The sequence below is a fragment of the Mixophyes fleayi genome, chromosome 7 (genome assembly GCF_038048845.1).
Source record: "Mixophyes fleayi isolate aMixFle1 chromosome 7, aMixFle1.hap1, whole genome shotgun sequence".
Taxonomy (NCBI): Eukaryota; Metazoa; Chordata; class Amphibia; order Anura; family Limnodynastidae; genus Mixophyes; species Mixophyes fleayi.
This window is the reverse complement of record NC_134408.1, coordinates 111,479,678-111,596,414: the sequence shown is the minus strand read 5'-3', so window position 1 is coordinate 111,596,414 and position 116,737 is coordinate 111,479,678. Positions and strand designations below refer to the sequence as shown.

General features: G+C 41.1%; 2 protein-coding genes across 4 annotated transcripts; one reads left to right on the top strand and one right to left on the bottom strand.

Moving 5' to 3' along the window:
- The first annotated feature begins 42,790 nt into the window (after nt 1-42,790).
- Nucleotides 42,791-115,514, top strand: MREG (melanoregulin). Of its 3 annotated transcripts, XM_075180340.1 has the most exons (7): nt 42,791-42,955; nt 46,644-46,718; nt 82,385-82,475; nt 98,360-98,513; nt 109,358-109,448; nt 113,792-113,955; nt 114,043-115,514. In XM_075180340.1, the coding sequence occupies exons 1-7, from the start codon at nt 42,889-42,891 to the stop codon at nt 114,142-114,144; spliced, it is 744 nt and encodes a 247-aa protein (XP_075036441.1). In that variant the 5' UTR covers nt 42,791-42,888; the 3' UTR covers nt 114,145-115,514. The 3 variants fall into 3 exon arrangements, with proteins under 3 accessions (XP_075036441.1, XP_075036443.1, XP_075036442.1); XM_075180342.1 differs by lacking the exons at nt 42,791-42,955; nt 46,644-46,718 and adding an exon at nt 70,214-70,289; XM_075180341.1 differs by lacking the exons at nt 42,791-42,955; nt 46,644-46,718 and adding an exon at nt 81,769-81,956.
- On the bottom strand, nt 53,632-66,987 carry LOC142098075 (uncharacterized). Its single transcript, XM_075180544.1, has 5 exons — nt 66,982-66,987; nt 65,210-65,845; nt 58,419-58,479; nt 56,212-56,256; nt 53,632-55,060 (listed from the first exon to the last, which is right to left on the bottom strand). The coding sequence occupies exons 1-5, from the start codon at nt 66,985-66,987 to the stop codon at nt 55,044-55,046; spliced, it is 765 nt and encodes a 254-aa protein (XP_075036645.1). The 3' UTR covers nt 53,632-55,043.
- Nucleotides 115,515-116,737: the final 1,223 nt, after the last annotated feature.

Below are 116,737 nucleotides of genomic sequence, written 5' to 3'. Positions count from 1 at the left end.
CGTTAGCGCGTATGGAATTCGGTATATCTGATCCTAATATACCTATATAACTTGCGATGGACTCGTGAGAATAATAGAGAAGTGCAAAATGAACCCTTTGTGACACATATTCTGTATCTCCCATGTGTGTCTTCCTGGAATACATGAAAACAACATTAGAAGCAGAGTATATACGAGGTATGTCTATTAAATAACGAGACTGTGATTTAGAGATGGTCACTGACCCCCGTGTTTTGGTTTTGGATTCAGTTTTGGATCTGGATTACCGTCGTGTTTTGGTTTTGGTTTTGGTTTTGCAAAACCGCCATTGCTTGTTTTGGTTGTGGTTTCGGTTTTGTTTGGTTTTCTTTTGCTATTTTGTTGGAAAATCAATGTTTTTGGGCCTAAAATAACTCAATTTAGTGCTCCAACTGTTTTAGAGATAAGTAATCTAATTGTTGAGGTAATAAATCATCCAAAAAAACATTTTAATTCTTCGTTGGTAGGCCTTCATTTATTCTACACACAAAACAGATTGTCTTCCTCTCCATCTATGCATATTGGCAATGCAGCCATCGTCTTTGGATGTATATTACACCCTACACTTATAGTTAAATATGTAAAGAAATGGAAAAAGGCAGTTTGCTTTCTGTCTCTATAGGCCACCCTCCACTTGTTTAAAAAACAAAAAATTCAGCCGTTATAGACTGTACAATATTAATTGAAATGGAGAAAGCCAGTTTGGTTTCTGTCTCTATAGGCCCCCCTCCACTTGTCGAAAATACAAAAAAATTCAGCCGTTATAGACTGTACAATATTAATTTAAATGGAGAAAGCCAGTTTGGTTTCTGTCTCTCTAGGCCCCCCTCCACTTGTATAAAATACCCAAAAATTCAGCCGTTATAGACTGTACAATATTAATTGACATGGAGAAAGCCAGTTTGGTTTCTGTCTCTATAGGCCCCCCTCCACTTGTATAAAATACAAAAAAATTCAGCCGTTATAGACTGTACAATATTAATTGACATGGAGAAAGCCAGTTTGGTTTCTGTCTCTCTAGGCCCCCCTCCACTTGTATAAAATACAAAAAAATTCAGCCGTTATAGACTGTACAAAATTATGAGAAATGGACAAAGCCAGTTAGGGGTCACTCTGTCTATGACACCCTACCCTTAAGGATAAATTGCCCTAACAGCAGCCTTTCAAGATGGTACATGATATGGAAATGCCACAAGTCCCTTTCCTCTTTGGGTGTAGATTGCACCCTACACTTACATAGAAAGTTTTAAAAAGATGTTATCGTCATCATCTTCAGCTTCATCCTCACCCTCATCAGTGTGTACGTCATCATCACAGACTATCAATTCATCGCCGCTTGAATCCGCCATTAGAGAACAGTCAGTGCTTGGATGTCTTGGATGGTGAAGGCCTTCCTCGTGGAAGATGTAGTTCATTTTTATAAACATCATTTTCTCCACATTTTTGGGAAGGAACCTTCTACGGCGATCACTGACTAAGTTCCCTGCTGTGCTGAACACTCGTTCAGAGTATACACTGGAGGGTGGGCAGCTTAGGTATTGCAAAGCAAGTTTGTACATGGGTTTCCAAATGGCCTGCTTTTCTTCCCAGTAAGGAAAGGGACTGTCTGACATTTCCATATCAACTACCTCTTGAAAGTAATCCTCCACCATCCTTTGCATGTTTATACTCATATTGGATGGAGTTATGGGCAAAGTGACAAATTTTTTTAAAAAATCCTTCAAACCAGCCCAGATGTTAAATTGTTCTGGTCTGCCCCCTGCGTCTTCCCTGCTTCTTTTTGGGAAATGTAATTTTTTACGAGCAGCAGCAGCTTGAGAAAGTGAAGGAGGACACGTCGTCAAGCCGAGGCCCAGTTCAGCGGCCAACTTGCTGAGCAATAGCTCCTTGCAAAAGTTCACATCTCGCTCATTTACAAGTAAAGACTCAATGTAGGTTTTAAACCTTGGATCAAGCACAGTGGCCAAAACGTACTGATCCGAGTTCAAGATCTTAATAACTCGAGGATCATTGTGAAGCGAATTAAGTACTTGATCGACAAGGCCAACATACCTTGCTGAATTGCTTGCTTTCAGCTCCTCCTTCATTTTCTTGAGCTGCTTTTCCAATAGTCTAAATAAAGGAATGACTTGGCTCAAACTAGCAGAGTCTGCACTCACCTCACACGTCACAACTTCAAATGGTTTCAGCACCTTGCACAGCACTGAAAGGATTCCCCACTGTGCAAGAGTGAAATACATCCCCCCTCCTTTCATGGCTTGTGCAATATGCTTGGATGGCTTTGCGCTGTTCCTCCATCCTCTGAAGCATGTACAGGGTGGAATTCCACCTAGTTACCACCTCTTGCTTAAGTTGGTGGCAGGGAAAGTTAAACTGCTGTTGGAGCTGCTGTAATCTCCTACATGCTGTGGCTGAATGCCTGAAATGGCCTGAAATTTTACGGCCCACCGAAAGCATCTCCTGCACCTCACGGTTATTTCGTAGGAAGCTCTGCACCACCAAGTTGATGGTGTGAGCAAAACAGGGAATGTGTTGGAAATCACCCAGCTGTAATGCTCGCACTATATTGTTGGCGTTATCAGAAATGACATACCCTGGGGAGAGTCCGAGTGGTATAAGCCATGCATCAATCACATCTCTCAGTTTGCGTAACAAATTGTCAGCCGTATGCCTGTTAGTGAAGCCGGTGATACAAAGAGTGGCCTGCCTGTGACAAATGTTACGTAGTGGTGTACATGCTGCTGCTGTTCCTGCTGGTGAAGGTGAATGACCAACCCAGTGGGCTGTCACAGTCATATAGTGTTTGGTTTGGCCACTTCCACTTGTCCACATATCTGTGGTTAAGTGAACAGTGGGCAGAATGGCATTTTCAGCGCAATCTCTACATTTTTACACACTTTTTGGTATAGTTGGGGAATTGCTTTACGGGAGAAATGGTGTCGCGATGGAATTCTGTAACGCGGACACAAAATCTCAATTAACTGTGAAAAACCAGCTGCGTTTATTGTGGAGATTGGACGCAGGTCTAACACTGACATTTCAGCCATGGCATCTGTGATTCGCTTGGCGACTGGGTGACTGCTGTCATATTTGCTTCCCCTCGCAAATGATTGTTTCACAGTTAATTGCTGAAATGTAGGACTGCTCATTTTCTTGACCTGCCTCTGGGATAACGATTCACTCCCAGCAGCAGCAACAGCAGCAGCAGTGGGACTAACGCTTTCTTCAGAGGAATCAATAATAGTGCAGGAGTCATCCAGCCTTAAGTGGGATGCCGGGCTAACTCCGAGCGCTACTGAGGATATTGATGAGGATGGTGTGGTGGGTGTATTTTGTAGCCGTCGGGATGTCGGTGAGCGGAGGGTCTTAGCTGATGATGGAGTGCTTGTATTTTTTTGGGAAGAACTTTCAGCTCTCCACAGGGATTGTTGTCATTTGTGAATCAGAGCAAACATTCTCCTCTAATGCCTTACTGTTATCTTGCAGCTCGGCTTTGACGCGTAACAGTAGTTGTGCACCAATTGTAGGCTGGGTAACTTTTTGGGATCTGCCACTAATAGCCAAAGGTGAAGGCCTCATTCTCTCTTTGCCACTGCGTGTGTAGAATGGTATGCTTGCAATTTTTTTTTTATTGGCACTTAACTTTTGCTCAGTTACACTTCTTTTTTGCTTCAATACAGCAAATTTTTTTGGGGGTTTTGTTTTTTGCACTAATTTGGAAACACTCTGTTGTTTGACATCGCCTTGGCCAGATGACGTACTGGGAACACTAACATCAGGACTGGTGACAGAACCTGGTTGCTCATTCTGATCATATATGGACTGCTTTGAATCCATTCTGAGCGCAAAGCACTGGGGAGTACTAAAAATTAGTTGGTAGATACTGCTGACAGATATGACTTTTGACAGCCAGAAATATTTATGCGCAATTAGGGAGGACACCCCAAAAGCACTGGGGAGTGCTAAAAATTAATTGGTAGATACTGCTGACAGATATGACTTTTGACAGCCAGAAATATTTATGCGCAATTAGGGAGGACACCCCAAAAGCACTGGGGAGTGCTAAAAATTAGTTGGTAGATACTGCTGACAGATATGACTTTTGACAGCCAGAAATATTTATGCACAATTATGGGGGACACCCCAAAAGCACTGAGGAGTACTAAAAATTAGTTGGCAGATACTGCTGACAGATATGACTTTTGACAGCCAGAAATATTTATGCACAATAAGGGAGGACACCCCAAAAGCACTGGGGAGTGCTAAAAATTAATTGGTAGATACTGCTGACAGATATGACTTTTGACAGCCAGAAATATTTATGCGCAATTAGGGAGGACACCCCAAAAGCACTGGGGAGTGCTAAAAATTAGTTGGTAGATACTGCTGACAGATATGACTTTTGACAGCCAGAAATATTTATGCACAATTATGGGGGACACCCCAAAAGCACTGGGGAGTGCCAAATATTAACAAAAAAATAATAAACCTCTATCCTCCTCTCTTCTCTAGCGATTTTTGTTAGAGCAATTGCAAGAAGAATATTGGATTCTCTGTCCCTGCTCTAATCAGCCTGTGACTACACCCTGCTCTCTCCCTCTGTCAAATGGCGATGGATTGCTGTGGTGGCGTGTATTTATAATGTTGAAGTATCGCGAGAACCGAGCCCCGAGATCCGACGACGTCACGATGACGTTCGGCCTCGATTTGGATTCGGAACAGGCGGGAGAGTACCGAGCTGCTCAGCTCGGTACTCGGATAACCAAAGTTCGGGTGGGTTCGGTTCTCGGGGAACCGGACCCGCCCATCTCTACTGTGATTCCACCTAGTAAACAAAGCAGTCAGAACTGGTTATAACTGCATACGTAGTAACTTTGAACCTGTCTGAATCTGCATGACAAGCTGCAACACTCTATGACGTTCAGTTGATTGTGAGTCGCCTATTTAGTTTGGTTGTGTTTTCTGTAGAGTGCCGGAAAAATGCTAAGTTTAAAAGTTGAACAACGTGTCAATTCGAAATTTTTAGCAAAATTGCACAAAACACCAACAGAATGTTTTCAAATGCTTACTACAGCCTATGGGAATGACTGCCTGTCTCGTGTCCATGTGTTTGAGTGGCACAAAAGATTTCCTGGCTTCACTTTAGTAATTGTCCACATAAGGTGAGAGGTGCCACTTTACATACTGACAATGAATGGAATAGAAACAAAGGTTTCTATAGACTGCTTGAAAAACTGGGCTCACAAGCTGACTTTTTTCTAGATTCAATCACACACCATACACAAACACAAAAGAAAATATACATTTAAGTTACTCATCTTTAAACCTGAATAGTTACACTTAATACAGATTATCAGTTACATTTGCTATTTTTATAAGTTTTTATTCGGTTTATACTTTCCTGCTTTATTTCGCTTTGCTACTTTTGCATGCTATTCTGCTACATGCCCCCTTACAGTTGCCACAGTTTTAAACAGTCAGCTTAATTCTTTCACAAACATATTTATTTCTAACTTTTACTCAGTACCTCTTGATAAATATTACCAACCATGGAAAAGGGTTTCACACATTCATTGGTCATCTTGACCCACTGATCACAGTATACCATTGTATACTTACCTTTACTGTATGCCACTTATCCCAGTACGCAGTCTCGTACGCACCATATTTCACACACATAATGTTACTTTCCAAACCTATTGGCTCTTCCTTAACCAGTACCTCATCAACCATCTCTAGCGTTTGTCTAGCACCCATGTGGAAATGGAATTTTCCAATGTTTCACAGCACAACACTCCCGCTAAAGATTTTTATTGGCCGTGGACGAATTCAACAAGCTGCGTCCACTCACTTCTTCTCCACTGTATACCACTAAACAATACACGCGATTGTCAGAGTACCCATCGAGGTCCCTAACACTGGCCCTTTCTACTGAACTAATGGAAATATTAACACTTTACAGCACAAAACAATATCCCGCCTTTTCAGAGAGGTTCCTGCTGAGTACTAAACCATTGGTAGCACTAAATATTTACTAATACCAGCCTTCCCAGCGTATTTCCTCCAACATCTCCCAAGTCACAATCACAGATGCGTGTGCAACCATGCGATTCGATATAACCGCTTAGAGATACTAGCTATCAATAAACTTCAAAATTATTATTGGGATTGCCACGAAAAACCCAAAAACCCTTGTTTTCATCAAACTGTATACCACGTATACTTTCCTCGGTTGTCTTTATATCCTGTTTCATCAAACAGCAACCGGCATTCCCTCAGGTTATCTTTATATCCTGTCTATTTCAATAGTAACCTAGGGCCTCAACTTTACAATCACACAATTCATAGAGATATACACCTTTGTTTTCTGCGCAGAAAAATACTTTCCCAAATGGTTTGTAATAACTTCTCAGAGGTTTTAACAATTGATTTCACTATAAAATACACAGGGCTATCCATCAATACAACTGTTTAAACATGCAGCAATACAAGGAAACATATGCGCACAGTGTCGGACTGGGGCATGAAGGGCCCACCGGGGGACTGCAACGCTAGGGGCCCACCAGAGGGGGTGTGGCCAGCCATCAAAGAGGCAGGAGCAGACACTAGAGGGGGAGTGGTCAGCTTACAAAGGACAGCTAGCACCTTAGTGTAGTACATAAAGAATTCAGTGTGTATATAAAGAGTGGATGGGGTAGTTTCTAGTTAGAATCGGAGATTGGGGATGTTTCGTGGATGGTATATTGACACGGGGTGGTGCATAAAGTGTGCGTTAGTAACTGTATTAGGAACTAGTGGTTGATGGTAAATGGTGTAATGTTACACAGTCGGCTGATATTGAGAAACAGAGGGTAGTGGTGTGAGAGACCGTGCCTGTGGGTAGGGGGCAAATGAGTGATTGTGCAGAAATATGTAGAAATTTGCAGAAATAAGCAGAAATGAGCAGATATAAGCAGAAATAATGTCTCTGAAGTCTTCAACTCCTCTTCTTTGAGAGCTTTAATTGTGCAGGCAAGACAGTCTTCAGAGTAGTGTTGTGTAGAGAAATCATACAGATGTGACAATCGTATGGATCTGGTAATGTTATGAGGGTAACAATCATATGCTATTACCTTCAAGCGGTAGTGAGTGCGCTCCAAACTACCGTTATGGTTGGTGCTCCGGATCTTGTGCGTGGTCTTGTTGTGGTAAGTGGTCAGCGGACGTGATGTTGATTTGTCTGGCAAATTAAATGTAATGAGACTGGCACTGAAGACTCCCTTTTTTCAACGGCGGTGCACCGCCAGCCTCAGTTTGTAAAACTTCTCGGATACTTCCTCCCCCTTGGAACGCAAGCCTGCGTGTCAAAAGCCGAACTTCCGGTTTTTGCTAAGAGGCACAGCCGCGTACTCGTGCTGTTGTGTAAAAGATAAAAAATATAACGCTGTCGCGTTTGGGCTCTCTGCAGCTGGCTATAGGTGGGGGTGTGGCTTACCAGCGTCGGGGCCTACCGGTGGATAGGTGGCTTCCCGGCAGGCCAGTCCGACGCTGTATGCGCACACTAAGGAAACAAACCACGTTTTAATCGCAAAATGACATGAAAATGAAACAGGTTTTTTTTCTTTTTTGGCCCTTAGGTTCTAATCAGCGCTCCTTGGATTACACAAAGCAGATATTCGGTTTGGCAACACTGGATGATATAAAGGCATATAACTATTTGCGTTCCTACCCGTATCCCGTCTCCACCCTTTGTTGGTAAACCGAAATCCATAGGTTTTGTGAATCTTCCGGTAGCGTGATCTCCTGCTCAGAGCCCCCAAATTATTAAAGTCATTTTATCGCTTACCAAATAAACATTGTCCAATGTGATTATTGTGGTTCCAAAGCACAAAGTTATTTAATTGCATAATATAGCAGGATTTACAATAAGCCATTTTTATACATAAAAGATATTACACTAAAGCAGGAAAGTATAAGAACACTGAATACATTACATCTCCTCTAATGCTTCATCCGGGCGCAGGATAAGGCAATCATGTCTACTGTGTAGTCAGGCAAAGAGAGAGCTAGCTGGGGGAAGCAGCTTGATTATATCCAGTTTCAGTATAGAAAAAACTACTGATGATGTCACTATGTACACAAGCATCAAGTCTAGGGTCTTCATTGGCTTAGGGTTTAATGATGTTCTAGTTGTCTGCTGGTCATAGGTTAATTCAAATAATTTCTCTGATAAGGTGTGACAAGCTGAGCACATGTTGTGCCTAAGGGAAAACTAACCTAAACCAGATTCTACCAATCTATTAGTTTTCCAAACACAATGTAATTTTGATCATTAATCTTTTAACTTTTATAACTATTGATAGCAGGAAGCGATTGCAAAGCCGAAAGTAGCGGATTTGAGATGGTAATGTGCAGATCAAAATCACACTAAACATGATACATTTCCTATATCCTGAGCCTCAGATACTTTTAATGTATTATCATTTATGTATAAACAATCTCTAATACATTTTACTAATAAATAAATGTGTATTGAAACTAGAGATGGTCACTGACCCCCGTGTTTTGGTTTTGGATTCGGTTTTGGATCTGGATTACCGTCGTGTTTTGGTTTTGGTTTTGGTTTTGCAAAACCGCCATTGCGTGTTTTGGTTTTGGTTTTGGTTTTGTTTGGTTTTGTTTTGCAATTTGTTATAAAAATTACATTTATTGGTGCTAAAATAACATAATTTAGGTATTATTTTGTAGCTACATTATTATTAACCTCAGTAACACTAATTTCCAGTCATTTTTTATTCAATTTTGAACACCTCCTATGTCACAATATGATTTTCATACACTTGAAAAGAAAAATTGCTGCAGTTCTTGCCAGTGATAACAAAAAGGCCATTGTCATGCCTGGGCATAAGACCAAAAATCCACCTCTTAAGTGTGGAATTATTTTTACACGAATCCTGGCAAGAGTTGTCTATCCATTTGTAACATTTTGAAAGCCACACTCAGTAGAGGTAGGGACCTTAACCATCTGGGATCCTCATCCATGTTTCGTCATTTTTCAGCGAGTTATTGGCAAACTGTTGGGAAAATCAGAAACTTTGGTTAAAAAAAAATTAACAACAAGCATTCCAGCATAATCTACCTCCCTTCTCTCATCTACATCCCAGCACCTGCAATCTTCCCCCCCAACAATTGGCAAGTAAACAATCCTCTGCAAGAGGAAGCAAGAATGAAACCTGTCACCCAGTCGCAAAGCGGATCACAGACGCCCTGGGTACTATGCTAGCGTTAGATCTGTGTCCAATGTCCACTATTAATACAGTTGGTTTAAGACATTTAATTGAGGTGTTATGTCCCTGTTAGCAAATGTCATCACTATACCATTTTACTAGAAAAGCTTATTCTCTCCTGTACCGGAAAGTTCCTAAAAATGTCATTATTGGGTGACAAAATGGTATTCTACCCACTGTACACTTAACCACAGATATGTGTACAAGCGGAACTGGGCAAACAAAAGATTATATGACTGTGAAAGCCCACTGGGTTGGTCTTTCGCCTTCCCCAGCATGGACAGCAGCAGCATGTACCCAGGTGCATCACATTTTTGAGAAGTAGGCTACTCTGTGTATCAGCAGCTTCACTAAGAGGCATACAGCTGACAAACTGTTCCAAAAACTAAGGGATGTCATTGAAAGATGGCTAATCCTGCTTGGAGTCTCCTGAGGATATGTCATTTCTGATTACGACCCCAATATTGGTCCAGCATTACAGCGGGGCTGAATTCCATCACATTTCCTGTTTTGCACACACTATCAACTTGGTGTTACAGAACTTTTGAAAAATGACATGCAGGAGATGCTGTTTGTGTCCATAAACATTTAGGGTCAATTTGTGGTTTCTGCAACAGCATGTAGGAGAATACAGCAGCTGCAAGAAGACTAGCATTTGAGGGGAATATACTTTAGTCCAGCGAAGTAGTTACCTGTGAAGAAAGTGCAGACACAGTTAGCTTGAGTCAAGTGATTGCCTTAATAATAGATTTTGAAAAGGTGCTACATAAAATTATAGTGTGCAATAAAACAAAGTAAATGTGCTAACTATATTTTAATTGTAGATGAAATACTTAATTTTCTTTGCAAGGATCCCAGACTTATCAACATCTTGTTGGGACGTCTTCTCCTTCAGTTTCTCTGGCAACTGCTTGTAATAAAAGAAATTGCTTTCCCAAGACACCCAGTGGTGATGCAGATGAGTCCGCTAAACATTTTGATATTTGCTGTGCTGTAAAAGAATTGCCCAAAAACCGTGACAGCTCTGCCCTAAAATCAACTAGTCATTCCCTTTGGAAGGCCATTATCAGCAATTACATCATACTACACAGACTTCTATGATATTGGGATATTGGGATGAATTAGTATTGTTGGAGGAAGATTATCACTAAACCCTGCCACCTCTCCAGTTTCGCAATGAGCTATGGTACAATAAAATGTAACTGCAGATTTAGACCAAGACTGTCAGCCCTATTATTTCTATTTCAGCAATTACAATTAGCAATGGAGCAATGGAGCTCTTCTCTTTGGGTGTTACCTATATAACGCAGCACAATTTGCCTGCAAATTCTACAGACAAGCCTGCTTGTCTTCCTCTCCATCAATGACTCTTAGCAATTGAGCACTCGTCTTTGGGTGTATATTACACCCAAACATTATTAGTGAAAATTATGAAAAATACAGTTTAATCCCTGATAGGCCCTCCACCATCCTTTGCATGTTAATAGTAGGATTGGTTGGAATTATGGTCAAGGTCACACATTTTTTTGACAAATCCTTCAAACCAGCCCAGATGTCAAACTGTTGTGGTCTGCCCCCTGCGTCATCCCTGCTTGTGTTTGGAAAGTGCATATTGGTGCCAGAACCTCACATGCCAGAACTGCTCCCACTGGTGCCACACTGCTGCAGGACTTACACAATCAACCGCATCCTCATCGTCGGATACCCAAATCTCCCCCACATCCTCTTCTAAAAACAAAGTGTCATCCTCACTTGGTGTATCACCGGCTACACTCGGGCTGTTCAGGCACACATCAGCAGAACTGCTGAAAGGGCCCTTCTTTATGGGTAGACTAACAGAATGGTCACGATTAGACATCCCACTGTTGGATGGACTCTCCACAGGGATTGTTGTCATTTGTGAATCAGAGCAAATATTCTCCTGTAATGCCTCACTGTTATCTTGCAGCTCGGCTTTGACGCGTAACAGTAGTTGTGCACCAATTGTAGGCTGGGTAACTTTTTGGGATCTGCCACTAATAGCCAAAGGTGAAGGCCTCATTCTCTCTTTGCCACTGCGTGTGTAGAATGGCATGCTTGCAATTTTTTTTTTATCGTCACTTAACTTTTGCTCAGTTACACTTCTTTTTCGCTTCAATACAGTAAAATTTTTTTGGGTTTTTGTTTTTTGCACTAATTTGAAAACACTCTGTTGTTTGACATCGCCTTGGCCAGATGACGTACTGGGAACACTAACATCAGGACTGGTGACAGAACCTGGTTGCTCATTTAGATCATATGTGGACTGCTTTGAATCCATTCTGAGCGCAAACCACTGGGGAGTGCTAAAAATTATTTAGTAGATTCTGCTGACAGTTATGACTTTTGACAGCCAGAAATATTAATGCACAATTAGGGAGGACACCCCAAAAACACTGAGGAGTGCTAAAAATTATTGAGTAGATACTGCTGACAGATATGACTTTTGACAGCCAGAAATATTAATGCACAATTAGGGAGGACACCCCAAAAACACTGAGGAGTGCTAAAAATTATTGAGTAGATACTGCTGACAGATATGACTTTTGACAGCCAGAAATATTAATGCACAATTAGGGAGGACACCCCAAAAACACTGAGGAGTGCTAAAAATTATTGAGTAGATACTGCTGACAGATATGACTTTTGACAGCCAGAAATATTAATGCACAATTAGGGAGGACACCCCAAAAACACTGAGGTGTGCTACAAATTATTTAGTAGATACTGCTGACAGATATGACTTTTGACAGCCAGAAATATTAATGCACAATTAGGGAGGACACCCCAAAAACACTGAGGAGTGCTAAAAATTATTGAGTAGATACTGCTGACAGATATGACTTTTGACAGCCAGAAATATTAATGCACAATTAGGGAGGACACCCCAAAAACACTGAGGTGTGCTACAAATTATTTAGTAGATACTGCTGACAGATATGACTTTTGACAGCCAGAAATATTAATGCACAATTAGGGAGGACACCCCAAAAACACTGAGGAGTGCTAAAAATTATTGAGTAGATACTGCTGACAGATATGACTTTTGACAGCCAGAAATATTAATGCACAATTAGGGAGGACACCCCAAAAACACTGAGGTGTGCTACAAATTATTTAGTAGATACTGCTGACAGATATGACTTTTGACAGCCAGAAATATTAATGCACAATTAGGGAGGACACCCCAAAAACACTGAGGAGTGCTAAAAATTATTGAGTAGATACTGCTGACAGATATGACTTTTGACAGCCAGAAATATTAATGCACAATTAGGGAGGACACCCCAAAAACACTGAGGTGTGCTACAAATTATTTAGTAGATACTGCTGACAGATATGACTTTTGACAGCCAGAAATATTAATGCACAATTATGGGGGACACCCCAAAAACACTGAGGAGTGCTAAAAATTATTGAGTAGATACTGCTGACAGATATGACTTTTGACAGCTAGAAATATTAATGCACAATTATGGGGGACACCCCAAAAGCGCTGGGGAGTGCCAAATATGAAGAAAAAATAATAAACCTCTATCCTCCTCTCTGCACTAGCGATTTTGGTTAGAGCAATTGCAAGAACAATATGGTATTCTCTGTCCCTGCTCTAATTAGCCTATGACTACACCCTGCTCTCTCCCTCTGTCAAATGGCGATGGATTGCTGTGGAGGCGTGTATTTATAAAGTTGAAGTATCGCGAGAACCGAGTCCCGAGATCCGACGACGTCACAATGACGTTCGGCCTCGATTTGGATTCGGAATGGGCGGGAGAGTACCGAGCTGCTCAGCTCGGTACTCGGATACCCAAAGTTCGGGTGGGTTCGGTTCTCGGAGAACCGGACCCGCCCATCTCTAATTGAAACCTAAATAAATGTGTGTTATTTACGAGTGTAAGTGCGGATGTAAATGTGAATGTTATTAATTTGTGAGATTGTGTCATAACACATGGCGTACTAATCGCAATTGCACAGTAAAACAATATTAATTAATTTGGTTTACTTCATCCAATTATTTGACCTTCACGGCTCACACCTCAAAATTCCACTAGTTTGGTACAGCAGCACATACATTACAAGGTATCACTCCTTGAGATTGCATATACGTAAAGATAAAAAGAAACTATGCTTATACCAAACATTCTAGTTGGTAAATGTCCTAGTTGGTATCAGAAAAGTTAATCAATGTTAGAGGTTATAAGGATAGAAAACAAATTGTATGAAGCAATAATTGTAATGTTGATATGACAGTAACCAAGAAAGGTGGTACAATTGTGCACAGTAATCCCAAGTAGTGGTCAACGGAGTAAATGCAACGTCTAGAAATACGATTAACCAATAGACATTTGGTGAATGTTCAAGATAAAAAAATTACAGAAATGAAACTAATAAATGTCCAACTTAATTGATTGTTTCCTTCAAAGCGATGTCCCTCTGGACATGGTAACCATAGGGGATCTCAGGGTTGTCCGAATTCTCCCAAGTGAGTGCTTAAAATATGTCAGTAAGTTCAAATGTTTGTACTTGCTGACTTCAATTGGTAAAAAAATGGATGTTCTATATCGCAATATCGTTATTCTTCTGGCCTATATATTGTTTATCAAACATTGTGGGAATCTAGATCAAGTATGCCTTAAAAGAAAAAAAATAGTCGGTTAAGGAGAATAATATGTAATAGTAAAGTGATACACTCAAAAGGGTCTACTAGCTGTGTGGTCCCTGTTGACCTTGAAAAACCAACCAATAAATAATCTAAAAGGTAAAATTTATTGTAATAAAAATTAAAACAATTGGAACAATTAAAAGTATATAAATATAAATATAAAACACTCAAATATACATAAAACCACAATTCAAATCAGTAAGAAAAAGGAGAGGAGAATCAGAATACCAATATTCAAATTATGAATAATGACAGGAATATGTCACAACATAGATAAATTCTTATTTGGAAAACCTATGTGCAATCCAAAGTCAAACCATATTTCTTTGCTAAGATCTCAGATCTTAAACTTAGTATCACAACAAAAGAAATCTATATATCACCTTTGCACCATCGTTAATGGTTATACACCTAAAAACGGCTTAACAAGCCAGTCAATAGATGTCACTGTTAGCAGGGACGGGGCTAGTGTTGAAGGAATAGCTCACCGTACCCCGTGGAATTAAGGGCTGGAATCATGAAGAGGACTTCCTTTATTATTTCCAATTTCAATTGCTCTTTATCTGTGAAAACATCAGAAGACATATAATTAGGCCATAATTATGACTGTTTCATGTGAGATGTTTAAAAACTTTGGCACCTCTGGAAATTTTTAAGTGGTATACAAGCATTTTACACCTCTCCTACAGCTAGAATATTAATTAACGGTTCTCCCTCAAACTTAGTGAACATTGTTAATGCTACTTTACAAGGTTGCCCATTATGTCCCCTAATTTTTACCTTGGTGATAGCACCCCTGGCGGCCATGATTAGAGCATCACAAAATATAAGAGGGGTGAAGATGTCTTAGACTATTTATAAAATCTCACTATTTGCCAATGACATTCTCCTAACCCTCAGACAACCAAGAACAACCCTCACCAATCTCTATAAACTTATTGAGAACTATAGTCACAGGATATAAAATCAATTTCACAAAGTCAGAATCTCTAATGCTTCAAATCCCAGGGCAAGACAAATGATACTTGACCTTGTCATTTCATCTGAAATGACAATCTAGAAAAATAAAATAATTGGCTATTTCTATCACCTCATCATGTGATACCCTATATCAAGACAATTCCCATCCTCTTTTAAAATGATTGCAAAATATATCTTATATTGGGAACCTTTGATTATTTTGTGGTTGGGCAGTATCATAGCTCTTAAAATGAATATATTCCCAAAATTATTATAGCAATTTGTTTACTGTTTTTAATAGTTTACACAAAAAAAAAATCAAAAATTTGCGTGATAAAGAAAACCTGAGAATAAATCAAATAATTCTCAAAAAAATAGGTTTGTACTTATTCTACAATGAGGGCTTTCCTGTGCGGCAACGTCCAAGTCAGGTTCAGGCGTATGCACAAGCAAGCGGAGTTCCAGGTCGTAAAGTCTGCACCTCCTACGGGTCTAGTTTGTCAATCGTAAAACACACACAGATGAACACAGCGCCTCATCAAATGGAATTGTGAACTTTACTCCCTACACCTGCATACACTCCTCTCATTAAACACAACTATATTGAGACCCATTGGAGTGTGTTCATTATGGGGCCATTTCGTCAAAATGGATTTTTCTGAGATTAAGGAAGCTGCATTTCCTTTTTTTGGGTTAAGTGTCTGTTTAATAGTAATTCAAGTTTCTTTCTTTTTTTCGCTTTGTTGTTCAGTCCTTACAGTTCCTCAAAGTGTTCCCAATTTTTTTTTAAATTTGTTTTTATTTCTTTGTTGTTCACTTTAGTCCTTACAGTTACTTCAAGTGTTCCCATTTTATTTCTTTGTTGTTGATTTTGCTCCTTACAGTTCCCCCAAGTGTTCCCAATGCATTTATATTTTCATGTTCCTTTTTTTTTTTTTTACAAAAAAGTAAATAAATTAGTTTTGATTTTGTTTTATAGTTACATAATGAGTAATTTTTGAACCCCTTCATCCTTATATCTCACATATAGCATTTCTTTGAAATGACAGCGGCCCAGGGGGCAAAGCAGAAGGGCAACAGCCGTTAATGCCTCCAAAACCAGCAACTGGTCCATCGTCGCCGGCCCAGGGATCATGTCCTCCGGGCATGCGGCAGCCCTTTTTAGGATGTCTGATTTTGAGGTGGTCTGTCGCTATTGACTCCCGAATCATGTCATCATGGACACCCTGCGGATTGTTCACAGTGACCTAGAGCTATATCACTGACAGCAATATCACCATTGACCAATTAGTTGGCGGTATTACATTTTTGCACCACTGGCTCATTCCAGACAACAGTGGGGGAAGTGGCAGAAATGTCCCAGAAGTCCTTCAGTCGTGTTCTGAAGGTTTTTCTGTGGGTGCTCTTGTAGCAGCTCAAGCAGTTCATCCAACTACCATTCGATGATGTGCCAATAAAGCGTCAGTTTGCCATCCTAGCCGGCTTTCCACACATCATAGGGCAGCAGACAGAACAGATGTAGCCCTGGTCCCGTTGGGTGGGAGTGCTGCAATTAATTTATATCAGATGCATTTCCACTTGATAAATGTCCCTCTCTCCTCTTTTGAGACCTGGTAGCTGTGTGGCCAGGGAGTATACATGACTCCTTTGCCTTCCGGCAATAAGGGATGTGGCAAAGATTGCAACAGAGGCAATGGGGTGCAAGGACACATGGTGACACGTGGCTATTAGGTACTATTTCCATTTTTTAACTTATTTATAATACTGCTGTTTTGCTAAAAAAAAATCTTGCTATATGCTGTACTTCGAACTGGGAGCCAGACCATAACTCCTTAATTGTCATCATTGGCAATGTATTGCATGTAATAAAGGCAATTTTTAAGGACTTAGTTTTTTTTCTTAAGGATACTGACAGCTTAACATGGAGCAGTCAAATATGTGTCCCCTTTGTTTTTAATTTTGATACTTAACTAGATATACCACTTGGCCAGCTTACCCAAAAATTTTGTCACAACATTTAAAACGAACCTCCCTTCTTTGTTTTCTTTAATTTGGTCGTCTTCGCTTCTCTGAATGAGTCAGGCCGCTATATTGACATTAAACAACCAAGGTATGCGGTGGTATGTCCGAGTCTGCCACAAAAACACTCATGCACAAAGTATATATTTATAAAATGTTTATTCTAACATATAAAAAACCATAATAGGTACAACCAATGAGGACTATAATCTGTGCCAAAACAATTGGTTGCGAGGTAGGTGCACCTACACGTTTAACCAGATATTATATGTACCAGTCCAGCACTGTATAAAAACCGTTCCACTCTAATATTATAGAGATTGCGATATATTTTTCACGGAATTTCCAAACCCTGTCAGGGAATTTAAATGGAGAATAAAGTGATGTATTTGGGAGGTCCAACTCCGGAATAACTGATGAAATCCAATACGAAATGTCAAAAGGTAACAAAGGTCTCTTACCAATTCTGGCGATGTATTATAGGACCAGTACCTTATTCTGTACTATGTACTGTGTAACCGACATGGATCCTCCTCCTCTAGATGCAGAAAATATACGGAGCTCTATGGATAGCTCTTGTTCTCACCACATGAACTCCAAACACTAGCGCGTGGTCTCGCTAGTGACCGACGTCATAGAAGTGCGTCCCCGTCTCCTCCGGGACTCCTCGGGACTCTTCAAAAGTATAAAGTTGAACGGTGATAGAAAGATGCACTGGTATAGGCACTAGACTGTAGTCCACAAGAATGGTTAAAATAATTGCTGTTCATCTGACGCGTTTCATCCCCATATAGGCGATTTCCTCAGAGATAGTTTCCACACTGACTTCAGTCGTCTTTTAAGACCACAGCAAATTACAAACAATTAACACCTGGTAAAAAATTAACCCTTTGTGAATCATGCATGAGTGTTTCGTCCCTATACTTGTAGAGGGTATTATATCCATTAGAAAAAGCATATATATATATATATAAAAAAGCAAACCAAACAAAATTCTACACATATTTCCAAGTGGACATTTTTCATATGTAGTGATGTTCTCTTGTTGTTTTAACATTTCTTCTTAAAAACATACAAGTATCCATGTGCTTAGTTGTTCCTACACATATATACATGCATATAATTATACATATATATACATAGTATTTATCAAGTTACACACACAACCATTTTTGAAAATATATATATATACATGTATTTTATTCTATTTAGCTAACATTCTAACGTGAGAATAGATTGACATTAGCAAAATTGCTATTTACTAGATCCATATTTTAATAAACATTTGACTATAATGAGAAAGGTATAGAATTTTTAAAAAAATATATATTATAGAAACCAGAATCTACCATTACTATCAGGCAGACATAGAGCATAAAAAATATATAAATAAAATAATAAAAAGGAAAAAGGGAGATCACTACATAGGCAGACATCTAGTTATCTGGTAGAACTCGTTCATATAATATCATTAAGTTCAAGAGACTCATTTAGACCTACAGGGTACAATGTGTCTAAGAGATAAATCCAGTATACCTCCTGTTTGCATAATTTTTTATATCTATCTCCTCCCCTTGCTGTAGGTTTAACACACTCCAAACCAGTAATAGAGAGACCTTCTGGATTACTATCATGCTTATCACAAAAATGTCTCGACACACTGTGAGATCTCAAACCCTTTAGAATATTTCTTCTATGCTCATTGAAACGCAGTTTAAGTTTTCTTGTCGTACGACCTACATAGTATAGGTTACAACTGCACCTCAGTAAGTAAATTACATAAGAAGAATTACAGTTGATAAAACCCCGTATATTATACATTTTCTTTGACTCTATGTTTTCCACTGAAATTTCCTTATTCCTAATATATTTACAGGTTATACAGCGGGCTCCACCACATCTATAAGAACCATCTGGAACTGAGGCGAACCATTTTAGTTGTGTTTCCATCATAGGACTACCGCTACTTCCAGAATTGTCACATGACTTTTTTATTTTTATTTGTGAATGTCTTTTCAAAAAACTTGGTGCCAATAAATTTTTTAAATTATTTGCTTTCTTAAAAACCACTATTGATTTTTCTGGTAAAATAGATTTCAAAACCGGATCTTGTTTTAGTATTGAATAATTAGAGCATAAGATCTTTCTTATTGCTGTAGAAGATTCATTATATTTAGAAATAAAAGCCCATTCTGTATTTTCGTTATTTTTGTTGACTCTACTATGATCCCTTTTCTCATCACTTTTAGCCCCTGCAGTCTTTTTTAATTCAGGATCAAGAGTCCCATCATTAGTATTCAACAGGGTTCCTCTATTCATTAGTTCTACTTCTTCAAATGCTTGTTTAACCAGTAGGGGAGGGTACCCTCTATCAAGGAAATTTTTGGATAATATCTTGGCCTGATCTAAGTAGGTATCTTTATCCGAACAGTTGCGACGTATACGCATGAACTGTCCTTTTGGTATATTCTTTTTCCATTTGTGATAGTGGGCACTTTTGAAATGGAGATAATTATTACAATCTACCTTTTTAAAGAAAGTGGAGGTGGAAATATTACCATCTTTAACCACTAGGGACAGATCAAGAAACTCCATGTTTGTTTCGTGGTATTTGTGAGTAAATTTAAGATGATATTCATTCTGATTCATGTAATCAACAAAAGCTTGTGCTCGTGCTTCTCCCCCTTTCCAAATAAAAAACAAATCATCTATATAGCGGCCATAGAGGACGAGGTCCGCCCCGAACTCACCCACCCACACGTGGGAATCTTCAAAGGCTCCCACGTACAGGTTGGCATAGCTCGGGGCGAAGCGCGTCCCCATGGCCGTCCCTTTAATCTGCAAATAATAATTACCATCGAATAAAAAATAATTGTGCGTTAAAATAAAAAATATTGAATCTACCAGAAATTTCTGTAGTTCAACTGGCAATTCGTCATTTAGTTTAAGTGCTTCTTCTATCACCTCTATCCCTTTCGTGTGTGGAATATTTGTATAAAGCGATTCAGCGTCCATAGTTAAGAACGCAAATTTATCTTCCCACCTAATATCTTGTAGTAGACCTAACAAATGTGATGAATCCCGTATATGTGATCTTAGTTTTGTCACTAATGGTTGTAAATAGAAGTCTACATAACTCGACAGATTCGCTGTCAACGATCCGAGACTTGAAATAATGGGACGCCCAGGAGGTGACTGTAGTTGTTTATGAATCTTAGGTAAGTGGTAGTATATCGGTGTAATTGGATGAGATACATATAAAAATCCCATTTCACTTTTTGGAATTATACCATCTTCTACACTTAGATCCAAAAAATCCTTCAATAATACTTTATATAATTCTCCAGGGTTCTTAGATAACTTCTTATAAAACACCTCATTACCCAATTGTCTATGTGCTTCTGTTTTGTAATCTATCAGATCCTGTATAACCACCCCCCCACCTTTATCGGCATTCTTAATGATGATAGATGAATCCTGTTGCAACAATTTTAAAGCCTCCTGTTCCTGAAATGATAGATTAGCAAGTCTCTTTCTTTTATTGGTTTTTGTATTACCTCCCTTATTCCTAACTGTACCATTAGCTTGAGAACATAACTCCTTAAATTGTTCCATAGTTACTTTATAAAAACAGTCCATTTGAGGACTTTTCATAAAAAATGGAAAAAATTCTGATTTTGATTTAAATTTAGATCTATCATGTGTATTATGTTGATTGATATCAAAAATGGTAATGGGAGAGTCTCCTACGCAGTTATTCTGAGCCCATAATTCTTCTAAAGTATCCAATGCCTGGACTTCTTGATCAGTATCCACAACAATGGGTTGGCAAGTAGTCTCTAATCCTTTAGTTTTCAGATTTTTATTTATAAAAAAATTTTTCCGGCAGAGTAATCTCATGTACCTGTTTAGTTCCGTGAATAATTCAAAAAGGTTGGGACCTGTTGAAGGGGCAAAGTTCAGTCCTTTGCTGAGGAGTTCAATCTCAGCTTCAGTTAACACTTTTTTTGATAGATTAAAGACTCCTCTCTTATCGAGGGGTCTGGAATCTCCACTTCTCTTGTGATTCTTCACTCTTTTTTTACTTTTATTATTATCTTTATTTTTATTTTTAGTTTTAATTTTGTTGTTATCATTATTTCCACTTTCTTTGTTAATTGGATCTTTCCTTTCTTTGTTAATCTTATTAGTCTTTAATATTTTCTTTCTATCTCTCCCCACCCTCTTTGTATTGTTGGCTTCACTAGAGATTATAATATCTTTCATCTGATTAATATCTGCATCTCCCTTGAACTGAACAATAGAATCTTCTATGTATTCGTCCATATTGTCTTGTTTTAATTCCAGTTCCTGGTGTCTAGATCTGATGTATCCTCCCTGTCTTCTGATAGATGCCTTGATCTCTTTTTGGTTGTACCTGTTGAAAGTAATTGGTACCGATTTGGATGTAATATCTCTTTTCCTTTTTCTTTTTGTAACTGCTGTATCCCTAAAAAAGACACTGCTTCTGTATTTTTGTTATTTTTAGTTTTGTTTTTATTTCTATTTGAGGATACTGCCCAACTTGAGTCATCATCCTCTGACACTCTTGAGTCATTATTGTAAGATTCTTTGGGGACTTTTGGTCTAACTACTCTTTGATCTTGTAGATGTGTTTTATCAAAGTGGTTTCTCCCTCTCTCAGTAGATCTACTTCTATGTGGTGAATTTCTATATTTTCCAAAAGGAGAGGGGACATAATTTCTTTTTGAAGATCTAAATTGAGATCGCATCTCCCCATATCTCCGCCCACTGAAACTTCTCTCCGATTTGCCTTCCCTCCTAAATTTATTGTAGGTCCTCACCTTATCTTGTTGATAGTCCTGTACATCCCTATCATATTTGGACTCTTTGGTTTGTATTAATTGACGTTCATATTCTACTACTCTCTCGTTAGTCTTTTTATCCCTTTGAATAAGGGTTTCAATCTCCTCATACGTCTCTAGTTTGTTTTTGATAACTTCAATCTCCTTAGATAGGTTTTTAGCTTTCTCTTCCCTATATTTAATCAATACTTTCATTAATGAAATAGAACATTCATCTAAAATCAGATTCCATTGAGACAGCATATCAACATCATCCTGGAATGGGAAAGTTTTAAACAGTCTTAAACCCCTTGGAACCATTTTCTTATCTACATATCTTTGTAGACTAATACCATCCCACCAGTGTCTCATCTCAGCTTTCAATAGATTTTCCAATTTGTTAAAATCTCTATTCAGGCTATGTTCTCTGAGTGGGACACTGGTGCGACCAGACTCACAATTCAAATAGGATTGTCTCCTCCTACTTCTATCCTCAAAACTGGATAGGGAAGTCATATTCTATGCCGGATATGCAGAAAAAAGTATCAACAAAATATAACTTAGTCCGGCACTGAAATGACTGCTCAGACTCGGTACCAGCGCTGGGGATCTGCACCCCAAAGGTAGATAATTAAACAACCAAGGTATGCGGTGGTATGTCCGAGTCTGCCACAAAAACACTCATGCACAAAGTATATATTTATAAAATGTTTATTCTAACATATAAAAAACCATAATAGGTACAACCAATGAGGACTATAATCTGTGCCAAAACAATTGGTTGCGAGGTAGGTGCACCTACACGTTTAACCAGATATTATATGTACCAGTCCAGCACTGTATAAAAACCGTTCCACTCTAATATTATAGAGATTGCGATATATTTTTCACGGAATTTCCAAACCCTGTCAGGGAATTTAAATGGAGAATAAAGTGATGTATTTGGGAGGTCCAACTCCGGAATAACTGATGAAATCCAATACGAAATGTCAAAAGGTAACAAAGGTCTCTTACCAATTCTGGCGATGTATTATAGGACCAGTACCTTATTCTGTACTATGTACTGTGTAACCGACATGGATCCTCCTCCTCTAGATGCAGAAAATATACGGAGCTCTATGGATAGCTCTTGTTCTCACCACATGAACTCCAAACACTAGCGCGTGGTCTCGCTAGTGACCGACGTCATAGAAGTGCGTCCCCGTCTCCTCCGGGACTCCTCGGGACTCTTCAAAAGTATAAAGTTGAACGGTGATAGAAAGATGCACTGGTATAGGCACTAGACTGTAGTCCACAAGAATGGTTAAAATAATTGCTGTTCATCTGACGCGTTTCATCCCCATATAGGCGATTTCCTCAGAGATAGTTTCCACACTGACTTCAGTCGTCTTTTAAGACCACAGCAAATTACAAACAATTAACACCTGGTAAAAAATTAACCCTTTGTGAATCATGCATGAGTGTTTCGTCCCTATACTTGTAGAGGGTATTATATCCATTAGAAAAAGCATATATATATATATATATAAAAAAGCAAACCAAACAAAATTCTACACATATTTCCAAGTGGACATTTTTCATATGTAGTGATGTTCTCTTGTTGTTTTAACATTTCTTCTTAAAAACATACAAGTATCCATGTGCTTAGTTGTTCCTCCACATATATACATGCATATAATTATACATATATATACATAGTATTTATCAAGTTACACACACAACCATTTTTGAAAATATATATATATACATGTATTTTATTCTATTTAGCTAACATTCTAACGTGAGAATAGATTGACATTAGCAAAATTGCTATTTACTAGATCCATATTTTAATAAACATTTGACTATAATGAGAAAGGTATAGAATTTTTTAAAAAATATATATTATAGAAACCAGAATCTACCATTACTATCAGGCAGACATAGAGCATAAAAAATATATAAATAAAATAATAAAAAGGAAAAAGGGAGATCACTACATAGGCAGACATCTAGTTATCTGGTAGAACTCGTTCATATAATATCATTAAGTTCAAGAGACTCATTTAGACCTACAGGGTACAATGTGTCTAAGAGATAAATCCAGTATACCTCCTGTTTGCATAATTTTTTATATCTATCTCCTCCCCTTGCTGTAGGTTTAACACACTCCAAACCAGTAATAGAGAGACCTTCTGGATTACTATCATGCTTATCACAAAAATGTCTCGACACACTGTGAGATCTCAAACCCTTTAGAATATTTCTTCTATGCTCATTGAAACGCAGTTTAAGTTTTCTTGTCGTACGACCTACATAGTATAGGTTACAACTGCACCTCAGTAAGTAAATTACATAAGAAGAATTACAGTTGATAAAACCCCATATATTATACATTTTCTTTGACTCTATGTTTTCCACTGAAATTTCCTTATTCCTAATATATTTACAGGTTATACAGCGGGCTCCACCACATCTATAAGAACCATCTGGAACTGAGGCGAACCATTTTAGTTGTGTTTCCATCATAGGACTACCGCTACTTCCAGAATTGTCACATGACTTTTTTATTTTTATTTGTGAATGTCTTTTCAAAAAACTTGGTGCCAATAAATTTTTTAAATTATTTGCTTTCTTAAAAACCACTATTGATTTTTCTGGTAAAATAGATTTCAAAACCGGATCTTGTTTTAGTATTGAATAATTAGAGCATAAGATCTTTCTTATTGCTGTAGAAGATTCATTATATTTAGAAATAAAAGCCCATTCTGTATTTTCGTTATTTTTGTTGACTCTACTATGATCCCTTTTCTCATCACTTTTAGCCCCTGCAGTCTTTTTTAATTCAGGATCAAGAGTCCCATCATTAGTATTCAACAGGGTTCCTCTATTCATTAGTTCTACTTCTTCAAATGCTTGTTTAACCAGTAGGGGAGGGTACCCTCTATCAAGGAAATTTTTGGATAATATCTTGGCCTGATCTAAGTAGGTATCTTTATCCGAACAGTTGCGACGTATACGCATGAACTGTCCTTTTGGTATATTCTTTTTCCATTTGTGATAGTGGGCACTTTTGAAATGGAGATAATTATTACAATCTACCTTTTTAAAGAAAGTGGAGGTGGAAATATTACCATCTTTAACCACTAGGGACAGATCAAGAAACTCCATGTTTGTTTCGTGGTATTTGTGAGTAAATTTAAGATGATATTCATTCTGATTCATGTAATCAACAAAAGCTTGTGCTCGTGCTTCTCCCCCTTTCCAAATAAAAAACAAATCATCTATATAGCGGCCATAGAGGACGAGGTCCGCCCCGAACTCACCCACCCACACGTGGGAATCTTCAAAGGCTCCCACGTACAGGTTGGCATAGCTCGGGGCGAAGCGCGTCCCCATGGCCGTCCCTTTAATCTGCAAATAATAATTACCATCGAATAAAAAATAATTGTGCGTTAAAATAAAAAATATTGAATCTACCAGAAATTTCTGTAGTTCAACTGGCAATTCGTCATTTAGTTTAAGTGCTTCTTCTATCACCTCTATCCCTTTCGTGTGTGGAATATTTGTATAAAGCGATTCAGCGTCCATAGTTAAGAACGCAAATTTATCTTCCCACCTAATATCTTGTAGTAGACCTAACAAATGTGATGAATCCCGTATATGTGATCTTAGTTTTGTCACTAATGGTTGTAAATAGAAGTCTACATAACTCGACAGATTCGCTGTCAACGATCCGAGACTTGAAATAATGGGACGCCCAGGAGGTGACTGTAGTTGTTTATGAATCTTAGGTAAGTGGTAGTATATCGGTGTAATTGGATGAGATACATATAAAAATCCCATTTCACTTTTTGGAATTATACCATCTTCTACACTTAGATCCAAAAAATCCTTCAATAATACTTTATATAATTCTCCAGGGTTCTTAGATAACTTCTTATAAAACACCTCATTACCCAATTGTCTATGTGCTTCTGTTTTGTAATCTATCAGATCCTGTATAACCACCCCCCCACCTTTATCGGCATTCTTAATGATGATAGATGAATCCTGTTGCAACAATTTTAAAGCCTCCTGTTCCTGAAATGATAGATTAGCAAGTCTCTTTCTTTTATTGGTTTTTGTATTACCTCCCTTATTCCTAACTGTACCATTAGCTTGAGAACATAACTCCTTAAATTGTTCCATAGTTACTTTATAAAAACAGTCCATTTGAGGACTTTTCATAAAAAATGGAAAAAATTCTGATTTTGATTTAAATTTAGATCTATCATGTGTATTATGTTGATTGATATCAAAAATGGTAATGGGAGAGTCTCCTACGCAGTTATTCTGAGCCCATAATTCTTCTAAAGTATCCAATGCCTGGACTTCTTGATCAGTATCCACAACAATGGGTTGGCAAGTAGTCTCTAATCCTTTAGTTTTCAGATTTTTATTTATAAAAACTTTTTTCCGGCAGAGTAATCTCATGTACCTGTTTAGTTCCGTGAATAATTCAAAAAGGTTGGGACCTGTTGAAGGGGCAAAGTTCAGTCCTTTGCTGAGGAGTTCAATCTCAGCTTCAGTTAACACTTTTTTTGATAGATTAAAGACTCCTCTCTTATCGAGGGGTCTGGAATCTCCACTTCTCTTGTGATTCTTCACTCTTTTTTTACTTTTATTATTATCTTTATTTTTATTTTTAGTTTTAATTTTGTTGTTATCATTATTTCCACTTTCTTTGTTAATTGGATCTTTCCTTTCTTTGTTAATCTTATTAGTCTTTAATATTTTCTTTCTATCTCTCCCCACCCTCTTTGTATTGTTGGCTTCACTAGAGATTATAATATCTTTCATCTGATTAATATCTGCATCTCCCTTGAACTGAACAATAGAATCTTCTATGTATTCGTCCATATTGTCTTGTTTTAATTCCAGTTCCTGGTGTCTAGATCTGATGTATCCTCCCTGTCTTCTGATAGATGCCTTGATCTCTTTTTGGTTGTACCTGTTGAAAGTAATTGGTACCGATTTGGATGTAATATCTCTTTTCCTTTTTCTTTTTGTAACTGCTGTATCCCTAAAAAAGACACTGCTTCTGTATTTTTGTTATTTTTAGTTTTGTTTTTATTTCTATTTGAGGATACTGCCCAACTTGAGTCATCATCCTCTGACACTCTTGAGTCATTATTGTAAGATTCTTTGGGGACTTTTGGTCTAACTACTCTTTGATCTTGTAGATGTGTTTTATCAAAGTGGTTTCTCCCTCTCTCAGTAGATCTACTTCTATGTGGTGAATTTCTATATTTTCCAAAAGGAGAGGGGACATAATTTCTTTTTGAAGATCTAAATTGAGATCGCATCTCCCCATATCTCCGCCCACTGAAACTTCTCTCCGATTTGCCTTCCCTCCTAAATTTATTGTAGGTCCTCACCTTATCTTGTTGATAGTCCTGTACATCCCTATCATATTTGGACTCTTTGGTTTGTATTAATTGACGTTCATATTCTACTACTCTCTCGTTAGTCTTTTTATCCCTTTGAATAAGGGTTTCAATCTCCTCATACGTCTCTAGTTTGTTTTTGATAACTTCAATCTCCTTAGATAGGTTTTTAGCTTTCTCTTCCCTATATTTAATCAATACTTTCATTAATGAAATAGAACATTCATCTAAAATCAGATTCCATTGAGACAGCATATCAACATCATCCTGGAATGGGAAAGTTTTAAACAGTCTTAAACCCCTTGGAACCATTTTCTTATCTACATATCTTTGTAGACTAATACCATCCCACCAGTGTCTCATCTCAGCTTTCAATAGATTTTCCAATTTGTTAAAATCTCTATTCAGGCTATGTTCTCTGAGTGGGACACTGGTGCGACCAGACTCACAATTCAAATAGGATTGTCTCCTCCTACTTCTATCCTCAAAACTGGATAGGGAAGTCATATTCTATGCCGGATATGCAGAAAAAAGTATCAACAAAATATAACTTAGTCCGGCACTGAAATGACTGCTCAGACTCGGTACCAGCGCTGGGGATCTGCACCCCAAAGGTAGATAATTAAACAACCAAGGTATGCGGTGGTATGTCCGAGTCTGCCACAAAAACACTCATGCACAAAGTATATATTTATAAAATGTTTATTCTAACATATAAAAAACCATAATAGGTACAACCAATGAGGACTATAATCTGTGCCAAAACAATTGGTTGCGAGGTAGGTGCACCTACACGTTTAACCAGATATTATATGTACCAGTCCAGCACTGTATAAAAACCGTTCCACTCTAATATTATAGAGATTGCGATATATTTTTCACGGAATTTCCAAACCCTGTCAGGGAATTTAAATGGAGAATAAAGTGATGTATTTGGGAGGTCCAACTCCGGAATAACTGATGAAATCCAATACGAAATGTCAAAAGGTAACAAAGGTCTCTTACCAATTCTGGCGATGTATTATAGGACCAGTACCTTATTCTGTACTATGTACTGTGTAACCGACATGGATCCTCCTCCTCTAGATGCAGAAAATATACGGAGCTCTATGGATAGCTCTTGTTCTCACCACATGAACTCCAAACACTAGCGCGTGGTCTCGCTAGTGACCGACGTCATAGAAGTGCGTCCCCGTCTCCTCCGGGACTCCTCGGGACTCTTCAAAAGTATAAAGTTGAACGGTGATAGAAAGATGCACTGGTATAGGCACTAGACTGTAGTCCACAAGAATGGTTAAAATAATTGCTGTTCATCTGACGCGTTTCATCCCCATATAGGCGATTTCCTCAGAGATAGTTTCCACACTGACTTCAGTCGTCTTTTAAGACCACAGCAAATTACAAACAATTAACACCTGGTAAAAAATTAACCCTTTGTGAATCATGCATGAGTGTTTCGTCCCTATACTTGTAGAGGGTATTATATCCATTAGAAAAAGCATATATATATATATATAAAAAAGCAAACCAAACAAAATTCTACATATATTTCCAAGTGGACATTTTTCATATGTAGTGATGTTCTCTTGTTGTTTTAACATTTCTTCTTAAAAACATACAAGTATCCATGTGCTTAGTTGTTCCTCCACATATATACATGCATATAATTATACATATATATACATAGTATTTATCAAGTTACACACACAACCATTTTTGAAAATATATATATATACATGTATTTTATTCTATTTAGCTAACATTCTAACGTGAGAATAGATTGACATTAGCAAAATTGCTATTTACTAGATCCATATTTTAATAAACATTTGACTATAATGAGAAAGGTATAGAATTTTTAAAAAAATATATATTATAGAAACCAGAATCTACCATTACTATCAGGCAGACATAGAGCATAAAAAATATATAAATAAAATAATAAAAAGGAAAAAGGGAGATCACTACATAGGCAGACATCTAGTTATCTGGTAGAACTCGTTCATATAATATCATTAAGTTCAAGAGACTCATTTAGACCTACAGGGTACAATGTGTCTAAGAGATAAATCCAGTATACCTCCTGTTTGCATAATTTTTTATATCTATCTCCTCCCCTTGCTGTAGGTTTAACACACTCCAAACCAGTAATAGAGAGACCTTCTGGATTACTATCATGCTTATCACAAAAATGTCTCGACACACTGTGAGATCTCAAACCCTTTAGAATATTTCTTCTATGCTCATTGAAACGCAGTTTAAGTTTTCTTGTCGTACGACCTACATAGTATAGGTTACAACTGCACCTCAGTAAGTAAATTACATAAGAAGAATTACAGTTGATAAAACCCCGTATATTATACATTTTCTTTGACTCTATGTTTTCCACTGAAATTTCCTTATTCCTAATATATTTACAGGTTATACAGCGGGCTCCACCACATCTATAAGAACCATCTGGAACTGAGGCGAACCATTTTAGTTGTGTTTCCATCATAGGACTACCGCTACTTCCAGAATTGTCACATGACTTTTTTATTTTTATTTGTGAATGTCTTTTCAAAAAACTTGGTGCCAATAAATTTTTTAAATTATTTGCTTTCTTAAAAACCACTATTGATTTTTCTGGTAAAATAGATTTCAAAACCGGATCTTGTTTTAGTATTGAATAATTAGAGCATAAGATCTTTCTTATTGCTGTAGAAGATTCATTATATTTAGAAATAAAAGCCCATTCTGTATTTTCGTTATTTTTGTTGACTCTACTATGATCCCTTTTCTCATCACTTTTAGCCCCTGCAGTCTTTTTTAATTCAGGATCAAGAGTCCCATCATTAGTATTCAACAGGGTTCCTCTATTCATTAGTTCTACTTCTTCAAATGCTTGTTTAACCAGTAGGGGAGGGTACCCTCTATCAAGGAAATTTTTGGATAATATCTTGGCCTGATCTAAGTAGGTATCTTTATCCGAACAGTTGCGACGTATACGCATGAACTGTCCTTTTGGTATATTCTTTTTCCATTTGTGATAGTGGGCACTTTTGAAATGGAGATAATTATTACAATCTACCTTTTTAAAGAAAGTGGAGGTGGAAATATTACCATCTTTAACCACTAGGGACAGATCAAGAAACTCCATGTTTGTTTCGTGGTATTTGTGAGTAAATTTAAGATGATATTCATTCTGATTCATGTAATCAACAAAAGCTTGTGCTCGTGCTTCTCCCCCTTTCCAAATAAAAAACAAATCATCTATATAGCGGCCATAGAGGACGAGGTCCGCCCCGAACTCACCCACCCACACGTGGGAATCTTCAAAGGCTCCCACGTACAGGTTGGCATAGCTCGGGGCGAAGCGCGTCCCCATGGCCGTCCCTTTAATCTGCAAATAATAATTACCATCGAATAAAAAATAATTGTGCGTTAAAATAAAAAATATTGAATCTACCAGAAATTTCTGTAGTTCAACTGGCAATTCGTCATTTAGTTTAAGTGCTTCTTCTATCACCTCTATCCCTTTCGTGTGTGGAATATTTGTATAAAGCGATTCAGCGTCCATAGTTAAGAACGCAAATTTATCTTCCCACCTAATATCTTGTAGTAGACCTAACAAATGTGATGAATCCCGTATATGTGATCTTAGTTTTGTCACTAATGGTTGTAAATAGAAGTCTACATAACTCGACAGATTCGCTGTCAACGATCCGAGACTTGAAATAATGGGACGCCCAGGAGGTGACTGTAGTTGTTTATGAATCTTAGGTAAGTGGTAGTATATCGGTGTAATTGGATGAGATACATATAAAAATCCCATTTCACTTTTTGGAATTATACCATCTTCTACACTTAGATCCAAAAAATCCTTCAATAATACTTTATATAATTCTCCAGGGTTCTTAGATAACTTCTTATAAAACACCTCATTACCCAATTGTCTATGTGCTTCTGTTTTGTAATCTATCAGATCCTGTATAACCACCCCCCCACCTTTATCGGCATTCTTAATGATGATAGATGAATCCTGTTGCAACAATTTTAAAGCCTCCTGTTCCTGAAATGATAGATTAGCAAGTCTCTTTCTTTTATTGGTTTTTGTATTACCTCCCTTATTCCTAACTGTACCATTAGCTTGAGAACATAACTCCTTAAATTGTTCCATAGTTACTTTATAAAAACAGTCCATTTGAGGACTTTTCATAAAAAATGGAAAAAATTCTGATTTTGATTTAAATTTAGATCTATCATGTGTATTATGTTGATTGATATCAAAAATGGTAATGGGAGAGTCTCCTACGCAGTTATTCTGAGCCCATAATTCTTCTAAAGTATCCAATGCCTGGACTTCTTGATCAGTATCCACAACAATGGGTTGGCAAGTAGTCTCTAATCCTTTAGTTTTCAGATTTTTATTTATAAAAATTTTTTTCCGGCAGAGTAATCTCATGTACCTGTTTAGTTCCGTGAATAATTCAAAAAGGTTGGGACCTGTTGAAGGGGCAAAGTTCAGTCCTTTGCTGAGGAGTTCAATCTCAGCTTCAGTTAACACTTTTTTTGATAGATTAAAGACTCCTCTCTTATCGAGGGGTCTGGAATCTCCACTTCTCTTGTGATTCTTCACTCTTTTTTTACTTTTATTATTATCTTTATTTTTATTTTTAGTTTTAATTTTGTTGTTATCATTATTTCCACTTTCTTTGTTAATTGGATCTTTCCTTTCTTTGTTAATCTTATTAGTCTTTAATATTTTCTTTCTATCTCTCCCCACCCTCTTTGTATTGTTGGCTTCACTAGAGATTATAATATCTTTCATCTGATTAATATCTGCATCTCCCTTGAACTGAACAATAGAATCTTCTATGTATTCGTCCATATTGTCTTGTTTTAATTCCAGTTCCTGGTGTCTAGATCTGATGTATCCTCCCTGTCTTCTGATAGATGCCTTGATCTCTTTTTGGTTGTACCTGTTGAAAGTAATTGGTACCGATTTGGATGTAATATCTCTTTTCCTTTTTCTTTTTGTAACTGCTGTATCCCTAAAAAAGACACTGCTTCTGTATTTTTGTTATTTTTAGTTTTGTTTTTATTTCTATTTGAGGATACTGCCCAACTTGAGTCATCATCCTCTGACACTCTTGAGTCATTATTGTAAGATTCTTTGGGGACTTTTGGTCTAACTACTCTTTGATCTTGTAGATGTGTTTTATCAAAGTGGTTTCTCCCTCTCTCAGTAGATCTACTTCTATGTGGTGAATTTCTATATTTTCCAAAAGGAGAGGGGACATAATTTCTTTTTGAAGATCTAAATTGAGATCGCATCTCCCCATATCTCCGCCCACTGAAACTTCTCTCCGATTTGCCTTCCCTCCTAAATTTATTGTAGGTCCTCACCTTATCTTGTTGATAGTCCTGTACATCCCTATCATATTTGGACTCTTTGGTTTGTATTAATTGACGTTCATATTCTACTACTCTCTCGTTAGTCTTTTTATCCCTTTGAATAAGGGTTTCAATCTCCTCATACGTCTCTAGTTTGTTTTTGATAACTTCAATCTCCTTAGATAGGTTTTTAGCTTTCTCTTCCCTATATTTAATCAATACTTTCATTAATGAAATAGAACATTCATCTAAAATCAGATTCCATTGAGACAGCATATCAACATCATCCTGGAATGGGAAAGTTTTAAACAGTCTTAAACCCCTTGGAACCATTTTCTTATCTACATATCTTTGTAGACTAATACCATCCCACCAGTGTCTCATCTCAGCTTTCAATAGATTTTCCAATTTGTTAAAATCTCTATTCAGGCTATGTTCTCTGAGTGGGACACTGGTGCGACCAGACTCACAATTCAAATAGGATTGTCTCCTCCTACTTCTATCCTCAAAACTGGATAGGGAAGTCATATTCTATGCCGGATATGCAGAAAAAAGTATCAACAAAATATAACTTAGTCCGGCACTGAAATGACTGCTCAGACTCGGTACCAGCGCTGGGGATCTGCACCCCAAAGGTAGATAATTAAACAACCAAGGTATGCGGTGGTATGTCCGAGTCTGCCACAAAAACACTCATGCACAAAGTATATATTTATAAAATGTTTATTCTAACATATAAAAAACCATAATAGGTACAACCAATGAGGACTATAATCTGTGCCAAAACAATTGGTTGCGAGGTAGGTGCACCTACACGTTTAACCAGATATTATATGTACCAGTCCAGCACTGTATAAAAACCGTTCCACTCTAATATTATAGAGATTGCGATATATTTTTCACGGAATTTCCAAACCCTGTCAGGGAATTTAAATGGAGAATAAAGTGATGTATTTGGGAGGTCCAACTCCGGAATAACTGATGAAATCCAATACGAAATGTCAAAAGGTAACAAAGGTCTCTTACCAATTCTGGCGATGTATTATAGGACCAGTACCTTATTCTGTACTATGTACTGTGTAACCGACATGGATCCTCCTCCTCTAGATGCAGAAAATATACGGAGCTCTATGGATAGCTCTTGTTCTCACCACATGAACTCCAAACACTAGCGCGTGGTCTCGCTAGTGACCGACGTCATAGAAGTGCGTCCCCGTCTCCTCCGGGACTCCTCGGGACTCTTCAAAAGTATAAAGTTGAACGGTGATAGAAAGATGCACTGGTATAGGCACTAGACTGTAGTCCACAAGAATGGTTAAAATAATTGCTGTTCATCTGACGCGTTTCATCCCCATATAGGCGATTTCCTCAGAGATAGTTTCCACACTGACTTCAGTCGTCTTTTAAGACCACAGCAAATTACAAACAATTAACACCTGGTAAAAAATTAACCCTTTGTGAATCATGCATGAGTGTTTCGTCCCTATACTTGTAGAGGGTATTATATCCATTAGAAAAAGCATATATATATATATAAAAAAGCAAACCAAACAAAATTCTACACATATTTCCAAGTGGACATTTTTCATATGTAGTGATGTTCTCTTGTTGTTTTAACATTTCTTCTTAAAAACATACAAGTATCCATGTGCTTAGTTGTTCCTCCACATATATACATGCATATAATTATACATATATATACATAGTATTTATCAAGTTACACACACAACCATTTTTGAAAATATATATATATACATGTATTTTATTCTATTTAGCTAACATTCTAACGTGAGAATAGATTGACATTAGCAAAATTGCTATTTACTAGATCCATATTTTAATAAACATTTGACTATAATGAGAAAGGTATAGAATTTTTAAAAAAATATATATTATAGAAACCAGAATCTACCATTACTATCAGGCAGACATAGAGCATAAAAAATATATAAATAAAATAATAAAAAGGAAAAAGGGAGATCACTACATAGGCAGACATCTAGTTATCTGGTAGAACTCGTTCATATAATATCATTAAGTTCAAGAGACTCATTTAGACCTACAGGGTACAATGTGTCTAAGAGATAAATCCAGTATACCTCCTGTTTGCATAATTTTTTATATCTATCTCCTCCCCTTGCTGTAGGTTTAACACACTCCAAACCAGTAATAGAGAGACCTTCTGGATTACTATCATGCTTATCACAAAAATGTCTCGACACACTGTGAGATCTCAAACCCTTTAGAATATTTCTTCTATGCTCATTGAAACGCAGTTTAAGTTTTCTTGTCGTACGACCTACATAATATAGGTTACAACTGCACCTCAGTAAGTAAATTACATAAGAAGAATTACAGTTGATAAAACCCCGTATATTATACATTTTCTTTGACTCTATGTTTTCCACTGAAATTTCCTTATTCCTAATATATTTACAGGTTATACAGCGGGCTCCACCACATCTATAAGAACCATCTGGAACTGAGGCGAACCATTTTAGTTGTGTTTCCATCATAGGACTACCGCTACTTCCAGAATTGTCACATGACTTTTTTATTTTTATTTGTGAATGTCTTTTCAAAAAACTTGGTGCCAATAAATTTTTTTGACATAGCAAATATGGCACCTTTTATAATCCAACATGTTATGTTCGCATCTTTTCTTTTTGGGGTTAGTAGTTTGCCATTAATATTTTGTCCTTTGTCTTTCTTGTCACCCCTTATAGGAGACAATGCATATTCTTTTCGCCCTTGGCTCTCACTTCTATTTTGAACCCACACATGGAACAGGAAGTCTCCTACACCTCAGCCTGGTGGTGTTCTTATGTATGCCCCAAGGACTGTATGTGATATCATTGCTCTGTGTGTGTGGGGTTCCATAACATTGCTGTTAGGAGTAGGGTTCCTTGGGTGGAAAAGGCCGAGGTTGTTTGCTGTGACGAAATGAGTGTGATAACCCTGTGAGTATTCAGTTTCTCATTTCTCACATAATGTGGATTATTGCATGTACTTTTTATAGCCCATGTGTTTGTTCCCCAGCTCACCAGACTATAACTGCATTGTCCAATTACATGTGGCTAAGGGGACATTGTAGTTCAGTGTACATATGTATATTGTGTATTGTATATTGATGACTTGCAGTAAGGTTGCTATTCATTGTCTTTAAAGTGAAGCCAGGGGAATTATGGGTAGGGATCAGGTTGCCATGTGCTGGAGTAGGAAAACTAATTAGTGTCCATTGTTCACACCAGGCTAGTACAGACAGGCCTTCTACCAGGGGAGGTTCTCTAAAAGGACAGCTCATCTTCACTGCCCTCTCCAACCCCCCCTAGTCCAGCACCGACCAATGGTTTAGAAGAATAGACCCAGGGGGTTGCATAGGGAGGAGAAAGACTGTGGAAATTAGACCTGAGATATAAGGAGCGACTCCAGGGGGGAAGGGTGTTCATGCTGGGATTTCATTCATGAAGGTGCATCTAGTTTTGAATTGTCGTTTTCTAACTAGCGTCTATATATGCAGCTGAGAGGGATCCAGGGGTCGTGAAGTCTGGACAGCAGGTGACTATATCTCATTAAGTTATTGGGGTAAGGGACAGATAATGTGGTAAATCTGCCTGGCATTTATTTACTGTATGTACATAATATTCTAGTGTTGTTTGTATGACAATAAATATACTGTTGTATTTTTATAGCTGCATTTTGCCTGAGTGACCATACGAATCCTAGAAGGTACTGGGTAGACTTCCCTGGCATAGCCAGCGTGAAGTGGGTAGCAGTGGGCCAGATACACCCAGTATCTTCACACTTGCCAGGAGGTGAAAGATGTGGTCCCAAGATCTCCTGATTCTGAACAGGGGTCAGACTGAGCGCCCCGGGGGACCGATGCCCCCCTGCCACCCGGCCCAGCCCGCCCCTGGTGCTCCATACAGATGAGGGTAGTATTGACTGTGGTCAGGTTACTCTGTAAATTGTGCTCCATGCGGGTGAGAGTATTGCTTATTTCATTAAGATTTTGAGGCTAGTGGGGTCCAACAAGGGAATTACCCCTCGCAAAATCCTGCGTCTAAGTCCCGGGATTTTAGACCCGGGATTTTGTGGTTGGACTATTCATACTGCACCAAGACCCGGGTTTTTCAGCGTGCCTCTGCAAAAACCCGGGTTTTTGGTGCAGTATGAATGGGGTATGAGTTTCTGTGCTTATTGTTTTTGTACTGTGCTGTCTCACCTTGTATTGTAATTTTGTTTGTCCCTGTACAGCGCTACGGACACCTAGTGGTGCCCTATAAATAAAAATTAATAATAATAATAATAATAATAAGGCTAAATGGGCAGGTAGTAGAGTAGAAGGTGAAAAAGAGGGTAGAAACTGGGTGCTCACACTTGGGTGTATGCCTCATTTGTTTAGCATACAACAATTTTTTTTAATAGAGCGCATGCACACAGAACTTGTATGCTTAAGTAAATTTGTTGATTTGTTCATATCTGATACTTGCGCCTTTTTAAGACTTGAGCAGTGGAACAGGGAGGGTACAGTCTAGCGCAGGCATATTGCATAATTGCAAGTAAGATAGACCTTCAAGGAAACATAGGTACATATGTCTGTAGCTGTATCCCTTGCCCGTGCCGGAGGGCTGGTGCAAATACACGTTGATCATGATGATAGTTGGCCGCTTCTGATTGCCTGATTGTCGAATGATCTCTACTTTTGGGATCGGATATCTTCTCCATCAGCTTTCACCTGGAAGGTTGAATCCACAGATGAGAATGAGATTTGCTGTTCATAGAGTAATGAGAGACATTGACTGCAAAACTTTGTGTGCTTATTATTATGAAATAACAGAGGGCCTTAAATTTAGTTCCATATAAAGTTTTCCACCATCTTCACTATGTTATATTTGTTGGTTTCAATACGTGTGGATACTAAACACTTGTATTGAAATAACTAATTTTATATCCCAGCCGACTAGACTTTTCATGCATGCATTTTGGGATTGTATGGCCCGTTATTTTTTATCCCTAATCCACTCATATTGCTGATTTTAGATTGAGATGCTGAACTTCCTTAGTGGGTTTATTTCTGTTCCTGTTATTTTTTTTTTATACTTTTCAAGTGTTGCTTATTGAGTTCACCTGTGCAGCACTGCCATTTTCATTTCTTCTATAAGGAAGACAATAGCTGCTGTATTATAGAGGTTTTATTTTTAATGAAACATAATTGTGAATGTAGTTTTAGCTATCAATAAAAATGTTAAGAGATGAGATGTCTCCGACTCAGCATAAGGGCATAAATGTTATTTTTACATGCGTTTGTTATTAGTGTTTTTTGTAACCCATATAATACAGCCTCAAGCCTTTTGCAGCACACAGAAAAGATTGCAATTGAACTCATACAAAAGACTGTACAGTTAAACGAACTAAGCAAGCTCTGAGTACTTTTGGGGGTATATTCACTAAACTGTGGGTTTGAAAAAGTGGAGATGTTGCCTATAGCAACCAATCAGATTCTAGCTGTCATTTTGCAGAAAGTACAAAATAAATAACTAGAATATGATTGGCTGCTATAGGCAACATCTCCACTTTTTCAAACCTGCAGTTTAATAAATGTACCCCATATGTCATGTGTAGTTTTATTTCTCCTATAAACCTACAAATTCCTGAGTTGATGTCAACTCGCAGTGAACTGATTAGGGTTCTTGCCTCTACTCACAGACATTGCTGACATTTTCAGATTAGCCTGAGTAATCAGCTGAGAGCAAAATGCTGCATATGCAGCAGAAATGCCTTGAAATTGATACAATAGACATATTTCTACCATCAGTGACATTATACATGTGTAGCAGAAATGCTGTAAATATTTAGAAAATTATTATGGTACAAGTGGATGACAGAACATGCTGGAGGAGGTGGAACTAGAAACATACCTATTAGTGAGAAAAACACACAATGAATTTTTTAAATATTTTATTTGAAATAAATACTCACCAAATACCTTCTTTTCCACTTTATTGTTCACCTAACTACATAAGGAATCAGGTAGGTAAAACCTAGAGCAAACAATGAGTTCTTGCTACTAGCGAGTAAACGAAAAGGGGCCTTTATGAGAATAGTCAATCAGTGGGGCTTGTTTCTAATTGGCTGGAAAATGGTAAAGCCACACTGTTCATTCATTGACCAAGTAAGGTCAATATGCAAACAGCCAATCAGATTGGCTTTCCTATGCTCATTCTGGTTTTTATATTTTTTTTGTTTCTGATTACTTTAATTATTTTAGTTGTGTGTTTGTGGAAGGGTAACACATGTTTTTATTTATTTATATATAGTAGATCTACATGCTGATAATCTCCAACAGCAGCTTGCATTTTTACAACAGCCATTTGGACCTCACAACATAAAAGGGTACAGAGTGGTATGAGGGTACAAAGTGATAAGAGGACACAGAGTAGTAAGAGGGTACAGAGTGATAAGGGGGCACAGAGTGATAAGGGGGCACAGAGTGATGGAGGGGGCACAGAGTGATAAGGGGGCACAGAGTGATAAGGGGGCACAGAGTGATGAAGGCGAACAGTGTGATGAAGGGGGCACAGTGTGATTATGGGGCAGACATATCTGTTATTTCTTGCTTCTATTGTTGTGAACAAAGCTGAGAGACTTGCATCATAATATACATTAATTTCTGTGACACATAGGGGGAATTTTTGTATCAATTTTTGGAACCGTTACTACAGTAATAGTGCGCATTATTTACGTTAGTACGATAATTTCAATGCTGATTTTTGCTCGTAGCTCTGAGAGCCGCGAGCAGGAATCCATGTTAAAATGACCGCACTAATGGTAATAGTGCGCAGGTCACATTACTCTCACGATTAACATTATCAGCTGAAATCCCCCCAATAGTGTTGTAGGGCACAAGGCCTGCAGGAGTCAGGACTGACCGCTATTGAAGATAAAAGCGTTCAACCATAGCTGCATCAACTGCTTGCCCACAACAAATATATATATTGACTGGAGGCTTTTACAACTTATATTGTAATAGGAGACCTGTCCCTGACACAGTTAACACAATATAAGTGGTCTGCCAATAAAATATACATTTATGATCTGCATAAGCCTACTAGTATATTAACAAGTGTATACCTGTTTGCTGACTGACATTATAACTGTGAGTACCTGCATATATCATCTGCTGCAGTTCTGTAATAAAACCAATATCCTGATTAAGTTTAAACATGCTTTGAAATACAACTGAGTACAAGCAATTCTGCTTGAGCAAAACTCATACAGTATTTTCTCCAGCTGTGGAAACCACAAATTAAGCCTGCGCTGAATCCTATAAGGAGGCAATTACTTACTTTGGAACTATGCAACAAATGTACAATATCTTCAGTTCCTCTCCACAAAGGTGGGAAATTCTGAAAGAGCATCTCCCTGCTTCACTTCATAATATATCCACAACTTGATGATCTGCACATATTGATTCTGTTAAACCATAATTTCCATTCTTTGGGAACGTCTTTATCAAATATAGAAATTCTTAATCTCACTGCAAAACTCGATCAGAAATTCAGTCCAGTAAGAAGTACTTGTCACAAGCTCAGATTCAGGTGGAACCTCGAGGTTGGACACTACCCACGAAGAGGCGCAGAGTCTAACAGAGAGGGAGGTTTTCATCAGGTATTCCTGGAAGGGAATATGGACTTTGCAGCTCCCAAACCGCAGGTCGCGGCCCTCTAGTGGGTGTCAAGGGAGACCGGGTGGAGAGCCCAGAAGCTAAGGTCAGATGACAGGAAGCCGACTGCAGCAGGTGTATACAGCAGTCGAGAGGAGCGAGAACAACTAGGTAAGTAGAACAGGCAAATATAGGTGCACAGTGGTGCAACAATCTGCAGAAAAACACTGCGGTCCTGAAGAGCTAGATAGCCCAGGGGCAGGATTTGTGAGAAGTGCGATGGTCTGCAAGAGTTTACTGGGATCCAGGTAGTGGCAGGCAACCAGGATTGCGAGGAGCTGCAGAGGGGGTGTAGCCAGGGCCGGATTAACCCGAGGTCTAACTGGGCTATAGCCCAGGGGCCTCGGGCATCCAGGGGGCCCTTCAAACTCCTCAGCAGCATTATTGATCGGTCGGGGGTGGGGGCGCCCCCGGCCCGATCGATGCTGCTGAGTACTGTCAGTGCAGTCCTCCGTCCCGGCGCGCTGTAGTCTGCTTACTGAGGATATCTCGCGAGAGTTCATGAACTCTCGCGAGATCTCCTCAGTAAGGAGCTTACAGCGCGCCGGGACGGAGGACTGCACTGACAGGTAAGTGCTTGGGGGGGGGTCCTCGCGGGGGGTGGGGGGTGGCGGACGGCTCACATTGGGGGCCTCGCGGGGAATGGAGGGCCCCTTAGCCCAGGGGCCTCCATTACCTTAATCCGGCCCTGGGTGTAGCACTGAGGTCCTGAAGAGCTGGAAAGCCCTGGTGCAGGATCTGTAGGAGGTGCAATGGTCTACAGAGGAATGCAGCAACAAACAATGAGAAACCAAACAGGAGCCAGAGATAGGAGCGCCCTAACAGATAGGGGGACCAGAAGATCTGGCAGATAATGAAAGTAGGAGGTGCTTTTTATAGAGGAAGCTAGCCAGCAATCAACCAATGGTTTAAATGAAGGAAAGTTATAAAAGCTGGGTCCGCGCATGCGCAGAACTGCCAGCAAGATAGCGCCTGCCAGTGGGAAGCAAAGCACTGTTTATGGAGAGGAGGGTGGCTGCAGGAGGGGACAGGTAGAAGTACCGGACCCCAACTGTAGGGAAAATGGGTCCGGTGCATGACAGTACTTGACGAAATTTGAATTCGTTGCCTTTGTGGAAAAAGCTACTTACAATGATCGACCAAACTACCCTCCTTATTGAAGCATGCAATGCTACATTGGACGTTCAGCTGGACAACATCAAATGTCTTATCAAAAACGTTGAACAGATGTGTAATAAATAGGATGAGATCATCATAGAGTGCAAAATTGTAGAAAAAACGTTGAGATTGCAACCGAGTTCTCCACCAGGCGCCACTTACCTACTCAATTCGATGCTGAAAACCACTATACGGTCAACGTTTTCTATATAATTGTTATAGATCATAGATCATAGTCATAGATCCATCGTCAATTTACTTAATTGTAAGTAATTTGTAACTTGTTTAAGTTTCTTTGGGAGTTCAACAAAGCTGTAGTGCTCCACAGTTGAAAACTTTCAGCAACAATACAAGAAAGATATTTCCCAAGGTTTGAGTGACAAACTAATTTTCCTGAAGCAAATTTTAAGAAAACAAGTCAAAGTAACTCCTTACATAAATCCTAGAACAAGGACTTTCCGGGGTGTTTCCCACCATGACAATTGCTTTGCGCATTTTCAGAGTACCAGTATCTATTGCTTCTGGGGAACGATCGTTCAAGTGTACTGAAAAATTTAAAAAACTATCATCACTTAAATATGGGGCAATTGAATGGGCTGGCCATTCTCAATATAAACTGTGAAAGTTGGACTTTTTCAAATTGATGTATTTGCAGGAAAAAATTTAAAAAGCACCTTTAAATCTCCAATAATGCAGTACATCAGTATATGTACACAGTATTTTATTTGTAAATGTTAATAAAGTTAAGCATTAAAATCAATTTAATATACATTTTAATTGCATTTTTAATGGGTTTTTTTGTTTTCTTTTAAAGAAAGACAGGGTGGGTGGGGGGGGGCCTCTTAATTTGGGATTCCCTGGGCCTCAATGAACCTCTGAAAGGGCCTGGCTAGGAGTGATCCCTTCCCCCTTCTGAATCCTCCACTGAATCTACCTAGAGCTAAAGAGAATGATTGTCCCAGAGCACAGTAAAATGGAGGTAGGAAAGATGGAGATTGCTCATTGAGGCCCGCTAAGTGCCCACGATAATCTTTGAATGGCTTTGTGTCATATTTGACCAAGTGGACTAATGAAATCCTATAATTCTCTCATTTATATTATACCACTAAAAACTAAGTATAAGACAATTATGCAAGCATACACTGCAGAGCTGCATTAAATCCAATACATAGCTGTACTAATATAAACTTAATTATCTCATTAAAATCCATTTCAACAATGTCAAGCACAAAGGATTATAATTAAGGAGTCATATTGTCTCATATGCACAATATTTTCTATGTGGAGGCACAAGCTGCATTATACTCAAGAGGACTCGCTCTCCCTCCTGCTCTCTCCCTCTCCCCACTTGTGTTGGTTCAGTTGCTGTCTGTGCAGTTTTGCAGGCAATCATTGAGCATCAAGTGATTTCAGCACAATCTTCAGTTGGAAAAAAATGAAGGATCCGGAAACTGCAAAAAATTCTGCTCTGCAAAGGGAGGGATCTGATCCCAAAACAAAAGGTATGGACATGACATTGTGGAAGGACATGTATGTATGTCTATTTATATATGTCCATTCTGTTTTTATAACCATACAGCAATACATCACTTCCTATGCTTCTCTGCATACAGTATTCTGTGCTGTCTTATTGTGTCTGTACATAATGCCAGGCATGCATGAAAATGAATCAGACACATTTTATTTGCTAGTCCTGGTATTTAAATAAAATGAACAGAAAACAATACAATGCAGGATTGTAACTGTAACACACTCAAGGTATAATAGCAGACCATTATAAATGAATGGCATTATATTCATATAGCAGTGCAATTTATGTGTATAGGTGTCATGATATAATATATTATGTTAAGCATTGTATATAAATAATGCATATATTGTATTATTAATAAAAATGCCTGATATTTCTCTAGAGTTATAGATTCCATAGCCTCCTATCCACAAATTGCCAAGTGGCTCAAATGAATCCGTCTGTGCAAGAAGCTATCACCAGTTGCTGATGTTCAGTACAACACTAGTTAAACCATAGTAATACTGTATCCTACCTGAGATCACATTAAATTCTACACATATTATTATGTACCCAAATTGTATCCAATTACTGAACAGAATTCTGCTGAATTGGATTCTTGTCTTGTACTGATTTCATATATGTGCAAGGTGAAACTAGTGCTCAATGTTTACAACGTATCTAATACAGTTTTTTTAAAAGTAACATTTACAGATACTGTAAATTACAGAGACAGTTTCCCGTGGTCATTTTAGCAAGATAAGAAATCGTTGCTGCTGTGCAGAGAATGTGCTTGCAGCTATGGTGATTGTAGAACCTTTGTTTTCTAACCTGTCTGTCATAATGTGCTCTGAGTCAGTACGTGGGTTACTAGGAATATGCAATTAACGTAATACTTCTATGAGTGGACCTGTCTTACGGAATGCATGTGGGAGGGTAGGTGGTTAGACAGATTTATTTACAGCATAATGCCACAGGGTTGTGATAGTTCAATGCATACTGAAGTGACAGGTGATGGTATAGAAATGTCAATATGGGATGAACAATCTCTCCCTCTCTAAAGGGTGGGAGGGATGTATGCGTTTGAGATGACGCGTGAGGTAAAAATAGACATGGTATGATTGTATACAGTGGTGGTAGTGGCAAAGATTGAGCAAAGCGCACAAATACATAATCACGATGGGTCTGATTCATTAGGGATCTTAAATGAAGAGGATTCTTATTTCACTCTCCTGGACAAAACCATGTTACATTGCAAGAGGTGTAAATTTCAGTGTACAAATAAGCTATCAAGTATTTGTGTGCTACATGAAAAAACAGGCAGTATTTAACTTATGTGCAAAACAGAACACTCATTTGCACCCCTTTCAATGTAACATGGTTTTGTCCAGGAGACTGAAATAAGAATCCTCTTCATTTAAGATCCTTAATGAATCAGGCCCGATGTGCGGATAGCATGTAATTCGTAGAAGTGTGAAGAGGACATTACCTTTTGAACAAGTGATGGATGTGATGGGTAGCAATGAATTACTGTGTATGACGTAGGAAGGTGTGGATGGGTCATAGCTGAAAACGTTGGACACAGCTATTTATGCAGGGTGATGTGTGATAAATGGTGCGAGTATAGTCAGTGTGAGGAATGTGTGTGAAATTGTAGGGAAGGGGGGTTGTATGTTTTATAGAGATATGATCAGGAATGACACTTAAAGATATGAGTTGGATGGACTGAAATAAGGAACTGGGAGAGAGAAATATTTGTTCACTTATGTGAGACTGAACGTTATTAGATCATTTATCATATAATTGGCTATTAGTAGAGGTTTTTACAATATTTAATAATAATGACAACCAGGTGTCACATATTATAGTTTGCACTAATTTACGCCTATGGAAGCCAGAAGCAGTGGAAGCTGTGATTAGCAAATTACTCTCAATGCGCCTCTGTCTACAGAACAGAGCAAACAAAACGAATGCTCTAGATGCATCTAACGAGCATCCAGCTGATTCTGCAGACTAGCATGCCTATCATCTTGCTCTCTGATTAGACTGAAAAGAGCTGATATCCCATGGTGCCGCAATGCTGGATCACCCAGTATGTGACAGGCTGAGACTCTGTTGTCCCCATGGTAACAGTCTTGGTCCTATGTATTGTAATTAACACCGGCCAGTTCATTAGTGCGATTGTTAGCTTATACCAAGGCTGGCACCAGCTATTATTGCATAATGTAATCTATATCTGAGAACGCTCTTCTAGAAAGTAGCTGGCACACACTAATGGTTATATACAAATCACTGAATATGTGGGCCTGCAGAGCATTAATTTACTAATGTGCCTAAATGTTCACATTGCACAAAACAAAAAGCAAATCCTCATACCATTTTGGGAACTTTCCATGGGAAAATACTCTCTACTACATTTTTTGAGTTTGCAAGTCTGGTTGACAACCTGCATGATGCAAAGAGTAAACAACATGCCACTAAAGTCCTGCATTTTACCACTTTATGACCAACCCTATAATTATATTCAATGTGTCTGCTCTCTCAAATCATACTGACCTGTTTAGCCTCATTTTTATCTTAAATTATTTGAGTGAGAGGACATCAGGACTGACCTTATTACATATTTTTATTACATTGCTATGAATGTGCCTAGAAACACACTTTCCCATATAAAGTTAATCTGGAAGGTGCAAATGACACCTAAATGAAACTATAGTGGGAAACAAAGCCTTGTGGGTGCCTGCAGTCCAGAGATGGCCGTCAAAAATGCACCTTCTCCATACCTTGAATCTCACTTTTGTATTTGGACACAAAATAAGGCAAACAAGTGCATCTCACATTTTGGGGGGGAATTCAATTGACCGCAGAGTTGTTTTTCAGTCACATACAGTACATTTTTTTTATATTGTTTTATTTTATTTTTTTTACTATACAATCATCTATACCGCGACAAAACACATTAGTACATACATATTAGTACATATAACATACATAAATATATTAATTAGTGAGTTTATTATTTTTCTGAAATTTTTTCTTTTACATCCTGTTTGTAAAATAAAATCACCTTTTTCATGTTATGCATTACTGCTAAACATAATTTATCTTTTTTTTTTTACATTATTACATGATTTCAAATAGTTTTCTTATGTTTTAAATTTTTTGCACAGCCATGAGAGGTGCGAGATAAAACTGGAGATTTGACAGTTTACCGCGCCGCGTTAAAAAACAATTGAATAGCTTTTAACGCTTCTCCCTCCCTCTCTATAATTTTAATGGATCTTCTACTTGTCCGCGATAGGACCGTTTCTGCAAAAAACGCTGCATTAAAAATTTTATTGAATATCGGGTAAAGTTAACCTGCTCTAAAATGACTTAACATGGTGTAAAAAAAAACTTTTGGTCATTTGAATTCCCCCCTTTTGTTATCTGCTTTATACATTGTCTGTAGTTGTAGGCACCACATGCCTGTTTCTATCTTTAGGTACCACACTTATAAGACATAATATTTAATAAAGATTTTGTTTTTACCTGAAACATACTATTTGGCTTCCATTTAAAGCTTACTAATTTCAAAAGTGAAAACATCTTCCTTTATTTTAGCTATATTAGATAGATTTATTGTCACCTTTTTATATTGGGGTTTGTTCATACAACAGAATTTTTCCATTTTTTCCTAGGCTTCCATCTTCATGAAGCACTTCTGTTTCCGAAGCAAATTTTGAGCAAAACTCTGTGTATCAATGTCCCTGGTGGTGAGTCTATGTGGGTACATGCAAAATGATTTTGTGCTACAATGTCTGGAAAGGAACAATGCAATGCAGGCAATGGCATTGATGTGATGGATCACCACATTTATATTCAGACTTTGAAACCATAATTACAGGGACTGTTACAGAGCTGGATTAACATGTCATGATGCCCTTGGCAAGATACTTGTCCCCTCCTCCGATCCACTCTAGATAAGCTGGGGCTGAAGGCAAAGCTTAAAAAGCACCACCCTAAGTATACATGAAAATGGATATAAATAACTATTTGGCGCCTGTATAATTAACTTTAGTGAGCGTGTATATATACCTATTCCCTGTGTCCCTCCACATCTCCACATTGTCTCATGTCTTCTTTGTGTACCTAAATTTTCTGCTCATATCTCTTGTGTCCCTTCAACTTTTCATAATGTCTCCCTTGTGTTTCTCTCCCCATGTACCCTGTTGTCATTTCATGTAACCCCCCCTCTCCCTCCTCACCTGCTTCCCTTGTGAGTAAGGGGTGGCTGAATTTTAAGAAATGCTGAAACCCATTTTGAAGTAAATTTCTATTTTGAAATATTTATAAAGAAATAATCAGACATTCATTTGAAACAAACCTGTAGTGAAAAGGGAGGAATTACAGTTCTAATGATTCATCCACAACATAACTGTGGGGAATAAAGCATAATCATAAGGGGTTGCATTATAATACTGTATACCAAATAAATCTGTGTTTCTCTGTAAGCCAGGGTGTAATGCAAATGAGTTCAAAGCAAATCCCTGCACTCAGAGTGTTAATGACCTAACTCAATGTGTAAAATGTGAGGCCAGAAAAACTGGCAAGTGTTTATTCTGTGGTCCTGCAGACCCAAGAACTATAAAATAACTGTCACGGTCTCAATAGATTCCGGGTCTTTACGATGCGAATCCTTGCATCTGCACAGTTAGCGTTTACACTAACAGGGTGCGGAGTCTAACGAGCAGATGGTGTTCACCAGGAACTGCCGCAAAGCAGTATGGTCTTAGCTGCGTCTGCTCGCAGGTCGCGGCCCCTGCTTGAGTACTGAACGAGACCCTCTTAGAGAGGCAGGAGAGTAGAAGGAACTGGATAGGAATGTCAGCCTTGTAGACAATAAAGTAGCAGGTACTTGAATGGAGTGTCAGCTTTGCAGACTAGTAGAATAGAATAGTTGGTACCTGAGTAGAGTGTCCGCTTTGCAGACGAGTAGAGTAGCAGGTACTTGATGGAATGTCAGCTTTGCAGACAAGTAGAATAGAATAGTTGGTACCTGAGTAGAGTGTCAGCTTTGCAGACGAGTAGAGTAGCAGGTACTTGAATGGAGTGTCAGCTTTGCAGACCAGTAGAATAGAATAGTTGGTACCTGAGTAGAGTGTCAGCTTTGCAGACGAGTAGAGTAGCAGGTACTTGATGGAGTGTCAGCTTTGCAGACAAGTAGAGTAGCAGGTACTTGATGGAGTGTCAGCTTTGCAGACAAGTAGAGTAGAATAGTTGGTACCTGAGTAGAGTGTCAGCTTTGCAGGCAAGTAGAATAGAATAGTAGCCACTTCTTAGGTACCCAAAGGCAACTGAGGAACAGGCACTGAAGGTTTGCAGGAAGTGCCTTTCTGTATTAGGCGCTAGGATTGCCTGGCCAATAGGAGAGCAGCCATAGTTTTTATAAGCTGCGGGTTTGCGCATGCGCAGACCCGAATCCAAGATGGCGGCGCCTAGGACGGAGCGGACCGCCGGAGGCAGGTAAGTTTGCCGGGGGTCGGGTGAGCTGCCCGATACCTTGGCGGATGACAATAACATTGTCATCTTTAGGGGGAACTCAACAGCTTCAAAGGTTTAATGGGGTGAGCTATGTCCTGGTAGTGGAGTGGTTTTTGGCACCTAAAGAGAAATCAAGGCATCGTCTCAACAAGGGGCCTTACACAAAGAGACATGGGCTCTATGACCACATGATAGCTTGCAATATTTTATATAGGCAAATATAATTCCATTTCCAAAATACCCATTACAATCAATATAATTAGAGATCAACCACATATTCATAAATAGGATGATGAAGGGCACCCCATACATCGAATAAAGCTTTCTATCACACAGGGATTGAGAGGAATTGAGTATCAGTTCAACTAATCCACTTGACCTATCCCTGTTTGGTACCTGTAGTTTGGTAAATTTGTATTGTATTTGTTAATGATGAACTTGGGTCTGTGTGACAATCCCCAGAAAAGATATGTTACATTTTAACATTGGGTATTACACATGAAAAAGTCTCCACTTACAGTAAATTTCCTAGTCACAAGTGTGATTTTTGACCGGTAAAGGTAACCAGGAGCGGTTTCCTGACAAAATAGAGGTGATCTATTGTTTGGCTGTTTGATTATTTGTTAAGTTATCAGATCAGTAGAGACTGGTGTCCTTGACAAATTTTTGGCAGCTTATGAGACTTTTCTATTTTTTAGTGCATAAATTGCTGGGTTTAAGTTATTATTCCCTGCACTTAAAGACTGGTAGTTTCCTTGAGAGGAATACAGCCGTGTTCATAAGGACAAAACTCAATGCTTTTTTTTATTTAAGACATACGTGCAAAACAGTTTCTATACTTCCCACTTTTTTTTTTTATTTTGCAACATTACTGAGGAGATGTTTGCTGCATATAAATGCATGGCAAATGGTGCACTGATTGCACAATGTGAGGAAAAAGGAATTCCCAACAGTGGCAAAAGCAAGAAGCAATTAATTGAAGCTCTTTTTCAGAGTTTTCAGAGCAAACATGGAGATTTATCCCATGAACAGATCAGCCAGGATTCAGAAAATGGTTTTGAATATTGCACTAAATACTGGACAGTTGCTTTCGGATGACTAATAGTTCAATTGTGGATACTGCTATGGCCGTTTATTTACAAAGTGCCCATAAATATTTGGGGCCAGCGGACATTGCAACCAAAATGCAGCTTATAAAAGCAGTGGCAGGAGAAATGATCTGCACAACGCCAGGCAGCCATGCTGGCAACAGAGAGATAAACTGCCATGAAAGCTGCAGAATGCCAAGCAGAGAGTCAAGCAGAAAGAGAAGCTGCAGAATGAGGGACAGAAAGGAGATACCAGCGGGAGCTTGCCAAATTCCAATGCCAGCCAAAAGGCAGAGAGGCTGGTATCCGAAGACCCTGTCCAGAGCATGTCCATATTCTGGATAAAGATGGGGATTTGGACACTTTTCTGAAAGGATTTGAAAACACCTGCAGCAGTATGGACTGCCCAAAGATCAGTGGACAGAGTGCCTAACCCTTGGTCTGAAAGTTAAAGCTTTGGAGGCCTTTGCAGACCTTCTCCCTAAAATGGACGGAGATTATGAGGCTATCAAAATTGCCCTGCTGCAACGTGATAGCATCACACATTAGGCTCACATGGATATATACCTTTTCAGGACTTGTGGCCCAACTGTCTGCTTCTTTCCAACAGTGGATAGGTGGATGGGGGGGGGTGTTAAAGTTTACCATATTTGATGCTCTGAAAGAATTAATGATCCAGGAGCAGTTTCTCACTTTGTGCCTAGCTGATGCGAAAGAATGGATAGTGGACCATGACCCTGCATTGTCTGCAAAAGCAGCTGGACTGGCTGACAAGTAAACTGTCAATCGGGCACCTGCAGCTAAAAGAGGAACTTTTGTGTCAGGGAGTCTGCCTCGAAAGGAAGGTGGCCAGGAGGAGTAACACAGCCCCCCTCAGTACCTTTACCTGCTGTTTCTTGTTCATCTTTTGGGAGGGTTGGGGAAAAGCCTGTTCTGGGAAACACCAGCGTTTTGTGTGCAAACAGGTGGGGCACATCAGTACCACTTGGCCAGAAAAAAAGAACACTACAACCTCCTCTGGGGGGATATCTTTCCCAACCATCCTGTGTGTTCCTGGACCCCAAGGGAGCTGGAAGGATAACTTGCAACCAGTCACTGTTGGTGACAAGGTATCTGTGGGGTTAAGAGACACTGGGACTGATGTGACACTGGTGTGTTCAGAGCTGGTGGGGTGTTTTCTGGGAAAATGTATTTCTGTGCAAGGGGTGGGTGCAATTCAGATTGCCGTGCCTATGGCAAAAGTTTATCTGGATTGGGGTGCTGGAAGAGAACTAAGAGAAGTAGGGGTATTGGAAAATATTCCTGCAAATGTGTTACTTGGGACTGATTTAGGTAGGCTGCTATCTCAGTATGTCTCCACTGAGTATGTTTTTGACTCTGCTGAGAGTACCAGTGTTTTTACCCAGGTACCAGGTTGTGAGAGGGAAAAGGTTTGTTCAGTTGTATCTGAAATGTGTAAACTAGGATGTGACAGGGAAAATATAGGTTCAATTGTACCTGAAATGTGTAAATTGTCTGTATCTGAGGAATTGGGGACAAGTGACAAAGTTTCTGCAAATGTTACTATTGATACTGGTGTAGATAAGATGCATACTAAAAATGGGGTAGATGATACTGTAGTTAATTCTGTTGTGTTAGATAATAGCAATTTTTTTTTATCCAAGTATTGTGTTCAGAAGTGAGGGTACATTGTAAATGGGAGGAAGGGCAGGATGAAATTGTGTGTTCATCTGTGCCTGAACCAGCAGTACCCAGGGCTGTAGAATATATGGGAGAGGCACATAGACATGGGCAATGGGAAGTAGCAGATGGGAGTAGTCCTTACATTGCTACTGTGACCTGTAGTCAGAATGTTCCCCATCCAGATCTCAATCTGAGTTCTGAACATTCACCTGAATTGTGTGTAGGGACAGGGAGGTCATTTGCTAACCCACACTCTCATCAGCCATCTTAGAGGAGGTATCTGAGGGGCCCAAAAACCCTGTTACTCTACATCCCCACTTTTTCCAAGGGGAAGTGGAGTGTTCTGTCCGGCAGCATCCCACCAAGATGAAACTTACATAGTGTTAACAGTAACAGATCCCATCTCACCCCTATATAGATCACAGGAAATTTGGAGGTGGTAGTGAGTTCCAATAACAAGGGATTTTTGAACTAGGTGGTAGGGCAGTTTGAAAATATGTATTCTGTTGAGCCAGAATAGTTCTTCCAAGAAGCCCCATAAGGAGACCTAGTTAGGCCGTGAAACAGAAAGTAATGCCAAGGAACCAAGCAACTCTGCTACTTTGCATCGCAACATAAAAACACAAGAGATGCTAGGAAACAATTACAGGTAATAGTTGTACCCCACTGCAACCCCTTCAACTTATAGTGCAAGGGGTGGGTAATGTTCCTTTGTCCTTAGGAACTGTAAAGATAAGACACTATGGTATAGAGGTTAGGTACCTGTTTGTGTGGATCAGGGGCACTTTCCCACGGAACACCTTAGATCCAAGTTTGGACACACAACACCCCTGACGAGAAATAGAACAGGCTGCAGTCCCCTTTCTGGTTCTGTCCCAAGCTGCTGAATTAGAGGTGAAAAACTCTGCAGTGCAGCATGCACAGGATTCCATCTCAGTATTCTTGAATAGTGTGACGGAAGCACTGGAGAAGTAGTAAATGTCCCAGGCTGTCATGTGTGCTTTAAAACCCAAGGAAGATTGTTTGTGTTTGGGAATTTCCCAAAGATTATGTTCAGCTGTAGGAAAAGCCGGGATAAGGGTCCCTGGGGATATGAATGGAGAGAGAAGGATGGGCTCCATTCATCAGGACCATTCCAGGGCTTCCATTATACCAGACACTACTGGTAATCAGGATTTTCACCTGATGAGGTGCTGTTTAAAGACTGCTCATTCACACTCACTACCTGTGGAAGAGGTCAGTTGACTGCTCATTCACTCTCACTACCTGGGGAGGTCAGTTGGCTTCTGAGAGATAACTGAAATTTATGACCAGTAATTTCTGTTATTTTGCATGTGTGTGGGACACTAGGTCCTTCACTTGGGAGAGGTTCCTATGTATTAATTAGCAGCCAGAAAGGCTGATTTGTTTATGTTTTATTTATTTTGATGCTGGTGAATAAAACTAGCTGAGGCTATTTGATCCAAGACTCTGGACTGGTGTAATATATTTGGGCTGATGCATGCGAAGTGCAGCCATCTAACCCCAGGAGACAGTACCCCTAAGCTGTTCTTGCAACAATAATAAGCCTATACATTCCAATAGATGTTAACTATAGGAGCAAATCGAGGTGAAGAGTGTTACATGGATTATACCTGCTACATGATTTCATTATTTCTCAACCTCCACTTATATGCAAGGCCAGTAGAATCTCTCTATGGCTAGTTCCCAAGTACCTTCAGAATGAGCTTGTGATGCTTGGAGGGTAAGACCAACTGTCTGTGGGCCTCACCATTATTCCTTGTGGTTTCTCGACAAAGCAACCCTTTTTGGACCTCCAAGGAATTATGTTGGCAAGCCAGCAGCTTTGCATCTTCTATCTTCAATGCACACCCACTGGCATCCAAACCTCTCTACAAAATCTATCTCAACACCTAACTTGATGGTGCTGGACCTCCTGCTGGTCTTTCACTAACAGCTTGTGAATTAGCAGCTGCAGGTACTCCATACTCCATATACAAGTGGGTCATCCTGCAATATCTCAATGACAGAGCCGTACCCATGTGGGTCATCCTGCAATAGCTCAATGACAGAGCCGTACCCATGTGGGTCATCCTGCAATAGCTCAATGACAGAGCCGTACCCATGTGGGTTATCCTGCAAATAGCTCAATGGCAGAGCCACCCCCTTAAGAGGTGCATATCAGGGTGGGTAACTGCATCAACCTTGGCTGTGTGATTCCTTTCCGGCTAACAATGTGTCATCAATATTTTACTGAAAGCTGACACTTTTCTAATAACTGCTCTACTTGTCAGTCTAATTTAACAAAGCTTGAATGTCTCAAAGTAGATTGCAAATTACATGGTGATTAAAATGTGATACACACAACAATAAACTAGATTGTTGAGTCCTTATTGCTGGAGAGGCAAATACAGGTACAGCTAGCACACCGGTAATTAAAAAGGTAAGAGTAATAGATTTTGATAGTGTCGTTCCAAAGCACAAGAGGTTTATTTTACAAATAAAAATAAAGTATAAAAGTACTGCCACTATAGTGCACAAATGCAGCTAATACAAGCATTAAACTTCTATCTAGAATGCTCTGTCACCAACAGCACTGTCTGATAATTTATACAGGAATACAATAAGGGGTGCAACTCACAATTGTGACATCATTGATTGATACTGTACATGCAGAAGTGGCAGTTTACTATTATAAAATCATACATAAATACTGTACAGATGATTCATTGGTTATAAGATATAACAGAGCAAGAATTGAAAGCTTTCCTGCTGGGACAATTGCAGCTTTGGATTAATGGCGGTAATAGGATGGGCTTCTACTCTTGTCTGGTAAACCTCAGTATTTGAGTCACGCGGTTGTGTGTTAATGCCCCTCAAACTAGTTGTGTCATCCAGTGTTGGTACTACTTCCTAACTGCTATATTGCCCTTGGCCACTATATGGTACTGCAGCTTATCAAGTCAAAATATATACTCAGACGTTTCACCAGATTCCTGAAATGTAGCCCTTTATAGGGCAAATACACTGCATCTCGTAGTAACCCATAAACATCTTCTAAAGCCTCCATGTGGACAGTAGTGTGTTTGTTGCTCCAAAGGGCTCATAGCACAATCACCATCTCTGGGCAGCCTCCACACACTGCCATTATTCTAGATACTGCATGGCATTGTCCCTTCATGACTCATATCCAGCTCTCCTGAAGGAGTGGACTTTAACCCCGTGATGGTACACAGTTGTTTGTGAGCTTCCTTACTCAGTCTTGCCTAGTTGGTCCATGAACTTATTCATGGCAATCAAAAACAAGGCACTCTGGCTGGGACTGTGCCCCTTGACAGACCTGATAGATGCAGCACCCCCACTAAGGTTAGAGAGCACCACCCTATTGGTACATTTAGTTGGAGTGTTCAGTACTTGGAGGGTTGAAGTTTCCACTTATGAGATCCCTGACCATGTCATGTTCCACTGATGTCCACACTCCCTTCTACTTGTCATGACAAGGAAAAAAATTTCTTCTGCACACCACTCTCCATCTCCAGCAGGAGTGCTTAGGTGTCTCCTTTCCACGCTTGTCTCTAAACAATAACCTTCTTGACTCTATTATTATCATACGTCTTCTAAAGAACTTGGACTATATTGTCAATTGGCATGTCGTCCAGCCCTCCCTGCATCACACAATACTTAACTTAACAGTGATAGGTCTGTTTTCACATGAGTACAGGGCCTTCTCAGCTATCAGCTATGGTGCTGTGCATTCACCTGAATCTACTCTTGGTCCTTGTGGTCTTAGTTCTTCATGATACCTACAAGATAAAACAAACTTTACAAGATGTGATTCTGTTTGTCTCAGAAGCTCAGAATCACATATTTATTAAAGAGAGCACTGTATAGAAGTATGGTAAAGTTATCAATCAAAATATCTGGTAGTTTGACAGCTGAAATGGGGTAAAAGAAACATATGTGAAGTTTAATGTTATTAGACTTTTTTGATGAGCAGTAACATCATGCAGGTTCTAGGGCGTATACCTGTGGCTATTAGATACAGTCAGTGTAAACCCACCTTGACTGATTATTGAGTCTATCTGAATAGTATCCAGCATACTTGTCCCTGTTCCTTTGTGCATTTGACCTGGCCTCCATTGGACTAATGTTTGATCCCTGCCCGCCATACTGCTCAGGCTATTCATTTTGACCATTGCTTGTTACAGTGAGCACTGCTTCAGCTTTCAATGAGGTCTATTACCATCAGTGCATTGTTGGTGCTAGCTTGCTTTTTGCTCTGGAACCCATAGCTGACTGACTCTACTGCTGAAGCAACTGTATTAATGACCTCATTGTTGCTAAAGAAAAATGGTTTGTTCCTGGCACTGGCGATTAATCATCTGTACCGTGGTATTGCCACTGGGGTGTTCTTACGATAACTGCAATTTAAAGTAAATCCATAAATGTGTATGCATGAAGATATGTGTAAAGCACATCAAGATACACTTTAAGCATAGGAATATTGGAGGAGACACCAGTGATCATTATCAACTTGATGATGAATGTTTTAGTTGTATAAAATAAATTTAAAAAAATAAAATAAATGACGTCCTCCTCCTAAAAAATGTTCCCGCGCACCAGTGCTCATAGCCTAGTCTGGTAGCAGCAATTGTGCGGGAGGGGGACTGCAAACATCACGGGGTCCCCTGCAAAAGCCGTTACTACCACTGGGCTACGGCTGATGACACTATAGTATGGGAAACCCACAGCAGGCCACGTCCCCTAAAAAAAACAGCCTCGTGCAGAAAGCACTAGGGCTCCACCCAACTCCCCTGCTGGTGGGATAATAAATAGTTTAAAAATAGATTTAAGCATTTTTTTCCCTGGTGCACTACTGTTCCTAGCAAGCCCTGACAGTGTTAAACTAAGTTAGCGCTTGTAAAACTACACCCGCTTTTACCCATTTATGTACCACCTAAATCCAGGGGGATCCTCTTCTTTCTTCCAGCTTGTAATCCTATGGGAAAAAAATTAAAAGCCTTATAAAATGAACATTTGCTCCTTGAAGAGCTGCGATGTGAATGACATGTTGGGCAGCCTGTTGGCTACTAATCAGAACATGACAAAGCCACCTCTGTATTGGCTATTAGTGGTTACACCACACGTGGGGCATAACCTCCCTGCATTGAAAACATAAGACTGGTGTCCATTTCTGAGCATTGCATGCAATCAAAATTGCATGCTAAAATTCCTTGTTTAGGTCTGCTATTTATTAGCCAATTATTAAATCTTGTAGTACATAAATCACTATTAATAGCAGTCATCTGTTGTACTTGACTTTATAAAAAATGTGGAAGTCTTCTGTCTCTAGTAAGCAAGGTTTCCTTATATTTAGTCCTTTATATAAAGGTTTTCTTATGCTTATATTAGTTTTTGCTGCCCTAGAGATGTAGAATTGCTTTTTTTCATAGTTAGAACATTTTCTCAACATCTTCCCTTACAACCTAGCTCAAGACCACTTCATGTATGTGAGCAGTTCTATTTTTTTCACAGTATCCTGCTTAGGCATGTTAAATGGCTGTTTTGATTTTCTCAAATGACAATTTGCACGGTATCAATCAACATGTAGAACAGAGTTATTTTCTACGAATAGAAACAGGCTTTTTCCATTCTAGGAATCATTAAAAGAAGCCAATTTTAGAATTTTTAAATGGGAGTAAACATCATATCTACACGATAGCATTCTGATAGACTAGTTCATACATTTTCCTCAATGTGATACCATACATCGTTTTGTGAACCTTACAGAATTGGGTCTTGTCCTTCCTTTTACATTCTACATTTATTTTGCAGGAATTTCCAGGCAAAACTGAGATTTATGTTCAATAATGATCCATGCAAAAGCTTATGTATTTTGTAAATAGAGTCAAATGATAAAAACAATTCCCAAGAAGATCCAACTGCACTGGGTAAAACATCTAAAATCAGTAATTACTCTACCCCAGTTCTCCATCTAAAGGAGCATGCTGGGTGGTGCTCCTGTGAAACCCATCAGTCTCATTCATAGTTGATGAGGTTGAAAAAAAAATAAAAATAAATAAAAGATACCAGTCCATCAAGTTCAACCAATTTAGGATCTCCTGCGATCCCTCGCTTATATTTGAAATTGATACAGATGAAGCAACCGCCAATCTGTTTCAATCGAGTAAAATCCCCCCAGACCCAATATTGCAGTCCTATTTCTCCCTGATTCCACTACTATCCTTCATTTTAATAAACGGTCGTATCCCTGGATACACTTTTCCGCTAAAAATGTGTCTAACCCTTTCTTAAACATATCTATTGAACCTGCCATCACAACCTTCCCTGGCAATGAATTCCATATCTTGACTGCCCTTACTGTAAAGAACCCCTTTGACCCTTAATGTATTTGTACATAGTAATCATATCCCTTCTTAGACGCCTCTTTTCTAAAGTAAACATGCCTAAACTTCTCTCATAACTTAATGACTCCATATCATTCATCAATTTTGTTGCCCTTCTCTAAACCCTTTCTAGTTCCAAAATTTATTTTTTATAGAGTGGTACCCAGAACTGTACTCCATATTCAAGATGATTTATATAGTGACAAAATTACACTGTCTTCCCTTGCATCTATGTTCCTTTTATGCATGCCAATACTTTATTGGGCCTTGCAGCTGCTGCTTGACATTGAGCATTATTGCTAAGTCTATGTCTATGAGCACTCCCAAAACCTTTTCCATTATAAATTCCCTTAAATGTATCCCATTTAATTTATAGATTTCATGCTTGTTTTTGATCCCTAAGTGCATAACCTTACATTTATCTATGTTAAAAATCAACTGCCATTTGGCCGTGTATATATATATATATATATATATATATATATATATATATATTTATTTATTATCGTCGTTCATTGATAAAGGTGTCAGAAAGAGCAGTGGCACCGTACAATAGGGAAGTAGAGCATATGACAAGATGTAGAAAGTAGCAGGCAAGTCAGTGGACTTTTTACAAGCTTATAAATCATACTGTGCATAACAAGTGTAAAAACAAGTGTCATAATACAAGCAGGAACAGGTGGAACAGCAGGAAGCAAAGTGTTTGAGAGTAATTAAGAATTTCATAGAAGGAAAGTAAAATTTTGTTTGTTACCTGGAAATAATTGTGCAGAATGTGTAACCACTTTTAAACAGCCAGCAAGTAATCTTCCCTCCTAAAACGAAAGTAGCAACACATTTAATCTAAAATACACCCATAAAGTCATATAATGTAGGCACAAGCAATGAGGAGTGCGTATTCGCCTCTGAAGCAGCGAGCTGGCGACAGTCATGATCATCAGTGCATGTAATTGCACCAGCACCGATATGTAATACAGGTCCTGACAGTCGGATCTGTGACTTTGTGCGGGTCTGCCTCATTTGCAATTCCAGAAACACTTCCTTACTGTACTCAGACTGCTCCTTTCCTTCCGTGTTCCAACTCTCCAAGAGTAAGAAGGAACAAGTGTCAGATGCAACCAAATCTGCATACGCAGTGCAAATTTGCGTATTTTACTCAAAAAGAAAAGGGCATACGGCCAACTGAGCATGAGCGTCGATGTGTTGATTATCTAAGATGTTGTACAGCACTGGGTAGCATACCTCCCAATTTGCAAGTCTCTGACAGCGGGACAGGGGGCATGATCACGTCATGATGGGGGCGTGACCACACCCCTAGAGGACTGCCTAGTGCTGTAAAACAATAGCTAATAAGCAGCCTATCTCCTTTCCCCCAACATTCCTCCCCGCAGGACAAACAGGGACAGGACAGCAGGACAGAGCCCTAAATTCGGGACTGTCCCGTTGAAATCGGGAGAGTTGGGAGGTATGGAGTAGTAATTATGCATGTTGTGATTCCATGGTAGGACGTCTGTAGAGACAGGGTGATTATAAGGGCTGCTTTGATCCAAAACCGGTTTCTGTCGTCGTGTTTAAATTAAAAAAAAAAAATAGAATTGGTTAATGATAAATGACAATGAAACATGTAATGAAATGTAGGAGAAAGATTATTGAAAGTTGTAAGGATGAGGTAGCAAAATAAAAAAAGCGAAAAAAAAAGCAGTAGACAGTAGAGAGTGTATAGTAAGCATATGGTTCATATATAATTGAGAGAGGGGTGGATGGTCGATTAGTGAAACAGGGGTATGCGACTGTTGAGTGAATAAATAAGGTGAGAGTAATGCAAGAGTAAGGATATTAGAATATTTCAGGGAATAGAGTTAATAGGAGTAACAAAAAAATTGTATACTAAGACAGTTTTAATAAGCAATAACTAATCAAAATAAAAATACAGGTACAAGTACAAAATGAAAGATAAATAATAACATAGTAACAAACTAGTGTGGTAGTGCTAATTATACTCAAATGCATTTCGACAACACATGACATTTTGCTGTCATTTATTATTTTATTCTAACTTTTTATTCAACCACCACAATCAGAAACCAGGAACCAGTTCCCATCACTTTACCCCAGGTGAGATCCAGAACAGAGGATCAGAGCAAATTACAGCCCACTGCAGACATCTGATCACAACATGCACAAATCAAATCGAGCACGGTAACAATAAATCTGAATACTGCATACTTGCTCCCAATGTTCTATGAAATAATTGTCTAAACTAAATCACTGGCGCACTGCACAGGGTTAATTATTAGAATAGCTTACTTAAAAAGATACCCAATGGCAATAACAATATGAACAAATGTGTAAATGCACTTATCAAATTCTGGCTACTGATGCTGCTGTCAAGGCTGTGTAGCCTTAAATAGTGAACAAAAATAAATAGCAATAGACTGCACAGAGACTAGGCAGATCAACACGATGCTAAAAAGTAAACATGTTATTAATAATTAGCAATGTGACTTTGATATCACATCAATATTTATCAAAAAATTACATCCATATAATAATACAATAAAAATGTTTTCTTTCTAAATCCAATGCCTGTAATAACATATGATAATAGATATCTATATAGTCAATAAATATAGCCCAAATGTTTAATATCCCATTAGGGTTTTGTTGCATATAGTCCAGATGACAGTCTTGTACTAACTCCAATATAATAGGTTACTCACAATTAAAACATGGGCTGTTAATCTGTGACTATTTCCAACACTCAGAAAAGATCACTTGAGTTCTACAATGTGTCCACAAGAGGGAGCTTCAAGAAAATTGTATAAAATGCATAGCAGGGAAGTTTTCCCAAAAAACACACCTGGGATAAACCTTTATTCCAGACCAAATAAAGACACGGACACAAAATTAAAGTTGGAATGAATGACGGTATTTATTTATTTTTAAACTAATAGGACTGTAAGGCGGACGAGAGCAGGGCAGTCAGGAACGCAAAACCAATACGGTGGAAAGGTCAGACCATAATACCACCAACCCAGGATCATACCTTATCTATTGGCCGGTGCTAAGGTCAAGTCCAACGGCAAGACTACACCCCCTATGAACTCCGCCAGTATAAACCATACAAAACTGGCCCAAAGGTCCTACTAACAAAACGGACCAACCATGGTATGACACCATAACCGCAGGGGGGTAGTGACCTATGACAAGATCACCCAAGCACCATATGCACAGTTACAGACTGCACTGTTCTCCTACCACGCCGCATGAAATTATACATGCGGCCCACCAACTTCAGCCCTAACTACTCCCCTTAAACGCCAAAAAAGCTGGTCAATAAACAAACGAACACCATCATCAGACAAATGAACACCGTCAAATCTATATAAAAAGGGGGACTCTACTTTCAACAAAGGATGCTTTATAACCGAACCACCCACAGAACGAAAAATTTTACTGACCACCTGATTTATTTTCCGTACCGCCGCCCCAATGTTAATGGCGGGCATATCAGATCTCCAATGCCTACGAGGAACAATATAAGACCAGCATAATTTAATATTAGGCCATCTGTTTGAAATAGCATACGTGTCCTCCCGAATTCTAAAGATTAACTCCAGGGTCTTAATTTGCCCCACATCGTTGCCACCAGCGTGGACCACTAAAACGTCCGGCACACCAAATAATAAAATTTCCTCTGACAGGAGAGGGAGAAAATTGTCCCATTTTAAACCACGTTTACTTATCTATCTAATGTAAACATTATCCGCTAACCAATGACAATTACGAGATAACGGATGTCTGCTAGCCCAGAAAATGTAGGAGTGACCCAACACCCAAACGGAAATCATAGAGGAATTGGATCCTAAAACGAGATAATAAAAGGAGGAGGATAAGCAATAAAGCACGAGCAACTAACTAAGCAGAGAAGAAACACCATTAACATATTTGCATAAACTAAAGAACCATGAACTGAAGTTAAATTCCACAACTATAAAAAACACCTATTTATAACTAGGAGGTAGGGAGTGAGGTGAATGCTGGGACAAAACATTAATTCCAACCTTAAACCTAAAAGAACGAAAGGAAAAGCAGCAACCCAGGTGAAGGTGAAAACCTATGAGGAAAAAGCCCCTCAACGCCCCCGCAAATAGCGGCGAGCAGCCTAGCGCCCTGGGTTCATTAGCTTAGAGGAGAAAAGAGGTAGAGAAGAGCTGCTTAGAGGGAAAAAACACATGTTATACATCAGGACGAATATACGATTTATAACAGTCAGACTTCCATCTTCCTAGCCTTTGTATGAAAGTTACTGAAGCCCCACTCGCTGCGGCCGCTGTGGCCGCCCCTACCCGAAATGAATGCGTCCCGAATTCTGATGAATTTAAACCAAGAGCATTTAAAGTGTTGCACATAACTGCATGAAATTGAAATTTGGTGAGGGGGGAGAGATCTTCATGCACTAGCCAAACCTCTGATCCATGTGGCCTAATGCTGGAGAAATATTTACAAATTTTAACAGGACATATACTTTGATCCTGTATTTTACTAAGCGTGAACCAATGGCCAATCCCTGCCTGATCTGTTTTTGATCGCCTAATTTTCACTTGAATGCTGTCGTCCGACAACACCACATGTTTACCTAATAATGTAGCATCTGTCCTGCTTTTGGATTGTGCAACTAACTCACTAACTCGCATGGCGCCATGAAAAGCTAAGGAGAATGCAGCCGCATTCAGGGAAGCTTCGAAATGGTCCGATGTAATATCCGGAAAAGTAAAAATCATACGGGACAATAAAATGGGATCTATGGGCTTTCTCCTATCCTTGGGGGTGGGGTGGAGCCTAGACCAGCCTTTTAACGCTTTACTTATTAGAAATGATTTAGTGGGATCAGGTACACTTTGTAACTTGCCCATGAACGATATACCTGCCAGCATAGCTGTCATAGATGTTCTACTAAGGCCCTCCTGGTAACACCCCCACATGAAGTCTATCATACCGTTAGAATCCCCCGAGGAACGATCGGGACCGGATAACAGAAAAACCTCCCATCGTTTCCAGGCTGCCCGATAAGCCTTCCACGTACTTGGTGCTAGAGAGGCCTCTGCTAAGAATCTTAAACCGGACCGACCATCTGATAAACATAAAATGGACAAGATGTACCCACGGGGTCAGCACTGGGAGCGAACGATCTAAAGCACTCCCACTCAAAACGGGACAGAGAATCAGCAATACAGTTGTCTATACCAGGTACATGTTTGGCGCGAAAAGCACGAAGCACCAGAATGCGTAGCAAATTTATTGCCGGCTTAGAGGAAGCGCTCTGACGGTTAATCGCCTGCACCACGCCCAAATTGTCACACCAAAAGGAAACATTACGCCCTGACAGCTGAGAGGCCCACAATTCCAGCGCTACAATTATGGGAAAGAGCTCCAATACCAATAAATTCTTTGTAAGCCCCCCGTCTATCCTCGATTGTGGCCATGAAGCAGCGCACCACCGACCTTGGAAGAAAGCACCAAAGCCTTTAGCGCCTGAGGCATCTGTGAATAGGTCTAACTCTAATGTGGAAATGGGAGGTGAAGGCCAAATCCTGGAACCGTTGAACTTCTGAAGGAATGTCACCCATATTGATAAATCTTCCCTTATCTCGTCACTCAGAGCTATTAAAGCATGGGGTCTGGTTCTGCCTGCTGTGGCCAACTGCAGTTTCCTGCAGAAGATTCTACCCATGGGTATAACTCTACATGCAAAATTGAAGGATCCTAGTAACGCTTGAACTTGTTTAAGAGTACGACAAGGAGAGGCCAGAGTACCGGATATCAAACTCTCCATTTTAGCTATTTTGTCAGCTGGCAAGCGACAGCAGCCCGCCTCAGAGTCTATTTCTATCCCTAGGAACCACAAGCAAGATGATGGGCCTTCTGTCTTATCCCTGGCTACTGGTACCCCCATTACCAAGAAAAGAGCCTGAGCCGCATATAGCATATCAGAGCACACTGAAGAGCCAGCCGGGCCTACGAATAGAAAATCATCCAGGTAATGAGCGATGCCCTCGTGCCTTGTGCCCGCCTGGATCGCCCAGTGAAGAAAGGAACTAAATGCTTCAAAGTATGCACATGACAAGGAGCACCCCATGGGAAGGCATCTGTCAATAAAATATTTATCTTTAATTTTAAACCCCATGTACCGGAACGATTCCGGGTGTAGGGGAAGTAGTCTGAAAGCCGACTCGATATCTAATTTGGCCATAAGAGCCCCTGTTCCAAACCTTCGAATAAGCATTAAAGCCTCTTCGAATGACCGGTAAACCACTGAACTTATGTCCTGATCTATGGCATCGTTAACGGACTTGCCTGCAGGACATGTGACATGTGCTGAATAAGCCTAAATTTACCCAGTACTTTTTTTAGGGACTATACCTACTGGGGATATGACTAAATCTGCCAGGGGGGGGGGGGGGGGGGGGAATCAAATGGGCCAATCATGCGGCCTAGGCTTATCTCACCACAAATTTTTTCGTCTAGGATATCGGGGAATAAGTATGCTGATTTTAAGTTCCTAGAGGCCCTAGCACTAACTGATGTGTTGATAGGGAGCCTAAATCCGTGGCGAAAGCCTTCGCTTAAGAAGGAAGGCTGCTCCGTATTTGGGTACAGTCTAAGCCATCTTTCCAGTGCGTCATTACATATGGGGGATGGGGCTTTACTGAGCGTTGTTATCATTGCCACGGTTTCTGGAGAGGCCGGGGGCACTCCTTGGACACTCTCTGGCTGCGTGGCTACCGCGGCAGTAGGAGCAGATATGCTTGTATCTGCAAGATTCACCCCTGCCGCATGCTCCATTGTTGAAGGCGAAGCATCTGTTTTTTGCAAACTGGGGAGCTCGACGTCTTCCCCCTTGCGGAAACCGATTCCACTGTGCCCCTGAACTGAAGGCTAAACTAGCCCGGTTTAGTTGCATCCAGATCTCGACATCCTTAACGCCCAAGTGCATGTCTACCCGACCTTCTACTCTCTCTCTAAACAATTCGTTGTATTTGCGCCACGTCCCTGGGCAGTCATTAATAAACATCTCGTTTATCATATGCAAATACTTCCAGACCTCCTCAGTGGCTTGAGGTCTCGTGTCAATATAGCACGCCGCGAAGGAGCAATAACCTGACAGCCAGTTAGAGAAGGTTTTGTATGCGTCCTCACCTATCCCCCCTTTCCCTCGGGCCGATTCTAGCTCTTTCTTGCTAGCCTTAGTGATCTCGAACATGTCTACAAACCAACCTTTCTTAATCCTATCTCTAATACAGGGGCGAATGCCTGCTAAAAGAGCGGTGTTCTCACAGAGCACCATGGGGTTTTTACTCAATGATGTCTTCACCACAGGCCCTCGTCTATCTCCTTTCGATGCTGACCTACTGAAGTGAGTATTAAGGATCTTAATCAACTTCCGGGGACCCTCCCCCGATGAAGAGGGGGAGTCCTCGTCAATGGATGACATAGGAGGGCTATGTGTAAGTGCGAGAGATAAACCAACATTAGACAACTCACCGCCCGCACCCGCAGCCGACTGCCGACCGGATCCTGCCGCCCCAGATGGCCCCGGGACCGACGAAGTCTCCATCGCACCCTGTTGAGATTCCGAAACCGACAACACTCCCAGCGGTATGCCTGCCGACGACGCCTTATTCTCGGATGCGACCTCCATCTGTACCGTGGCTCTAGCTGTGACCCCAGCCGGATTCGGGGGCTGTATCGAAGTTGATACTCCTGGACCTTGGTATTCTGAAAACACAGGCACGTTAACGTGGGAAACAACTTGATGAACACCAGCAGGAGGTAAACCCCAGTGAATGCTTTGACCTGTCCCGACCAAACCCGACGGAGGGGGAAAGTTCCAGGGGGACCCCTGATGACCAGCCGCCAACGCACCTGCAGGGGCGACCGGAACGGATAATAATGAGTATAAGATCCCGTCGGAACGGGGTAAGGAGGGGAAGGGGAAAAAGAACTACCCGGGACAGCCACACCCCCAGCCGGGGGATAAGGTAAATTCCAGCCCTCCCCACCCCCCAGCCTGTTGAGGCTGATACTCGGCTGCACGCCCCTCAGAAGACTACTGACAGGGTCCACCGGGATGGGAGGGAGAACTAAAGGGGGACCTAAAGGGGGACCCCCGCCCCTGACCTGGGACAGAGACGTGGAGGGGGGGGGGGGGGAAGGGGCCAAGAGCAAATGAGGGAGGGGGGCAGCTACGGAAGAATACAAGTTTACACCCCCCACATGAACATCAGCGCCCCCGAACAGGGGCCCGCAGAGACGAAGGGATCCCCGCCTGCTGTGTCCGCTACGGGGAAACAGAGGGAAGAGCTCTTTCCCAAAAAGACCGCCCCCTGACTCCTAGAGAGCCCTGATGTCCGGGTCAACTCCGCCCTCCCCCCTGGGACCAGGGGGTCCCGAATGATAGGGCCTAACCCCCTATATGGAGAAGGGGCCTCCCGCTGGGATACTGATGCCTCAGATATGCCCCCAGACGAGACACCCGCTCCCTCCCAGCTCCGGAAGATACCAGGGCCCTGAGGGTTAATGGAAGGAGGAGGGGGGGTCCTGCTGCCTGCCCATGTCCCCCTGCGCTATCCCGCTACACCTGTTAATAACACTGGCCCCCTTAACAGCTGCGGGGGCTGCCTTAGTGCCCCCCCGCAGAAAGCATTGCCCGCCGCCCGCTGGAAGGAGACCTGTTCAGTCTGGGTCTGGATGGAAAAGCGCTGCGAGTCCCCCTAGCGGCCACACTGCTGGGAATAGGGGACAGCGCTGTCTCCACGTGGGCTGCCGCCGGGGAAGAGAGGGACTGGGCTGTGGGGACTGCGTCCCTATACCTGGCTGGGGCACTCCTCACCCTGCTAGGACGAGACATAGCTGTCAGCTACACAAAGGAGGAAGAGACAAACGTAGAGAGAAGGGGAGAAGGAGGGGGGGAGGGGGGAGACAAGACACGGAGCCCCGCGCTGCAGAGAGAGAGGGAAAGAAGGAGAGATTGAAGGGAAGAATGAGGAGGAAAGGAGGTAAAATAAAAAGAATAAAATAAAAAGACAGAACCACAAGGTGAAATAAAGGAGAGAAAAAGGGGGACACAGCACACAGAAATACAAAAGAAATCTGGAAACCAGTACTCAGCCTAGCTCTCAGGAATCCGGAAGCAGGAAGGGCAGAAGCCTCTGCACACTGACTTATAACTGTGTATAAGTCCCAACCCCTTCCTGCACTCATTGGCTGAAACTTACAGGAATCCACAGATAATAGGTTCTTTGGTAAGTACTCACCTGCATGATTTTAACTGTGTTTAGTTTGAGGGACACACTTCTCTTAGATGCAATCATATTATATGTAGATTTTACTGCAGTCCAGAAATCCGTGGCTGTCAATTTAGACTCCGTTCAATAATGCCCATAAAATATGATTACCACGACTCAGCATAGTGAGCATCGGGCTACCAGTAAGAAGAATGGAAAAAGGGACCGTTGTTGATAGGATCCACAAGCTGACCACATGAAGTGAAGGTTCACAGCACAGCATACATCCGGACAGAATCAAGGTAATTTTCTGCGACTCCAAATCACACTGTTCCACTCCCCTTTGTGCTGGGACACACTGGCCACCAAGTAAATAGTAAGTGATCTTTCCAATGTTTGTTTTTACTGCTTACTGACGCGTTTCCTTGCCCTCAGGCAACTTCTTCAGAGAAACAGTTTGTAGCAGTCTATTGTAGCTATTGTCAATACTCCTCATCATGAAGAGGTTTATATAGCCATCTAATTGAATAATTGCAAACATGTGCTGCTCACAAGTATCTGGCATCAGGCTTGCTAACTGAATACAGCAACATACAAAATAAAAATCATATGAATAATATAAATAATATAAATTACATCTCTTAACAGTCATTTGTAATTATCACATAGTAAAAAACAAATGTAATAAAAACTTTATAGCATTGTGTTGATAAATTTATTATCACATTCCAAAAGCAATGTGTAGTTCATAATTTAATATCAATGCAGGTCTCCTCTACTTGACACAGGCGCGAGCTGGGAGATTTCAGCCCGGGGGGGGGCGCACAGGCGGCCGCATCACGCGTCATTATGACGCGGCCGCATCGCGTGTCATGTGATGCGGCCGCCTGTGCACTGCCGCCGACAATATTAACAAATTATTGCATCCATGTGGGGGGAGACGGCCAGTCCGAACAGCCGTTAGACTGAGTGGCCCGGGTGCCCGCTGCCCCCCGGTCCAGCCCGTCCCTGACTTGATAATTATTTATACTCATTTAATTCAAATAAAAATCAAAGAATTATTCTATGAGACTACTGAAAGTCCATATATACATAAGTCAATTTAAAAAATCTAACCCCCATCAACAACATTGAGGGCAACCCACAATTGATTTACATTATGTAAAACTACATGTTGTATATTTAATCTTTCATTAATTTCATAGTGCACACATACAAAACATGCATATTTATTAAGTCTCCTAACTGTACCCTAAAGACATTATTTAGCACCTGTGACTTATTTCCTATCTTAAATGACCACTAGAGAAGTAAATCGGAATTGCTTTCTCTTTATCTCCTGGAAGTATAGTTTCAGGAGATCGAGGGGAGGTGGGCGTGTTGGGGGCAGGGCCCGACCGATCGTGTCATTTGCCCCCGCCACCTAAACATAAATCACATTTTCTAACCAATTAGAGCATGGGCGGGGCCACAATGGTACACGATTCGTGTTCTAAGACCCGCCCATCAACCATTTTGGATTGGGGTGGTTAGGAACCCGGGAGGTTGCACTGCTCTCCCGGTAGGACTCCCAGAAATTTGGGAGTCTCCCGGACATTCTGGGAGAGTAGGCAACTATGAAGCATAGCCTCTTCCCAGCATTTGAGGTTAATAATGGAAGCTCTCCAAGGGGGTGGATGCTTATTAGCTTTAAAAGCATGTCCTTAGCTTTATTAGCTCAGACCATGGTGGGCAGGCTGCTTCTCCTGAAATTTTGTATAGATTGAAGGCCATAACCTCATCATTATATCCACATCTATGCAAATATAGTTATCAGGGCCACAGTCAATATAAACCACAAGATACAGCACTGGAAGCTGGAATACCAACCTTTATGTGTACATGAGTTCACAAAAACATATACACTTTATTTATACAATATTAAAATCATTTACTCTAAAGACATATATAAATTCAACCCACCAATATAAATCACAATAGCCAACTTGTTAGAAAATTCTATGATAGCCAATATCTTTTTCTGTGGATACTAATCGGTGTCTCAGTGTTAAATGTGACAGCAAGATGTAATCAGAGCACATTTGGCAGTTCAAACATATTCAGTACTACTTTGTCATGTAACATTTCATGCATGAACATTATTTGTAATATAAATTTCTTAATTTTAGTAATCCATGTCTGAAACAATAGCATTTAAATGAGGTTTGCAATCGGTGGTGTCTCATAATTTCTTATATAAAATGCAGATTTGGCTGCAAAATGGGCATAATTTATGCTTTAAAAGGTTGCACGCAATCGTCATGCTGTTGATATATCAGTCATCATCATTTTGATGACAAAGTCTGGCTATAAATGTATTTTTGTTTTAATTAATGTCAAATAGAACTACAAGTACCAGCATGTCCTGATATCCAGGGTCTGCTGGCACCTGTAGTGCCACTGTAATAAAAAATATAGTAAAAAAAAATACATAACACATCATGTAAAATGTTCTTTATTAAAAGAAAGAAATAAAACTCCCCCACACACCCATCTTCTCATATTTCTCCTCTTTGATTTTTTTGCAGCTGGTAAATACATTTGAACCCCTGCCCCTCCAAAAAAAAACGTGGAACCCTAATGATAGGCCCGTTGCATGACAAACCGTAATCAATACAAAACAACTTTGCTCTGATTGGTCGCATTATGAGAAAGCTTGAAGGACAGCAAGATGATACGCTCTGTATTTCTAAGAAGCAGCGAGACCCAACATGGGCTCTCAACATAGAAACATTTTGGCTATGATAACCACAAATCCTATTTGATCCTTAGATCTTTGTAAGGATATCCTTAGGTCTATCCCAAGCATGTTTACATTGCTCTACAGCATTAGCCTCTACCACCTTTGATGGAAGGCCATTACACTTATCCACTACCCTTTCTGTAAGTTAATTTTTCCTCATATTTCCTCTGAACCTACTTCTCTCCAGTGTCAGTGCATGTCCTCGTGTTCCAGTACTTCTCTTCCTTGGAAGAATGTTTCCCTCCTGCATCTTGTTAAAACCCTTGATATATTTGAAAGCTTCTATCATGTCCCCACTTTCCCTTCTCTGCTCCAAACTATACCATACTTGCCAACTCTCCCTAAATGTCAGGGAGACTCCCTGAAATAGGGGTGATCTGCCTCACTCCCTGAAGAGTCTGGCATTCTCCCTGATGCTGAGCCAGTACAAGACGTGGTTGGCGACGCCATCTGTGGCATGATGACACAGTTCAGAAATTGTGTCCTATGTCCGTGTATTGATGCCAATGGAGGTTGCCATTATCAAGGAGACCAAGATTTAATCAAAGACTGACAGGTAAGACAACATGACTTCAGTAATGGAGACAGAAATATAAAAGACACTTCAGTCTCTAGAGATTCATTAGCTGCTTTTCTTAAACAAATAGTTGCCTACTCTCTCGGAATTTCCGGGAGACTCCCGCATTTCTGGGAGACCTCCCGGGCTCCAGGGAGAGTAGGGCAACCTCCAGGTTCTCACCCCGCAATAGATGGGGATGGGGCTTAATGATGCAAATATTGCGTCATCTTAGCCCCACCCCCGTTGAAATTGACCAAAATTGGTTAGGGGGCGGTGCCAAATGATGCGGTTCATCAAGCCCCACCCCCACACCCCCACCTCCCCCGGGATATCCCTGAAGACGAGGAAAAGTTGCCAACTATGAACTATACATTATAAGATCTTTTAGTCTTTCCGGGTAAGTTTTGTGATAGGCCATGCATTATTTTAGTTGCTCTTCTTTGTACAGTCTATAACAGGGGTAGGCAACCTGCGGCTCTCCAGGTGTTGTGAAACTACAAGTCCCAGCATGCTTTGCCAGTAGATAACCAGCAGGTAGTTGGCAAGGCATGCTGGGATTTGTAGTTTCCCAACACCTGGAGAGCCGCAGGTTGCCTACCCCTGGTCTATAATGTATTTATATCCTTCTGGAGATATGGCCTCCAAAACTAAACACAGTATTCTAGATGAGGCCGTACCAATGACCTATACAGTGGCATTATTACTTCTTTCTTGGTGCTACTGATTCCTCTCTCTATGCAACCAAGCATTTGGTTTGCCTTTCTCATTGCTTTGTTACATTGCTGACTTGTCTTTAAGTCACCTGAAATAGTGACTCCTAGATCCCTTTTTTCCTCAGTAGCTTCAATTATAGTGCCATTAATACTATATTTAGCATTTGGCTTCTGAGACCCAAGTGCATGATTTTGCATTTTTTGGCATTAAACTGTAGTTGCCACACTCTTGACCATTCCTCTAGTCTATCTAGATCATCAACCATTTGTTTTACCCCTCATGGTGTGTCTAGCCTGTTGCATATCTTTGTGGCATCTGCAAAAAGGCATATTTTCCCTTCAATACCATTTACAATGTCACCAATAAAGATATTAAAAAGCACTGGTCCAAGTACGGATACCTTGGGTTCTCCACTGGTAACCTTTCCCTCCTGTGAATGCACTCAATTTACTACAACTTTCTGTTTTCTATCCTGCAACCAAGATCTTATCAACCTGTGGTTGAAGTGGAAATTTGTAAGTATGGTGTGGGAAATGTAAGTGAATGGAATTTGATAGGTTTACAATGAAGGCAGTAGGAGACGTGACGATATGGTAGATCACCATATACCAGCCCACTTCGAACACTGGTCTCAACACTACCTGCAATAAGCTACAGGGATTTAATGTAATTAATTGATATATTTTAGTTGTAAAACAAAATGAGCAAAAGTCTATCTCTTGTTATTTATCAAACCAAGTATCTTTCCCCAAAATCTACATTTGTACCCTATACAGTATATTGGCCATTTTATATGAAATATAAATGAGTCATTAAGTTTTTAGACAAATTCTAGCTTGAAAAAAAAAATCACAATCTGCAAACCTAATCATTAAAACATGTGCAAAGCTGAATTAGAATTCGCTCATATTCATCACTTCATCTCAGATTTCAGTAACTTTCTCTAGTCACCACTTGCCGTTTCAGTGTACAAGGGCGTCAGCTATTCATTTTTCTGCTGCAACACAAATGATTAAGTTGTTTCCTGAACACTTATGTGTCAAGTGAGCGCTGATGTTGAATAGACAACACATATCAATGAAACTGCTGTGAGGATGCGTCTAGATTTATAATCATACTTGCCTTCTCTCCCGGACTGTCTAGGAGACTCCTAAAATCCGGTATGTCTCCCGAATTCTGTCCCCGATGGCCCTCAATGACGCGATCCACGGCAAATCGCATCATTTTGGCCCCGCCTCCGTGGCAAAATGCAGATTCTTGACCACCCTCCTCCACACCCCTTGTGAGGACACCGGGGTTATTACCAAAGCTCTCTAGATACCCGGTCCTCTAGGTTCACAGGTCACACAGGTAAGGAGACAGGAAAGAAATAATAATCCCTTTTATTAAACAAAGTGCACACACTTAGTAAAATACAACAGTGCTCCCCAAGGAGAAACTTGTTCCCCCCCACCAAATATATCAAGTGTCAGAAAATCACCAGTGCAAGTAAAACTCCCCAACAAAATCCCCAGCAGGTTACCTCCAAGCACAGAGTCCTAGCAGGCCCAAACTCCTGGTAATAAAATCCACAGCTGACAATCCAAGTGGGCCAGGGTTTCTGATCCTTAAGGTGGGTCTGTGTATCTTGCTGATCCCAGCCGCTCGGCCAACTCTCCACCAGCTTGGTGGGACCCTGGGTATCAGTCTCCCTACGGATGTAGGCTCACCAATTCCCCAGAATCTGCGAGGGTCTCCCGATGGAGTGGTAACAGAATCAGTCCTAGAGGTACACTGTCCGATCTCTGTCAAGAAGCTCCTGCCTCAAGCATTCCTTTAAGGCCCTGCGAGAATACGGTTACTCTCTAACAGGTCCTTGCTGTCTCCAGCTTCTCCAACAACACCCCCCATCCCCCAGACAGCTCCTTTTTGGTCCCTTCTCACCACCCCCCCCCACTCACTGTCCTCTTGTGATTGGTGGTGTGAAGAGTTTGGGTGGTAACCGGGGTGGAAATAGTGCATGACATCAGTGGTCACCCCTTGCTGTGATGGTGCCATTCAGACTGTGTTGCAGACTTGCTAGAACAATAGTTAGCAAACAGGGAGAGACCCCCTACTGATTTTAGATAAGGTCCTGACCCTCCTTTTTTTAACCCGTTCCACTACTTTTTGATGTCACAGGGTCCACAGCTGATTCACACTTCCTGTGAGCTGCCTCTCCCCTCCCTCTCTGGACACCACAGTAATAACAGATCTGGCCACCGGGCGGCATTTAATAACAGAGTGGGCCATGGTTGTTCAATTGGCCCACTGAGGACAGACCGGGTTGGCACGATATTCTCAATATAAGGCCCGGGTCTGTCACACCCCTCTTCAGGGTTTTTTACGGAGGGAGATCCCTCATAGTAAGCAAGTATGCTTTTTATTTACACTAGTAACTTCCTAGCTTCTGTATGCTGACTCTTGAACTTTGGTTTTGACACAATGTTTAATCCTGTAGTGCTTTGGTGCTTTACATCAGCTACTTTAAACCCTTGCTCCTAGAATAGGATGTTGTACTGCATTTTGGAATCTCCTAGTTCCTTACACCAAGTCATACTATCTTGTCTGGCCTATGGCAGTGGAAGCCTGATTGGAGATGGTATTGAATTAACTCCAACTGTTAATCTCCTTTGAATCAGAGGGGAGAAAGATTAACTAATAACTTCTGATTTATCATCCAAATGATTAGACTATTGTGAGCCCTCTTTTCAATTTTACTTCTACACAAGTCCTCCTATATTTTGTCTGGCTTTCCAGGAAATATCTATGCCTAAGACTGGGTACACACTACAGTGAAATGCTAACAATACGATAGTTCAATTGAAAAAGAAAACCGATCAGCATGCCGATTCATGTGTACACACTATACATGATTACCTTCAGATCTGTGCACTTCATCGGTCATAACCACCAGCTAGCAGCATAGTGTCTGTAACATAACTGAGAGAGCACCTAAATTACATTAACCTAGCCGGTCCTTATTTATAGCGTGCAGCCAACTATAACATCAGCTACAGTTTTTGTCAGATTATTGTGAAATGAAATGAGTTATAGCTATTAACTATGTGAGGCGCGTCTATCAGAGATCGTGAATGAACCAGGAACCTATCCAGCAAGTTTTATGCAGCCGTAAAGAATGAGTTAGAGGTATTAGTTATATATGGGGGATACAGAATTAATAAGTATAATTATTATATTTGGCGATGTGCAAGTTTTTCTTTCTTTTCTTGAGTTCTAATTTGTTCTGCCTGCTCACTGCAATGTCAGCGCTGACAATGACCCACACCGGTGTTTACATATATCTAGCTCCTACCGAGCCGGAGCTGGTAACCGCATCCATCATTATCACCCAGTACAGTGACAGCCCCTATGTACCCGACCAGCCCAACTGTACAGAGCAGGTACATGGGTGGTGGGGCGGGTATTAGTTGTGACAGCACCTGGTCATTGTTACCAGAGACTGGCAAAGTTAACGTAATTTGTAACTGATTGCACTTTTTGGAATGGTTTTTTAAATTAAGCTTTAGCGGTTTGTAGTCCAGGGCTGCTCCTAGCACAGAGAGAGCGCAGTACGACACAGCAATCCTCAGAACGGCGACCAGCACATCCAATTTATGGCAATGAATGGCATTCTGACAGGCAGTCTGGCATTCTGACAGCTACAAACACACACCTCTGCTGCTAAATTGTCGTTTCAATTCTGCAAAGTGCATGCATACACACTGTAGAAATGGAATAACATTGTTCCATTGTTAAATGAGTGGTACACACTCACCTCCTCGCTCCAGTGTCACCTCGTCCCCTGTATCTGGTCACATGATTGCATGTCGGGGTGGGGCGTTTGCATTCTGTGTATATAAACTTCATTCCGACACTCGATCAGTGTCAGAGCAACTTGTGTGTGTCCTGACTCTGTTCCTGCGTACTTTGCTTTGCTTTCCTTCTTGATCCCGGTGTACCAGTTTCTGCCTCTTTGACCATCCCTGCTCTCTTGCATTCCTGGCTTGCTGACAACCTGTGCTATCTTCCTTTAGTATTACAGACCTCGGCTTGCCTTGACCTTGATTCTGCCTGCTGCTCCTGTACTCAGCTGCCAGATTGTGTTACCAGACCCGGCTTGTCCCGACCTTGCTTCTGCCTGCTAATTCAGTACTCCGCTGCCAGATTGTGTTACCAGACCCCGGTTTGTCCTGACTCGGATTTTGCCTACTGAATTGTTCACTGTCAGTTTGTGTACCGGAGCCAGCCGTCTGACTAATCTCTTCATTGCCTTCTTCTGGCCACCTATTCTTTTGCAGTGCTACATCTAAAGGCTGACCTGTGGACCGCGACCTGAGAGATCTTGGCAGCAAAGCCCATCCCTCCCTGTGGCACTTCTTGGTGAACACTGGGGAGCTCGTTAGACTCCACACCACTGGGCGGCGCTAATCTTGATTAGCACAGGGATCCCATTCTGTATTTTACCACAAGATTTTCAGTTAATGATATCATAAGCTTTGAAATGAAAATCATTTATTGTTCCAGGTTACACATTATTGTGATATCGGACCACTCAGTTGTTTATTGTCTGATTGCCCAATAATCTGGTGAAAAAACACTGTAGTGTGTGCCCTGCTAAGTGTGACAATGTGTAGAAGATCTGCCCTACGGTTAAGGCAGCTATGAGTGGACAACACTAACTCTAGGTCCCAGATGTTTCTGAAAATATCACATGGCAATTCTCAACATCTACTTCAACTATAGATACTTTTTATGTTTCTTCACTGTGCCATACATACATGTTACATAAATATTTTACGATACTTAGTTTTAGCCATTACTGACACAGCACAAAATGACCGCATTGGTCAGATTAAGTCCCTCAAAGCCAGTTAAATATCCTACACTCTGGTATGGCTGCTAATATCCTGAATAGACTACAAACAATGCTTCTACAACAAAGCTGATGAAGCGGATTTTATTTTTGTTAGTAAATTAAGGCAAAAGAAGGCACTCGCTCTGCTTGGTGAGATCAAAACCATAAAGAACACCTTTACAAATTATGACACACAGGAAATTGTAAAAAAATTTCAGGACAATTCCAAAACTCTATACAGTTGTTAGGGCCCACGACCACCAGGATGAGCTTTTAGAACAGTAGTGTAGAGATCTTCACCTTTAATAGCCGCCTTTCCCATAGAGCTTTATGTGCTCACAGGTACTCAGATTCCCCCAGGTCTTAGGCTCAGAGTAGTAAAAGCAGATGGCACCGTTGGCACTAGCCCAGACTGGCGCAGGTGGTCAGAGGCAGGCCGAGGTCAGAGGTCCGTAAAAAACAGCGAAGTCCATAATACAAGCCAAAAGGTCAGGGTGACGTGCAAACAGGCAAGGGTCACAACAGCAGATCAGGCAAATAGAAATCCAACAGCAGGTCAGCACAGCACAGGACTGTAACGCTATAACCGGCAGGGAGGCTAAGCCCTCCCTGCCTTAAATACAGAAGGTAGCCAATCAGGGTCTTGCCCTGAAACCATCCCCAGGCACTGCCTAATAATTAAATTACACAATTAATTAACCCGCAGGCTGTTTTGACTTTAGCGCTGTTCTAGCAACGGTCGGCTCAAGAACCAGGAGGGACTTCCCGGTCGTCTTCACCAGTGAGTGGAGCGAGCCACGGCGGCTATGGACACCGCTGCGGCTCATAACAACAGTCTGGGTTAACCCTTATTTAATTTGTTTCCCATGTCAGGTATTTAATATTCCTTGTTCAAGGAATTGCAGTCCTCAATTAGACGAAACACAGACACTGACCCCACGTCAAGGAAAAATATAATTGGGGGGACTGCTCGATAAAGGCTGAATCAGTCACTTATTTCCAATAAGATTACAAGACAGTTCTATAAGACCAGTTCTGAATGTCAAAGCTTTGAATCAATATTTGAAACCCAAGAGGTTTCCTATGGTATCCCAGACATTCCTTACCTTCTCAGAAGGACCCGAAGCACAGACGCCTTCATATTCTATTGTAGAGACCTCTTATTTCAGTGGACAGTTATGGTCTTTAGCTTGTTTATTGCCCCTTACACTTTTGCATGGGTCATGAAAGCGGTGGTGTCACATTTGAGTCAGCAGACCGTCCAATGTATCATTTTCCTGGACGACATGCTATTAGTGCACCCAGACCATGAGTCCCTTTTGACACACAGGGATTTCATCCTTTTCTGTTAGCAAGCCTGGGGTTCTTTGGGACATCCCAAAGTTGGTATTTATCCCTTCTGTCACGAACTCCCAGCCTGTCCCAGATAAATAAATTTGAACAACTGGCCATGACTGGTGTCACCTTAGTCACTTAGCAATGAATACACATTTTCTGCCACCACAAAGGATTTATTATGGTGTCCTTACATTCACCAAAACCATATATTAATGTAAATCACATACAGTGGCGATCGCCCCCCCCCCCCCCCCCCCCTTAGCAGGGGCTAGCTGCCGACAGCTGCACACTGTGCAGGTCCGTTCGGTAGTGACAGTGTGCTGCCTGGCTGCTCTGAATGTGTTTTAAACACAATCAGAGCAACGGGGCAGCATACTGCCACTGCCGAGCGGACCTGCACATACTGTGCAGCCGCCGGCAGCCTTAGAAATCAGAAATGGGGCGGGGCCTAAATCGCCCCTCCCCCCAAAAAAAATTGCCCCGGGTATATCAATAGTCTAGATCCGCCCCTGATCACATACACATGTAGCATGAGTCTCCCTGGGTTTTGTAAATTCACAAATAATCACGTAGAACAAGCTAGATTAAATGTATTTAATCTGAAAAATGTTTCCAAGGCTTAATTACAAAAAAAATGTAACAACAAGATATACAATAAAATTGCACAAATAAGTTTCAGAAAATAAAATAGGAAATAAAATCAGAGTCACTACTTACTAAATGAGTCCTGGGGGTAAAAGTACCAAGGTGCGATTTTGCAAATCCAGCGATTTTCTTGGGAGAATTGAAACTCGCTCATGTATGAACCTGAGATTTCATGTAAAATCGCCAGAGATGTATGAAGCTGCGATTAAGCAAACTCTCCTGAGTTTGCTGTAAAATTCGCTAGATACAACACGCTGCTTGCTAGCAGCATGATTACTAAACACATCACTGTTGCACTGCTCTGTCTATACAGCCGGAGGTTCGGCAGCTGTCAAATGTGTAAAAATAGCTAAACGTTTAAAAAAAAGCGTGGGGTCCCCCCCGCCCGGCCACTATTAGCCCTAGTGCTACCAGCCTACTGCTGGTTATGCAAAAATCGGGGAAAAAAATTTGCGTGGGGTCCCTCTGATTTTCACATAACCAGCACTAGGCAGACCAGCCAGGGTGGGTGGCACTATAGCAGGAGGACATGCGGCAAGGGTCCCCCTGCCATAACGACAAACCCACCCCAGGTTGTTCAGCTCTGGGCTGAATTCCCTAAGGAGTGGGGTCCGCCAAAAAAAAAAAATGAGCGGGCCCCCCACTCTAGTGACACCCAAACCAGTGCTGAAAGCACTAGGGCTCTTCCTATACCCCTGGACAGTGGGTGTAGAGTAATAATGGAGAAAGTTAATGTAAAAAAAATAAAACAGATGCCATTTTGTTTTGTGGAAGTCCCAGCCAGCCCAGCTGCCATAAACAGTGTGGGCATGCTGATACTTGTATAACTACAAGCACCAGCATACCTATCACAGCCAGGGCATGCTGACACTTGGAGAACCACAACTGCCAACATGCCCTAACACCCATGGCTGGTCAAGACCTGTAGTTCCACAAAAAAAATGTTACTGAAACCACCACTCCCTGTTTTAAACCACCAAATTAAAAATAATAAAACCTTAATAAAATCAATACACACATTCATACCACATAAATTTATTAAAAATAAGAAAACCCCAAAATACTCACCAATCAATCAGATTTCTTGTTCCTTCATCAGCAGCTTTTAATCCAAAAATACTTGAAAACCAGGCTTGTAAATATTTTCTGTTCTTCTTGGCCAAAAAGGCCCCCTTGTTGCTTGCAGTTTTCTTTTCTTCTGTCCAGGCTTCACTGCTGCCCAAACACAGGATATCTAGAGGGGAGGCCCCAAATGTTGGATTTCAGAACAAAACAAAAAAAAAAAAAAAAACAACTTCCTCTCGCATGCCCCCTTGCCAACCAGATTTTTTTCACAAACCCCTTGTCTACAAACATTTAATAAACAGCTTAATGGTTGAGCAACCATATATTTTTTTTAGTATTTGCCCACTACTTGGCTCTCCTCTGTTGCTGTCTACTAATGTATTCTGTAGATGTAATATTAAATATACTAACACATGCAAATATATAGAGAAAGGGAATGTAAATGATATAGATAATCTAGACCGTTCTATAATTATTTGAATTTGTTAATCTATTCTGTAGATGTAAAATGAATTATACCAATAGAAAGCAGCAAAGGAGAGCCCAATAGATGGCAAATGCTAATAAACATTAATGGTTCCTTAACTCTCCTAGTGTAGCCCTGTTTGGTGAATAACAGTGGTGCTTCATTATGCTTCGCTGCAATTTGTCACCGCACTATTATAGTACATAAACCCCATAGTCTCTTACTTTTCTTTAGCATCCTTTCTTCGTCCCCTTTCTATAGCATCCACCCCCCCCATTCTATAGCATTCATTCACCCCCCATTCTATAAGATCCTTCCTCCCCCCTTTCTATAAGATCCATCCTCCCCCCTTTCTATAAGATCCATCCTCCCCCCTTTCTATAAGATCCATCCTCCCCCCTTTCTATAAGATCCATCCTCCCCCCTTTCTATAAGATCCATTCTCCCCCCTTTCTATAAGATCCATCCTCCCCCCTTTCTATAAGATCCATCCTCCCCCCTTTCTATAAGATCCATCCTCCCCCCTTTCTATAAGATCCATCCTCCCCCCTTGCTATAAGATCCATCCTCCCCCCTTGCTATAAGATCCATTCTCCCCTCTTTCTATAAGATCCATTCTCCCCTCTTTCTATAAGATCCATTCTCCCCTCTTTCTATAAGATCCATTCTCCCCCCTTTCTATAAGATCCATCCTCCCCCCTTTCTATAAGATCCATCCTCCCCCCTTTCTATAAGAACCATTCTCCCCTCTTTCTATAAGATCCATTCTCCCCTCTTTCTATAAGATCCATCCTCCCCTCTTTCTATAAGATCCATTCTCCCCCCTTTCTATAAGATCCATTCTCCCCCCTTTCTATAAGATCCATCCTCCCCCCTTTCTATAAGATCCATCCTCCCCCCTTTCTATAAGATCCATCCTCCCCCCTTGCTATAAGATCCATCCTCCCCCCTTGCTATAAGATCCATCCTCCCCCCTTGCTATAAGATCCATTCTCCCCCCTTTCTATAAGATCCATCCTCCCCCCTTGCTATAAGATCCATTCTCCCCTCTTTCTAGAAGATCCATTCTCCCCCCTTTCTATAAGATCCATCCTCCCCCCTTGCTATAAGATCCATTCTCCCCCCTTTCTATAAGAACCATTCTCCCCTCTTTCTATAAGATCCATTCTCCCCTCTTTCTATAGCCTATTTTCTGTACTCACCTTCACTCCTTCATTTTTCTTCCTTTCTCTTCTTGCACACCTCTAGTTTCTTGCTTTTGTCTCTGCCTGACTCTTGTCTTCTCCTCTGCACTGGCAGCGTTGTGATGTCACGACGCTGCCAGTAGCTGGGAGCCAGGCAGATTTTAAATAGAGGTGCTGCACTGTAGCAGCACCGCATAGTTCTGCAGGAGAGCATTATTGCGGGCGGGCGATCTGCCGTGGGCAATCGCACCACCCGCATTCAATTAACTAATTATTAATAATTACTGTGACCCCGGCCTCAGTGCCACCCCCAGAGGCAGTTGCCTAAGGTTGCCTAATGGTGGCGCCGACCTTGGGTGTGGTCATGCCACACTGGTGGCATTGCTGTGCCACATGGTGTGGTAGCAAGACAGTCTTCTTTAATGAGGACAGTTGGGAGGTGTGAGGACCACATTGGAAGATATTTATTTGAAGGGGCTGCAATAAAATGTTAAGAATATGAATGTAGTCATGGGAAAGAGTATCTGTACTTGATCTAATATGCCTCCAAAAGCCTGCTAATGACAATTTACCTGCAGGGCTTTGGATAGGAGCTACTATAGAAGCTAATATTTTTAATATGCACTGTTCTTACTGAGGGGCCTATGCATTAAGCTTGACACATAAAATATGCGGAAACTACTGTTTGTTAATCTGCTTCTCCTTCAAAATATTTGGCAGAGTTCACATGAATAAGTGTACAAGTCCTGAAACAAATGTTTCCCTTTATAGCCTTATTTTTTTCTTGCAATATTTCAGCTTCAAATGTCTAGATGCATTTATTATTTTATTACACTTGTTTGACTCATTACAAGGTAAAGGTCACCTCGTTTGTCGAGCCACTAGTTTAAGCTTTGCAGTCTGTGATTACTATATACTACGTGTTTGCTACACAAGTCACCTGGAATCACTGCTCATTCAAATTACAAATGCAATCATTGTAATGAGATTAAAGGCACCTCCTTGTGTCTATGGGCATCGTCTGCTGAATAGAAGTCCTACGTGTTTTTTTTTTTTTTTTAAAACTGACTTTGTTTAATTCCCCTGCATAACAAAAGTATATAGCATTCAGCACTTAAATTGTTTTATTGTGTGATATTCCTCCAAATGAAATTTGACACCCAGATTGAATATTCATGTTACACAAGCTGAACACATGACAGAATCGGAACCATTTTGCAAGAAGTATACATACCGGTTTCCCAAGGCTGCACAACAAAGCAGAGTAAAATCTATCAAATGAAAGTTGTAAATACGTGTCTGAGCGAGGACTTGATGAACCAGGGGGTCATAGTAATTCTGAAAGGATTGAGCCCTCATCAGCAGCCCTGGAGCAAGTAAATAGAAAGCCGCAATGACTTTAGACTACAGTGCAGTATTTGTTCCCATTAGCAGCAGCTGTTGCCGTATGACGGCTCTCACACACTTGTAACTTGACAATGTTAAGTTAACCCTTTGCTTACCAGCTGATTGCCTAAACCAAATAGTAGTTTTCACTGTACCACATGAGCATAATCTGTGTCCTTGTTTTAGACGGCAACCCCGTGTTTAATCCCACCAGACCAGAGGCTAACAGTTTTGAGGTCTGGGTCCTTGTGTACTTCCTGGGTGTTTATTTTATGCCTGCTCTCCACATGGAAAGATTGCTTTGGGGCCGTGTAACATGGATTGGAGGGGAGAAGACGGTGGTCTGTAGTATGGTGATTGAAGGGAAGAGAGGGTAGTCTTCAGCCCTCTCACTCCATATCTCTTTATTTTGTGGCAGAATCCATGGGTCTTAAGGACTGGCTGTGTGCTTTCTGTTGTGTGAGACTGGGATGCATCGACAACCCTAAAGAGAAACAGCCTTTAGTCAAGTAAGTAACTCGTCTTATTTTTTATTGATAGCTTTATTTATATAATATATAATCCACAACAGTACAATTGTTTTCAATTATTTAACTCCTTGATCTAGTTTTAAAACAAATTCTCTTTCCATGTTGTGTGCTCCTCAACTTTAATACAGAATACTTATCGTTTATATAAATACATGCTACTGGCAACATAGTAACTGGTGCAGAGTGAACAGTGTTTGAAAATCATTTATAAGCTATTTTGCTAAGAACTCTGGAACTTGTAAATTATTGCATTAGTAGTACTTTGATTCTCTTTTTTTAACCTATAGACTAGAACCTATAGGTTTGTTTACCTATAGACTATTGTAGAGACTGAAATTTTGGGGTCTGAACCAATATGCAGGCCATAATTCACGAAGAACTAATTACATCACGAGTCATGAGGTACAAGTTTTCAGCACCCCAAAATGGCAGCTTCCAATTGCAATAATATTCATGCGTGTGGTCCAAAATCTAACAATAGCAACTTGACCTGAATGATTTGTCTCCCTACTCTCAACCCTATCCTCCCCCACACACAACCTAAGGTGTTGTATACACTGCTGCTGTGTACCAAGTCTTGTACAAAGTGCACATACTTGGTATATTTCTGGGGTAGCACCGTTGCCTAGACGTACCTTTGGGAAGAATCCTGGAAACATGTTTTTTCCCCTTTAGTTCTCCCTATAAAAAGACAATAGAAATAAAAGGGCTTTCTTTTCATTGCAAATTGGAAAACCTATCTGCTCACACCACCTCAGCCAACAAAAAAACTTGTGAAACTTGTTTGGACAGACTAAGTCTAAAATTGTTATTCCCCTTGAAGACTACACATTTCTAAAATGTAGGGGTGTGCACCGGCCACTTTTAGTGTTTTGGGTTCTGATTAGCTTGAGGTTTTGGGTTCTGATTTGTTTTGCCAAAACAGCTGACGAAAGGTTTTGGTTCTGATTTAGGGTTTTGGGTTCTGATTTATTTTTAAAAAAGCATAAAAAGTGCTAAAATCCAGTTTTGTTTTGGTTTTTTTCACTCCTACGCTATTATTAACCTCCATAACATTCAATAACAATCATTTCCACTAATTTCCAGTCTATTCAGAACACCTCACACCTCACAATATTGTTTTTAGTCCAAAACGTTGCACCAAGGTAGCTGGATGTCTAAGCTAAGCGGCACAAACACGTGGCCCATCGTAGGTGGCTGTGTAGGCTTGAATGGCCTTTTTCTGCTCCTCCATCCTCTGCAGCATATAGAGGGTGTAGTTCTAGCACGTCACTACTTCTTGTTTTCGATGATGACGGAATTTTCATTATTTTTGGATTTGGCAGCAACAGTGAACGTAGTTTAATATCTGATACGCAGCTATCTGGACTGCGTAGTGGAGTGGACCCGGTACCCAATTTGGTACCGGGGCCACAATACCTCCTTCAACTAGTCTAAATTCCACTGCACAGATGGCGGACACCGGACGCACGTCTCATACCAACATAGCTGTGCCGGTGACATGGCCTGCAGGAATATCTCTGATGGAGATAGAACTAGGCCCAAAAGAGCACATAATGCCAAAAAAAGAGTTGCAAGATGGAATTTTCTTTGGGCCCTCCCACCCACCCTTATGTTGTTGAAATAGGACATGCACACTTTAACAAACCAATCATTTCAGCGACAGGGCCTACCAAACTACTGTGGCTGAAATGATTGGTTTGTTTGGGCCCCCACACAAAAAAAGCTATTCATCTCTCCCTGTACAAACTAAACTGGCTCTACTGAGGCAAGATGTCGTCCTCATCCTCATCCTCTGATTCCTGGCCCCCTTCAGTGTGTACTTCCTCATCCTCACACATTATCAATTCGTCCCCGCTGGACTCCACAACCACAGGTCCCTCTGTAGTATCTGGAGGCCAGTGCTGTACTTGATTGAGGAATTGATAATTCATTTTTATGAACATCATTTTTTCTATGTTTTGCGGAAGCAACCTCCTTCGCCGCTCACTGACCAGGTTCCCCGCTGCACTAAAAACTCTTTCTGAGTACACACTGGAGGGGGGACAACTCAGGTAAAATAGAGCCAGTTTGTACATGGGCTTCCAAACTGGCTTTTTTTCCTGCCAGTAAGAATATGGACTGTCTGACATGTCCACTTGGATGGTGTCAGCAAAGTAATCCTCCACCATTTTTTTCAATTGTGACAGCATCCAATGCAGCTGCAGTAGACATATCTGCAATGGTTGGCAGGTCCTTCAGTCCAGACCAGATGTTCTCAGCATCTGTGCCAGCGGGTCTTTTTCCTCGCAGCCATAGGTGTTGAAGAAAATGAAGAAGGAGCTGTTGGCATATCACGGTCCTCTTCAGAGGACAATCTCCTGACCAGCAGGTCTTTGCACCGCTATAGACTTGTGTCCGCCGGAAACAGAGACACAACATACGCTTTAAACCGAGGATCCAGCATGGTGGCCAGAATGTATTCCTCTGACTTTAAAAGAGTGACCACCCTTGGATCCTGGCAAAGCGTACGAAGGGCTTCATCCACAAGAGCTACATGCTTTGTTGAATCGCAATGGTTTACCAGCTCCTCCCTCACTTTCTCCAGCTGCTTCTGCAGCAGCCTGATCAGGGGAATCACCTGACTCAAGCTGGCAGTGTCGGAACTGACTTCTCGTGTGGCAAGTTCAAACGGCTGCAGGACCTTGCACAACACGGAAATCAGTCTCCAGTGTGCTTGACTCAGGCGCATCCCCACTCCTTTTCCTATGTCGTAGGTGGCTGTGTAGGCTTGAATGGCCTTTTGCTGCTCCTCCATCCTCTGCAGCATATAGAGGGTGGAGTTCCAGCGCGTCACAACCTTTTGTTTGAGGTGATGGCAGGGCAGGTTCAGACTTTTTTGATGTTGCTCGAGTCTGCGGTAGGCACTGGCAGAATGCCGAAAGTGTCCAGCAATTTTGCGGGCCACCGCAATCATCTCCTGCACACCCCTGTCACTCTCCAGGTAATGCTGCACCACCAAATTAACGGTGTGGGCAAAACATGGGACGTGCTGGAAATTGCCCATATGTAATGCCCGCACAATGTTCCTGGCGTTGTCTGACACCACAAATCCCCAGGAGAGTCTAAGTGGGGTAAGCCACTGTGAGATTATTTCCCTCAGTTTCTCTAAGAGGTTGTCAGCATTGTGCCTCTTATTAAAACCTGTGATACACAATGTTGCCTGCCTTGGCACGAGCAGCCGTTGTGGAGATGCTGCTACTGATGCAGCTGCTGCTGTTGCTGCGGAAGGCGATGCATCTACCCAGTGGGCTGTCGCAGTCATATAGTCCTTCGTTTGCCCTGAACCACTTGTCCACATGTCCGTGGTTAAGTGGACAGTGGGTACAACCGCATTTTTCAGAGCACTTAGGGCACTCGTTCGTATTTCTCTGTACATCTTTGGTATCGCCTGCCTAGTGAAGTGGAATCCCGACGGGATTTGGTACCCGGGGACACAATACCTCCATCAACCGTCTAAATCTGTACTTTGTGCTCATGGCAAACGACTGTTGGACGGTCAACTGTTTGGTGAAAGACGTAGCGTTTTTACGACTTCCCCTCTGGGAAGATGACCGACTACCAGCAGCAACGGCAGTAGTAGGCGTACCGCTGCAGGATTCCTCGGATGAATCCCGGATTGAAGAGGACTCAATCTGGCTGGTGACATGGCCTGCAGGACTAAATCTGATGGAGATCGTGGAGGAAGTTGACGAGGAGGGTGTTGGTGGTGTGTATCCAACAGGACCAAGGGATTTAGGTGTCCCTGGACTGATGACGGTCCTAGCCCCAGTTCCTGAACTAATCACTGAACTATGAAGGTTATTCAGGTGACGTATAAGGGAGGATGTCCCTAGGTGGCCAAGATCCTTACCCCTGCTTATTTGAGCTTTACATAAGCTACATATGGCCTTATATTTGTTGTCCGAATTGGGATAAAAATACCTCCAGACCGAAGAGGTGCATTTCTTGGTCTTCTGACCAGGCATGACGATGGGCTTTTTCATCCCATGGACATCAACTTTTTCTACCCCTGGTGCCTCATTTAAAATAACCACATCAGCATCCTCCTCGTCAAGTTCCTCCTCAGCGCCAGCTACATAAATAGCCTCCTCCCGGTGTACAACATTGACACCTTGATTATCCAAATCTGCATCTACACTGTGGGTGATCCTTCCAGCATATGCAGAGGGTGTGCTGCAAATGGTGGATGGAGTCACCTCTTCCCGTACATTGATGGGAAGGTCAGGCTTCGCAACCACCAACACCCTTGGACTCGCCTTGGGGATTTGTGATGTCATCTGTTTAGAAGGCAGAGTTGTTTGCTGTGTAGTTGCTGACAGCATAACTCTTTTTTTAAATTTTTTTGAGGGGGGGGGGAGGAGGAGGGCTTAGACTCTTGGGTGAAGCTGAACCACTAGTCTTGAACACGGGCCAGGGCCTAAGCCGTTCCTTGCCACTCCGTGTCGTAAATGGCATATTGGCAAGTTTACGTTTCTCCTCAGATGTTTTCAATTTTCTTTTTTTTGCTAATTTTAGTGAACTTTGGGTTTTTGTAATTTACATGCCCTCTACTAGGAGATTGGGCATCGCCCTTGCCAGACGACGTCGTCTATGTCATGACTAGTGGCAGTAGCTTCAGCATTAGGAGGAAGTGGGTCTTGATTTTTCTCTACTTTATCCTCCAAATTTTTGTACTCCATTATATGCAGCACAAGTGAGCGTACCCCTAAACCACACACACTCGGCAAAGCCTTTACAAATTATCTGCGGCACAGGAGAGTACCACTGGACTGGAGTTATGCTGCTGTACCAAAAAATAGGTACTGCTGTAACAGTGAACGTAGTTTGACTTTTAAATAGCAGTACCTAGTATTTTTTGGTACAGCAGCAACAGTGAACGTAGTTTGACTTTTAAATAGCAGTACCTAGTATTTTTTAACTAATTTTTTGGTATTTTTTTTCAATTATTTTTGTATAGGTTTTTTTTTATAATTTCTTTTACAATTTTTTTAGAACTTTTGGATAATTTGGAAATAACAATGCCCTTAGCAGAACAGAGCACAGGACACAGGCAGCACCACTGGACTCAGCAGGACAGAGCACAGGACACAGCACCACTGGACTCAGCAGAACAGACCACTGGACAAAGCACAAAGCAACACTAAACTGAAAAGCAGGACAGGAGCTCCCTAACTACAACCTCCCTCACGAGTGATCGCAGCCAGAATGAAGATGGCGGCCGCGAGCGGTGAATTTATGACATCCGAGTCTCGCGAGATCCGACGCGAGACTTGGATGTCATAGCCTCGGTTTGGCTTCATTTGCCGCCTGGAAGTTCCCGAACAGTGCTCGGATCCCGTCTGATCCGCACTGTTCGGGTGGGCTCGGATTACCGAAATCCGAGCCCGCTCATCTCTACTAAAATGTACAGATTAGTCTGTGGTCATGAAGGGATGAAAAACCCTGGCCTCTCAGGATCCCTTGCCCGTGAGAGTGCTATGTGCATGCGCATAGCACTTTCTCCATTCACTGGCAGCGCTAGGCTGCCAGTAAATCATAAAAACAGTTTGTGAATGAGGGGGACCTTCGCCGTGGCTCCCAGGCGAAGTTCTCAGGTTTGTTGAAGGACATGCGCATTGAACTTGATGGGCATATTGGTGACTGTGCTGTTGCTGGCTCGGCTAGTTTAACTGTGTGTAACTCCCATTTGCAGAATTTAGCTTTAAATGTGTGTAGCCAACTTATTCACAATTTCAGTTGTATGGCAAACATGCTAAGAACATAGCTATGGGTACCATATGTAGTCTTAAAAGATCAAAGTTAAACATGATTGGGCACAATTACAGGTCCAAGTGTATATAAATTGGCCAGCTTATGCCTCTTCATTAACATAATTTACACTTTCTTGTAACCCGACATGTTTTCATTACATTTTTTCCTGTAAATCTTGGTTACAGGCACACTTGCAACAGTCTGGTTTCATATTTTGTCATAGTATGCTTTTTATATTTCTGAATTATGATGTCTGAAACAAGTTTAAGAGGTATAGAATTTCATTGTAGTTGGCATGACATGCAATAAATTTTAAGTTTCATATGCTGCCTTGAACTGCTGTAAATTGATCCCTGCAATAAATATCAGCTGACAGCTATAATAAAAAAAGGCATTTGTGTCTATCCAGATGTGATACCTACATGATCGATGGTCCTCTGTGTACCATTGAGGGACCATCCAACCCAGTCAGAACACTCGCTAGAGACAGGAATGCCAGCGTAGGTAGGAGTCAGCTCAGGGAGATCTCCAAGTAAAAATAAAATGAGTTTATTGTTGCATAATTGCCCACCACAAACTAAACAGTAAAACAATGATCTGAACTAACCAGTAGACAAAACACAGGGTAACATAGAAGGAATACCTTCTGATCCAGGGTTTTGCCTACCCCTATTACTTAAGCAGAGGCCAAGCTGAAGAGTCTACCTGCTTTTTGTAGGCTTACTCTGACAAGCTTGGCCTAACACTGCACACCTTTGTGCCTCTGTGACCTCTCACCAGTCCATCATGACTGGTGAGAGTACACTGTTAGAGTATTCATGAACCAAAGTTGAACGTATTGTATGTCACAGTCTGCATTGGTTTCACAGTCTGCTACTGAAGTGAAAAATAAAGGTATAAAAGAAAGATTTTAGCCTTTGAATCTCAGACACATATCTGTTATGATCTGCAGGTGAAAGGCCTGTGTTATTCCTGATTGGCACCTGCAGACCAGGGGCGCGAAGTCTAATGAGTTCCCCGGTGTTCGCCAAGAACCTCCGCAAGGCGGGACAGACCTCGCTGCCAGGAACTCGCAGGTCGTGGCCCCCTGGACTGTCTCAGGAAGTAACACAGGTCTCAAGGATTATAATCGGAGTGTAATAACCGCACTACCTCATGATTTTACCACTGAGATGCAGGTAGGTCTCTCAGTGGTGACAGAAGGCAGTAACTGAGGCAACACCCATAGGTCATTTTTTTTCTTACCTAGTGATGCGTCAGAACTGCTTATCCTGCACTTCATCTGTTCTCCCCTTCTCATGCCAGTTCATTATTGTGAAAAGAAAATAGCCATTTTTAAATGTTTTTAGAACATTGATCGATCAAAGTGCAGTATAAATGAATTAAGAGCAATCTGACATAGTTGCATGCTGTTTGTATTGTTCTTCCAAATTGACTCGATTTTCCATCCATTCATTTTATTTGCACATAGTGTTAAATTAATAGGAATATATAATCTAATTTAAGCAACAAAGTGTAACTGCGATGCCACCTAAAAGGCAAATGTCTGCTGTGGGACTAACTACACAGCAAGAAGCGGCAAAAAGCTGAACGGCGAAGGAGGATAAAGCCAACGACAAACTATGACTGATGACCAAAGAGAATGTGAACGTGTTTGTCAGCGCCATGCAAATATGACTCCTCAGCAAATTGACCGTCACAGAGAAAAGAATCGAAGAGCGAACAGGTCAAAGGTAATATCACATCAACGCCTACAGTCAGTGAACTAGATGCCAATCCATTCTTGATGTCTCTAACTGATTAAACAAATATTTCTGCTCAAAACTGTGGTTCCATGAACAGTATTTGTGAATTTCGCCACGCTAAGCATTTTGCGACTGAGCAGCCATGTGACAAACGATTCAATTAATGCTGTCACAAGGGTAATGTCAAATTGGGTGCAATAAGGTCTGCCCCTGGTATTGAGCACTTAATGAAAGGACAGCATGAACATTCAAACACAATATTTTCCTCCATCATTTTTACTGGCTTTTAACTATTTGTTATATAATGAGCCTGGCAAATAAAGGAAAATATTGTGATTGAAAATAAATCGCAGTTGTTGGACCACGGACTGATTGCTGAGGAAAAGAGTCCTTTTCACATATGCCACTGCTACAGGAGAGATGGGATAAGAATCCTGATGAAGTAGCTCAAGGAATGTAGGATCATTCATCTGCAGGAAAGTCCTGAAGTCAACTTGTCACCCAACTCATAAAAAAGGAGGATACCCAATTAAGCAGAGCAGAGACTGGTTGCTACCCTCCATTTTTTGGCCACTGAATCTTGATCTCAAATACAGCACAGCTATTTCAATGCAAGCTCTGGGTCTAATCCTACATCTGAGACCTGTAAGGCCCTCATACAAGTTCTTCAGGGACAATCTATGAAGTTGGGTGAAACAAATTTTAAACAAGAGATTTTAAACAATTTCTTTTTGTTAAAATAGAAATGGAACTTATTAAAATTTTTAAAGAAAACACAGATATATACGTATATACATATAACCTATACAAACTCCAAACTCAAAACTATATGTATAAAACCTCTAAACAAAACAAAACTCAAACTGTAAAAAGCAAATCTAAAAATAAGTCACAAGTGTTCATATTGATAGTGGTCTATATTTTTTTAAGAAGTAAGGACTTCCACTGTATTGCAGCATACTAGCACTGCTGCATGGTGTGGAAGCCCTGCAGGCAGGCGGGGTACTGAACCGTCTTTCTAACTCTGTCAAGCCAGTCTACTTCGTAGAGATACTCAGGCTCGGTTCACTAAGAACCGAACATAGCTGAACTTAGCAGATCCGAGTACCGAGCCGAGCCTCCATAATTAACTATTCTGCCTTTGTCCTATTGTCACCATCCAAACATTTGAGTTTTTTCACTATCGTCGCATACATCAGGTCACACTATTCGTCCTCTTTTTCAATGAATTTCGTGTGGTCCGTCTCCCGTGGCGTTTTCTTCTCCTCCCGCCAGGTTGCCGTTGTTGCTGTGTGAGTTTAGAACTCTGCTGGGCAGGAGCAGGCATAGCCAACGGATCTCCCAACACATCACAATACCACTCCTCAATGAAGGCAGATGGCTGGGTAATAAAAATCTAAATGGAAATAGTTAGTGTAATAACAATAGATGTATGTGTTGATTTAACATTACAATAATCTTTCTTTTTCAGTTCCCTTAGACTGTTGAGGAATGGCAAGTTATCACAGGAGAATTTGGAACATTGTGGAATTTCCCAAGCTGTGGCTGGGCCATAAATGGCAAACATGTCAGAATTATTACACCCTCTAAAAGTGGTTCCTATTTCTACAACTACGAGGGATCCTTCAGTATTTCCCTAATGGTCATAGTGGATACAAAATATAAATTTATCTTCGTGGACATTGGGAAAAATGGCTTTGTGTCAGATGGTTGGGCATTTGGAACAGACCCTCTTCCATGACAAACTTAAAAACAATGCACAGAATTTGCCAACATGTACCCAAACTAGAATAGGTCTTAATTTTGTATTTGTGGCTGATGAAGCCTTTGCACTGCAAGCTAATATTTTAAAACCTTACTCCCAAAAAGCACTTGCACAATAAAGAGCAAGGCGAGTAGTGGGGAATGCTTTCAATATATTAATTGATCTTGATTTTGATCATTGATCTTCACCTTGACAAAATAGACAAGGTGGTGATGGCATATTGTGTTCTACACAACTGTCTTTGGCATAAAAGCCCCAGCGTACTTTGGAGCATACTATAGAATTTGAAGAAGTGGTAAGATAGACACCACTGGAGTCTTCTCCACGAAATGGCCTGACGTAATAATGTATGTACATTGACAGTCTATGTTAAATTGAAATACTAATTTTTACCAATACATAAATAAATATTTTTAGCATTCATGATTTTGTGTGTTTACTTACTATATGCCACTTGCCGGTATGCCTTCGGTTTCCGGAGGGAAAGACAAGGAACTGGACTCCACATGAGGAATATTGCTAGTGGATGGTCTGTCAATTTCCTGGTCAACCGTGAACCGCAGGATTTCAAAATGCCACAACCTTGATACATATACCTCTTCAGTACATATATGATCTTATGAAAGCCTCCATCTGCATGTTTTGGATTGTCCCTCTGACGTAAAATACGTGATTTAAGCCAATCTGCATTTGCCTCTGGGTAATGGGGAAGGCTCACTCTCCCCATATCCCAATAAGCCCTCAACCTCTTCTGCCAGCAGTCTTTTGACTTGCCTTACCACAAGCAGGGATGGGATCTGTAGGCCTCAATGAAATCCGTAATGTACTCTACATTCTTCTCAGATGTGATGATTACATTTTGAAAAAAATATAAAATATGTATTATACTATTTACATCATCTCAAAAACACTATTATAAACAAAGTCTGATGTAATAAAGTACTTGCATTGATATAATGGCATTGAAATGAGATATACAAATTATTTAATACCTTTGGAAAGTACCAAAACATCAATTAAACATCAATGTTTAGCTAAAACAGCCACCACATATGAACGCAATAGGCGACTGAACATTCGCCCACTGTGTTCCACTCACTATGCAGCTACAGCTGCCGTGATTGGTCCATACCAATTGTTAATGCCCACATGTGCTTGAGAATCGTCTAGATAAACACAGAGGAGCCAGACTGGCTCCAGCTTATTTGATAATATGCACAATGGAAGATGAGAAAGAATAAAGATAAGTGAAGTGATGGAGAAGAAGAGATGCCATGGAAGAGGTGAAAAGAGCCAATGAGCCAGAGGGAGATGGTGATGATGGTCAGAGTGCTGGACCAACATTACCATAATTGCACCAAAAAAATTACAGAAAAATAGATTACAGGAAAGTAATAATAATGCAGAAGTTGATTTAATATGAGGAAAAACTTGGGGGGGAAAAAAGAGGCAAGTTCCAGATACAGAAGCCATGGTCAGATTTGAAGGAGAAGGAGCAAGGAAAATTGAAGAAGATATGAACTAACTTTAAAAATAAAAATAAAAAAAGTAAATCTTAAACCTTTGGAAAAGTTGTTTAATGGTGTCAGTAATTAGCGATAATGGCGATCAGTACAGTATCACCTATTTACAGAATGTTAATCACGTATTTTTCTATCTACATCAATGCAGAAACAGAAAAGCGAAGAAGTCGTAGCCAATGTGGAAATAAAAGAGAAAATAGACATAGGCATTGTGGCAATGAAAGACGAACCTAAAGAAGGTAAATAAAAATCATTAAAAATTAAAACGTAACCCCGTGCATCTATGTGAATATTTCACATCTATATTTCAGTTGGTATGGATAGCATACCGGGACAAACTCAGGAGGGGACATCAGCACAAAGTGATTTCCAGCAGTGTCCACGGTGAGTGATTGGTAGTAGTCCCATCGAGTGTTTCAAAACGATGTTGTGTTCCATCGAATCGTTTATATTAACTGCATATCGATTTCGTTCATTTAGATACCATCATCATTTCAGACAAAAGTTTGGAAGAAGAGAATGAGGCGTCAAACATCGAGATATCTCGGGCTTCCGGGATGTAGCAAGTGGACCGAAAAAATTGTCAAAGCGGCAAGAATGTTTTTATGCATTGAGGGAAAACATTAATGATGTGAAAAAGAAATTCGTTCAAACCGAAAAAAAATATATTTTGATTTGTAGCATATATATGGAAAAGTAGTGACTGGAAGGCTCTAGTCAGCTTCAAAGTTAAATTCTCTATATAGTTCTATCAGTGTAAAATCGTATACAGCCAGGGCCGCCGAGAGGGGGGGGGAGCGGGTACAGTTTACCCGGGCCCGGCCATGCCAGGGGGCCCGGGCCGGGCCCCCGCTGCTAATTAATTTTTTTTTTTTTAATTTTTCTGTCTTGCGCTTTTTTTTTTAACTTTTTTTTTTTTTTTTTTTCCTGCCGCGGGGGGGGGGGGTCTTGGGTTTCTTGGGAGCTGGGTGGGAGGAAGAATAAATTAAAAATAAATAAATAAAATAAATACTCACGTGATCGCGCGGCGCCGTGTCCCTCCTCTCCTCCATTCACACTGACTGCCGGGCGTGACGTCATCAAGTCACGCCTGTCAGTCAGTGAGGAGCGCCGCAGCCAGCAGGAAGAAAGAAGACAGAAGAGGAGACAGAAGAGCAGAAAAGAAAAGAAAGAAGTTGACAAAAGGTAAGTAAAGAAACGGAGAGGCAAGGGGAGGAAAACAGAGAGGGACAGTACTATAAAGAAAGGGGACAGAGAAACAGAGGAGGAAAAAAAGGAGAGAGCCACAGAGGAATAAAAAAAAATTGGGGAAAGAGGAACAGAGGAGGGGAAAAAAAGTGGGAGAGAGGAACAGAGGAGGGAAAAAAAGGAGAGAGCCACAGGGGAATAAAAAAAAAAGTGGGAGAGAGGAACAGAGGAGGAAAAAAAGGAGAGAGCCACAGAGGAATAAAAAAAAATTGGGGAAAGAGGAACAGAGGAGGGGAAAAAAGTGGGAGAGAGGAACAGAGGAGGGAAAAAAAGGAGAGAGCCACAGGGGAATAAAAAAAAAAGTGGGAGAGAGGAACAGAGGAGGAAAAAAAGTGGGAGAGAGGCACAAAGTAAAAAAGAAGGGGGAAAAGCAGCATGGAGGTCGCAGTGTGAGCATAAGGGGGTACAGTGTAGTTGTGATGAAGGGGCACAGTATTGTGTGTGTAATGGCACAGGGGGCTTGTTGCAATGTAGTGTGTGTGAGGTAGGTGGCAGCTAATTAATGGGCGCTATTTTGTTTGTAGAGTGATGGTGAGGCAATTTAATAGTAGGGACTATTAATTTAAGATGGGGTGGTTTGGGGGCTATTGAATCTTGGGGTGAGTTTAGGGAGAATGAGGTCTATTTATTAAATGTGACTATGAATTATTTAATGGCAGTGATGGTTGCGGGAAATAGGTATTGCTGGGGCTGTTTGCAGGAAGGGATATAGGTTTATTTATTAAATGTGAATAGTATTATTTTAATGTTGGGGCTGGAGGAAGGCCTAATTATTAATCGTGGGTGCTATTGATTTAACGCTGGGGCTGGCTGTAATTTTCTAAATGTAGCCATTTTTTTTTCAAAATAGGTCCTTCAACATTTCTGGATCCGGACAAGCCACAACTAAAGAAAGCAGCAGCCACAGGTGGAGAAAGTGAGAAGAACAGGTAGGAGAGAGCAGCACAGTGTGTGAAATGTTGTGATTCTAGTAGGGACAATACCAATTTTTGGTGAATGTTGTGTCCAATGTAAGGTGTAGGCCAAGACTGAACTGTTTGTGTACACACTGCATTGTTTGTATACTACCCTGTGGTGGTAGATGTCCTGAAAGTCAGGAGTGCTTGAACATATGTGACGCTCCGGCGAATTGAGAGCCTAGTGGTTTTTATGTTAGCCACGCCCCAACGGCACGTTTGCCACGCCCCCAAATGCATGACCACACCTCCAAAAAATTTTGCACTGCCGTTTGGCTAGCCACGCCCCTGAATATATGACCATATACCTAATTTTTTTTGCGCCGCCGTAAGGCGGCGCAAAAAAATTTTGGGGCTTACTTCACTATGAGGGGGGTCCCATGAATTTGTTGTACCCGGGCCCTGAATTCTTCTTGGCAGCCCTGTATACAGCGTTCAATTATTAAATTATAGCATTCGATGAAAATCATATATACCATTCAGTCATAGTTGAATCATACAGTTCAAATATGTATTTTTATAGACTTTCCTGTGTTTGATAACAGTTTAGTAATTTATTAAGCACCTCTCTCTCTGTCAGTGCTATCCAACATTTATTTATGGTTATATGTGTATATGTAATGAGGGTGGGTACTATAATAGGAATAAGAAAATGCAGATAACATTTACAGCGAGATGGTCATCATAAGCTGTCATCCCTGACATACTGCTAATGTGGACTGTTGGAAAAACTGACCTCCAACAATTGCAAGCATCAACATCCCGGCACACAGATGGACGTTAGTTTCAAGGGCAACACTATTCTTCCTGCTGTTAAGGGGGCAATGCAAGGAGGCACCAGCTGTACAATGTTTTTTTTACAAAGGCTTGTACATTGTACAGTCGGTGCCTCCTTGCATTTCCCTCTTAGCAGGAATAATAGTGTAAAAAAATAAATGGTAAAATTAATATACAAGGCATATATTTATATATAGGACCACAGTAGAGCATCCATGCTACCCTTAGTACAGCATTGTTACTTGAAATGGTCATATATGATGCCTTTTTTTTCTGACTTTTTTTATTGAGTTAACAAATAATTATTTGGATGTTGTACAGCTTTGATTATGGAGATCTTTATTGTGAGCACTTCATATTTGTATAGCTTGTTATGTATCAATTATTCTATGCTGTATTCTTGAAAAGGATGAAAAACAGTTTGAAAAAAATTCTTTCTCTGTTGGAAAATAAATGTTTTTGGAAAGAGAATTCTGGTTTATTTGGTGGCATTTCTTGAGAAGCCTGAAATAAAGGCCTATACAGTTGATATGTTTTGGTACAGACGCAGGGTCTAAAGAGGTGTACGGAACCCATGGACTTGTCCGTATGCTTTAGAATAACCATAATAGGTATATAGTTTGCTTCAAAGTGGAAATCTATTTGTGTGTGTGATATAAATATATATACACCTTTGCAGTGCCCCAGCCCAAGGTAGCCTACTATGGTACCGACCCAGGGGCCAGATGCCCCCCTGCCCCCAGCCCAGCCTTCCCCTGGCTATGGAATTGGCAGAGCATTGGCGACTTTCACACACCATGCGCCTTAGCAGTCATTGACATAATAATATAAATTGATATAAGAATAGAATTGTTTGGCTTCAATTAATGATGGGGAAGTAGGGGGGAGACTCCATCCTATTTTTCAACTTTGTCAGTCTCTACTCTAGAGGTCAAAGTGGATTGGTATCTGGTGATGCGACAGAGCCACTTCTCCTGCTTTCATATTCAAACAAATTCCATTCACTTACATTTTCCATACTACCACTACTAAATTTCCACTTCCACCACTGCTCCACTCATAACTATAATAGAGAGACTGATATAATTTAAAATAAATCGGATAATGAAGTGTCCTTCTATAGCTTGCAGAGATTGTAATGCTAATAGAGTATATTGCTGCCTCCTTAACTTGTACAACCAACCAAACACTAGTTATGAGTAGTTATTTCTAGATGATCACAAGAATCTTTAATCAACGGAGAAGGTGTCAACAGTACATTTCTTATTATTATGGCATATTAAAAACTATACCAGGGATTCATACCTTATTATACGTTGAAAGATCCATAGCACCCAGATGCGAGATATTTACTACATCCTAGTGCCCAAATACTAAAGAGGTTCATTGAATACCAATTTGAACCTCTAATATAATTGAGTACACAGAATTTATGAACCTGCTGATATTATATGCATTATTATGTATTGGGGGTAAGGAAACAATTTCTGTTTTTCTTACTGTTACCCACTTTCACAGATCGAGGAATAATAACAGTTTCTCTTTTCCTTTTTCTCCTGTGTAACAATCAGATGTGAGGTGGCAGCGTTCCCCAATAAATTCTACATGTAATGGTAAAAAAACAAGATTAGGGGAATATTTACTAAACTGCGGGTTTGAAAAAGTGGAGATGTTACCTATAGCAACCAATCAGATTCTAGTTGTCATTTATTTAGTACGTTCTACAAAATGACAGCTAGAATCTGATTGGTTGCTATAGGCAACATCTCCACTTTTTCAAACCCGCAGTTTAGTAAATATAATCCCAGGATTTAGTCAGTGCGGTTGTATAATTTTGTTACAATGTTCTCAGCATTTGCCCATATCATGCTTTGAATACCCCCTGGGTTAAGCAGTATCTCATAGGGCTGCCATATAAATGGAATTTCCCAGATATCTGTTCTGAATTGTAGTGGCTTATTAGCATAGTAATACTATGAAATCCAAATCTGTACAATGTTTAACTTCCACTAAAAAAATTTACTGACACTGTTGCTGGATCTCTGCCTTTCTTTAGTAATAACAACCATATCCAGACTTATTCCTTGATCCATGATGACGAGAGAAACCTATGGAGCTCCCCTCATGACCTGTCACACACAGAGGCTGTGGATGATAGAATGTTACACACTTGGATTCAGACAAGACGCCAACTGGAAAAAGACTCTGAGGTGGGTGGAGAGTACAGGAGATGTCTGTCTTGTGTAATGAGGTACTTACCATGCTGGTATAAAACCCAATGATTGGCCAGTGTTTAGTCATTTAACATAATCACTATTCTTTTTTGCTGGTTGGTCTATGCTGACATTTGATTGGGTAAGAACAATAAATGAGTGGTGTTGGACTGCACTGGAATGCACACAATAACTGGTTGTGAATATTTTAATTTACAATGACCTGCAGCAGCATGCACTATAAATATTCCCTAGGCTTTATTTATATCCAATGCCTCTCACAGGTCTTAGAGAAAACAAACAGTCTTTCTATCCTCAGAATATTTCATATGGTTTTTTATTTGTTACAGCTTTGTTTACTGTTAGACACTACTGTTTCAATTGTCCCATTTTGTAGTTTACCCCTGCAAATTGCAATATTATGACCTATTTGATTTATTGAAATGAGGTACAGTAGTATCCCTTTCTAGACTATTGGCCACATTTCCCTAACAATTTTTGTATTTTTTTTTTTTTTCTTTTATTAAAGACTATCGCACTAGAATAATGAGATGTCACTATAAATCATCACCTGTGCCACGCTTTGTGGGGTTTCACTGGTTGTCAGCAACTAGCACTCATTGTCTATTCCTACTGTCGCTGTTTGACCAAACTACTCACCAGTTGTGTCATCTGCACACTAATGTGGTGCTGCCAATTGTAGGAGGGTATCGCTGACGCCCCCAGGCTCCTTCATCGGCCCTTGCAACATAGCATAGTTGCCTACTCTCCCGGAATGTTCGGGAGGCTCCTGAATTTTGGCACTTCTCCCGGAAGAGTAGGGCAACCTCTTGCATTCTGCCCTGTTAGTTGATGAAGTGGGTGGGGGCGGGCCTAATGATGTCATCTTGGCCTTGCCACCTGCTATAATTGGAAATTGGGCAAAATTGGTATGGTTTAGCAGAGGAGCGGGCCCTAAGAACGGGATTCGCGTGGCCACACCCCCAGGAAGCTGCATAGAGATCTCCAGTCCCGAAAAGGACATCTCCAAAGTAAGCAAGTGTACATGATGGTATATATGACAAATACCAGCGATTGTTTTGATCCTTACTGCAGGCTCTTTTGTCATAGCCCTTGAAAAATATCCTACAGTGTGCAAGTTTATGTAATGTGTTCTAGTGAGCCTATATAGTTTAATTTGATGAAGATTCCCATTGTACCATTTAGATCCTTTGTAGTGGGTTATCATCTGTGGCCAAGAGCCATAAATTATATTAATATGTTACAAATATATGAATAATATTACATACATATGTTATGTAAGAGGTTTTTTTTCATTTTACTACTTTAAATTTGCCATGGTATGTTTGATGGCCCAAGAATATTCTGGGAGTGTCTGAAGAGTGTAATCTTGTAGCTGGGAGATTAGTTTAATAAATATGGCAAGTTTCTCACCATGATTTAAATAAAATAGTGCTGTGCTCAAAAGATTTTACATTCTGCATATTGCTTGCTTGTTTTATGGTGAAAGTCAGAAGAGAGGTGTATAGAGATATATCAGAGCCTGTTATACAGAATGTCTCAATTCAAGTAATTAATCTGATTTATGTTTAGACATGCAAACCTAGATATATACAAATGCTGCAGAAATTGACGCCAGAACCAGTATTGGGCATTGACCCATTATCCCAAATTCTTGGGGCCACCACTATTTTTTTTTAAATAAAAAGCTGCATTGTAACCGCGACCAACCGGATGATGAATACAGTGTTCTCTCAGTGTGGGATGTTATAGGGATACTGCTTAAATGTTTAACATTAACACTATCATTTGTTTCCACCTGCTAATCACTGCTCACACAGTGCTTATTGAAATGCAGTGTGAGGAAGAAAAAAAAATAAGAAACAGTCTAAATCTACCAGACAAGAGTGTGACATGTCTTTGTTTGCCTGCAATTGTCAGAAATTAATAACTAGCTGCCAGCAGGTGAAACTTTTGAAATAAAAAATACTCTCCTGGAATCATTGGGATTCCAATACTGTTAGTGTGTTTACACATAAGTATATATTTTACTGTCATGTAAACCAGAAAATCAAAGCTGTAACTATCTAGTAAAACTGCAGAAAGGTGGCTGTTTCTACATAATTTAGTGGTCCCACTTTGGCAGAACTTGATATGTACTAATTGTAAGCAAATATGTTGTGTTAGATTATAAAAAGAGCTGTTGCATTATATTGGATGAATTGGTTGCATTTCACAGTTAGGGGCATATTCTATAAAGTCGGCTACATACGTACACACGGCTGCCCATATACAGTGTCAAAAATGCCTTTGGGCCCGTTTCCGGAGGCACTTTGTGCTTAATTGAATATGTCCCTATGAGTGCAATTATTTTGTAAATTGTGCATGTTACTTTGATCATAATTATGGTTTTCAGTGGGTTTTTTTGTGTTTTACTATCCCTTTTTTATTTTTTTGTGTGTGGTTTTTTTTGGTGTTTTTTCTTGGGGGAAAGGGGGTCACATGGAATACCCCCTAGAGTTTTTCAGTGGTAATATCACAAAACTCAAAAACTGCTAACAGAAACTATATAATCTGGTGGTTTTTTTTGTTGTTTTTATAAACACGGAAGATGGAAGGGTGTTAGGAGATGGGTCCCAGGAGAACTGGAAGCATGCCAGGGAGAGGCTGTCATAGAACAGCATGCCAGGGAAGGGAGGAGGGTTCAGGGAGAGGGATTTTTATCCTACCCCACACTTACCTAGTGTTTTAAATTCACGGCTAATTGCAGCGGTATCAGCGCTTTGGATTTTCTTGAGATCCCACTTGGGGTCCTGATACCACAGAGGTTAGTGGTGAGGAAGATACCAATGTTCTGCTCCTACAATGGAGAAATGTATTTGGTCTTTATGTAATATAAGAACATCTGTGATGGCATGGGTTAAATGGGAGGGATGTGGAAGGTCCCAGAATAAAATAAAATACAGCAAGTGCCGTATAGCCGGAGTGTACTTACACTTATATTCGACAAGATCCTCTTGCAGTTGAATATGGACGTGCGTATGACCAAATTACGTGCATTTTTAAAAACCTCACGTTAAGTTAATTTTGTGTGCCTTTGCAAAATCAGGCTCAGTATGTTGTTGATATTATACTTGTTTTCCTTGTGCCTAAACTCGATAGTGCACATTGAACTTGCTAATGCTCCATAGTCATACTTGCCAACTCTCCCAGAATGTCCGGGAGACTCCCGCATTTTGCGAGAGTCTCAAGGACTCCCGGGAGAGTGTGGCAGGTACCAAACGCCGCGATTCCCGGTGAATCGCGGCGTTTGGCGCTGCTCCCCGCTGTCAAATGATGCGTTTGCGTCATAGGGGCGGGTCCAAAATGAAGCACATTTTGGAGCACCACCCCCCTTCACGCCCACCTCCTCTATTCATTTACAACAATTTAAAGAACCGTTTTATGTTTACTGTCTGCTTCAGCCAGTTTGGTAGAATTCACCCCATTATTTTTGTTTTTTTTAAATAATCATTAACTTGTATAGTGCCACCTAATAACACAGCATTTTCCATTATTCCACAGCATTTATTGCATTATTCACATCACTCTCTGCCCCACTGAAGTTTCCAGTCTAAATTCCTTATCACATAAACACACAGACTATGGCTCATTTTGTCAGAAGACAATTAATCTACCAGCATATTGTTGTGAGGCAAACATAGCACCTGAAGCAAACAGGCATAGATAAAGTACAATAAGCTTCACTGGATCAGTGGTTGGTTGCCCCTGCAAATTATAGTTTTAACCCTGACGTCCTCACTCTCCAATAACAAGATGGTTTTTATACACATTTGTGATGGAAAAGGATGTCATCTATGATCTCGGTCTTGGACACTATCAAGTCTAAAACGAGCTAATTTCCATTACTAATTAACATTTTTTTTCTGAATTCGAAAAATCATACTTTAACATAAGTGTCCACAAATCTTCCAGTTTAAGGTTTCATTATATTTCTTCTATAATTAAGGAATGCAGGTGAGAACTACAGCTACAGAGGGCATGGTATAATTCCGAACTAATATGGAAGTACTTAACACAAGGCACATTGTTCTGTGTCTTCTTTGTTCACAGTGTTGTTTATGTAACTGTTTAATTCTAATTCCAGCCCTGCTTTGTTAACTATAATCAAATAATCTCTCACATCAACTGGTTTGCAATAGGAGTGATTGTCGGCGCCTTGAGTTTGTGAACTGGCCGGCTGAGCTGCATGGAATGTATCTTTAATCTCAGCTCTGTACTCATCACCTGTATCCCAGCATGTTCCTGTTGTACTTAAAACTTTTACTGATATAATACATTTTCTTTGTACCCAGATTTGTAGCATGTCATAGCTGAACAACCTCTGTTGGTACAAAATACAAATACTTCCTTGGACTCATGTGTATACTGAAGCAGTACAATTACCAAGACTACACCATGTCAACTATTTAAAACCAACAATTTAAAACAAAGTTTGCACCTTGTTGCAAAAAAATTAAATGTCATGAAACCCAAGATACACATTGCCAGCAATAAAATAACTTCTAATATGTAAATGTTTCCTGCTTTAACAGGATTTGAGATATTTGGAGTATTTTACATTTGCACTATAATTACATTTTCTTCATTCAGCGAGGCCACTCTTGCAGCGAAATTGACCAATTATTATTCCAGTATATGGCCGTAAAATAAGTAAGATGCACAGAGAAATCTGACGGAAATTGTTCAGATCAGATGGGCAGAAGACTGATTTCTTTCTGTGTGTATGATCCTCTGCCGACCTCACTAATACTCTGCAGCCAAATTGGAAGCTGGACCAACGGAGGTTGTTTAGCTATGAGAGGATTCAAATCTGTGTACAAAAAAATTGGATTTGATCAGTAACAGTTTTAAGTGCAACAAGAACATGCTGGGATACACTGTTATTGGCCCTTTAGTCTTTTCAATGTACACCTCTTATCTATATATCTTCCCCTGACCTCTCCCCATCTATATCTCTTTCCCTGACCTCTCCACTTCTGTACTATCTTATGTATCTAACTGTCTTTCTGCTATCTCCACATATATGTTCCATTTACCTAAAGCTCAACATGTCCAAAACAGAGCTTATTATCGTCCCTCCTGCCAGAATCACACCTCCCCTACAAATCTCCCTCATTGTCAATAACCTCACAATTTCCTCAGTCGCCCAAGCCCGCTGTCTTGGTGTCAAACTTGATTGCGCCAACTGCTTTATTTCTCACATTCAGCCTCTCTTTCAGTCCAGTTGACTCCACCTTAAAAACATTGACAGAATACGTCCTTTTCTTAATCAACATGCTACCAATACTCTTGTCCAATCTCTTATCTCCCATTTTGACTATTGCAACCTTCTGCTATCTGGCATTCCTGACACCCGTATATACACACTTCAATCCATCCTAAATTCTGATGCAAGACTGATCTTCCTCTCTCACCGCTCCACCGCTTTGCAAATTTCTACACTGGCTCACTGTGTCCTGCAGGATCCAATCCAAATTACTGACCCTTACCTATGAAGCCCTCAACAGCATCACCCCTTCATACATCTCAAATGTCTTATCAAAATACTCTCCTTCATGCCCTTTTAGATCTACCTTTGACCTGCACCTTGTCTTGTCTCTGGTAGCCACCTTTCACTTGTGCCTACAAGATTTCTTCCATGCTGTTTCCCACTTATGGAGTTCCCTTCCACTCCCAATCAGCCCTTTCCCATAGCCTTCAAATCTTTAGATGCTCTCTGAAAAACCATCTCTTTTTTTCAAGCTTATCTTATCCCCGATAATACTATTCACAATAATGTGACCTCACAACTGTGTCCCAATCTACACTCTCGGCCACATTTGCTGCTCTTGTTTCAGCTGTGCCCTTTTCCACATAGAATGTAAGCTCTCTAATGAGCAGGATCCTTCACAGGTGCGGGCTGGGAGACTTCAGACGGGGGGCACACAGGCGGCCGCATCTCATTACACGGGATGCGGCCGCGTCATTTATGATGACATCAATGACGCCTGTGTGATGACATCAGATGCGGCCGCAGGTAAAAAACTGGGGAAATTGTATCGGGAGGCGGCTGGCAGGCCTCCCGGCCGGCCCTAAGAGCGGAAAGTCAGAGCGGCCCGGGGGGAGATGCCCCTCTGCCCCCCGGCCCAGCCCACCCCTGGTCCTTCATACCCTTTGTTTTCATGTCTGCATTTATTTTGTCTGCCTTGTATGTGCCTGTTTTACGTATGCACTGTTTTCTTTACTGTACGGTGCTGCAGAGCACTGTGGCGCCTTACAAACCTACGATAATATTACATTCTATGCAGCTCAGCTGGTCAGTTCGGTTCTCTAGCCAAATGACAGGATTGGAAAGGTTTGTGGCTAACGTAATAGGCCCACTGCCTGCGACCTAATTCCAAAAAATTATAATTTCATTTTGGCAACATGAAGTTAATCATTAATACAACAGTTTGTTTATGTAGGATCCAGTATTCAACTGATCTGGTTTGCTCTCAGATGTCTGGTGTTGCTCTGATTGCAAACTTTACATATAGGCAATGTGTTCTTTATAAGTAATATATATAATTTCCCGCACAAGAAAAAATCTTTCTAATTGATGTATATTTTCAAGACATGATTTAATATGTTAAATTCTTCTATTATAATGTGTTCTTCATGCTGACACCATGTTGCCTCTATACAAGCATTGCCACACCATATTTCGAGGGATCCGCCAGATTGCATGGAATGCTGAACCTCAAGTATTAATGTTTAATTTCTGGTACTCTTAATATGACCACTAAACTAAAAGCACAAGTCTCTTTACATAAATAAGTTACTAATAACATTCATATATGTACGTGTAAATTTTCCCATTTCTTAACAGAACTTGAGATCTTGAATCGTATTTATTATTGCTATGCACACTAGCTTTTCATTGTTGTTGGCCTATTTTAGGCTGAGGAGAGGCTGACTGCACTGTCACTCCATGGGTTTACTGTCGGGAAGTCTGCTTTGTATAAGAAAATATCTCCCTCCATGATTATAGCTTAATCTCAAATATTTTCAGTTCTGAAAGCTACTTTTACATATATGTTTATGAATCTTATAGCTCTTTTATATAAGACAACTTATATATAGTAGTTTCAGTGATCCTTTATATACAGGAAGTGGAAGTGCATTGTGCCTAGAGGAAAAATAGTCTCCAACAATCACATTTAGCTTTAGTTCTGGTAGACTTCTTAAGCTTCTTTTCTACATATATATTATGTGGATTTGGTTAGTGCTGTATTTTTAGTTGCATTGTATATTTATGTTTTGTTATTATTTTAAATATAAAATAATTTTATGGCAAGTGCTTTAAAAAAAATGCAACTCTCTCCAAGAAAATGCCCCTCTGCTCCTTAATGTATTTTCATATTTTCAGCCTAGCTCTAATAACTTTCCCTGTTTTTAGGGTAAATCCATCTATCTGTTGCCAGTCATTGGGTGCAAAATCGCACCTGACACACACTTTCTTGAAGTTAGACTGCCAATATCATTGATTTAGAAATGGAGAAACAACTATTTCAACCAAAAGACACTTAAAATCAAAAATCTCTCTTCCTATCTCTTATTTCAGCCAGGGCCGGATTTACCTCTAGGCAACCTAGGCACCTGCCTAGGGCCTAGCGGCTCTCAGGGGGGCCAGCTGGGGGGGACAGGAGCTCCACGATCAAAAGCATTGGTGGTCAGTGGTTAGCAACAGGCAGCCAATCGCTAGGCTGCCTGTTGCTGTGCACCAGGCAGGAAGCAGGACGTCTTCACTTCCTGTCTGCTGATCTGAGGAGCGAGGAGCGACGCTGGCGCAACTACAGGTAAGTGAAGGGGGGAACTGCCTTGCATATCTATAGGGAGGGGGGACGGACTGCCCTGTATATCTATAGGGAGGAGGGGGGACTGCCCTGCATATCTATAGGGAGGGGGGACTGCCCTGCATATCTATAGGGAGGGGGGGGACTGCCCTGCATATCTATAGGGAGGGGGGGGGACTGCCCTGCATATCTATAGGGAGGGGGGGGACTGCCCTGCATATCTATAGGGAGGGGGGACGACTGCCCTGCATATCTATAGGGAGGGGGGACGACTGCCCTGCATATCTATAGGGAGGGGGGACGACTGCCCTGCATATCTATAGGGAGGGGGGACGACTGCCCTGCATATCTATAGGGAGGGGGGGGGACTGCCCTGCATATCTATAGGGAGGGGGGGGACTGCCCTGCATATCTATAGGGAGGGGGGGACTGCCCTGCATATCTATAGGGAGGGGGGGACTGCCCTGCATATCTATAGGGAGGGGGGGGACTGCCCTGCATATCTATAAAGAGGGGGGGGACTGCCCTGCATATCTATAGGGAGGGGGGGGACTGCCCTGCATATCTATAGGGAGGGGGGGGGACTGCCCTGCATATCTATAGGGAGGGGGGGGACTGCCCTGCATATCTATAGGGAGGGGGGGACTGCCCTGCATATCTATAGGGAGGGGGGGACTGCCCTGCATATCTATAGGGAGGGGGGGGACTGCCCTGCATATCTATAGGGAGGGGGGGACTGCCCTGCATATCTATAGGGAGGGGGGACGACGACTGCCCTGCATATCTATAGGGAGGGGGGGACGACGACTGCCCTGCATATCTATAGGGAGGGGGGGACGACGACTGCCCTGCATATCTATAGGGAGGGGGGACGACGACTGCCCTGCATATCTATAGGGAGGGGGGACGACGACTGCCCTGCATATCTATAGGGAGGGGGGACGACGACTGCCCTGCATATCTATAGGGAGGGGGGACGACGACTGCCCTGCATATCTATAGGGAGGGGGGACGACGACTGCCCTGCATATCTATAGGGAGGGGGGACGACGACTGCCCTGCATATCTATAGGGAGGGGGGACGACTGCCCTGCATATCTATAGGGGAGGGGGGGGACTGCCCTGCATATCTATAGGGAAGGGGGGGACTGCCCTGCATATCTATAGGGAAGGGGGGGACTGCCCTGCATATCTATAGGGAGGGGGGGACGACTGCCCTGCATATCTATAGGGAGGGAGGGAGGGGGGGACGACTGCCCTGCATATCTATAGGGAGGGAGGGAGGGGGGGACTGCCCTGCATATCTATAGGGAGGGGGGGGACTGCCCTGCATATCTATAGGGAGGGAGAGGGGGGACTGTCATGAAAATCAATAGGGAGGTAGAGAGGTTGATATGTGTGAAGGAGGGCAGAGGAGGGGGGCTGATATATGTGATTGGGGGAGTTTTGATGTGACGGGGGGGATAGCTACAGAGTGAAGAAAAGGAAAATAGCTGCAGGGGGGATGGATGCAGGGTGGGAGGTAAGGAAAATGGCTGTAGGGGGGGGGGGGGTTAAAGAAAATGGCTAAGGCAGGGGTTAAGGAAAATGGCTGCGGGGGGGTGGTTAAGGAAAATGGCTGCAGGGGTTATTTAAAAAATAGAGCAGCTTTGGAGGGCATAATCTCAGGTGGTCACATGGATGCTCTCTGTGGTCTCAGCAATCACTAGAATACTAAATATTAGTGAGATGGGGCTGGTAGAGGTTTGTATTTGATTGACCACAAATATTTAGATATTGCTTATATATGCCTGTACAATGGGGTACTTTTAGCTGGCTATAATGGAGTGTTTTGTTTTAACTAAAGGGCCTAATCATTCAGGGTTTGTTAACATTTTGCATTATAATAAATTTATGCATTTTCAAAACAGGACACCAACTTTCCAGAAGCCAGCGAGAGGATAACAAAATTGCAAGAGAGAAGAGCAAGAACAGGTAAGAGACAATGGCACAATGTGTCTAAATTTGAATGCTGGAGAATACACCTGAACATTCATATTCAGGAGTGTTCCTATACACTTATATATTCGGGGGGGGGGGGCGCTGCGGCCGTATTAGCCTAGGGCGGCCAGAACCCTTAATCGGGCCCTGTGTGTGTGTGTGTGTGTGGCCACTGTCTGTGTGTATTGTGTGTGTGTGTGGCCACTGTCTGTGTGTATTGTGTGTGTGGCCACTGTCTGTGTGTGTGTGACCACTGTCTGTGTGTATTGTGTGTGTGTATTGTGTGTGTGTGGCCACTGTCTGTGTGTATTGTGTGTGTGTGTGGCCACTGTCTGTGTGTGTGTGGCCACTGTCTGTGTGTGTGTGTGGCCACTGTCTGTGTGTGTGTGTGGCCACTGTCTGTGTGTGTGTGTGGCCACTGTCTGTGTGTATTGTGTGTGTGTGTGTGGCCACTGTCTGTGTGTATTGTGTGTGTGTGTGGCCACTGTCTGTGTGTGTGGCCACTGTCTGTGTGTATTGTGTGTGTGTGTGGCCACTGTCTGTGTGTATTGTGTGTGTGTGTGGCCACTGTCTGTGTGTATTGTGTGTGTGTGGCCACTGTCTGTGTGTGTGGCCACTGTCTGTGTGTATTGTGTGTGTGTGTGGCCACTGTCTGTGTGTATTTTGTGTGTGAGGGGCCACTGCATGCGTGTATTATGTGTGTGTGTGTGTGTGTCCACTGCGTGCGTGTATTATGTGTGTGCGAGGGGCCACTGTATATGTGAAGGGGGAGGCCCAAACAGATATCTTGCCTAGGTAGGGCCCCATGAGGTGTAAATCCGGCTCTGATTTCAACACCAGTGTAGCCTGAGGAAAACCTTAACTCATTGATCTAATCGGGATAATGTAGAAGTCATAGAGTTCAAAATACCAGGGTGTGTCTTGTTTGTGTGCCTCATTTCCTGATGCTTGCAATTAAATATAATTTTTCTGGTCAACATACAGGAATGGCAAAAACTCAACTATGAAATCTACACCCTAAGGCAAGCAAGAAGAGAAGTTAAAACAAGGTGGAGGCGCATATTGGAAGACCTGGGTAGGTTACAGGAAATTAGTACATATAATATGCCGTTACTGAAACCTGGCTCTCCGATTCTGATACTACTTCCCCCGCTGCCCTCTCCTATGGTGGCCTCTCCTTCACCCACTCCGCCAGGCCTGGTGCCCGCCCAGGCGGTGGAGTTGGCCTCCTCCTCTCCTCCACCTGTACTTTTCGTGTCATTCCCCCTGAACCCTCCCTCTCCTTCTCCTCTTTTGAAGCTCACTCCATCCGCCTCTTCTACCCCATCCATCTCCGCGTCACTGTCATCTACCGCCCCCCTGTCCCCACCTCCCTCTTCCTTGACAACTTTGCTAGCTGGCTTCCTCACTACCTCTCCTCCGATCTCCCCTCGATCATTCTCGGTGACTTTAACATCCCCATCGACAACCCCACCTACCCTGCTTCCAGCAAACTGGTCACCCTCTCTTCCTCCCTTGGTCTCACCCAATGGACCTCCTCCTCTACCCACTGCCTTGGTCACTCCCTTGATCTTGTCTTCTCCTACCTATGTAATCTCTCCGACTTCTCCATCTCTCCCTTTCCTCTATCCGACCACCATCTCCTCTCCTTCTCTCTCTCCTCTTCTCCTGCTCCCCTCCCCCTGCCCAAACCTACTCTGTCCATACGCAATCTCGACGCTCTTGACCCTGCCTCTCTGTCCTCCTCTCTCGATACCCTTCTTTCTCCCCTTTCCTCCCAGGCCTGCCCCAACCAGGCGGTCTCCCTCTACAATCACACCCTCACCTCCGCTCTGGACGCGGTCGCCCCTGCCCACTCCGTCCACCCCCGCTGCTCCAAACCCCAACCCTGGCACTCCAAATTTACCCGCTTCCTCCATAAATGCTCCCGTTCCGCCGAACGTCACTGGAGAAAATCCCGCTCCCTGGCTGACTTCCTCCACTTTAAATTCATCCTTTCATCCTACAGCTCTGCCCTCTCACTCGCTAAACAATCTTTCTTTAAATCCCTCATCTCTTCCCAGTCCTCTAACCCCCGCCGCCTCTTTGCCACCTTCAGCACTCTCTTGGCCCCCTCCCCTCCCCCCCCTCCCTCCTCCCTGACTGCCTCCGATTTCGCCTCCTTCTTCTCCTCTAAAATCAAGGCCATCCGACTTGAAATCTCCTCCTCCACTCTCTTTTCTACCCCTCCCACTCTTCTGTCCTCCCCCCCAACCACCTTCCCCTCCAATCCTTCCGTCCCACCACCGGCGAGGAAGTCCACTCTCTCATTTCATCCTCCCCCCCCCACTACCTGTCCCCTGGATCCCATCCCCTCCCACCTTCTTCGCTCCCTTTCCCCCACCACCTGCTCCCACCTCGCTCACCTCTTTAATCTCTCCCTCTCCACTGGCATCTTCCCCTCCTCCTTCAAACATGCTTTCGTATCCCCCATTCTTAAGAAACCTAATCTCGACCCCACTTCTCTCTCGAACTATCGCCCCATATCTCTTCTCCCTTTTGCCTCCAAAATTCTCGAGAGGCTCGTCTGCAGCCGTCTCACCTCCTACCTTTCTGAATACTCCCTCCTTGATCCTCTCCAGTCTGGTTTCCGCCCCCTCCACTCCACTGAAACTGCCCTGGCTAAAGTCACCAATGACCTCCTCTCTGCTAAAGTCAGGGGCCACTTCTCCCTTCTCATCCTCCTTGACCTCTCTGCAGCCTTTGACACCATTGACCACCCCCTCCTCCTTCACACCCTCCAGTCTTTCGGCCTCTCCGGCCCAGTCCTGTCCTGGTTCACCTCTTACCTTACTCACCGTTCCTTCTCTGTCACCACCTCTGGGTCTCTCTACCCCCCATCCACCCTTCCAGTCGGGGTCCCTCAGGGCTCTGTTCTGGGACCCTTACTCTTCTCTCTATACACCTCCTTCCTGGGTGAACTCATCAGCTCCTTCGGCTTCAGCTACCACCTTTACGCTGACAACACTCAACTATACCTCTCCTCTCCTGATCTCTCTCCCTCCCTCCTCTCTAGGGTGTCCGCCTGCCTCTCTGCCATCTCCTCCTGGATGTCCTCTCGATTCCTCAAACTTAACCTTGCCAAAACTGAGCTCATAGTTTTTCCTCCCTCTCATACCCCATCCCCTTCTGACCTCTCCATCACTGTCGACAACACCTCTATCTCCCCTGTCCCCCAACTTCGCTGCCTTGGTGTCATCCTCGACTCCTCTCTCTCCTTTGGCCCCCACATCCTCTCTCTTGCTAAATCCTGCCGCTTCCAGCTGCGCAACATCGCTCGCATCCGGCCCTTCCTCTCCCAAGATGCCACCAAATGCCTTATCCACTCTCTGATCATCTCCCGCCTGGACTACTGCAACCTCCTCCTCACTGGCCTCCCCCACTCTCATCTCGATCCCCTTCGTTCCGTCCTTAACGCTGCAGCTAGGCTTATTTTCCTCTCTCGCCGCTCCTCTTTTGTCTCCCCCCTCTACCTAGCCCTTCACTGGCTCCCATTCCCCTTCAGAATCCTCTTTAAGCTCCTCACACTCACCTACAAGGCCCTCGCCAACTCCACTGCGCCCTACATCTCCACCCTCCTCTCTATTCATGCTCCATCCCGCCCTCTCCGTTCTGCCTCTGACCGTCGCCTCTCTTCCCCCCTTATAACCTCCTCCCACGCGCGTATCCAAGACTTCGCCCGCGCTGCCCCCTCCACTGGAACAAGCTCCCTCCCTCCATCAGAACTTCCCCTAATTTGTCCAGTTTCAAACGGGCCCTAAAAACCCACCTTTTTCTTAAAGCCTTTCTGTCTCCCACTTAACTTCCTACCTTATCTTCTGCCTCCGTCCCCCTACTCTCCCTCTCTCCCCTGCGTCTCTCTGTCTGTCCACCCCTCCCCTTAGATTGTACGCTCCTCTGAGCAGGGCCATCTCTCCTCCTGTTTCCACCACTTCTAACTCTGCTCTCCAGCTACTTAGCCCTCCTCCTCGAGGGTCCTCCACCCCACGTCCACTCTCGCTCCCTCCTCCCCCCTGGGGGTCTCCCTGTCTTCCGCGCCCTCCTTCTTGGGCCCCGTCGTTTGCGGATCCTCCCTCCCCCTTCCCCGCCCTCTCTAGCTGTGCATTGAGCGTACTGAGTTGCTGTGTTTACTCTACTGTGCTGTCTCCCATTGTATTGTAATTTTGTTTGTCTCTGTACGGCGCTGCGGATGCCTTGTGGCGCCTTATAAATAAATATTATTAATAATAATAATATAAAAGCTAATTTCACCTTTTAAAAAAAAAACATTTGCAGTGATTGCTGCTGCAGAACATTGTGTTGGGCCCATCTACTGCCATGTTGGTACCATGGCCACTGGCCACTGATGTTATTATGTTTCAGCATCATTAATTATCATGCTGGGATTTTGAAATGTAATTATGTTAGAGCCTGCATCGGTGTGGTGACACTGCAGTAGGTGAGTCTTACAGTGCTTTGCAGCACCAAACTCTGCTCCCTTTGTGAACCCTAATTCATCAGAAGACATCCAAAAGCATAGGAAATGGATCCCTGGCGGAGGCTTTAATTATTAAAAGGGCTGTGTAACAGGCACAAATCATAGGATTAACCTTCATTAGTAACAATTAAGATATTTGATCTGTATTATATTATTGTTTACCTCCTTATCTTTAATCTCAAATGTTTCAAATATGTGAATGAAGGTTTTACTTGTTTTGATGGTCACATCCATCCAGATACTAGCACTTATGTGTGAATGAACCTTTAATGTGTCAAGTAGTCTAGCCCCTGACTACCTGAATGATGGTGGTAGCACAGTCTCCAAATATCAGACCAATATTCTGCACACCTATCAACCCCCCCAGCCCACACACACACAAACCAAACATGCGTACACACACTCACACATTTTGGAGGCAGCAGTGGAGAATGGAAATGTTGGTAGTTCTCTATGAAAATGGGTGTTGCAGGCAGGGAGTCTCAACATTTTAGCTAGTCTGGAAATGTCACTTAGATAGGACATCCCCTTTAATTTCAAAACAATATGTGTTTTGTATGACAGCTATTGTTGTGTAATATGTATGAGGGATATGTTCTCTATATATCATCTCCTAAACACAACAATATATTTTTACCATTTTGTATGATAAAATTACTGTTAGCTGCACTGACCAATTAGAGAGTGCAATATTTCATGGAAGTTGCCTTTCCTCATTAAACACACATTTTCAGACTAATAAGTTCTGAATATTATATTGAAAAGTACATGGAAATATTTATAAATTGAATGCACTGTATCATCTGCTTATGTCACTTTAGAGTTGCTGCAGTCTTTGTTCCTGAGGATCTGTCTAGCTTGGATTTAGTCTTCGCTAAATTACCCATGTTTGTCTAACCCAGGTTTCCAAAAAGAAGCAGAATCCCTCTTGTCTGTTTCAAAGCAAAGTACCATCAGTAACCCTAAGAACATGAAGAAAGCAATGGACCTGCTTCTGCGACTTACAGATGATACAAACATCTTTCCTGCAGGCTGGGACCTGCCCGAGAGATACCTTTACATAATGGTAAATGCCTTTATTGATGTGCTCATTATAATCTCTCAATGTTAAAAAAGATAGCAAGAATTATCACTGTTTCCTTTTCTCACATAGGACCGACTGATATGTCTCGATGCAGTGGATGACTTCTTTAACATAGCTCACAAGAAATACCCCAAAACACATTTGGAAGCGGACTCTAAGTTGAAAAAGTGATGTTCTTTGTACATAGCCTGTCGGCAGAGCTTAGAGCAAGATACTTTCTATTACCAGGCTGTCAATGTCTTTTCACTTGTGTCTTTGCTGTGACAATATACAACACAAAGCTAACTTTCAGTCTGGTTCTCACAGATTGCGTGTCACTCAGAGGAAAAGAAACGATATGGAATTAATGACCAGAAGATAGAAATTCCTAAGCACTGGATTTTATACATCAATCCAACACATCATGGTAATTCCTTCATTGGAACATGATGTAATTATGTTTCAGCATCATTAATTATCATGCTGGGATTTTTAAATGTAATTGTTAGCTCTTACACTATTTGGTAGCCTTGTCCTTAACTTACACATAGTTTCCATGGACTTTTAGACTCAAGAACTTGCAATTTTCTGAAATTGTGTATTCTAAAATGTATAAGCTAAAAATCAGTGACAAGCCAATGTGCTAAATAACCTTGTGTGGAGCCAGAGTGCCTAACACTTAAAAATTGTGTTTTATATATCTTCTGCCTCTGAAAATAAGAGCAGTTCAAGGCACCATAAGAGCAAGGATGTACCCCAAAGGCTGTTTTTTTTTTTTTTACATAGATTGTAATTATGAAAAAATTATATTTAAATTCTGCATGTCCCTGCATTGTTTGCTGTGGATGCATTACTAAGGCTAAAGTTGAGGATTGAGAAAAAGTGACCTAGAATTGTACAGTTAACTTAAAGAGCACCTTTCATCTACACAAAAGCCAATATTGATGACAATGCAGCCTGTCAATTCAATGAAAATTCCAGTGACTTCTATCCTCAGAATGGCTGAATCGGTTTCATCTTTTTTACTATTTATCTTCTCAATTCAATGTACATTTAATGTATTATTTAATTTTTTTATGCTTAGCTTACAAAATGAAAAGGCTGTCTTTAAAATTCACTCTGGGGTGGCTTTCACCACCTTATATCTGGAAAGGTCTTGAGGTGTAGACATTTGTGTTATCTGAAATGCAAGTTATTGTGGTGTTTGTTGTGGATGCAATAATCTGGAAAGCTGGCTGCTGCAAGAGACTGAAAAGAACACGATAAGCAATGTACAATGCTGAATTAGGAATATTTTATTTATTGTGATTTTACAAATCTCAACTGCATTGCTTTAGAGTAAATTAATTTGTAATACAATGACAACACAATATTGTAAAGATCATAGTTGCAAATTGTACAGTACATAAATATTGTATATATCTTCATTTAATATAGACAATTGTGCCAAAAAGCCAAACACATTGAAAATATAGATAATTGCTCTGTTTGTTTATTTTATTTTTGTCTAGGTCAGTTTAAAGGTGCCAAATCTCTAATAAAGAACTTGTGTTTACAGGAAAGTGCCAAAAATGTGGCAGCTTATTTGTATCGTTTTGGATTTTTTTTCACAGATTTGTTTATCCTTTTGTTTATATTTTGATGTAACTTTTTCCCATTGGTTCTCTGCTAATTTGTTTTTCATGAGAGATTGGACTTTCATTTGGATACATAGATGTTGTATATTGAATACATATCATTTTTTATTTGGGTTTTGCATATGGAAAACAAGGACAAAATAATAAGAGACTATACATTTCCATAATACCTTCAATAGGTACTTTTAGGCAATTATTAGAACCCAAAATGTAATCGGCAAGTTAAATCTAGTTTAAGTATCCAAATATGTGCAGGTTTGATTTATTTGAGGGCTTTTCCTAATCGAGTCTTACTTCCACCTCTAATCTCCACATATCTAACGCTTATGTTGCCTGTGGCTTGTCTCTCTTACTGTCTTGAGATCTGCTTTCTTAGAAAACATTTATATACCATAATCGTTTGTTTGTGCGTGTAACATCTGTCACTGAGTGGAGATTAAATATAGAAGCAGGCGCAGGATGGGACTACATATCCCACAGTCCCCGACGGCCATAAGGATATTGCGCAATAGCACCAGACCTGGCAAGGGAGTGGGTCAGTCACAGTGGAGAAAGGAGGAATTACTGTTTTACTGTACACCAGGGAGAGGGGGAGAGAAGCCTGACCAATTTGAGGAGAAGAAAACTATTTGAGACAGATCTGAGAAGCCAGATGTAAATAACTGAGTTTGATCTATTAAGAGATGTATATGTAAGAGGCTGTATTTGTGGAGATCAGCATTTATGATAAAAAGTATCTAATAATAGAAATATATGTAAAGAGAATTATCGAGGAAGCCAAATCGACTGTAAGGAGAAACAACGTTTTGAAAAACAAACAACCCTCTGGGAAAAGCAACCGTGAGAAAAGCGGCATTTATATAATCAAACCCTAGTTATTGTGAGTAAACCTGAGAAATATTCATATCCTTATATTACATAAACCTGAAGTGAACGGGAGATTTAGATTTAACACCTGCATATTAAATAGTTAATATTTTTTCTAAGAGAGTGTAATTTAATAATATTCTCAGAATAGGATACAGTAGTGTAGTGTGATAAAATCTATCTATAGGTGTTAGTGTTACTTTATAGTGAGTTAGGATTAGTTTATAAATTTTATTTACCAATTATCTATATTGAGATGAATACAAACTCATTCAAGTGTT

Coding starts and splice junctions, on each gene's coding strand:
- LOC142098075 (XM_075180544.1), bottom strand. Junction 58,480..65,209: donor GTCGGCTGCGGGTGCGGGCG/GTGAGTTGTCTA, acceptor CTTTCGTTTTAG/GAGGGAAGATTACTTGCTGG. Junction 56,257..58,418: donor TTCTGCACAATTATTTCCAG/GTAACAAACAAA, acceptor TTTTTCCCATAG/GATTACAAGCTGGAAGAAAG.
- MREG (XM_075180340.1), top strand. CDS start 42,889: ATGAAGGATCCGGAAACTGCAAAAAATTCTGCTCTGCAAAGGGAGGGA. Junction 42,956..46,643: donor ATCTGATCCCAAAACAAAAG/GTATGGACATGA, acceptor ATTTTTTCCTAG/GCTTCCATCTTCATGAAGCA. Junction 109,449..113,791: donor GCGCATATTGGAAGACCTGG/GTAGGTTACAGG, acceptor TGTCTAACCCAG/GTTTCCAAAAAGAAGCAGAA.